Source organism: Carassius auratus, chromosome 5 (genome assembly GCF_003368295.1).
Source record: "Carassius auratus strain Wakin chromosome 5, ASM336829v1, whole genome shotgun sequence".
NCBI classification, from domain to species: Eukaryota; Metazoa; Chordata; class Actinopteri; order Cypriniformes; family Cyprinidae; genus Carassius; species Carassius auratus.
The window spans coordinates 9,117,701-9,224,661 of NC_039247.1; the positions used below are offsets into that span (position 1 = coordinate 9,117,701).

General features: G+C 36.6%; 3 protein-coding genes and 2 long non-coding RNA genes across 29 annotated transcripts; 4 read left to right on the forward strand and 1 right to left on the reverse strand.

Moving 5' to 3' along the window:
- The first annotated feature begins 14,364 nt into the window (after nt 1-14,364).
- Nucleotides 14,365-15,863, forward strand: LOC113069097 (leukotriene B4 receptor 1-like). Its single transcript, XM_026242075.1, has one exon. It carries the CDS (start codon nt 14,365-14,367, stop codon nt 15,247-15,249), a length of 885 nt encoding a protein of 294 aa, XP_026097860.1. The 3' UTR covers nt 15,250-15,863.
- Nucleotides 15,864-16,965: 1,102 nt separating this feature from the next.
- On the forward strand, nt 16,966-46,706 carry LOC113073780 (NMDA receptor synaptonuclear signaling and neuronal migration factor-like). Of its 4 annotated transcripts, XM_026246548.1 has the most exons (16): nt 16,966-17,360; nt 26,904-26,965; nt 27,225-27,908; nt 28,009-28,081; nt 29,104-29,109; nt 30,756-30,824; nt 34,785-34,837; nt 35,302-35,391; nt 36,520-36,647; nt 36,794-36,877; nt 37,186-37,219; nt 37,403-37,473; nt 37,590-37,669; nt 39,716-39,818; nt 42,443-42,518; nt 43,045-46,706. In XM_026246548.1, exons 1-16 carry the CDS (start codon nt 17,290-17,292, stop codon nt 43,140-43,142), a joined length of 1,782 nt encoding a protein of 593 aa, XP_026102333.1. In that variant the 5' UTR covers nt 16,966-17,289; the 3' UTR covers nt 43,143-46,706. The 4 variants fall into 4 exon arrangements, with proteins under 4 accessions (XP_026102333.1, XP_026102341.1, XP_026102340.1 ...); XM_026246556.1 differs by lacking the exon at nt 30,756-30,824; XM_026246555.1 differs by lacking the exon at nt 29,104-29,109.
- Nucleotides 46,707-58,136: 11,430 nt separating this feature from the next.
- Nucleotides 58,137-61,525, forward strand: LOC113073810 (uncharacterized). The gene is made up of 4 exons (XR_003280546.1): nt 58,137-58,548; nt 59,623-59,663; nt 59,756-59,870; nt 61,222-61,525. It is a non-coding gene; the product is annotated as an uncharacterized LOC113073810 (long non-coding RNA).
- An 8,961-nt stretch (nt 61,526-70,486) lies between these two features.
- On the forward strand, nt 70,487-89,294 carry LOC113073891 (uncharacterized). Of its 11 annotated transcripts, none has more exons than XR_003280563.1 (17): nt 70,487-70,501; nt 70,665-70,726; nt 71,370-71,504; nt 73,339-73,512; nt 73,964-74,051; nt 75,966-76,031; nt 76,356-76,439; nt 76,612-76,722; nt 77,210-77,264; nt 78,377-78,462; nt 78,581-78,754; nt 79,757-79,942; nt 80,021-80,142; nt 83,694-83,771; nt 86,748-86,877; nt 87,040-87,125; nt 88,621-89,294. It is a non-coding gene; the product is annotated as an uncharacterized LOC113073891 (long non-coding RNA). The 11 variants fall into 11 exon arrangements; XR_003280569.1 differs by lacking the exon at nt 70,487-70,501 and adding an exon at nt 78,997-79,089 and having other exon boundaries at nt 71,300-71,504; XR_003280570.1 differs by lacking the exon at nt 70,487-70,501 and adding an exon at nt 78,997-79,089 and having other exon boundaries at nt 71,300-71,504; nt 79,799-79,942.
- Nucleotides 70,488-86,045, reverse strand: LOC113073817 (uncharacterized). Of its 12 annotated transcripts, none has more exons than XM_026246596.1 (18): nt 84,521-86,045; nt 84,165-84,224; nt 81,541-81,609; nt 78,568-78,797; nt 78,358-78,448; nt 77,188-77,348; nt 77,058-77,114; nt 76,633-76,707; nt 76,344-76,436; nt 76,187-76,240; nt 75,954-75,998; nt 75,779-75,850; nt 73,956-74,027; nt 73,806-73,859; nt 73,598-73,639; nt 73,297-73,502; nt 72,046-72,202; nt 70,488-70,712 (listed from the first exon to the last, which is right to left on the reverse strand). In XM_026246596.1, the coding sequence occupies exons 4-18, from the start codon at nt 78,758-78,760 to the stop codon at nt 70,609-70,611; spliced, it is 1,476 nt and encodes a 491-aa protein (XP_026102381.1). In that variant the 5' UTR covers nt 78,761-78,797; nt 81,541-81,609; nt 84,165-84,224; nt 84,521-86,045; the 3' UTR covers nt 70,488-70,608. The 12 variants fall into 12 exon arrangements, with proteins under 12 accessions (XP_026102381.1, XP_026102368.1, XP_026102387.1 ...); XM_026246583.1 differs by having other exon boundaries at nt 73,592-73,639; nt 84,521-86,044; XM_026246602.1 differs by having other exon boundaries at nt 73,592-73,639; nt 76,344-76,421; nt 84,521-86,043.
- Nucleotides 89,295-106,961: the final 17,667 nt, after the last annotated feature.

Sequence of the window (106,961 nt, forward strand, 5' to 3'; positions counted from 1 at the left end):
CAAGGTGTTGGAAACATTGCTCAGAGATTTTGGTCCATATTGACATGATAGCATCACATAATTGCTGCAGATTTGTCGGCTGCACATCCATAATTCAAATCTCCTGTTCCCCCAAATCCCAAAGCTGCTCTATTGGATAGTAAAATGAACTAATTGTCATGTTCAAGAAACCAGTCTGAGATGATTTGAGCTTTGTGACATAAAATCCCCTTTCTTCGAATTGGTTGACTGAATGTTTCACTGACTAAGTAAAGACGGTCTGTCTGAAAGACATGAATAGCGTTAAAAGTGAATATGACAAAGTAGAGAAAGAGTTGTAGTTAAATGAACCCTTATTGATAGATACAGTGACTCTTTTATGTTTCTGAGTTCTTTCATGTTTCTATTTGGCATGAGTGACTGGTTCTTTATTGGCCCGAGGTCACATCCTCTGCATTACATCACTTTAAAGTGTACCCCATGGCTTGAGTCTTCAGTTTTGATTGACTTTTCAGCTGATAAGTATTAAGGCGCCTGTCTTTCCTTTGTCCTTTTCAACTTCAGCTATCTTCAAGATTAACTACCTTCTGGCAACATATTCCAAGTCACAGCCCAGAGCTCCACTTCAAGTCATAATCTAATCATATATGAGACCCAGGCTAGCTCACAAAAGCCTTTTAACAGAGAGAATAACAGTTCAGCAGTTATGCTTAAGTGAGAAGAGAAGTTATGGACATAGTTGGTATAATGGGACAGTTTAAATAATGTCTCGAAAGACATAATTTGGTGTAGTTAAAATAAAGCTTGATAAGGTCTCAGAAGTCTGTGTGTGGACTGGAAGGTTGAAGCTTTAGAAAGACGAGTTGGAATTGGCACAACAACAGGCAAACTGCAGCCAATGAGACGAGAGGCTGGGGAATCGAGCTGTCTGGCAACAAAAATGTAGAGATTTGAAAAGCAAATAAATCTGTTGCACGCATCAGAGTTGTTGGTAGAAGAGATTTGTGGCTCATATCCTCAAACCAAGTACTGCAGAGAACATGACATCCTACAGATAAAAATAAAATGAAACCCATTGTTCTCTTCTCAGCCTCTCACACTGATCGCAGCTGATTTAACATATGTTAAGGTAAAAGAAGTGTGAACTTACATATATGAACTCAAGTCTTAATGCATCCTATGTTAACTAATATTACACATCAGTCACTATAAATTTTGTACAGTTTGTGTTCACAGAAAAGCTTACAGCAAAAAACTTTAATTTGACTAATTTTCAGATATGAGTAAGTTGGAATCCAATACTATTTAAAAGTGTAATCCAGAATAAAAAAAGAAAAAAAAAGAAATCCGTTTTCTTTGGCAAAAATTAAATCTCAGTATAGTCTAGACCACGAAGAAGCCATTTTATTTTTGTATCCTTCATGGCCTAGGAAATGAAGAATGCATTTCAAGGTCGCATTTGAATAAGCTTTCAAATTGGGACAACCTAGAATTCTATAGATTTCAAAAATCATTTACTGTATTCCAGCCTAATTTGAGGGTTGCAGGCTGCATTTTGACATCTCATTTTTTTATTTAGTGTTTAAAAAAACCATAATTTAGACTAGAATCAATTGTTTATTGCATTTCTAATAATAGACTATATGTATACCAATTAATGAAAAAGGCCACTGCAGTAAGTGATTTTTGTACGCATGTGGTTTTAGTTGGTTCTAAATGTTAGCATGAACTTTGCATATATTTTTTTGTGGAAATGTTCTCTCTTGAGATTTCATTTATCTCTTTAGATTTAATTTCACCATTGGGATGTAAGACTTACATTTCCATATGTCTCTACATCTCTCCAACTCCTTCTACTTCTTATCCAAAGTTCTGTTGTCAGGAGAGTCTGCTTTCTCTTCCGAGATGCGTTTTGGCATGGAGCTACTTGATATCTACTAATCCAAAAATGAGACACTGAAATAAAAATAAAAAATTAGAAAAAGAACACCAGAGAATGAAACTTTAAATCAGTTCTTTTCAAATTAGTGAGGAAATAACAGTTGCACAGATATTGTTGCAAGCTTCTGTATTTTGAAGTTTGCTAAATTTATGCTGGGTAAATAAAATTGTGCAGGGACTTCAATTTGGCAGTTGCAGCAAAAGAGGGTCTATAGTTGCTGTCTCTGGCTGTGAATCAAGTGTGACATGACTGAAATCCTTTGGGGTAGTTTAGTTTATTTGTATAGCGCTTTTTATGATACAAATCACTGCAAAGCAAATTAACAGAAATTAGTTTATATGTCAGTTTATATGCATATGGCAGAAATGTATGGAATCAATTAAAGAAGTAATCAAACAGATGATGAATGCTATTAACAGCAATTGTTATATGATGCAATCATACTTATGGCAATATTTGTTAGTTCTGTTTGTTGTTTCAGGGTTAGCATCATCTGAAGTCTTCTGAGGGGTTAGCATCATCTCTTCTCAGGTGTTCTGGATCCAGACTGGAGCTTGTGTAAATCCTAGTTACGGCAAAACAAACAAACAAATAGAGACATAATTAGCATAGCTGCTGTTCCAACCAAGCAAAATTGATTAGGTTATCCCAGGCTAAAGAATAATAAAATGAATTTGATCAGATAACTGCAATCCAAGATTATGAGATGCATTATTTGAATGCTTGGCCAAAGAGATGTTTTTTAGTCTATAGTTAAACAGAGAGAGTGTGTCTGAACCCCGAACATTATCAGGAAGGCTATTCCAGAGTTTGGGAGCCAAATGTGAAAAAGTGGACTCCTTTAGTGGATTTTACTATCCTAGGTACTACCAAAAGTCATGCATTTTATGACCTTAGGAGGCTTGATGGATTGTAGTGTGGTAGAAGACTAGTTAGGTATGCAGGAGCTATACCATTTAGAGCCTTATAGGCGAGTAATAATCATTTGTAACTGATACGGAACTTAATAGGTAGCCAGTGCAGAGACTGTAAAATTGGGGTAATATGATCATATTTTCTTAACCTGGTAAGGACTCTAGCTGCTGCATTTTGGACTACATGTAGTTTGTTTGTTGAAGATGCAGGACAACCTAGAAGTGCATTACAATAGTCCAGTCTAGAGGTCATAAATGCATGACTAGCTTTTCTGGAGGTATAACCTGTTTCATAGCTTGGCAATGTTTCTAAGATGGAAGAGTGCTGTTTTTGTAATATGGGAAATATGGTTTTTAAAAGACAAGTTGCCATTTAATATCACCCAGATTTTTGACTGTAGAGGAAGTAACAGTACATCCATCTAGTTGCAAATTGTACTCTATGAGATTCTGTATACTGTTTTTTGGTCCAATAAGTAATATCTCTGTCTTATCCTAATTTAATAGGAGAAAATTATTAGTCATCCAATCTTTTATATTTTTTACACACTCTGTTAGCTTAGATAATTTCAAAGTTTTATCCAGTCTCGTTGAGATATATATTTGAGTATCATCAGCATAACACTGTAAACTAATACCGTATATTCTAATAATATAGGGGCAAAATGTATATTGAAAATAGCAGAGGACCTAGGACAGATCCTTGTGGCAATATTTTACTGTTGAAAATGAGACGACTACCCATTTAAATAAACAAAGTGGTAGTAATCGGACAGGTAGGATGATTATAGTTATAGTATAGTTTTGTAATCAATCTATGAGAATGTCAAGATATATGGTGTCAAACGCAGCACTAAGATCAAGTAAAACTAGCAATGAGATGCAGCCTTGGTCTTATGCAAGAAGCAAGTCATATGTAATTTGAACAAGTGCAGTTTCTGTGCTATGGTGGGGCCTGAAACATGACTGAAATTCTTCATACAGATATTTATTTATTTATTTGCAGGAAGGAGCACAATTGAGCAGACACTACTTTCCCTAACATTTTAGACATTAATCTAAGATTTGAAATGGGTCTGTAATTGGCCAGTTCACTAGGATCTAGTTGTGTTTTTTTAATAAAAGGCTTAATAACCACTAGTTTGATTGGTTTTGGGACTTGACCTAAAGATAACAATGAGTTAATGATATTGAGTAGCGGTTCTGCTGCTAACAACTCTTTCAGTAATTTAGTGGGTACAGGATCTAATAAACATGCTGTTGGTTTAGATGCAGTGATAAGTTTATTTAGCTCTTCCTCTCTTTTGTTGTAATGAATTAAAGTTTATTTTTGGGTGTGATGGATGAAACTGAAGTATTAGACACTGTAGAATCTACATTTGTTATTGTACAGTATTTCTGATCTATTTTATCAGTGAAGAAATTCATGAAGTCATTACTATTTAACTGTGAGGGAATATTTAGATCAGGTGGTGTCAAGTAATTTGTCAATTTAGCCACTGTGCTTGGATTGGATTGGATTGTTTTGGTTATTTTCTATGAGTTTGTGGATATGCTCGGCCTTGGCAGTTTTTAGAGCCCATTTATAGCTGGACTGTTTTTCCACGCAATTTGAATAACTTCCAAGTTAGTTTTTCTCCATTTGTGCTCAAGACTACAAGTTTCTTTCTTGAGAGAGTGGGTATTACTGTTATACCATGGCACAGTACATTTTTGTCTAACCTTTTTTAATTTGATGGGGGCAACAGCGTCTATTGTGTTAGAGAAGATAGTACCCATGTTGCCATCATGGCATTTAATCTAGTTCATGTGCATTAATGGTTACAAAGAGCAGTTGAGATTAATCAGGATGTGTGAAAAATTGCATATGCATGTTTCTATGACCATTTTGTTTATAAATGAGACTCCAGATCAACCAGAGACGTGAGGATTGAATCAAATGAGGAAGAAATGCTTAAGCACTGGGAAATCTGAAAAAAGGGGGCATGACATATTGGCTATCAGACAAATATGGTGTTAACTGCACTTTTATAAAAATAATAAATGGGACACACAAAGTCAAGGATAAACTGAGTTGGGACTCCAGTGAGGTTATGTGCACACAGCCAAGGGCATTTCATGGTGCTTCTTCAGTATCTGATAGGTCATAAGCTAGTCCTTCCCTGTCCTGTACTTTTTTCAAGCAATTAAACCATGAGCAGGTAATTGGGTCACTGCCCAGATAAAGTTGGATCATTTCCAGCCCCCACTCAATGCTATAAACTTGCACAAGGTGTTTTATAGTGTTAGGTCATTTTTCATTATGTTTGCTTGAATATAACACTTTTTTTCTAGACTTTTCCCTCATAAACAAAGGTCTTTTCTTTGAACAAGCACATCAGAAGCCTAAATGACACAGAAGAAAGTTATATAAAATTAAATAAATAAACAATTCAACAATTCTTCTCCTCCACGTCACCCTAGTGCCATTTTGGAGAGTACCAACAAAAAGTGATTCATAGATTCATAAAATTACTGTTGAACCACTGATGTCACATAGAATATTTTGATGATGTTCTTGGTACCTTCCTAGACTTTTAACGTGGTTGGACCCTTGCTGTCTATGGAGGGTCAGAGAGCTCTCAGATTGAATTAAAAATATCTTAATTTGTGTTCCAAAGATGAACAAAGGTCTTACAGGTTTGGAATGACATGAGGGTGTGTAATTATTGACAGAATTTTTTTTGAGTGAACTTACCCTTCAAAACAAGTCATACAGGTTTAAAATGTAATTTACATTTTGGGGAACAGTTCCTTCAACCTGTGACATACTTTGTTACGTTAAAGTTCAAGTCAGAATACAACCAAATTCGTTCAGAAGAGAGAATATTTTGATCCTCAGGAACCTCCAATATGATGATCCCCTTGTTAAAAACTTCTTTCTATAAAGGCAGCTAAATATTTTCATGTAAAAAAAGACCCATTTATATTATGAAAAATATGTTTTGTAAATATGAATAGTTATTTCAGTTTACACTGTATATTTTTTTTCACCATTAGCGCACTGTTAGATATTTAGAAGTAAAACTATGGCTGTCAATAGAGATAAAATAATTGTGATTAATCTCATGATCTTTGACTGGTCATTAGAATAATTATAATACTCTGTATAATGATAATGATGATGATGATAAATAATAATGTTACACTTGAGTTACAAATTTTCATTTCCATACACCCAGAACACCTTTGCAGCTCCCCGAGGATCCACTTTTCAAATTTTAATCACATTCAGAGCTATATCAATAAGTTATATTGTAGAAACCAAGGTATGTGACCTTTTTTTTTTTTACTGTAGAGACCACATAGAGAAGTTTTATTATTCTTAATTTAAATCAGGAGCAACTTCATTTACATTGTGGGTGGCAAACAGTTTTAGAAACTGAGGCTCATTATTCAATCTGACAATCTTCATATAAATATAGACCCCAGCATCTCTTTTTTAAGCTCGCCAAAAGCAGTTCTACTCTGTAATGTAAACTTAGTTTATCCCCCAAAAATAATGTATCACTTATTGGCCTTCCCGTTTTTAAAGCTCCTAGTTGAGAATCTCAAACCATTTATGAAAGTGCTTTTTATTCAAGTATGAATGTAAATGTCACACAGTTGTGGTTGTTTGTGCCTCAGAATTTACATAAAGCTAATAAAAGCTTCTAATCTTATAATGTCAAAGATATTTCAGTCATGTTGAACAAGCAGGTCATCTGGGTCCTGAGAGGCCCAGGTTTTTTTAATGCTGTTGGACACACTGAAGGATTCTGGATGAGTAATTACCAGCACCTGCTGAGAGACCCATCTCACTACACCGGTTGGAGGAAAAGGCAGCACAGAGACAGAGGAGGAGGTGACGAGTAATTAAAGAGGCCCATGGAGGGATCACAGCAGACAGGCTTGGGTAAATGACAGGTGGGCCTGACACGTTTACCCACCACTGGGCCCCCTTCTGACGCACAGGTTGCACAGAGGGTGGATAAAAGTGAAAATGAGCAGCTAAACTGAGTTTTCCTCATGAATCCATCCCCATCCTCCCCCTTTTCCTCCAAGGAACTGGAGCTGGTCCTCCAGCTGAGCTGTGAAACCAATCCAAACGGTCCTGACCTGATTTTTTTGTATATGAGTTTCATAAATCATCATATCAGAATCTACAGAGCAATGACATGCTGCTAAATTACATTTACAAGAAGCAGTTGAAGGCAGAATTGTATAATAGTTATAGTTAGAAGTTAGAATAGTTAGAGGCTTTACAGATTATATAGATGAAACTTAAAGTAAATATTGTTCTGCTTGGACATTCAAGGCTAATTTGCACTTAGTGTTTTTGCATTATACTCTAGTTATTTACACTTAATACTCTGAATCTTTTATTTGATGCCACATATATAGCTTCTATCAAAATATTAAAACTGTTGAATGGTATAAGTCTCTTATGCTCACCAAGGCTACATTTATTTGTAATAAAAATAAGATAAAAGCAGCTATAATTCAATTTTATTACAATTTAAAATAACTAGTGTCACATGGTCCTACATTTGGTGAATTCAGTACAGATCTTCTAGAGAATATGTGACTCTTTAAGGAATTTAATTTAATTTAATTTTTAATTTAAGGAGACAGAGTAACAGCATCTACATTTGATTTTGGTATGAAATGTGATTTTGGTGAAAAAAAAAGTAAAAAAATAATGTGGAGTTGTGTACATAAACCAGCCAAGATTATTGTGGGTGAAGCCTCAAAGGAAACAGAGTGAATCATAGTGTGTCATGGATCAATAATTGAAATACTGCGTAATATTTTTTCAGATATATGATTCTGTAGGGCATCATGTCTATACTTGTTTAGAAAGATTCAGAAATCAACATTTATTGGAACATATATAAACATAATATATATACTGTATATATAATCCTTTATAATTGTTGTTCTACCATTTTCATTTTTGAATGGATACTGATTGAAATTATACATAATTTCTATATCTTAAATTGATCAATAGTGGCAGTGAAGTTAGAAGACTTTAAAGATTTCTATTTCCAATAAATGCTGTTCATTTGAAAAAGAAAAATCTATTTTGTTATCATAGATAACAAAATAAAAATAAGTGAGTAAAAATAAATATGTAAAAACAATACACAATGTGGTAGACAGTTTATTGTATTTACAGATTTGCTATTTACAAATTATGAAAGGTAAGGTGGATAGATGTAATGATATTAAGTTTTTTATGCAAATGCATGTAAAATAATGCAGAAATATATCATTTCTATGCCAACAAATTAGATTTATTCAGTTTAAATTGATCATTTACATCACTATCCTATCTAACCTGAGCAGTATGCAATTAATAAGAGTGGGCTGACCTCTTGCAGCCCTCCCATTGCTTCTCACAGGGAGACAGCTGGATCAATCCGCATTTCCAGCTCTGGGAAGAGGCTGGAGGTAATAATAATAGCACCTAGACACGCTTGCTATTTATACGCACTGATGTTTTTGTGCAAAGGTGGGCAGATGGGGTTGAATCTCCTGATGTGCGTCACCAATTACCTAGACTGCTAAAAACAGCCCAGGAAATGTGAAAATCCTCACGACACTGGCCTTAAAGTCATCCTGTGATGCCTAGACCTAAGCTAATAGTGCTGTTTTCAATGATAAAACAGCAGCTTCCTCTCAGTGGCTGAGTCAAAGCTGGAGGTATAACCCAAGGGTGACTGTTTCAAAAGAGCTAGAACACAAAATTAGATTCACACTGATACGTTTTAAAGAGTTCAGCTTGCTCTTACTCTTTTGAACATGACGACAGATACGATTTAAAGACTCTATTCAGGGTCCTCCAATGAATAATCATCACAGACAATTAGGATGTATTTAAAACTACTGTCACCTGTGTCATAGTTGTGCATCTCCCGAGTTGGATGACTGAGACATGACTAGAACTGCCTCACAAGTTTGTACACAGCCCACTTCTGCAAGGGCAATGACCCTGAGATATGTGGGAGGTGTTAAAACATCTCTCGGTGTCCTGTTTCTCATCAGCATCTCTGAGAACCGTGACCCTGTAACAACAGGTCTGTGTGTGAACTGTGATAGATATGTTGGGGATGTGAAGTTCTCAAAGTTCTCCCACAGTTTTCACCACATGGAGATGGCTTGCTTGTCCTCTAGAAGAATAGGAACCCCAAACTGAAAATTCAGTCATAGGTTTACGCACCCTCACTTAAACTGGTTTAGGAATGGAGACCGTCAGTAGATCACCCACAGGACTTTACAAGCCTGTCATGCCTTTTATGGTTTCACGCTATTTTGTGGCGTTTAGTAAATCTATTCTTAAAAGAGTTGTTTGAAGCTTCAGATGGGGTGACATGTAAGTTATGCAAACATATTGTTGTACATTTGGTTCTGGCGATTGGATTTAAGCTTCAGAATTCAATACAAGTTGTGTTCATCTGTGAAGATTATCACTATGAAAACCAAATTTGAACAATCATAAACTTTTGTTGGTCACATAGCTTATTTTCTACAATAATGAAAAATTCTACTGGGTTTTTGTCATAAAAAAAAAAAAAAAGTCAAAATCTGTTTTCATATCAAACAATCTCAATGGGAATGCAAGTGAATAGCTTAGGTATTGTAGATCTCCTTCAGCAAAACTCCTAAACAAAAACTTGTTGAGAACACATTATATCTCAGTTTCATTTCTGCCTCCTGATCCACAGGCCAGCTGAAACATCCCAGCAGGCCGTTAGGTCAGAGACCCTGCTAGCTAGCTTTAATCTCATTCATATGGCTTTATTTCCCCCCTCACCTGTTATGCTGCCAGTCTCCTGGAGATATTTAGGTCACTCAGTTACCAGGGGATTTCAATTTGATGACTCCGAGGAAACTGATGGGATCAAGTGTGTCGTGTCCCGACTAAAAGAGTGTGAAAATTAGAGTGAGGTTATTTTTATCAAGATCTTGGGGGAGATAAAATGAGGTTCTTGTTTACTGTTGATTGAAAAAAATGTTCAAGATGATTTGATTTGGTTGAATACTGAGACTGATGATGCCGATTCCTCAAGCATTCTCTACTTGATACGGCTGTTTGTCTGCAATTGTAAATTAATCCAATAATATACTGAATTTAACCATGTATTTTATTTTTATTTTTTTTGCTTTCCAAAATAACAGTCACCATTTAGCATATACTGTAGTATATATGGGCAAAAATTAATTTAATGGGTTTCTTGCATTGGTTATTTTCTTTCACTCTTTGATCAATCTAATATATATATATATATATATATGTGTGTGTGTGTGTGTGTGTGTGTGTGTGTGTGTGTGTGTGTGTGTGTGTGTGTGTGTACAAACATAAGCCTTTAGTACAAAAGGACCTAAAGGTCATGAGCAACATTTGTTCAGGGATGTCCGATCTTTTGACAGATAATGTACGTGTAAGCTGACATTGTTCTGTCAGTATCTCTGCAACAGGAGAGAAGGGTGATTTAATTAACCGTACCTCCAATCCAATTAACGGGCTACTCATTATTTCACTCGTTCTCTCTTAATTTATCCTCCACCTGTCTCTTCAGTGTCTCGTTTCCCCCTTCACATATTTCCATGTCCATCTGTCTACATCTTGTCTGTCCTCTTTTTTTCAGGTGTCTTGATTCACTCCTCCTCTGCTTGCCCTGCCTTGCACTTCTTGCCAGCCAATCACGTGGACAATCAGTATGATTATACAAACAAACGGATCACCCTTCAAATGGTTATTGACATGCATATCAATCAACTGTGTTTGCTCAATAAGAAAGTCTTTAAGTTGACATGCCAAGATATATTGTATCTGAAGTGCTCTGCTCTTGAAGGTCATAGTAAAAGTCATACTCCATTCTGTTTATGAAATTAGACAAGTATGCACCATAATCCGTTTTTAGGTCTCTAATTTTAACTAAGTTATCTTTGGATTCTACCCATATCAGTTCAGCAAACAGTAAACCAAAGACATCTCTTGACACAGTGCAAATTAATTTTGTATTATTGCAGAGAAATCTCATCACACCTAATTTCTCTCAGCCACTGATTTATATAGTTTGTTTACAGCGTTTTCTCTGTCGTTCTGTTTGTGCGTGTGTTTTGCTGCTGCACTGAATATATAATATTTGCTGAAAAAAAGGCCTCAGTTTAGAATAGTCTCAATTCCAAAACAGAATCTAATTTCTCTGTCCCTACAAACCACAGGACTAGTCAAAATGTGCCTGCTTGCCTCGCTGGAGGCTGTTTAGCAAGAGCAGACTGCAAGTTACAGCGAAGTGGACTATTTGCATTAGCGTCACCGATCTAAATTTAAATACATATGCAATGTATTTTTATAGAGTCTAAATGGCGGGTAAAAAGTCTTTATTTCAAAATATTTTATTAAAATATATTACTGTATATTAATACATATTCTAAATATTTTAATTAATACCCAATATAAATCTAAATAAAAAATATATTTCCAAATTTTCTGACATTTTTAGCTTTCAGTGAGTTCTTTTTTTTTCATAATGTGTTTAAAAAAAATTCAATAAAATGAAGAGACTCACCTAATATATTCTGCTGAGCTTCATTCAGAAAACATTGATTTCTTACTTTCAAGAAGTTACTTTCAGTTATTTCAGGCAATCATTTATTTATTTATTTATTTTTGCTTGTTTTATAGAATCTTTTTATAAACTGTATCCGTTATGCATATTAGGCTATGCAATCTAATTAAAACATACTTAAATCATACATTATATTCCCACATTTACAACAGTTATTTCTACAGCAGTCATGCCAGTTTCAGCATCAGTGAAAGTGAAAAGGTTAGTTGCTGCCTTAGAAATATAATTGATAAATAAATTAGTACTGCTATAGGGAAGGTGATGAACGTTCCTGTTTTGCATTCGATTCCAGCTCTCTGTGTGCTAGAGACAGTGTTGCCAGGTTGGATGGATGATTTCCAGCCCAAAAGCTTTCAAAAAAATCTACCCACTCCAACAAAAAGCCGTCCAAAACTTTAGCTGTCAAAATAATGTGATATATGTCAGCCAAGGTTGATACTTCTTAAAACAAAATAATGACTATAAAATAATAAATAAAATGTTAGATAAATTTCCCATGGATCAAATATATTAAAGAGAATTACCAAATATGATTAAAATTTGCAAGTGTTAAAACAGCAATCAAGAAATTAACTAACAACCTTGAAAAAAACACGCATAATTTTTAAAGTCAACGGTCAGAATTTAAATGCAAAAAAAGTGCTCAATATAAATCATCGGAACAAGCATCGTGATTAGGTATTTCACACTCGTTTATGCACACATGACAGTCAAAACTGTGTCATTCATTGATGCATACTGTATGATACACACTGTATCTGTACGATCCAATAATAATAATAATAATAATAATAAATAACAATAACAATTAGGCTATGCACTTTTCTGTCGCGCTACAATTTCACACAGAACATAAAGGTATTTTGTCAAGTACATATTGTAAAACATAATACAGAACTTTGCACAATCAAAACTAACAAGCAGCTTTCAAGGATATGCCAGGTTTAGAATGTTTAAAAGATAAAAATAATTTTTTATTAAATAATTTAAATGTGCTCTGATTTCAGAATTGCAGTGATATTAGAGCCTTTTCATCTTTCCCTCAAAAGGTGCAATTCACGTTTTGAGAGTTAAAACATCCCACTCTTTACCAAGTAACTTATATTTAGGCATTATGATCACTTACTGTATACAGTTATACATTCTAAATCAGATCCGAAATCCAAAATCAATTAGCTCATACATTTTATATGTTTGGAAATCCCCAAACTGATCTCAAACCAGACCAAATTTTGTCAACCTACCCAAGCCAATTTTTACCTGCCTAATCAAATTCTAAACCGAACCCGCACAATCTGGTAACATTGGCTAGAGGGCACTACAGTATGTAAAGCTGTTCAGGAAATAATACATACCTATTGAGTGAATATGGATGGGGTTTACTGGTTCAAAGGCATTGATTTATATTACAATGATTGTAACCAGACATATACAACTATGAATTGGTTTAGGTACACTGGTTGGCACAAGCATATATTGGTCTTGTCAAGTATACATTGCTTTGTTCAATAATAGATTGGTTTGATTGACTATGCATTTATTTGTTCACCTACTGGTTTAGATTAGTGCTGAGCAAAGATATTTTTTTTTTAATCGTGATTAAACGCATTGCTATGCACATAACTAATAATGCATTCAAAAGTAGTGTATTGTGCACCTTTTTCTATTTAAAAGTAGGCCTACCGCTACATGAACAAAAGTGTAATAACATTTGGTTTTGAAAAAAAAAAAAAAAAAAAAAAAAAACATTTTACAGCAGTGTTCCTTTTACATAGTAGCAGTTAGCCTAGATCTAAACTATAAATAATATAATATATATTATATATTATAAAAAAAAGTTTTTATGGAAAGTATTTTATAGTTTGTTAAAAAAAAAAAAGTTATGCTCAGAATCCAGAGCCTCCATCATAAGATTATAACAGGCATCTTCCGAGTAGAGACCTGCATGATCGCGGGACCGATCGCAGCAGAGTGCAGCGCCGGACAATACTTGATGGGCAGGTATAAACTCATGTGTGCAGGATACGGGGGAGAATAATTAGAGTTTGCTTACACTAGGCAATCTAAACCATGCTAATCATTCCATTTAGAAGTCCCTGGCTCAGGGGAAGAGGTGGGCAAGAGCGCAGTTCAGTTATATATAGATCAGTGACTGTGAGCACTAACCGTGCCATCTTCTGATCTTCTGTTACCTGGTGCATGATTGTGTGAATATGGCACTGTGTGAGTGGCAAAAGCAATAGATCTGGAAAGCAATATATTATGAGAGGGATGTGTGTTACCGCATCCCATAAGACTCAAAATAATAAACCACAAAGTTTAAAAAACATTTAAAATAATAACTATTTAAATATTAGAATTAAAGGCATTACAATGTACATAAACTCTGCTAAAATAATGTGTTATGTTATGTGATTCTTCAGTTTGTGGTTGAAATGATATTTCCAGAGAGTGTTGGGGTGCAAACACATACTACTGTAGCTGCTTATCATGGGAAATGCGCTCTACTGTGTGTAAGGTCAGCAGCATCAACCACAGCAGTCATGTTATCAAGGCTCATGCATATGGCAGCTCAGCTTATAAGCACACGTTACTTCAGTACATTAACATATTTAGAAGGAAATGCTGCCTAAATCATAAAAAACACTCCATTCATGCACATGCAGCCTTATATTGCAACTCCATGCAAATAATTTACCTTTAACAAAACTAATTTTACACACATTTGCATGCTCTTTTATTTAAAAAATGTTAATGTCTTTCCGCAGAACCAATTGTGATCAAAGTTCACTTCCTGAAACTACTTCCTTAACTATTACTGGGCAATAACCTCAAACTTCATATTCACATCACCAAATGGCAGATGACCATGGAGTATCAGAACATTTCTAACAACCCTCTGTTTGTCCGTACCTCAGCAGTAGCATCCAGCACTGTTCTTGGATTGTGCTGTGCGCTGGGTGTACCCGGTAATGTAGCGGCGCTGGTCATGCTCGCCCAGCATTTAAAGGATGACAGTTTCACCCCAAAACTGATGCTGAGTCTGGCTGTCTCGGATCTATTGAGTCTGATATTTCTGCCTGTGTGGATTGATGCCCTTCTGAATGGCTGGGTTTTTGGCCAAGGTCTGTGTAAGTTATTTTCCTATGTAGTGTACTGGAGCCTCTACAGTAGTGTGCTTTCTGTCACCTTGTTGAGTGTGCAAAGGTACCTGCAGGTGCTGTATCCACAGAGATGGGCCAAGCTCGGGCAGAAGGGACAAAAGTGGCTGATTTTTGGAATATGGACATTAAGTGGAGCTCTGGGTTCTTATGCGCTTTATTACAGAAACGTGAAGCAGAAGGCTGGGCTTCTACGCTGTTATCAGGATTATAAGAATAAACAAGAAAAAATAGTCATCTTACTTGTCGAAACTCTAGTGATGTTTTTTGTGCCTGTCTTCAGCCTGTTGTGTTTCTACCATCGACTTCACCAACGGATAAATCAGTCAGTTTCCTTCAGAAGCCACAGGCTGACAAAACTGTCTGTCAGGATCGTAGTGGCCTTCTTCATATTTGGGACCCCCGCTATGATCAACAACTTGGTCTCTATGGCAATGCCATGGGAATCAGATGGCAGCAACAATATAACTGGCGCTCTTTTCTTTATTAACAGTTGTGTGAACCCCTTTCTTTATGCCTTCTCAGCTCGAACGCTGCGATGCAGAAGAAAACAGCATTCAGATCAGCCACTAGAAAATCTGAATGAAAGCTGAAGCTTTTCTGTTGGTATACTTCTGTCTAATATTATTTGTTTGCTTTTGAAGTGTGCTTAAAGGTAAGCGCATATTACATTTTTCATCATATCCCATTTATGTTTCCTCAGCTGAATAAAATACTTCTCCATTCCCAAAATATTATAATTATCAAGTAAGAATTCCCGAAACAGTACTATGGAAGCCAACCTTTTGCTTTTTGTATTTTCTTTGTCTTATATGTTAAGGCTGTAAAATGAGCAATTTAAGTAAGCTTTCAATTTTCCTCTTCAAAAGTGGTAAGCAATGTGGTAATGATGAGGCAGATAAACCACACTTGCTCTACTGACTGCAGTTTTCAAAGTTTCTCTGAAGACACAAGGAACTTAAAGCCCTACACAAAGAAAAAGGATGCCAACAAAGACTTCTTCTTTTGCTGAAATTTGTTGTTTGAAATTAATTGAAGACTAAATGAAAGTGGTTATACAACAATTTGTGTCTTTTAAAGTATTTTTTCAAAGCTGTAAATAAATATTTTCATAGTAATATAAGAAAGATCATTTCTTGTCAGTTATTTTCTGTTTTGGTTTAGTTCTGTGTTCCTTGTTTAATTTGACCCAGTTTTCTTTGTTCCCCTTTTCACCCCAACCAATTAGTTCCTATAGTTACTAATTAGTTCTCACCTGTTTTGATTCTGCTAATCACCTGTCTGCAGTTCTTTGTCTGGTATTGTTTGTATGTTTCAGTTGTTGTGTCATGGTTTAGTCTGAGTTTTGCCATTAGATTTATCATCAAAGACTATTAGTTTGTTGACTTTTTGGGGGGGGGGCATTGTGTGCTTGATCCTGCTCATTAAATTCAATTCTTTTAATTTCTCAATTGTCTTTGTAATTGTGATATTTATAGCAATTTATAGTAAAAAAAATAGTTTAAAAGTAAATCTTTTTTTTTTCATTGTAGCCTACATTTTAACTGAAACTGTCATGATTTTTTTTTTTTTTTTTTCTATCTTAACACTCTTAAACTATCGGTTAAAAACATCCCAACTTGGGTTAGGCTGGGTATCATAGGACAAACACGTTAATTTAACCCAGCAACATGTTGATTCGTTTACAGATTAATTTAAATGCTCTAAACATTTGTAATATACTCAACATAACCATTGGTTTGCATGTTAACGTCCTTTATTTTCCTTTATATAATTTAAAGTAGCCTAATTTAAATATTTTTTTTTTTATAGTCAATTTTTTAATGCATACGCCATGGGCTATTGTCTGTATTTAGACTCGTTTAACAAACATTTGAAGTAAATAATCCTGATTCCACCGTAATGGCTCGGGTTCGTAGTCGTGCACGAGCTGGAATCGTGTTCGGTCAGGGAACTGTAGGCTACTGCCGATAAGGGGACATTATGCGGACATATATTCCACTCTTTGCCGAAATATGCCATGACTGACTCCATAACCTTACCTGCCCATAAACGAACGGTAAGCAGCTCTATTTGTTTTAAGGTATGCCATGTGTCTGTACAGGAATTAACTTGGTTCATTTCTTTTGTGCACTTTTAAGCCGACGACAAAGGACAAGCTGAGCAACTTCTCCTTTATATGGCAGTAGTTTCCGTAATGTCCACTCAACTATGATTTTATATGGATCAATATGAGATACTGAGGAGAGAGAGAGAGAGAGAGAGAGAGAGAGAGAGAGAGAGAGAGAGAGAGAGAGAGAGAGAGAGAGAGAGAGAGAGCTGCGCGTGAGCACATTCTCGCGTCCTAGCAGCCAGCTCACCCTTCACGTTTGCTGCACTTGCATCTCAAACTCCGCACCCTAAAGAACATTCTAAACTTCACGTCGTGAAATTCTGATGAACGCCGCGTTCCTAAACATGAGGAACAAGCGGAACATCTGATAGACCCTGAGCAGCAATCTGAATCAGGTTGAAGTGAGAGGAGGAGATCGCATCTCCACTCTGCGGATGATTTGTTTGCGTTGTGCAATTATTTCCTTCAGAAGTGACGAGTGGAATGAGCTGTTTTTACACATTGGTGGTTTCACTGCAGCATGGGAACAGCCGTGTCCAAGAAGAAGAATTTAAGGAATGATGCCATTTCTTCTGTTGCCGCAAAAGTTCGGTGAGTCTCTGGAGAACACACGCGCCAGAAACGCTATTTGTGAAGGCATGCTGCACAAAACTATGACATCTCATCACACCTCATATCATGACGTTTCCTTGGTGACGACTGTAAAACACTTTGTATAGCTTGCTAGCAACTTCGTATCAAAATATTAAGTTTGACTTAAATTACTTTTTAGGGTTTTTTATGATAAAGTTAAAGGAGGAAAATATAAAGTGATTGCAGGATCCTTTAGTCAAATAGGGTTTATAGGGTAATATAATAGTATAAATGTACCTACCTATTTTAAAAAAGGCCAAATATATTTTTAGACCCCCATGAGCCGCCACTGTTTGTTATAATGAGGATGAGTGAGATTGTTGTTTTAACATTAATATTACTGATAGTGATGATGATGATGATATTTATGTTATTATTATTATTATTATAAGGTTGTTTTCAGAATTCATACATTTAGCCTATAGAGCCTGGTTATTAGGCTTTAAACAACAACAACAACAAAATATTTCTTGATCATTATTGTTTTGTATGTTGTTATTTGTTTTATTAATTATAGTTTATGTAATTTAATACAGTTTTATTTAAATTGTCGTTTAAGATTTCGTTTGCTTATCAAACAACGTAAGTATTCATTAGACTGATGTTCTATGACAGAGTCATGACATCACTGTCACAGCTGGCGATATTTTTACAGTCATCATTGGCTAGAATATTTGTTTAAATATATCATTTGGAGTTTTGTGACGTGATTGGACCCAACCAACGTCATTGTGTGCCTTTGAAAAGCTTCCCAGTCAATCAGTCAATCAGTTAGTCACTCGTTCATTTACCCATACACTGTAAATGACCATTAACAACCTACTGAATTCACCATGACATCACTGCTGTCGCCAGACTTCTGACCGTCCCTTGAGACTCACTCCATGTTACAGTCACAGAGTGATCACATTCTGTATTCATCCTCACTCTATAATTCATCTGTTTAGCTGGGTGGTGCCTGACCAATTCAGACTTAGTCGAACAGCACTTTTTAGAGCTACGCAGTGAGTGATTATAGATCTACAAACCTCCCAGTTGTCTCACAGTTGACATGTAAATGTCTAATTAAATATTAAGAACACATGCCGTTGTACTGGAGGGAGGCTGTTTCTATAAAGTGGGGAAATTCCTAAGGATGCAGGATCATGATTTTTCATGATTTTCCAAACAAACTGGCCAATTCCGATATCGATTTCCATTTTTTTTTTTATATTTAATAGGCCAAACTTTTGGCTATTGAAAACAATAATGGTAACCATCTGAAATTAACGGCAGTAGCTAAACAGTAAGTAGCCTACAATCAATACAAACATAGATGGTACAGACATCAGCATTTAGCTTTTGTTTTTTAAATGGGCTGTAACTACATAGAACTGGTCTTAAATTAAAAGATGAACTGTAACCATGTGAAATTAAAAGCAACAACTGCATAGTTCTACAATCCAAACAACACAATCAACACATTCAATAAGAGGTTTCTTAATCAGCATTCAGTATTTGTTTTAGTTTTTAAATTTGGTTTAAAAAAGCTTTACCAGTGTGAACAAAACAAGTATGCTATATAAATACATTATTCCAAAATTTTAAAATCAAATAATGTTGGTGTGAATAAAACAAAGATGCAAAGTGTTTCATTCGTCCAATAAAAAAAGGGTAATGATTCACATCTATATTTTTTTACTTGAGCCAATGAAAAATAAATAACTACCGTATTTTTCGGACTATAAGTCACACCTAAGTCTAAGTCGCATCAGTCCAAAACTACGTCATGACGAGGAAAAAAAACATATATAAGTCGCACTGGACTATAAGTCGCATTTATTTAGAACCAAGAACCAAGAGAAAACATTATCCCTCTCACGGCTGTAGACGGTAAAGTTTTCTCTTGGTTCATTTCTCTTGGTTCATGTAAAATTAATTTTCATAAATAAGTCGCACCTGACTATAAGTCGCAGGACCACTTATAGTCCGGAAAATACGGTATTTGCTGAAGTTAAAAAATATAGATGTGAATCATTACCCTAAAATTTTTTACAAATTTTTAAGAATTACAGGTACAGTACGCTCACGCAGGGAAAGGTTGCTGTTTGCTTCCTGCTATCTGTGCCTCAGACATGAAGCTTTGCACTTCAAGCACAGAACGGCTGCCCGTTTCCTGCGCAAAGATTTCAAAATACTTCCACACAAATTACATGATAGCGAATGATACCAATGTAGTCTGTGCACGCGGGTGCACTTCTGGAAAAATCGGCAGAAAAAAAAAGACCAAAAACAGGCTGATTGCCGATCGCGTATTTTAAGCAAAAACCGTCTGGTTCCGATTTATGGCCGGTCAACTGGCGCATCCCTAGAAATTCCAACTTTTAAAGGACAGTCTGGCGCTTCTGACTCACAGTCTGTAAGTATGTTTACATATTTAAAGAACATGTGACTGATGATTCAAATGTGAGTTTTGAGCAGTATGGAGTAGCACTTTTTATTTGTTTTTTCTCTTATCACAAATTCAGGTTTTATGTTCACGCAGCGCGATACGCAATGCAACATGTAACAAGACAGTATAAGTCATTATAATCAGTAATTATGTCCCCACTGGATGCAACAAATGCCTCGTTTGTAATGGGTTTTATTGGTTTGGTCTGGTCGTGCTGGGAGACGGCATCACAGTATGTTAAGGGGCATAACATTTCCATCACAAGTTAGAGGCTTTCAGCCAGTCACAATGCACTAGATAGCTGGCCAATCAGAGCACACTTTGTTTTTCAGAACAATGAGCTTTGTAAAAATCTATGTGTTTCAGAAAGGCAGGACATAGAGGAGCAACAATAATGTACATTATGTGAAAATTATTTTTATTTTATTTTTATGTTAAACCGCATAAACGCATTACATTACACCAAAAACACCAAATAATGTTCTTTTTATCAATGTCATATGACCCCTTTTATATGTTTAATATGTGTGTGATGATGCTTAGAGTTAGAGATGCTTAGAGATGGTGAGACTGGAACACATGGTTTTTTTCTGTCTTTTTGTAAATATTTTATGGCGTTATCGGGTTTGAAAACCAATAAATATTATACTCAATATTATTCTACAATATTTATGATATATTTTTATTTTGTTACTGAGACTCATTTTTAGATATGTTATTCAATGACATATTCATTTGTGAAATGAGTTAAAATGCCAGACTGAAGATATTCTTTTGGGACTAATATAGTTGGTCTGCCTCTTTAGAAAGTCCGCATGACATTGACAGGTTCAACAAACAGTGAAAGCTACAGCACACACTGTGGTGGTCAGACTGATATGATTAGGGATCTTATTTAAAGGGGGGGTGAAATGCTCGTTTTCACTCAATATCCTGTTAATCTTGAGTACCTATAGAGTAGTACAGCATCCTTCATAACTCCAAAAAGTACTTAGTAGTTTTATTATATTCATTAGAGAAAGATAGTCTGTACCGATTTTTCCCGGAAAAACACGACCGGCTGGAGGCGTGACGTGTGGGCGGAGCTAAAGAATCACGAGCGCGAATAGGCTTTTGCGTTGAGAGCGTTTGGAAGCTGTGACTTTACCGTGAGGGAAAAACCATCATCCAAAACAAACCATGGCTTACAGTCAGATTCAGCCGTTTATTTATGATCCAGAATCAGATGCCGAGGCTGAAACAGAACGAGAGCAGCAGCAGCAACGACTCGCTCCGAGCGGGGCTCGAACCCGGGTCTCCGATGGGAGGCGGACGCACTAACAAGGAGGCAGAGATATTTGAAGCAGTTTTACTCACCGCCTGCGGTTCCAACACATGATCGTGACCCTTTTTCGTTGGGATTGCATCATCCTTAAGAAATAAACGATACGCAAATCCGTCGTCAAACTGGGCCTTGTTTGTAAAACAAGCATCTTCGAAATGCAGGGAACAAACAAAAACACTTGCACAACTTCATTGATGCTCTGTAAAAATAAACTCCATCCACTGGTCCCTTAATGCTGTTTTTTTTGGTAATCTGTGCAGAGTTGTCTTGCCCTGGCAACCAAAAACACACTTATTTTGTGACTTTTCGCGACGCTCTCTCTCTGATCAGTGAAATGTCTGTCTGTGCTCAGCCTCGCTATACGGGAGCACGCGCTCTTCCGGGAGAAGTGCCCTAGGACCCATATAAGGAAATTCCGCTCCATCTAACGTCACACAGAGCCATACTCGAAAAAAACTTTCCGAAACTTGTGACAAACCGGAAGGAGTATTTTGGGAACAAAAATACTCCTTCAAACATACAACTTAATTTTTGAAACTTTGTCCATGTTTAGCATGGGAATCCAACTCTTTAACAGTGTAAAAAACTCAGTATGCATGAAATGGCATTTCACCCCCCCTTTAAATAATCTTTAGTCACACTTTCTTTACTAATGTTGAGATTTGATGTTGAGGTTACCCGATGGCCAAAGCAGCACAAAGTTTGGCAAACTTCCCCCACTTCTTGTTCGTTAGATATACCATCTGGAATAATATATTCCTCTTCTGAATAATAAAATCCTCCCTTCTCTTATTTTAACTAATGAGCAAGCCAAGTTGCCCACTGAAGCTTTCTGGACAAGCCTGTTTTGCAGCCTAGTTCAAATAAATGGCCTTTCTGTACTACAGGGGGAGGTTTGAGTTCAAAAAATTGGAATGGATCAGCTGGGACATTTTGGTCGATTGCCATTTTAAGCTCCACTGTTTGCTAGTGCGACTAATTCAGATACCAGCTCATCTAGTGTTAATGAATTTCTAATGTGAAGTTTTTAATAGCTAAATGCCAATGGCAGATGTTGAGCATTTTCAAAATGAATATGACTCAGAGTTTAGTTCACACTACAGCTTACATAAATTCTATCTGTCAACGAAAAAAACTCTTATTTGGCGGCGAGGGCAGTGTGAGATGCTGGGTTGAACGGTACACTAAGAAATCAAATCAGCAAAGAGAACACAAAGTTCGTAAGTGAGCGAACGAGGAGGCGAGAGAAAGGGGCCATGTCACACACAAATGTTCTGGTCAATGCGCACTGAGCCACTCAAGAACAAATTGTACGTGCTTTTTACGAAATTAGTGGCCTGCTGAAGTCAGTGTCACCCTGGGCAAAAGCACCCATTCCTGACTCTGATTGTGCGTGAACAGACACACGAAAACATCAGTGCTAGAACAGCTCCAGGGTGTGCTATCTCTGCTCTCCTTTATCCATGATGCCTTTGTGCACTTATAACCTCCTGCCTTCAATCTATATGCCAGAATGTATTTGTGTCTACATTGGGGCAGTTATTGTTTTTACATTCTGCTCGTATCTTCATGTTGTTCATCTGAGTCACTAGTCATCCGCCTCTTCTTCTGGATCGCCACAGGGCTTTTGTCCAGCAGTCTTGGTTAAAGCATCTGCTTTAGTTAATATGGTTGAAACACTTCTTTCTCGAGTTCCCTTGCTTTCTCCCCCATTTTTATCACATGGCTGAAACCATGAGAGATGCTCCCAGATGTACGCGATACTACACCCTCAGACAAACTGGCATGAGAAGAAGGCTAGTCTGTGTGTGTGAGAGAGATATGATTGTAAGTGATTTGGGCATCTCATAGTCAAGTCAAGTTGCCTTTATTTGTATAGTGTTTTATACAATTAACAATACTGACTGTGTTAAAGCAGCTTTACAGGGTCAAACAGGAAATTTGTTTGCCAATTAGTCGAGAGAACAATAACAAATTAATTGAATGATGTTTATACCATTTTTTGATGCAACTGCATGCTGTATTTTTATTTGAAAATAAACAAGCTGGAAACACTCTAAGTGGAAAACTTTTAGTGCTTTTCAGTAGTATTAAGCTTCAAATGTCAACTACACATCTTATTGGTTTCTTCTTTAAATGATAAAAAAGTTAATGATATTATAATGTTATACTAAAACTAAAATCAAAACATTGGAAAAACCATTAAGATAATATGTAGAAAGAAAAAATGCATCTCAAGCATGCAGAATAATGTAAATGGACTTTGAATGATTAATTGGCACTTTGAACGATCGCGTAATTTTGGCATCCATAATTGTATTCGCGATTCGAAATTTGATGAATTGTGCAGCCCTACAGTGGGGTGCTGAGGGTCCCGGACTGTCAAGTAACTCCAGCTGAGAGACCCACGGCGGACACTTGGAAACAAGTCACTGCCAGTTTGGACTGCATTTATATAGTGCTTTCAACACATGGCCATCCAAAGCGCTTTACAATTTGCCTCACATTCACCCATTCACACACTCATTCACACACCGACTGCGGTGTCTGCCATTCAAGGCGCCATCCAGCTCATCGGGAGCAGCTGGGGTTAGGTGTCTTGCTCAAGGACACCTCGACACTTGGTCAGGTGGAGCCGGGGATTGAACCACCAACCTTCCGGTTTGTAGACAACCTACATGAACCACTGAACCACTGCCGCCCCTGTATAAGTATAAAAGTTGTATAAATAAATGAACAGTGCTTGAATGTGTTCCAGTAATTATTGCTATAACCAAATAAATGAGGAATGTTATATTTTCCTGGCTCATCTTTAGTATCATTATTGCCTTTTAAACAACTTATTGCAAATTTTATGTTGAAATTTTATTTGTGGTGGGGCATTTCTTTTGTGTTGTATTGCCCACACAGTGTGCTCATTCTTTCAACTGCTATTCAGTTTGACTATTGACCAATGTGGCCCTGCACAACCGTTACAGGCTTATGTTCTCACAGTTTGTCTGACCATAGAGAGTAATGGGATTTTTTCCTGTGGACCAGTTGACTTGTAGGTCAGTGTAGTGAGAAATCGGGTCTCCATTAGATGCATTGGCTCAGAAAACTTTTAATGGGAACTCTCTTTAGTGCCTGATTACATTCCTTATTAAATAATATTATTATATATGTAGTTTGTTCTAATAACTATGTTCTAATAACCATTTAATGTCTAAGTAAGGTTATGTTCTAGCATAGTATAACAATACCTGATTATTCTGATAACTTAGCTATTACATTACACATTTGCACTGATACTGTATGTAATTGCAACCATTTTAAAAGTAATTATTAGAGAAATATACAGAATCAGATATTTCAGTTATTAATGATGACAATGTAATTATGTTCAATTATTGATTTGTTATTAATAATATTATTATCATTATTTTTTCAAGTAAAATATATTACATTAAATGTGCAATTTGTTTTATGATGAACCATATAGTAAGCAGTCATATACATATTTTAAATTAATGTTGTTTATGTGTATTTAGTGATTTATGAGATAAAAAAGAAAAACAAAGATTTATGTGGAGAAAAAAGTAATCTATGCCAGCAAATTTATGCTTTGAATCGTGACGTACTGCCCTTAGACCCATTCCACTTATCTATTTCACATTCACAGCAGTTTTACGGGATTGCTCCCTCTCTGAGCTCTGCCTGGCAATCTCATTGAAAATGATTTGTGTTCTAGCAGTGAACTTTTTCCCAGCAGCCTTCTGGGTTGTACTTCTTTCTCTGCCGCCAGCCGCCCCATTCCATTTCTCCTGCTATCTGCTTGAACACACATCTCCTCGACGAACGTTTTATTTTAAGAGCACTGCAGAGCACATTTCAAATTGACTAAGACATTAAAATCATAACACAACCGCTTTGGGTTTCGATGGGTCTGCATAGGTCCAGTGCTCTCTTTTAGCCCCCTGCCCTCTCGGCCCATCACACTTTAAAACACTTATATCTTGTATCTGCTTCAGTTATTGTGGAGGGTAGACAGTGAGAAGTGTGATGAGAAAGTGATTGGATGATTCCACTCTGAACCACTCTTCCCATCTGTTACAAGAGTTTCTTGAGTAAGGAGAGAGAGGGATGCACATGCTGGCTAATATTTAATTATTCAAAGTGTCGTTTCAGGAAAGCGTACTCCAACAACAGAACCCATTTCCCAGCATCCCTAAAGAGCTGCAGAGATTGCACAATTTGCCAGTAGCATACTGATTATTGCTTGTGGAGGTGCTTGTCAGTTAGCCGCATTCATCTAGGTGCATTTGTGTAGCTTCCACATTTCTCCAAATGCAGGGATGGAGGTGGGTTTTACTATATTTATGCATGTTAGAATCTACATATTTAGTGAGCTTGTGTGGGAAGGCATCATTAGCTGGGAAGTAAATTAAAGACAAAGTGAGTGAAACGGGGGTTTGGGGCTATTTTTCATTTGTACATGGTTGTTGGTTTACTCCCCCAGAATATGCGAGTAATTAGGCTGCATTAGTGGTGTTCTCTCTGTGCCACAGAGGAAAAAACTGGGTAAATCTTTCCCATGGTTAAGAGTTGGAGTGATGCATTTGATAATGGAATCTGGCAGCTCTTCGAATGCATTTAATGATTTGTATAAATCATCTATGCTGATTGTAAGAGCCATCGGGAGTGCACATGTATCCTTTTTTTTTCTTTTCAATGAACTTCAGAATTTTTGAAGCCATTTTTTAGTGGCATAACCACTCACACACATAGAAAACATTGCAGAAAGGTCATCCGGTTGGTTAAATTAGAGGAAGGTATTGCAGTGGCTGTATGCATCTAGATTTCATTCAGTGCTTTACACCTCAGAGAAGTAGTGAAATGCAAAGTATTTCCGCATTTTTCTGAAAGCATGACAAATGTGGTAGCCCATTTTAAATTAGAGCCACATCTTGTGACATTATCTGCTAATGTTCCTCATTTTAACTTGAGGTTTTTGAATATGGAAAATAAACTGAATTAGACATGTGGTCTTATGCTTCATGAAGAGGAAAAAACAGTATTTGGTCTTGACTACACATGTCACACAGACTTCCAGTGAAGAATATTATCAGAGAGTCAAATTATAAAGCAGACATTCGATTTAAATGCAAAGCCATAAATCACTCAATCGCATTAGTGGCCAAGAGCAATATCTAAAATTGCTTTATGAAGTTAGTGGTCTGTAAATGGCTCTATGTAACACTTTAGGACAGAGAGTTCCACTGAAATTGATATGAAATATGGAAGCTGCCTGCAGTATTATCATGAATAACTATCTACTTGATCTGCTTGGTAAGACAAGATGAATCGAATACTGTTTCCAGGTCCAAGCTTCTATGCCATTTCAAGTGAAAAATACTGTCTCAGCAGCCATTTATGAGCACTGTTCTTTTGTGCCACACCTTTAAGTTAAGCTTTTAAGCAGTCACGGTGTACACTACATTTTCCTGGCTAGCTGAGATTTCAGCAGATAAATGTTAGGATCATGAATTTTCAATAGTACTACATCATACTATGAATTTATAATAGCACCATTTGATCGTCTGAGATTGAAAAAGCGTTTGGACACGGAAACTGTGATGTATGACGTTAGACTTAACAACTGGACTGGGAATAACTACTGAGAACTGAAAGCAGCAGCATGGGAAGTGCATCAAGACAGAGTTTTGTCTCCATTCTTTGATTTGGTTTCTTATTTGTCTCTCTGCAGAGCAGCTCGAGCATTTGGAGAGTACCTTTCTCACACGCACCCTGAGAACCGCAACGGATCAGGTTAGGTCCATTCCACCTCATGCCAAGTCTTTTGTCTCCTCTTATTTGCCTGTTCTACAATTTGTGAAGTGCTTGAGTGTATTAGTACTTGATGTAGGAAAGCATCATCCTTTAGTTTTAACATTAATTGCACTTCTGTCAACTCACCCAGTCATCCTTTAATTGATCATTAACGGTGAGGTTCATTGGCACCTGTTGCTTTGCGGAGACAACATAAAAAAATCTGATTATCTCTGTCCCTTTCTGTCTTTCACTCCAGATCATTTGCTATCTGACACCTTCATTGGGCAAGACACAGACTCCCCAGACATCAGCCGATTGAACAACAACAACAGCCTCCAGCCATACTCCCAACACACTCTAATAGTCAAGCCCAGTCAAGAAGAGGTTCAACCAGGCAGCCAGTCTGCACCCCTTCCTACCAGTTCCAAGCGACGTTTCTCAGTAGAACGCAGCCTTTCTTCTGAGGACCAGCATCATCAAAGGTGTGCAGAGAGCTCTTTGAAGCCAGCACGGGTCTACACCATTACTAGGGAGCGAGATATGCTTGGGAGCCAGGGAAGCAAGGAGAGCCTGGAGCTCGAGGTGCTGAAGAGGACCACAGACCCGCCCAGAACCAACGGTCCCTCCAATTTACGTGGCAGCCATCATCGAGGAAGCCACCATCATGGAAACAACTGCCCTACCCACCAGCATCACTACAGCCATCCGCCTCTGACGCAACCTTTGCAGAGCTCAGGAAGTGCCCATAACATCCGGGACTGGGGCTCAAGAAGGAGCAGGTCAAGGGAGGATTGCACGCCGGATTGTGTGGACTGCATTCGGCCACACTGCCAGAGCCAGCGTTCTCTAGACCTTGAGACGTCACCACATGATGGTGGCAAACAGCACAAGAAGTTGGAGAGGATGTACAGTGAGGACCGTGTGTCCTCTGAGGATCGAGGTAGGAAGAACATCACCATCACTGAATGGTGTATTGTGAGATTTACACTGTACCTGCTACTTTTCTTAGGCTATCTTTCTTTCTTTCTTTTTTTTCGTAGAGGATCACACTAACAGCTGGTTCCCTAAAGAGAACATGTTCAGCTTCCAGACTGCAACCACCACCATGCAAGCGTGAGTAAACATGGGAATTCAGTGCATCAAACATCTCTCTCCTCCTGTGTAGGCTTGGTCTATGAAACAGACGTGTAATTTAACTATCCTGACTCATGTGTGTGGGATGACAGGAGGTATTCTTTCTCTTTGTCCTCCGCTTCCTCTTTCTTTCTTTCTTTCTTTCTTTCTTTCTTTCTTTCTTTCTTTCTTTTCCCCTCTTCACCTTCCTCTAGCTTTGGCTTTTGTTTCTTCCTCTTTACCTGTTCTTTTCATTCCCGTTTCCCCACATTTCTCTTTGCCTTATTTGTTCTCCTACTTTAAATTTCTTTCTTTTCCGTCCTGTTTCCTGTCTTCAATCTTTTTTCTTTATGTTTTTCTTTTTCCTCTTTTTTTTCTTTCTCTTGTCCTTCAACTTTTCAGTTGAGTAAATTTAGGCTCCATTATACTCTGTGCTCAGATGCTTCTGATCAGCCTGAATGCTTAATTATCACCTGTCGGGCAGAAGTCTTAATCACAGAGCCCACTGGCTGAGCCCCCCACTGAGGTGTAGTCCGCCTCCCTCCAGCCTTCATGCTTGTTGTCTCCCCCTCAACCTCACTGTACCCTCCTACCTCATCTTCTGGTGTCAGTTCTCCTTGCCTTTCCCCTCCCACTTTATCCCTCTCTGTCTGTGAATACTTTGCTATCTCTGCAGCTACTTAAATCATTTTCTCTTCGGACTTATTCGTTCGCCTTTTTGCTAGTCTCTAACTGACACTTTCCCTTCAAAATCCTTAAAATTTGTGTGAATCGTCAGTGTTTTCTCCCAAGGTTGGCTGTAGAGCTGCCACTTTTTTTGATAATTGACTGTAATAGATAGTGATAAAGCATTAGGTGATCCTTTCATAAGACCTGAGCCAATGTTCATATTTGAAAAACACTCTGTATTTCCTGTGTACTTTACCTTTTTACTTGCTTTTCATGTGTTTTCTTGTGATGGTTAAAGCACCTGCTCTCTCTTTCCTCTTTTTTATTATGCATTTTTTTCCTTGGCTCCAAAGAATATCGTGAGTATTTCTTTCTTATTAACCCACTGTTTTAAAATCAACGCTTCTCTCCATCCCCACCCTCTGCTTCACTGTGCTGCTGCCTCTCCTGTCCTGTGTTAACTCTCACTCCACCAGCATTAGACAGAGTGTTTGAAGTTATAAAGAAACTGTCTCACACTGCTCAAAATACACCAATACCAGTTGTGAGTCACTCAGGTTAGTATCGTTATTAATCACATTTCAACAGCCTGTTTGTGGAACTACTATGGTGGCATAACCTTTGAAGTTTTCTGGGTTTCAACCACAAATTAGTTTCTAAAGCTAAGAAATTGTCTCCTACTAATTTTTTATTATTATTTATTTTATTTTACTTTTATAGAAAAAAAATAAAAGGACAGGAATCAAACAGCAGTATGTTGATGCTTTTGCAGGTGAACAGGTGAACCTAAGACAGAATTAAAATAAAACATACTAGCATACTACTCCTTTCCCGTTTATTGTAAATGTCTTTAAAGAAACTAATACACACACACACACACACACACACACAAACAAAACACACTTAGAGACCATAACATAAAACATTTTCATGCACGCTGATAATGTACAAAAATGCTAATGTAGTGTCTAAATGTACCCAAGCACACAAGTAAGAATAAAGTAAAATACAGTTTTAATTAGATAAAATAATGTAATTGTCCATTTTTGGTACTGAATAAACTACAGTCAAAATCTCAATTCACAATGCTGCCTTAAAATGTATTTTGAACATAAGAACATAAGAATCTACCCACCTTTAGGAACAGCCTTTGGGAGTCTGCCTACGATTTCCTAAAATAAGAACTAGGTAGACAGTTGACTAGATTTTGGAACAGAGCTTGTGTTTTTACTATAATGCAAGGTGTGTGTGTGTGTATGTATGTGTACATGTATATATATATATATATATATATATATATATATATATATATATATATATATATATATATATATATATATATATATATATATATATATATATATATATAATGGTGACCTGGCCCAGTTAAGGAGGAATATGGTGATTGCTGCTGTCACTGTGTTAAATATTGCACAAAAAATATATAATTTTAGCCTGAGTATACCCCAGAAAAGTCACTCATATCAAAATCTGTGCGCAGTGTTCCAAGACCATCGCCAATCTGTCAAGGCTCGGAAGGTTTTCAGGATGCAGTCACATAGACACATCCACATGCAATTGCGTGCACACACACACAGACACACACACACACACACACACACTGTCAGAACATAGCTTCTGGGCTGTCGTTAACCTCATCTACTGAGGACAGTGGTTTGATTTGACATCAGTTGTGTAACATCAGTAATGATGGCTGTACCTTCTGTCACCCTGTGAAAAACAATAGATGCTCAGCAAATATGATAACCACTCCCACAAAGATGTTACATTTTCCTGTGAATTTATCCTCTGTGCTGGTTGTTGACTGAGTGTCTGTTGCACTTGACTTCGCTGTGGTCGTAGTGTTTAGTGTGTCCCGTTGACCTGTGGGTGGTGATCACCTGTTGTGGTTTGAACCTTCCTTGTCACTCTAGATTTTTCCTCTTGCACTGCTCCCTTTGCACACACACACTTGCACCTGTAACATTGTGACCGGTCCCAGCAGGGCTTTCCGTGGAATTGCAGAGAGAAAGAGGAGGAAAAGAGAGCAAGAGGCCACCACACTGATGGAGAGGTACTGTCTTCTGCCCCTAATGTCCTATGCCTCAGCCCTTCCCTCAACACACAGTGGAGAGATGGTGTTTGTCTTTTGTGTTGTCTTGTGTTACTGTAAAGTAGTATTATGGTGTGTGTATATCCCCTCAGATCTTTAAAGTCCACACTCAAATCCTGCACACTACACGTGAGGATCTGCTTTTCGCTCATGGCACACTTCCCTGTGGAGTCGTGATGCTAGGCTTACCAAGCAGAAAGCCAGAAGCAGTTTATTGATCTAAGTCCAGGGATTTCTATAAAAGCTGGTTTCCACTTCAGACTAAACAATATAAGTGGTAATTGTAAGAGAACGTTTAAAATAAGAAACAAAGTCACAATTGTTAGATATACACTACTGGTCAATAATTATTGTTATTTTTTATTTTTGTAAAGAATTTAATACTTTTATTCAGGGTGCTTTAAATTAGTTTTGTTAAATCTAATAATAATTTCAAATGAATTAATTATTCTAAAATTTTCCATTTATCAAAAAATCCTGGAAAAAAAATGGGTTAGTTTCCATAGAAATATATTTATATTTCTAAACCAAAACCTAACCCTCGTACAAGTGTATGATTATTATGCCATTTGCTGTTTCCTACAATATAAGTAATTTCATGTTTTACTGCATTTGATTGAAGGTAAAACCTTGACCTGTACACATACAGCACCTGGGTATATGTGTGCATGTCTGTCTGTGCTTGGCTGCTTGGATCAATAAGCCAATCGAATAACCAAAGGTGCCGTGCCTGGAGTTTGTTAATCGATACAGCTGACAACTGAACACTTCGGGAGTTTCGCTTATTGGTCTGCCGTCACGCAGTACACTAATGCCATGTGCACCATGAGTAACTCAATAGCCAATCTCATTCCGCCTGGCTTAATTGGCTTACATATTTAAAAACACTTGTTCACCCGGTAAAACCTAATTGGTCTGCTGGCAGATCATCAAAATGATGATTCTGAATTGCAAGAAAGAACGCAGTGTGCAGTGCTCTGAAGGTAAACTGAATGGACAGACGTGATTCTCCTCTTCCCAGCAAAGGTTTAACAGAGTTCAGCTCTCCTGTGGTAATTCAGGAAGTTCTGCAGAAAAAAAGGAAAAAATAACAAACAAGAAAAGAGCAGACTCTGAATGTAGCTTTTAGTGTTCTGCAGAGATCCCATGACACTGCTGAACAGCATTACCGTAGGTGTCTGTCTCTGTCCTCTGACTGTGGGAGGGTTGCAGATAATTGGTTACATCCATTATGATTAAAAAACAGCTGCACATGAAATGATTTGTTCACTCGGAATAGAAAATTCTGCCAAATTCACTCACTTTTATGTCTTTAAAAACTTGTTTGAGTGTCTTTCTTCTGTCAAACACAAAAGAGCAGTTTTATATTGCTAAATAATAATAATAATAATAGTAACTTGTTAATTCAGTGAGCTTTTAACTTGCTTCAACTCTATAATTGAGTCAGTAAGATGACTAGTTGGATCAGACCTGTCCAATTCGTGAACAAATCATTCTGGTTTTATGAATGCCATCAAATGATTCCGATTCGGAAAAGGGCATGGAACTAATAATAATGGAATTAGAATTGAGTGAACTATCTTTTAAAACTCATAGTATTTTGGATTGATTTTGGAGTTTTTTTATCGGATGGAGAAAGTGGAACACGCACTAAATCTTCTGGCACTGATGAGTTATTTCATAGAAACTTTGATCTGTTTCTGTTCTACCGATTGAATGGCTGTTCTTAAGAAATGTGTGATGTTATATCATTTGCAATAAAAGGAACCATTATATATATGCGTGAGGATCAACATGTCACACTGCAGCGATCTGACTGATCGCTCTATTTTCAGTACACTCACAAATGAGGATTAAGATCATTAGAGTGTTTCATTAAAAATGGCCTGCTGAAAAGACATAGTTCTCTTGATATGATCTTCTATTTTTGAAACTTGATGAAGATTTGCACTCTTTGTCAGCCGGCACAATGACTTTGACAGGAGTTTAGAAGGATGTCAGAAAGACGGACATAAAGAGATAAGCATCTCTGACAACTATAAAGATGCATTGTCACTGTGCTCTTTTTAACCATTTCAAATATAGCAGCGATATTTAAAAAAAGGCCTTTTCTCTTTTGTAAAATGTTCACAGTAGTGAATTTGATTAGAGGCTCAGCTACCTACTGTAAAAAATTTCCTCTGCTATACATCAGTGTACTGCAGGAATATTAGTTTTCTCACAGTATATTTAACATGCTTCCACAGTGCTGCTTTCTAAAATTGTGATGTTGTGCAACTGCATTATGCCTGCAGAAAACAAAATGCTAACTGTAAGATATGGGCTGCATGTTATGTGTGAGATTATGACGCTGTGACCATCAGTTCTGCTTTTTGTAAAAGCCAATTTGCCTCATAATTTCAACCCTAACCCAGCTCTCATTTATTTTTTAAGGCTCCACATTGACTGTATGAGCTGCTCTATTATTTGTTGGCAAATGAGGAAAGACCACCTACCTCTCTACAGCACACTCTCCCACTGTACTACACTACAGTGTAACCATGGTGACATGATGCATGGAGAACAAGTGTTGACTGTTAACGAGAAGAGAGAGTCTGTCAGTTGAAAGAGTGGGTCAACTGAACTTACTTTCATTCTCTGATGAGGCTGTTTGTAGTGGTCAATTTTCTGTGAGTGATTTTCTGAATTTTCTGGTTTGAAAGTTACCAGAACTGCTGTAATGAGAACATGAAGCACCAGAAAGCATTTTTTGTACTTTCTACAAAAGTTATTCAAATTGTTGCAAGTTTTACTGGGATAATGCTCTATCACTGAAACACCTTTACCTTATAAGCAAGATGTATATAAATTTAAGGTTCAGTTTCTGTGGGTTTATAATGACACCGATTTGCATATATATATCTATAGATATAGATATATATATCTAAATTGAGGTCTTTATGAGTCTCTTTTCCTGATTTTTGATCATTCAAAGGTAAGGAAACAGATTCAAAAACAAACAAAAAAAATATTTCTGTAGCTGTAAAACACTTTAAGTGGGAAAAGAAATACTTAAAATACATTTAAGATTTAAATACTGAGTTTTCTGTTATGTTAAGTTATACGCACCACTGGTGGTGGTTGAGGAGGCCCCCCCCCCCCATTTAAAGCACATTATAAATGTAATTAATTGAAAATTAATGCATGAAACGGATATGATGTATATTAGTCGAGCAAGCAGTGATGGACAGTAAGCCAGGACTTGATTTTGTCCGTCAGTAATTGATAGGTTGGACTGTTGTTGTTTGCCAATTGTTGTGATCAGATCTGAGTGAAAGAAAGAAATGATTGTCCCTCCCTCACGCCAGTGAACATTTCATCAGAGATGAGATGTAATTGTGTGTGTGTGTGTGTGGGGGGGGGGGGGGGGTGATTTAATTTATGAAGGAATATGGATTATTATTATTTATTTGTTTAAATGTGCACTGATAAATCATTTATAATAAACACTGCAATATTCCATAGTAAATAAGAATTGTCATTTGGGATTCCATGATGACTTCAAGCTAATATCTCAGACAGTGTGCTTGAGAGTACAGTAATGAAAATATCTGAATACACAGACCCACAGATGAGTAAATGTTGTGATTCTAAAGCCTGAAGCAATGTCAGAGTGGGACAAACTGTTCATTTCTGCCTGTTTATTACAGAAGAACTGTGAGGAAAGGAGATTTGTCTGGAGTGCACTGAGATTGTATAACTTCAAACACTCATCCATAATCAGCCATGCTAGTGCTACCATGTATAAATGGATTGTTTGAAAGTGTATTTAACATTTCCATTTTTGTCTCCTCTTTCTTCATCTCCCATTTTTTCTAATGTTTTCCCCTACTTATACTTCTTTAAAATCCACTGTGCTTCTGCAAATCCTTTCTATCCCAGAAACTTCCGGAAACATCTGAGGATGGTGGGCAGCAGGAGGGTGAAGGTCCAGAGTGAGTTGTTTGTAGACGTCTGTGTGTGTTTGTGTGAGCGTGTGAATGAGTGTGTTAATGCTTATGGTTGTGTGTATGTTCTTAATACGTTTGTCTGATTTCATCTGTATATTTGTGCAGTTTATATTTTTTAAATATGCAAACATGCCATTGCTTGCCAATAATTCATGGTGTCGGGTGAATTATTTTCAAGGGTTACAGATACATCTGGAAAAAGGATGAAAACAAAACCATTTGGTGCTCTTGGTCTGAAATACAGTTGGTGATGCTATTTAGTGTTGAATAATTCCTCCTTGTTAATAAGAGTTACAGAGTCAAATTGAGTCTCATTTTTAGAGCTAGTCAGCCTAAAACTGAGAAATCCTCAAACGTGTCACATCCCAAACCCAGGACAAGAGCCCAGAGTGTGTGTTTGTGTTGAAGAGCAGTGTGTGTGATGCTTTCCTCCTCTGCTTTGTTATAAGCATATGCTGATCGCAAAGCGAAGAGTTTCAGCAGGTCCTGGAGTGACCCCACACCCATCAAGCCTGATTCTCTCCATGACTCCAGAGACAGTGAGTCCTCACACATACACAGTCATGCTGTCTCTTTTTCTGGATTTCACTACATGCACGTGATTGGTCACGCACACAAAACACTCATACATGTGTGAATCTTACAATGCCTGTTAAGAACATCTCCAGGCCTCAGTCTAAATGAATGCTTCAGCTCACCAATGCTGCAGTAAAAACATGAGTATTTAGAAATATTATTACAGTTTAAATTAATGGTTTGCTATTTAAATATATTTTAAAATGTACTTTATCATTATGATTGCAAAGCTGAATTTTCAGCAGCCATTAATCCAGTCTTCAGTGTCACATGATCCATTAAATCATTCTAATATGTTGATTTGGTGCTCAAGAAACATTTCCTCTTATTATTATTAATGTTGAAAATTAATGTTTAATATTTTGTGGAAACTGTGATTGTTCTTTATTCTTTGATGAATAGTAAGTTAAAAAGACAACATTTATCTAAAAAATCTCCTGTAACATTATAAATGTCTTTTTACTCTCACGATTAAATCATTGTAATTCATCCTTGCTGAATAAAACAACAAACCTTTGTATTTATGTATATATATATATATATATATATAAATTTTCCTGTGGCTCAAGTGGTAGAGCACTGCGTTAGAAGTGCAAGGTTGTGAGTTTGATTCCCAGGGAACACATGTTAGGTAAAAAAAAAGAATGCACTGTATTAATGCATCTTCTGTATGGATTTATTTATTTGTTACATTTACAGTAATTGCAATTAGATTTTTTCATATTACAACAATGTAATTTGTAGTGTAATGCAATATAATGTCCTTCAGTTTAATAAAAAAAAAAAAAAAAGTTAAACAAAATCTTAATATGATATTTTCTTAAGAGGCTTCTTAAGATTCATCACTCACGTACACACATCAGCATCTGTGCGTATGTGTAAAATGTCTGTTTACAATGAATGTACCCTGCTGTCTATATGTGTGCTTTCTTTTTGTGTCCTATATTATTAAATGTGTTATGTTCTCACAAACAAGCGGAAGAGGTTATGTTGGGACAGGCACGACAGAATGCATGTTGATAAGACCTAACATCTCATTGGTTGTTAATGTGCTTGAGTTTCTGTGTATTTGCATATGCCCTCTTCCCCAGGTGCAGACCTCCAGGCATCGTCTGGCAATCTGGATGAAGAAGACTATGATGATGTCGACTGGGAAGAAGAGAGAGAGTTGGAAAGAGCAGCCTGTGAGGGCGACGACTTCATCCCACCCAAAATCATGGTATATGCATCCTTCAATCATTTTCACACGAGCCAACTGCCTTTTTATCAACACAACATCAGATCCTCATTACATATAGCGCAGCTGTTCGATCATCAGTGGGCTCATTAATAAGAGTGTTTTATTCATCCTTGTTTTTTGAACAGCTAATTTCATCAAAAGTACCAAAGGCCGAGTACCTTCCCAACATCATCCGTCGGGACGACCCCTCCATAATCCCCATTCTCTATGTGAGTATAATTGAATGATGCAGTCATACATGGGATCAAAGGGAATCAAAGTTTTGATTATCCAGTAAAAAGCACAGCTAATGATGTCTACCAGTCAGCTCTTGCATGCAAGTTTCAGTAGTGTAAATCATCATTGTTTGAAATTGCTGCTTTGTAATGCTGAGCTAGTGATGTAGTGCTTGTATTATGCTTGAATTATTTTCAAATAAAAACGCCATGTGATATTTACCAACTGATGATTCCTGTTGCAGATTTATGCAGCTTTTTATTAATGAGTCATTCATGCTCGCCCTGTTTTTTCCCTGCAGGATCATGAACATGCCACCTTTGATGATATACTAGGTATGTGTTAATCGGCCAAACCTGATGTTTGTTCTTGCCGCTTGTTTACTACGAAAAAGCTGGACTGTAATTTCAAATGATTCCCTTGCTGCTCTCTCTCTCTCTCTCTCTCTCTCTCTCTCTCTCTCTCTCTCTCTCTCTACTTCTCTGCTATCTGTCTTCTCTCATCTCTCTACTCTTCAGAGGAGATTGAAAAGAAACTTACCGCCTACAGAAAAGGCTGCAAAATCTGGAACATGCTCATCTTCTGTCAGGTTGGGAAAATATGTGTGTGATTATTTGCATATCCTGCTTTTTCACAAGTCTGCATGTGGAGTATTTATGTACATGTTATTTCGCAGTGTGTAAATTGGCTCTCTGTATTCTCTAGGGAGGTCCAGGTCATCTCTACCTACTGAAGAACAAAGTAGCCACATTTGCCAAAGTAGAGAAGGAGGAGGACATGATACAGTGAGTATTCACCTTCACAAAACAAAGTGAAGCCTTTTATATCTGCTTCTTTTTGTTCTATTAGTAATTGTTCTGCACAATAATAATAAAAAAGTGAGATCATGATGGTGGCTCCTTGAAATTAATTAATGGATGCAAACTTGTCACCTTTTGGTGAAAATTGCCTTTTTGAATCCAAAATAGGTCATTTTTGTGAGCTGATTTAAAAAAAAAAAAAAAAAAAAAAAATGTTAACGCAAGCTTTTATTTGGTTTGCAGTAAATGCTGCTCCACACTGCTGTGACTTTGCTTGCATTTGAAAATGCATTACACTCAACCATCTTTCCAGATTTGAAATGAGAATCATTAAAGTCACTCTTGGCTTTCCACCAAAATAAAAGTGCTGTGGTTGACAATTTGAAAACAAAGATATTAAGATGAATACTAGTATTAATTTATTAGTATTAGCAGGTAATATACACTATTTTTTTATTGGTTTCATTTATATACATTTTTATAATTGAATTGAATTGAATTATTAGAATATAATATTATTATTAGTCATACTGAAATTTGAATATGACATACTAAGTCTAGGGAGTGTTGTTCCCTGTATATCTTCATGCTAAAATTGACTGTCAATCCACATTTTAAAGTTCATTTTGTAATCCCACCCCCCAGGGGAGTCACATCTTTATCTTTTTAACACTTTTTAATTGCCTATTAGATACTCCTGTTGCTTCAAATTTTGCTTCTTACTAATTGCAAACAGAAAAAGTAGAATGTTCACATGATTATCAACAATCCCTAATACATAACTTTCTCCGATTGGTTCTTGCGCTGTCGCTGACGGACATGAATCGACATGAATTCTCATTCGCTGCTCGATTGAACTGCTTTTATAGTTTTAATAATATGTTTATTTGTAATGAACAGACTTAAGTGCTTTTTACATTTGATGATTTGTTTTTCTTATTTAAATGCTTTTGTTTAGATTTTAAAAGAAATAAGTAATGCACTATTTGTTTCTTATATTTGTTCTGCTGTTGTTGTTTAATATTTTTTGCATCTGTTCGTATATTTAATAACAAAGATACAAAAACAATGCCTAGATTGTGATTTATTAACCCTTTAACTGCCTGCTCAACCAAATGGTTGATTTGTCACTTTATGGTAAACATAGAAAAGCTAAGCTAATGTTTTCAGATAATCCTTTCTGCTGTCAGAATGTACTATTTGCTGAGAAATATAACTTTCTGATCATTCATTATAGTTCATATTTTCTGATTTCCATAGTATGTGTATGAATTCCGGTACTTTTGCCATAAAGTGACATATCAACCATTTGGTAGAGGCCGATATTTTAAAAATTATGGGACGTGTTGAAAAAAAAATACATTGAGTGTGGTAACTAATGACATAAGGAGATAAGAAATGCAAACAAAAATTTTTTCAAATGCTTTTTTCTTGGTAGGGCAGTTAAAGGGTTTTAATATAGTAATTATTATTTAGAAAAGAAGTGGAGGAACGATGCAATGGTGTTAGGTGATTTTGCTCTGGAATCTTTAGAAAACATGAATTCGATTTTTCTCAGATCTGACTTTGATGACTTCGTCGACTTCAAACGGATGTAGCTCAGTCGCTTTTTGTCTGATTCCAACAAATCACTTGGCTCATTGTGAATCATTGTGCCAGCACAAGTCACATATATACGTGACAGCTTAAGTGATTACTATGAGAATGTTCTAGTGTTTTCGTGGTCTTTGCCATGTATAATTTATTCAGAATTTGAATGATGCTTTTGTTTTTCATCCTGCAAAGAGGACACTTTTAAGACACTCTTCATTTACTGATGAATAAAACAGAAATAAATAATTCAAGGTCACTTGAATCACTTGATCACTTCTCAGATCATTTTGGATGTGTAGACTACTAAAAGATGGCATTCACTTCCCAGCATAAAATAAATATGATATATTTCAGGTGGATTAAATGAAATTAATTGTGATTGCAATATAAAGAACTGTATAGCCTTACCTTGTAATCATTCTGAGCTTTTGTTTGCAGGTTCTGGAAGAGACTCGGCAGATTCATGAGTTTATTAAATCCTGAACCCAACCTCATCCATATTATGGGCTGCTATGTGCTCGGTAATGCTAACGGAGAAAAGGTAGATAATCACATCTGCTCACCTCCATCTGTGTTTTAACCCATGTTTTATGCCATAGGCTTTTGTCATGAAGACAAGACAGGAAATTATGAGTGGTGAGAGATGGGGGGGGGGGGGTGTGTAAGAAACAGAGGAAGACAGGTGGGAGTGTGTTCAGGGTCAGGCAGGGATATGATGGCAGGAGATGAGGGTGCCAGATTGACAAGCAACTGCTCTGTGACTGACAGACAGGCAGTCTGTCACCCCTCCACCCCCGTACTTCTCTGCAGCATATACTCTCACGCATGCACACACTCCAACATGTACACACACGCAGTCTCTCAGCGGCACATACTGACAGTAGTCTCCAGCCACTACAGCTCTGGACATGTATTCAGTCGTGCCAAGCTGGATATGGGCTTATAACTGTGGGAGCATGTTTCTGCCACAGGATTAAAAAATAACTACAGGGAATAGCAACTTTTTATTGCACTATTCAGTCTTTTTTCTCAATTGTGAGATCTTAACTTGCAGTCGTGAGACATAAACTCGCAATTCCGAGGAAATAAGTAAATAATTATCTTTTTTATTTTTTATTCTTTTTATTCTGTGGCAAAAAAAAATTATATATATATATATACACCATTTTATTGGATTATACTGGATTATACTGAATAATTACCATGGTATTTACATCATACTTCAAGGTTCTTCAAAGAATACAGTGGAACCATATTGTCATGTCCAAAATACAGATAAATCTGATCCAAGCCGCATCTCTACATGGAAATATTTTTGGAAATATGTTGTAGTCTGATTTCAACTTGTTGTCTTCATTATTCAGGAAGCTTCATGGCTATGAGATCATATATGTATCAGGCTTGTAAACAGATGTGTCTGAATGCACTCGTATGAGACATTAGCTGTTTTGAAGGGTCAATGAGTGCATGTGCATATTGTGCATAATGTTTCCAACATGCAGGTTGTCTGATTTGCTGATGAATTGCTGATTTTTTTTTCTCAGTTCTCAGTCCTCTCTTTTCACATCTATATGCAAAGTATCACTGGTTATTTTTAAGCATAGTAAATATTCCGCAACAGCATTATTCTGAATCTTGACAGCACTGTGGTGCAACTGTATGACAGACACTTTGTAAACACATTTGGATGCAGTCTCTTGATTAAAGTACATGCAGCCACTAATTGAAGTACACATGACCATGATGCACAAAACTTTTCTTAGAGTCTCTTAGAATTTCTGCCACATGAGCATTTCATCCAAGCGGTATAGGAAGGCAGGTCTACAGAGAGAAAACTGAAGTAAATGGGAAGAAAGAAACATGGAGGCTTTTTTCGCTTCATTTAGCAATTTTCTCCCATGGTCCTTTCAGCACTGCACTGCTACTTCTGAAAGGGGAGAGAAAGAGCTTGAGTGAACTTGCTATACTGTATACAGTCTGACCAGGTGCACCAAGCAACCCAACAGCTCTGTGCCTTCTTTTTGTGTTTAAAGGAATAGTCCTGCACAATTTAAAATGCTATCAATCATTTATTTACCCTTAAGTCATTCCAAACCCGTATTAAATTTTAATATGGTATATATTTCCATTCAAAAACAATAATTCATAATGCATGCTGAGAACAAGAAACTAAGTAGAAAAATGGTCCTCTTACAAATCAATTTATCTTAACTAGGGTTTTCTGAGTAACAAAGGCATAATATGCAGATAGTACAGATTACTAGATGTGTAACTAAAACCACCAAATTGTTGTACACTAAGTAAAGTCAACTAAAAAGTGTTAGTATTAGTTTTAGATTTGTCGGTCATGATGAAAGAGGATTCTTAGTGCGAGCACTTTGGTTTAGTAATGATTTAGAAATGGCCTGACCAAAGAGCCAGACACCCTTTCCTTCACTACAGTGGAAAGAGATTGATTAGCTGAGCACGGATTCATGAGGCTTTCTGTGGCTTTCGTGATCGATTAAAGAGGTGGAGAGTAGCTTCTAGAAAAAATGCCAGATGAGAGATTATACTGACAGCGACCAGAGAAACAGAAGTCAAAGGACTGGGAGGGGAATGGCAGGAGGCAATTAATTCACTCTGACAGGCTTTGTCCGGATATGAAGGATTCTCACTGACACATCCAGACCCCCTCTAGCGGAGGTCAATCACAGCACAGCAGAACACACAGGTTAACACTCCTCCGGGTGTCCTGTTCAGCATCTTCTGGTTTATGATGCACATACATCACTTTATGGCTCCTATTAGCAGTCAGTGACATTATTAAGTCAATCGGAGTGGAGCTTTGGATAAAGATAAAGATATTTAATAAATAAAGATATTTAATATTTTAAGTCAATAATAAAAATCATTATTATTACTCAATATATTCAATGTTGTGTGTATAAAATCAAAACAAATAATAAAAAATATATCGCATTACATTTGCATTCATTACATGATGTTATGTTTCAGATATATTGTTTATAAATATTATATCTACATTATCAACTCTGCTATCTGAACTGGTATCTGGTATCTGCATAAATTATTGAAAAGGTTGTAAACTTATCTGTACTCTCTGAATATTGTGAGCAATGCTGAAGGAGAAAGTGAAACAGCAAAACTTTCTCTCGTCCTCAGCTTTTTCAAAACCTCAAGAGACTGATGAAACCTCATGTCATTGAGTTTAAGTCTCCTCTGGAACTGTCAGCTCAGGGTGAGTGTACTGCACACACACACACACAAACTCACACACACTACATACATGACCAATCACACATTCAGACACACAAGCAGTGAACAAACTATTAAACATGCATTTCAAAAAAACAAAGCAAAGTATGGTGTATCTTATGTGCCACGTGAACTCTGAACCCAACTCTTATCCATGCCACAGCTAATGATTTGACAGTAATTATTCTCCAATTAAAACCTCATTATTATCTCCCACTGTTTCTGTCTCTTCATCGGACCCAGGAGGCTCACTTGCCCCCCTCCCTCCTCTTCCATCTCCTTTTGTCCCCTATGGACTCTACACAGCTTGATTCGCACTGTTGAGGATAATTACCATTGTTTTAAATGGAGAACTGTATTTAAAACACCCACAAATGCCTATAAAGGCTTCCTAATGAAGATCTATTTTACATAGCGGAGGGTTTGGTAGATGTGTGACATGCTGCCTGTGATTTTATAGTCAGATATTTTAAGGAGAGCTAAAATTGCTGTGCTCTCTCCACTCTCAGGTAAGGAGATGATCGAGATGTACTTCGATTTCCGCCTCTACCGCTTGTGGAAGAGCCGCCAACACTCCAAACTTCTCGACTACGATGACCTTCTGTGACATTGTGGTTTAAGCAGCCCAAGAGGCAGGTAGCTTTCTTTAGGGCCCACGCGGCAATGTTACCTCCAGAGAGAGCCTGGGCGGAAAAGCCCTGAGGTGGAAGGAGGAAGATGAGCCTGCGGATGAAGATGGCTGACATTGAGAAGACGTTCCAGTTCTCTGCCCTCAAATGTTATGAGGGAAAGCAGCCATTACTGTTAGGTGCTGTGTGTTCAACCCATTCATTGAGCTTTCAGCCTGAAAGAGAAACGTTTGGTAGATATCTGCAGGTCTTCACTTTTAAGCCTGTGAGAGGTCTAGGAAATGACGTTCAGGGTCTTTGAGAATTGAAAAAGCTTTGTTAAGAGGGAGGAAAAATAAAACAGATTTGTTTTTTAGTATTTTTGAGTAGCTCTTTTTGTGGTTATCTAGCAGGGACAGTGAAACAAGGCCATTTAACCGTGAAAAGGGCCTTGAGGTTATTGTGTTATTCACTATCTACAAATGCAGGATAAACTGTGGAACTAAATACAGTATCTGTTGTATTTACATATTCAGTCTAACTCTATAAAATAACTACTGTAATTTATCTTTCAGCATAACATGCACTGTTTTAGTTTTTAAGGTATGGTGGGGTTTTTAGGATTCATTAGAGGGAATATAACTCAGGTTTCATTCATTTAACTGACCTCTCTCTGTACTGTACCATCTTTAGATTGAGAGAGAGAGAGAAGAGGAGGTCGAAAGAGAAACGTTTTTTCAATAGAAAGTTGTTCTGTCTGAATGATTGCGTTAACTTAGTGGCACTGAAATAACACTCACACTTTATATCTGTATCAGGAGCTTTGTGTGTTCAGATGTTTGGATTTCTATACAGTATACTAATGTACTGTATGTGCAACATTAAGGCATGTAATAATGGAGCTCATTTTAGATGGCAGATTTTGTCTTTTAGCTTCAAATATTTTCACAATTTTCTAGCATCTTAAAAAGAAAACATTGATTAAGATTTTAAATTGATTCATTTTAATAGACAGTAATATAGACACCATTATTCACTGCGCTCAGATTGCGTCATGTTTGTGTATTTTATCTGTCTGTTTGTTTGTCAGATGCATCTGTCAGTACTTTACGTGATGTCAAACTCCGTTTTGTGGCGTTTTCTTTGTAGGTGGAGGATAACTGATCATTTTCCATTTCTGATAAGTCAAAGTGCAATTGTATTTGCAATATTTATCTTTTCAATATTAAGTGGTACTGAATGTTACTGCGATCCTGTTTTAATGTCAAGATTAGTTTTTTTTTTCCATAGTGTACAGGATAGTACGTTTAGCCTTTAAAGTGGTTCTCTGTGGAGGAAAATGTTCTAGTTGGTGTGTGGGTGTGTTTTGGACGCACCAAACATATAAAATAGGAGATAGTTGTAATCTTTAATCATCACGAGTGGATGTTCAAGTGCAAAACAGCAGCAGCTGGTGCAATAGACAGTCTAAAGCATTTCGTAAAAAGCTGCCAGATAGAAAAAGTGCAATGTGGTTAGTGTCTCTGGGGTAATAATATGAAGATGAGAATGCATTGTAATATTCGGTGGAAGCAAACAGCATAAAGATCCCTAATATCGCTATATTTAGAGCATAAAGTTGTAGTTAAAATTTGCAGTTGTGGAGAGTATGTGAAGAATTACACATATACCCATATCTGTGCTTGTGCTTTAGAGATACAGACAGGGGCACTGAGATGTGAAGGATGCATCTGTGTGTGCCTTGTGTTGATCCATCACATCTCTTTTCATCTCCGACCACTCATGCAGACACCCTGAAAATCAAATAAAGCACAAAATTTATGTATCTGTTGGGCCATTGGGGAATGGAGTGCGTTATGATTAGATCAATTCAAAACAGCCGTACCGCTTCTTTACTGTTCATGTGATTGCATGTCTTTAAATGGCTTCATATTTTATTATCCAAACTCATTTAAACTTGTGATCATTTCTGCACTGTTTCTACCAAAGTCAGTGTATGCTATAATGCCATAAAATAGCTAGAAATTAATATATATGATCTATGGGTGTAAGCATTTGATTTTCTTGTCACTGATTGAGCTAATGGCATGTGAGAACCATAAGGACTCAGCAAGAGCTCTGAGGATCATGGAGCCATCTGGATTGGCGGAAAGGTCTTTGGCAAGTCAGGCATGAAACGTGACGTGTGAAGACCCCCCTACCCTTGCAATAAGATGTTTAGTGTATGCCGTATGCCTTCATGTTGACTGCATCATGCATCAGAAAGTCATTTTATGTATTCATTGTTATGCATCATGTTAGGCGGCTTTTAGAAAATGAAAGAAGTGTTGGTGGAAACATGCATGTGTGTTTCATTCCTAACTAATCCATCCTTGTGGATCTCTGGACACTATTTTCTGTAGCAATAGACATTGTAACAGGATCTGTATGTTTTCTAGGACATACTACTCTAGAATACTGTTGTTTGAATATCTTTGTATGCAGTTTATGTTTCCTGCAGCATCCGTTTTATTTTTACCATGGCCACTGGCTTTGCAGCACAACGGAGAGAGACATGGGGTGTCATTGAGCTTTGGGCAATAATATTTGAAGGCTTCAACCAGTTTCTCTCTGTTAACTATACAAATTAATCACAAACTCGATGTGAAGAAATGAAAAAAAAAAGGTTAGTTGTGATGCTAATTCAAACAATAATTGGTAAACTCTAAAATCGATAAGGCACTGAAGTACCTGAAAACACAATATTACAGTTAGTTCCCTTTAGAGTTAAAGCAAACCTAAAGGTTTGATATGTTGATATTAAAGAGAATTTGAGAAACATCTGCAGAATGTTCAAATGGTTCTGGTGTGGTATTAATGTGTTACCTGCCTGGCAACAGAAAAGAGCCAGATTTTGACCTATAGAGCAAAATATTAAGAACAATACATTAATATATCTTTTTTTTTTAAAGCAATATTTTATTTGATATTATTGGTTATATTATTCTTGTCCTGTGTCTCTATGCTGGCATCCTGCTGTTAGAAATGGTTCATTTGATTAAATGCTGAATGATTGACAGCATCATGATCATTAGACTCTTTGTCTTATGGTGTTTTTAAGAAAAATATATTTTCCAGATTTGGATTGTCTCTTTAATTTCTCCAAAGCCTGACAGGTGAAGCTAATCATTTTTAAGCTTTGTCAGTAGCAATGAGAATACTTTAAATAGCCTATATTACAATATATAGAACATATTGAAGATTGATGACTGTAAACATGTATGGTTTTCTTAGTCTGGCTACATTGCCAGTATATGACATTATAGTGTTTAGTTCAGTTAAATGGTCAATATTTCTTCAGCAGATTGGCTCAACTTGTCAATTTGCTACTTTAAAGGATCGAGCATGAGCTCATAGTTTCTATCTCTTTAGCTCAGTGTTCACAGCATTTAATATGAGACTTTTTTAGGAAGGTAGTTAAACTGTTTGTTTATCCCTGTACAACCTCTTCACAGCAATGTACACTGGAAATGTTTCCTAACCTGTTTTACAGTAAAAAAAAATAAACCCAGTTTTAAGTGGAATTCTGTCTCGAGTCTTTCTTTCCCTGAACATGATTTTTCTCCCTCAATAAACAAGTGACCAGCTATATCCAGAAGGAAAACGGAGATAAATAAAACATTGGTGCTATTTACTGAGATTTACCCTTTTCTCAATCTATCTGTGATGGTCTCTAAATGCTGTTTATAAAAGACCTCCTGTGACTCTACCTAGAATAAGTGGTTTGGAGTATAAACCTGTACACACATGCTCACACAATCACACACACTCCGTATGGAAGTAGCCTGGGCTGACAGCAAATAGTCCAGGGGAATCGTAGTCCTTCTCTCATGAGCAAAAAGGTCTGGTATGAGTGTGAGTAATAGAAAAACGACTGTGCTGAGATTCCCTGTTGGACAGAACAGAAAGCCTGACACAAAGGTTGCCATGTGATTTCATTAGATGCTGGACAAACCACTGTACAGCATTGAACTAATCTACACCAACCTCCCTCTGTGTCTTTCTTTTTAGTCCTGTCTCTCTCTCTCTTTCACTCCTTTTCTTTCTCAGTTTTCTGTTTCCAATGGTGACCCGAAGAGCAACAGAGGCCACTCTGCCAAATCTCTTGACATAATCACAGCTTGCTCTGTTTAATTGGTGCTGCTGCGCTGGAGTTGAGAAACCGATGGTCTCGGGAGACTTTTGGTTCATTAAAAATAATGAGTCAGACAAGCTCATCAGCTCCACAAAAGCGTTCTGTGATTCAATCAGAAAAAAAAAAATAAACAAATATAATTAAAAAGCTTATCATCGATATGTATAAGCTAGTGCCTTACAAAAAGAAAAGGAGAGCGAATGCTATGCCGGAGAAGCAGTGTGAACCTGGGTGAAGCTATTGAGGAAGGAGAGAGAAGGGGATACGATCTGCCAAAGAGAAACAGAATGCATTCTCTGGGACTTACTGGTGTTTGCCCCACATATGGCAAGGACACAATGCCATCTTGTCATTACACAAAATAGTGTAAAATCCAAATACCTTACATGAATCTGTAATGCATCACATCTGATAAAGCATTATTTGACCACCCACAGCTTTTTCAAAATTTGTTGATCATTATGGAAAAGGAATTTGAATTTTATTTTATGTAATGTAATGTCCTATTAAAACAAGTTAAATCAAGGGCAAGCCAATAACAATCATCCTTAGTTTTACAACTCTGAGGGAATAATTTTGTAACTATTTTCAAATCATTTTCCTTTTTTAGTTTTTTTTTCTTTTTCAGTACTAATCAAAATGCAGTATGCAGAACTTGTTAAAGCTGCATTCTTTTGTTTTTTCAAAAAGTAGACAAGAATATTTGACTTTTTCTAATTCCCTAGCTAAATTGCCTTAGGTTCTCTAACATCCCCCCACCCCCCGCCAAAAAAAAAAAAAAAAAAAAGGATATCTGTAATGGTCAGAATAAATGTTTAAATAATACTGTCCGGTGCACACTACGGGGTCTAGGGCATAGATAAAGAAAATGAGTCAGCGAGAAGAAGGAACATTAGATTAATGAAGCACTTTGCTCTTATGGCATGCAATATTTCTTTTACTATCAACTATCCATTTCAAACTCTGGCTTTGGCAGGTGCAGCCCTGTGCTCGGAATCTTAGATTAACCTTTCCTTGTCTGAATTTTCCCATACCCCATGCCTGCACACTAACATAAGGGTTAGCTGAAAGTCTCAGATGTTTGCAGCTTGAAGGTTAATTGGTCTGAACTCCGATATAAACCATGAAGAACATCCAGGCTTAGACAGCAGTAGATGCAAGCAGTGGATTGCCGTGTATCCAAGGAGGGCAGCCATGAGTTTTGTTGGGTTATGGCATTAACATGCTGCAGTTCAGTGGACTGTAACCTATTGTAACCAATAGGAAAGAGACCAAATCCAAGCTTAGGAAAAGCTTCATGACTTGTCCTACTGCATATAGCAATCACTGTTTGATACTCACTCACAGAAGTGAGAGAGGCAACATTGCATCATCTACTTCTAGTTAGGTTATTATGCGTGACTAGATTGGGCATCTTGGTGTCTAAAGTGATTAGGGGAATGTGTGCTGATGGGAGAAGGGAGCTATCGGGTGCATTGCCCCAGTGCATCCATCATGATTATGTGGAACTAGAGAATGCTCCACCCCGATCTGCTTCACTGAATGATGATAATAATGCCATGTTGCCACAGGTTATGGTGGAGGCTAGTGTGGATAGGAAAGCTCCACTGAGATTTTTCATGTGTTGCTGTTATGTAACATGTTCTAATTTTGTTTTACATTATATGACTATGTTTACCATTGTGATGTCTGTGCACATCAATAATGAACTAAACTGATGACAGTGTGGATATTTGTTTTTGGGAACAATCTTGGCTGCATTATGTGCCAGCTCTCTTATTGTAGCCTTATTTGTAGCGAGATTTAAGATTAACAGTTGCTACAAAGAAGACGAGTGAATTTTGTTAAATTTGGATATGAGTCATTGCAAGAGTACTGTTTTTTATAATCTTTTTTTGCTCTGTTTGTCTGATCTCAACAGGATGTCAGTCTACTTATAGTAGGGATGTGCTGATACAAGTACAGAGCTGTTCACGGGGAAAATTCCAAATGGAAGTGATCATCTCTATCCTCTTAGATGGGGAATTTAGAGTGAGCAGGGCATGTGAGTGCAATTGTGTAGGCCTATTCGTTTGCAATGCACTTGGAATGCACTTGGCAAAGCAAGTGAATTCAAAGCATTTTGAAAATTATTCACTTCCAGCTGCCAGTTGGGGGCGCTATAATGTTGACTCTTAATAGTCACATACATACGATCAGTATCATACACCGAACAAACCGATGAAGCTTGATGAAACTCAGGCAATGTATGTGGATGTTATTAGGCATTTCCTGTTTCTCATTTTTTGCCCTAATTTCAAAACCTCACCATGGGCAAACCATTCAAGATATCAAAAATCCCCTCACAAATTTTCATCTTCAATGTCTTGAGATCATGTTCACCGTGTTTTGTGGCAAATGGGTGGAAAACCTCAGAGGAGTATTTTAAATTCCAGAGCATGCTTTTTTTAAACATCCCTGAATAGCTGACTTCCTGTTGGGCGGAGTCTATCACATAGAGCGCGAAAGTTGTTTGGCTCAATGAGATCTATAAGTGTACTGAGTTTCATATAAATACATCCAAGTGTGTGTGAGCTATGGTTCAAGATTTCTGACTGTGTTCCAGGGGGCGATGTAGAGCCCCTGTGCCACGCCCGGTTGCCAGCCTCTGCGGCGTCCTAATGAAAGCATTATCTTCAGCTGGCATGTTCCCGTGACAACGCAGCATGGTGTCCGTCAGCAGATTCTGCAGCATAACAAATCTACGCTTCATTTTTATATATTATTTAGCATATTGAAAAAACTTTTTAGAATACAAAATGTATGTTTATTTGCCACAGTTATGCTAACAACAATAAAAACATTTATGACAGTAAACCTGCACATCTGCTGACAAACACAGGAAAATGCCCTCTGAAGATAATGAGCAAATTACGTCGCTCACTTTGCCAAGTGCATTACAAACGAATACATAATGGCACACACGTGCCCTGCTCACTCCAAGGGGATAGGGATGATCACTTCCATTTAGAATTTGCTTTGTGAACTGTTCTGAACTGATACTCATATCGGCCATCCCTAACTTAGGGTTTTCAGTGATTCTTTCTGAAGGTTATATCATTATACCAGTAAGTGGCATTATTGAATAATTGAATCAAGAATTCATCAGCAAAGCCAGATCCTTCAGCCCAACCTACTCGTTCACAATCACCAAAGTTCTGATTCTCCTCACCTGTCTGCACTAATCTAAGCCACCTTCCTGTCACCACCTCAGTGTCTGGTCTTGTTGTTACTTCTTGAAGCAGCTTGCCTGAGCTGTTCTGGTCCCATTACTGTCAGTCATCTGCTCAGCATTTGGATTCCCCATGAACCTTCAAATCAAGGACAGTGTTACTGCTCTGGTAGGTCTCAGTTAGAGTTTATGAGTTATCACTTTCTTGTGATCATTGCGTACTCATCCAAATCCTCTCAATATAGCTCTGTATTGTGGATTTATTTGTTATCTCTTTCTGTGTGCTGACTGAAGACCAGACCCAACATGAAAAACCACACAGAGCCAAGCAGCGCTCATGAGCCCAGATCTATTTGCACAGGCCTTCCATTAATCTTCAGCCACTCTCCACTGTTTCAGTCAGTCAATGCAGCAGATTCCTGCTCCAATGCTTGCATCTTATCTCTGTCTTTAGAATGCAGCTCTCTCCAAATATCCAACAGACCAAGTTTCTTACAAGTATTTTGCAAACTGAGGATTTACAACCAAATAAAAAGTGGGGTGAGGATTTATCTAGACTTCCATCATGACAAATAAATGGCAATTTGGATCATAGACATTCCTACAGTGATTGTCGTCCAAGAAGTTAACACAAATCTTCAGAACCTGTAGGCTTGAGAATATATAAATATATTTATGAATCGGAATTGCAGTGTCCCTCCTCTGAAGTAAAAGAGGAAAAATAAAACTTACCAACCCAATGTTTTTTCTACTTTTGTATGTTCTTTATCAGATAAGTGAGTTTTCAGTAGCCTAATAGTGCAGTAGTGTGTGTGGGTTTTTTTTTTTTTTTTCTTTTTTTTTTTTTAAAGGGAATGTTAAACTTCTTCCTCTTACTTCCATTAAAAGGTTAGTAATTTAAGTGTTAAGTATAAGATTTAAAACCTGCAAAGATACACAAAGTATGAGAGCCCAAATACGAACAGAAGCGTATCATAAAACAAACCTGGTAAACCCAACATCTGAGCCTGGCTGGAAAAGTGAATTACCCGATATACATGTAAGGCCAGAGGTTTACCCAAGGTCACAAACTCACAGGCCATTTCTTCAGCAGACCAGCCAACAAATCTGAGTAGAATCAGCAATCTGAGGCATTGTGAGTGACCATCTTCTCCAGAGCCATTTTCAGAATTAATACTTTATCTATGAATCATAGAAATGGAACTAAAATACTTCTCTGAGCTGAATTCGGAATATTAGAAGCGAGGTGGGAGATCTGTGGACCCTATCGAAGTCTAGCAGGAATGCTGAGAGTAGGCTGGAACCCACAGCTTTCTCTGGAAGACCCACTATTTTCAGATTCCCTCCAGACGGCTATAATTCCATCTAGGTGTGACCCATTGGCTCAAGTGACTTTCTTTTGAGTGACTCATTGAATCATTCATCCGACTGTTTTGTTCGCATCGCTGTTGCTCGAGGATGCCATTTAAAGTTGAGTTAACTGTTCAGGTTTAATGAGATTTAATTTAATTTGGTTTACAGTTTTCATTTTTAAGTATGAGCGTACTTTATTTTCAGTCATATCACATTAAATTGACCGGTATGGATCATACACACTGATTACCAAGAATAATTTCAATTTGTATGCCAGTAGTACCTATAATACTGCTTCTGTCAAGATGATTTATGACTTTGACCTTTGACCTTTTGACAGGTTGAACTTCCGGTAACCTTATGATGGATGGGCGGGACAAATGAGTTCAAGGGTTAACCTATGACCTTTCCACGCATCGATCATGTGCTTTTGACAGAAAGTTTTACCCTATTGACCTAATTAGTTTTAAATCATGGTTTTGACGGCTAGTTTAAACGGAAGATGAAAGACTCCTCACGCATCGATCATGCGGTTTTGACAGAAAGTTTTACCCTATTGACCTAGTTAGTTCTAAATTATAAAGGTATATGAAAGACTCCCCACACATCGATCATGTGGTTTTGACAGAAAGTTTTACCCTATTGACCGTTAGTTTGTTTGAAGTTTGTGCCAGATAGCTTGTTTGAAGTTTGTGTCAGTTAGTTTGTTTGAAGTTTATCACAGTTATACGGTTATGTGTGTGTGTGTGTGTGTGTGGATATACGGCTTCTCTCCCTCCCATTACGTTTATGAGCAGTGTATAAATGGGGTCGGTGTGTTCTACATTTATATATATATATATATAAAACATCCTATAATTTATATATATAAAACAATTAAAGGTTGAAAAACATTTCAGTTATATAATTTATATAATCTAAAACACATTTTAATTATTTCACATTTATATATATAAAACATTATATAATTTATATAATCTAAAACACATTTTAGTTATTTCACATTTATATATAAAACATTTTACAATTTATATAATCTAAAACACATTTTAGTTATTTCACATTTATATATAAAACATTCTATAATTTATATAATGTAAAGCGATTTAACCAAGGTTGAAAAAACATTCTGTTCTTTTAAAAAAGGTTATAAATTAAACTGTATAAAAAATATACTGAAACCGACTGTTTCAGATAAACAAGATCCAATGTTTTTTTTTTTTTGAGAGCAGAAAGAAGGTATTTTCACACACCTTTGATCCAGCGTCTGTGTTTGCACGCCACAGTGCACACTCGTCGGAATTTACTGCAAAATCATAATATCTTCAAAGCCATTTTTTAATTAAAAACCAAACATATCTCACGCGGGAGTACCATGTTTTTGACAGTTTTCTGACGGTTCACCTATGAATTACGGTTGGTGCGCGGCTAGCATCTCTTGTACCCCTCTCTCTCTCCCTCTCTCTCCCTCTAATGCCTGTGTACACACATTCGTCTCCAAGTCTTATTTTCTTCTTTTAATGAATATAAACACATTATACATTCACAAACAATATAAAACAAAACATTTACATTAGTTTTGTTCATCACTAAAAATATACATTTTACCAGGATCGGGGAAAAAATATATAATTGAACAGAATGAAGAATATGGTCTATTGAGGAACCCGGACGTGTCATTGACACAATTCAGTTAAATTCATTTCACATTATTTGTTGCAAGACATTTTCTATATTATATTTAAAACCTTTTATATCCATCTTTATATCATATCTTTTTCAAAAAGCTGTTTAATTATTTATTTTAACCGTACAACTACAGTACCACCATACAATAAAATGCTGCATGCACGTACACTTTTAAGCGATCTGAATTATGACTAGCCTATAAATTTCATCATAAGCCACACGTACCTTGTTATATCACTATAATATCCACGGCTATATCACTATAATATCCACTATAATATCCAAATTTGTATTCTGATAAACCATATAAACAAGCGGACATACGTGTGGACATATCAAGTTAAAAAGAGACTTATCTCTATTTTAAACAATATTAAATTATATATGACGGCATGTTACTAAACCGGAACATACATTTTAAACAAGTATTCATCGTTTTTATAAAACACATCGCAGTAACAGACATGTTACTAAACCAAAACAAATAATTTTATCATACATTTTTTTTAATCATGTATTCAATCAATACTTATACAACATATACAAACACATTTTAAACATATTTTAAACAAAAACTAATCATAAACGCAGCCTTCTCAAAATTACAGACATGTACAATCATGCTGATCACATATTATGGGATATTCAGACTTTTAGCCACTAATACGTTTTAGGATAATGAAAAACACCAACGTCTGAGGGGTGTCAAAATATCTCCAGCCCCCAAAACCCACTCAGACTCCAGGGTTTAAAGAATATGAAAATAAATAATTATATAATGACATCGGGCTACTAAAGCAATTCATTAAACAAAAAAAGGTATTCAACATTTAAGTTAATCAAACTTATAAAACACACCATACTCTTCTTTTTTTAAAAAGATAACTTATTTTAAATGTGATAGCATAGTATATATACAATAAACATTTCTGATGATACATATAAAAAATTATGCCTTACAGTTTTAGACCGGTGAGAGATGTCCAAACATGAATGAAATATCCCCAAAATAAAATAATACGACTTAAAAAATAAAATAAAAATGATTAAATCATAAACAGAATCTCACAGGTCCCCGTAGTGAAATGTATGTGAGACCTGAGGGGCTGCTTCACACACACCCCGCGCAGGCGAGGGTGGAGTTCCAGACCGCATGATCTAAGTCAATGGTGTACATTATTTCAAAGCTAACATTAATGTAATGTTTTTTAATAATCAGTACCCCCAGTACATCTGATGTCCGTTGATTCTTAATTCAACAAAATGATGATATATATTATCTAAAATATTTTAAATTTTTTATATAATATTATATAATAAAAATTATTTATATCATATTATATCATTTCGTATATATGATTATATTATATTAGATGCGTCATGCATTAATCACTTTAGATTCTTTAAAGTTCTTATTTTTAGCACCATCTTCAAAGTTTTCATACCATCTCTCTCTCTCTCTCTCTCTCTCTCCCTCACACCCACACACACACACACACACACACTCCCCCCCCCCCCTCTCTCACACACATACTCTCTCTCTCTCTCTCTCTCTCTCTCTCTCTCTCTATCTCTCTCTCTCTCTCACACACACACACACACACACACACACACAATGAAACATGAAGCCAAAGTCTTTCTGTATGTTTTTTAAAAATAAAACTTAAAATATTGATTTTGCTTTAAATCTATACTGAGGAGCTCGTTTGTTTGTCACAGTATAGACTGTGAAGTTTAGATGAAGTTGTTTTATCTTTTAGAAGAAAGACCCTCGATGGTATTCAACCATTAAAGATGGTTCAGGAAAGACCCACACGTCCTAGAGATGTAATTTATGTGCGTTGCTACGGTCGTAAACCTTTCACATATCCACGGTACTTTCAGACACAGAGCAGGAAAGACATTTGCAGGCCCTCTGCTTAGCCGTCCCAAAATACCTCCATTTAAAAGCAAAAATATTAAAATGACCGCCTGTACATCTAACAGGCTGTAGTTCTATTTTTTATATATTTTGTATTAAAAGTACTATCCATATTATATTCCTTATTTAAAACAATATATTTAACCGACAGTATCCCCCCTAACGTATGTTTTCCTTTAGTTGTTTGCCCTTCAGCCTTATTACGTAGTGCTTTTCATTTAGCCTGCTGTAAGATCCCTTTACAATAGTGTAATGAAAGTTAACTTTTCTTAAAAGTTTATAGTTGTATTTTACTATATCCCCATCCTTCTATCCTGTAGATTGTATGCGTACTGTAAAATAACAAATAAACATCTTGCTTATAGTCAGTCAAATAATTACACCTACAATTTGAAACGTGTTTAAACACGTTGTGTGTCACTAAAGCAAGGCACACCGTCTATCGTCTTATTTTTTTTTAATAACGCGTTGACCGGCATCGTCTCTTCATATAATTTATGCACCCGAGTGCTTTTCTCTCCAGAGAGGAAAACCCTTTCTCTTTGGATATGTTTGGCAGAAACATAATTTCTACATCAGAAATTTTTTTAAATGTACGACTGAACTTTTCTCATTCGACAGAAATACTATTTTCAAATTATTTACCCGGCCTATAACACTCGGTGTAAATGTTCTTACCTAGAACAGAAAGCATACGCTTTGACTATTTTGTAGGCATCGTGTAATGTTAAATGGTTTACTAAAAAACAGTAATCACCAGCAGCTGTGATTTTTCAAAAAGAAAGAAATGTACGAGCTAAGGATGTTTCAACTATTATCATCATTTCCCTTTGACCCGGATAAAGCGGTAATTAATTTTCTATGCGAGTGAAACAATATACAGTTCTCATACTATTTGTGTAAATAGCTGTGCTAAAACATTTATGACTATTTTTTGCGCAGGCCAGCAGATCGTGTCAAGGGTGTTTCACATCTAAGAATCCCAATGTTTTGTAAATGACATTTTTCTTACACTTCGAGATTTAGCCGTATCAAGATTTTGGACGGACGTTCGCAATTTGTTTGTCGGACCGTACGTTTTTATGCGATCTTTGTGCGGCGTCATCGTAATAAAAAATGAAGTCTAGCTGTTTTACCCTTAAAACTATTTCAACCTAAACAAATCAAACTGTACACTCGTTTAAGTTTGAGCGCGTTAAAGTTTCCACACTCTTGTGAGATACATTTTATCCATAACCTTTTGTGTATTCGAGCGACCAAATCACTAAGAAAGAGTATAGCAAGAAAACTAACGTTTACAACGCATATAGAATTCAGAATACAATTGTTAAAGTATTTTTTTTTTTTTTTTTTTGTTAAATGTTGATTTGTAAATGATATTTTTATTACTCCGTTAGATTTACTCATCGTGTTCGGATAGCGGATGACACAATTCACATTTTGTTTTAAGACTCCTGTAAGTTCATGCTAACTCTTGCGTGGGAAAGAGAGCGGGGTGAGCGTATTCTATTCATTTAAGAAAAATTATTCAACATTTGCCCAAACTTTTTTATTATTTTGACAAAACACGACACGACGACATTAAAGAATGTTATCAGTTCCTACGGCCATCTTCTTCGATTCAAATAAAGCAACATCTCTTGTGTACGTGTGTATGTGCTAAACATCTTTGCTTCTCCACTTCTCCAGATTTGTTAGATCGGCTACCGTTGTAATACAAACACATTTGAGAACTACGACGTTCTCACTTTTGTAACGGTTATAGAAAAATACCGTACACACTTTTGCATTTCATAATTCAGTGATTTTAGCTGTAATGGTCACATAAGACAAAAATTTTCAATGTGTGACTCGTAAACATGTATAATTTATTTATTTGTTTTTACCAGAGATAGTCGACCGATCTGTTGACACGTTGTTTTGCAGTTTTCCCTGACTGCGGTCAAACATACACTGCCTGTTCATAGGAATTTTACAGCATGACAATATCGCCCCAACATCGATAGCTCTTGTTCATATAGCCGATGACCACATTCACATTGTTTCAGCATTTGCCGCTTGACATTAAAGAGTAGGCCTATGCGTACTCCCCTTTGGTCGTAAGCATTATCATCTACCGTGCGCTGAGATTTTTCTGCTTTGTCCACTTTTGACGGATTTGCTAGAGGGACTGTCACCTTGTTGTAACGTGATTACGTTTAAGATCCATAAGATTGCACTACATTCAGCTGAAAAGGTTATACTCTTTTATACAGGAAATGTGTATCAGAATAACAATGACCTACACTGTAAAAAAAAACTGTAATTTTACAGAATTTTACTGTTTTATTTTACAGTTTTTTCCACGTAATTTTGAAATACAGTTTAAAATTGTAAAATTACAGAAAGAGACTGTAAATTTACATATCTTATGTAAAATCACATGAAAAACATGTCAATGTGCATAACATCCCAAAAATATTTTTGAAGATTTATTTCACATAATGCGCTATATTTATATGTAGTATGTGCAGTATGTGTGTGTGTGTGTGTGTACGTGTGTGTGGCATTAATAATATAATGCCATATTTTTAATAGATTAAAAATATAAATAACAACTGTACAAAAGTTAACGTTCATTATTATTATTATTATTATTATTACTATTGATATAATATGTTGTATATGTAGCCTACATTGCGTGTTTGCATAAAAGAGCAGGTTAATCCTTTTTTGAACAGGTTTGTTGAAAAATCCTTCTCGAAAGAATCGTATTTCCAAAGTACTGTCAACTGACCACATCTTCTTCCGCTTGTCAAAATAGTTCTGCTCAGTTTGGTGTTTTATTACGGATTTATTCTCATAGTACCGTTTCATAATTTGATATAATAATATAATAATATGCTGATATTAAAATTAAAAAAAATAAAAAATGTAATATTCGAACTGAAGGAATTCCCGCCCTAGCGCAAGGACACATTCTCCTCCAAGCACGCAGTGGAGCTGCTGCGCGCGCAGAAGGAATAACTCGACCTTCAGTTTCACGGTCAATCTTCAATCTGAGGCGAAAATAAGCAGGTAAAGTTCACGTTTTCTCATTTTGGTCATTACTAAATGCTATTTCTACTATATATGAGTTCTAAAATTTAGAATGTTTACCTTTTTGAATCGTTAAACCAGTATTTCAAACTTCGGCGCTGACCAGTGCCGTTAGTCGTTAAGTGTGGGTAACGTTAACTTCTAATGTTATTTTGTCCCTGAGGGAAAAACAGGCTTACTTTAAGGAAAGTCGTTAGCTGGTTGTCTACGATACTGTTATTAAATATTATTATCATTTGTGGTTTAAGAACTCATAAATTTAACAGTTAGCTCAGTTAATGTTAAGTTCGAATATGTAGATGTTGCCAACTTTACCGAACTTCGACGCATAATGCAGTGTTTTTAATCAGTTTTGATATACATAATAGTAGGCGTCGTCTAAAAGCAAAAAAAAAAAATATTTTTCGAGGCGAGATTGGATGAAAATTCTGAATTTAGAAACAGACTCATTAGGACCAGCGCTTAAAGTGACGCGCGATTTGAAACGTTATGTTCGTCTGCATTTCTCCCTCTTCAAGCACTGGTTATTACGCTTGTATAATGAAATTCACTTAACTACTTTAATTTGTCTGCATGTTTTACTCTTTTACTTCCAGATATAGTCTTATTGAGGGTCTGAAATATCGTTACAGTCAGTATTTAATCACTTTTTAATAAATTATTTCTGTTGGTTACCCTTTATATCTGTCTATCGGTTAAGCAAATATTTAAAATATTAAAAGTGTTTCAAAAAGCTGGTGAAACCATTGACCAGTTAAAATTGTGAATGAAAAAACAATGTCTGCAGTGTGTCATCTGAGAATTCATATAACCTTGTAATCTTGTAATCTACGCCTAGGGAAAAAAGTTTCACAACTTCTGTTTTAATCACCCTTCTATAATTAAAGACTGTTATAGCTTATAGGGATTATTGATAGACTCACTGATAGGGATGAACAGGTGGCGCAGATAAGGTTCAGAACCATAGATATAAAACATTTATCAATATATTTCTTTGTATTTTTGTAGATTTCCTTAAAATTTCACATTTACATGCTTTTTTTCTCCTTACAGATAAGTTCAGTGAGTGCTAAAACCATGGTCAACATGAAAGGGTGAGTTGCAAAATGCAAAGATGTTCACATATTACACTTGTAATAGTTGTGGTGTTTATGGTTTATGAACTTTATGTTTTCTGTTCACCCAGTCATAGTTAACGACCACATCACCATCTTCTGCAACGCTCTGATGTTTGCTTCATACAACTGCTTGAACATTTCATACCCAGGAAACCAAGGAGAAACGCAAGAGATTGTGCAAAGGTAAAAACACACACTCATACACTCACTCTCACACATATCACACTCACACGTGTGTTCTCACACACACTCACACTTTTTCAACACACACTGAATTACGCATCCTTACATACACTCACTCTAACACACACACTCTCACACACAGTCACACACGCACCCACACACAGTCACACATGCCTACTCACACACACAGACACTCACATACACGCAGTCACACACACACATCCTCACACTCACATACACATTCTCTCACATGCATTCTCACACACACACTCAATGTCACATATGCATCCTCACACTCTCACATATACACACGGTCACACACACATCCTCAAACTGACACACTCTCACATACACACACTCACAAATGCATCTTCACACTCGCACACTCACGTCCACATTTGCACACATGCATCCTCACACACACACACACACACACTCACTCTCTCAAATGCATCCTCACACTTACATACTCTCAGATACACACACTCTCAGAAACGTTTCCTCACTCATACACACACTCTCACACGCATCATCACACACACAGTTACACAGTTTCACATACTCTAACAAATGCATCCTTACACTCACACACTCTCACACACGCATCCTCACACACACTCTCACACACATTCTAATACAAACATCCACACACTCTAACATAGACAGTTACACATGCAACCTCACACACATTCTCTCTCTCACACACACACACTCTCACACGCATCTTCACACACAGTTATACACTTTCACATATTCTTACAAATGCATCCTTACACTCACACACTCTCACACACGCATCCTCTCACACACACTTCCTTATACAAACATCCAAACATTCTCACATAGACAGTCACACACACTCTCACACACACTAACATACTCTCACACGCATCCCCACACAACCTTCTAGGGCTGCATAATTAATCACATGCGTTTTTCAGGCGTGTCTCGTCATTAAAGTCGGTCCTGTGATTAGTAGTAAATATCCATCACCTGTTTTCAAATTAAGCAACATTTAATAAACAGAGCTGTAGTTCACTGACAAGCTATGCAGTATCCTGTTCATAATCTAATGCGATTCATCTGCAAATGCATCTGACAACTGCATGTGGTTAATTGTGCAGCCCTACATGCATCCTCACACTCTCATCCTCACACAACACACTCTCTTACATTGTCACAACCTTCTTAGTCTGCCTCACACACAACTACCTCTCACATACTTCTTCACAACATCCACCACAAGCATGCCCTTTACAAGTTCTTATTGTTCTGCTTTTATTTTAAATATATTCACAGCATATGGTACAGTCCATGTTTTATTACTAAATATGTTTTTTTTACTCAACAGATTCCTTTTTAAGATGAACCCCGAGAAGGGATCGAAAGTGGAGAAGACCACATCGAGAAAGAAATCAGCAGTCAGTCCAAAGGTTCTTTCACTGATTAACAAGATTGCGGACTTTGAAAGGATGGAGTAAAACTTGGAGTGTCAGATCTTCCTACATTGCCTAGCAGAAATTCTTGACAGTGTCAAAGACTTAAAATACTTGCTGATTATTTGCTTTCATGGTTGATTTTTTTTTTTTTTAATGCATCATCTGTTGTCAAGATGAATTAATCTGTTCACAGGTGGTTCAGTTTTAAGGACAAATTAATTCTTATTTTTTATTTGTTTACCAATTTGCTATATTGTTGCAGTTTTGAACAATTCTTTTGTGTGTTGTTGCAGTTATTAAATATATATATATATATATATATATATATATATATATATATATATATATATATATATATATATATTATATACTGTTGCAGTTATGAAAAAAAACTGAATTGTATGTGGTTGCAGTTGTGATCTAATTTAAACTTTTGGGCTTATTTTTTTATTGGAATATTGTTGCAGTTTAGCTATAATCTCTATACTGGTATATTGTTGCAGTTTTGTACAAAGAATATTAGTAAATTGCAGTCCTGAACAAACTATTTGTATATTCTTGCAGATTGGTCAATAAATTATTAAAACACATTTTTGCACTTACGGCTGATTATTTGAATTAAAGCAGTGTTCAAACTTTATGATAATTTAATGGTTTTTTTCTTATTAACTTTCCACAATATTTATGTAAAACATCTTATCAAACATTAAAAGCTGAAGAAAATACAGAAAATATGTAAAATTACAGCAAAAAACTGTATTTTTGAATTACGGAAAATTACTGTTACTTAATGTGCACGTTATTTAACGGTAATTTTCCGGCACCCCAGCTGCCGGAATTTTACCGTTTTTTTACGGGATTTTTTTTTACAGTGTAATAGTGAAATCCACTCTTCTAAACTATTGTGAAACTTTTAATGTTGATCTGGCCCACCAGCCGTGTATCTTTTTCATTGTTTTTTTTAGATAAAGACTGTTCTCAGAGTTTGGTCAAACAGACAAAAACATGAACAAAATAGAGTACAAGATGATTAAATGATTGTCAAGAGAGCGTTTAAATGTGGTTTTATTAACAAAGTTCGGGAGAAGCACGATCAGATAATCATCCAATTTGGTACAGGTGCATCTCGTTTAGCTAATCATCTTATAGCACGCACACGTATATATATATCCAGTCTTCCTACCTCCTGTCCCACGACAGTTTTTCGGCATAGACCGTCTGTCAGCATTCGGTTCGCTCTGTCAGCATTCGGTTCGCGCTGTCCGTCATCTTATCACAGGACCAATCTTCCTTCCGACGAAGATATCTATCCGCCGAACACCAACAAGCGTCATCGCGTCAGCTGCTCTTCTCGCCAAGCCACACGTTGTGGCCAAAAGCTCGTGCAAATCCTTGAGCTCGCCTCACTCGGCAACACGATTTTCTCGCCAGGACCGGGCTCTATTATAATGCTGGATCGCAGCCGTGCTCCAGTTCTCCCCGCAGTAAACCTCTCTCGCTTTTTCAGCCGTGTCGCAGTTCGATGCTGCCTCCACTAGCGGCGAAGACCGTGCGTTGTTGTAGTGGCATGTCGTTCGTGAAAGAATCGTTTTTTCGAATGAATCTTCTAGGCGAACGAATCGTTCTCGGTTTACACTCATTCATGAAGAATTTTTCAGAGTTGTCATCCACAATGAGCGAGTTTCATATGAGTCTCAGAGATCGAGAGCTCTCATTCGTGAACGAAAGGACTAAACCGGTATACATGTCGAGTTGATTAAACGGATCCATGTCGTTCGTAAACGCAAGGAACTCTTATCAATTTTGTTAAGATGAGAGTAAACCGGGTCAGTTAGCCATTTAGCATGTCAATCTTGCAAAATGTAAAGCGCAGTCATAGGTACTGTGCACATATTGTTTACATATTTAGCATACAAAAGATAAATTCCACGTTTAATCCCCGATTTATGAACGTGAATATATAGATCAATATATGAACCGTCTGACCAAACAATTAAAATGCTAATCATGCAAGAAAACCTCGTGATTTGCTCATCTGAACAATTTAAATAGACGTTATATATAGAATGCGCTTATGAAGACGCCAAAATTTGTTAAACGGCGTTATGACTTAACTTTGTCCGATGACGATGCCACTTTTTAACCACGAAGCAAAGGCTTTTTGCAGAGTTGTCATCCACACCGAAATGTCTAAAGACATTACATTTGCTTTACTGTGCATGTTTAAACCTCACTGAGATGATACAGACATAAGTTTCATGCAATTATTCCGGCAGGATCAATTATTTAAGGACATATTTCACCATTTACTGGCATGATTATTCAGAATTTTTCACGCTACTGCCTCGTGTTTGGCTGCAGAACAACAAGTGTGAGTAAATTTTCTATCGTCTTTTTAGGACTGTTATATGAAAAGCATGCAAAGTAAATGTCTTTAGAAACGGCTTGAATTTGAATTACTGCAATTAACGTTACTGCTATAGACATGTCTATTGGTACAATGGTTTATAAAACTAAACATGCTACATTGTTTCAAAGCCTCTATTTTCACAGTCCATACTACAACAGGAAAACAGCATCCCAAATTTATCTGCTCCGGAGGCTGTTTAAAAGGGCCCAAAGGCCAAAACAAGAGGAAAAGATGCTTTTCCAACAGGACTGTATTAATTCAGACAAGGTTTGAGCAATTGTCAAATCAGCCAACAGCTACAGCAGCTGAAGCAAACGTGAGGCCGCCTCCATTCGTAAACGCGCCCTCAACTCTTCCGCTCCCTCATGCTACTAACCATTTTTCTGTTCAGTGGCCTCCAGCTCCAGATTTGCCAGAAGGCAGAGGGTACCAAGACCTATTATTGGTCAGGCCGATTATTTTATTTATTTATATATCTATCTCGAACCCTCTTCAGCCAACCCCTCTAACGCCAGCTCATCCCCTTTCACTAAAACTCCTAATCTACCATAGCTAACTCTCCTAACATGCCCTATCTATCTGTAATGGTCAATCCTCACTTCAGCCATCCTTCCGCAGGAGCTTTCTCTGTATCTCCCCACCGCCGCTGCATTGACCGCTCCCGCAGGAGCCTTTTCTGTTTTTTCCTCACTGCCGCAGCAGTGTCTGCTCCCGCAGGAGCCTCTACCTATATTTCACCACTGCCATAGCAGTGTCTGCTCCCGCAGGAGCCCTTTCCATCCTTCCCTACTGCCGCAATTCTCGCTGCCGCAAGAGCCTCAAAAATAAATAAATAAATAAATAAATAAATAAATAAATAAATATTTTATGTCCATTCTCCAATTCAACCTCATCAGGCTCGCTTTTGTCTAACTCCGGAACGCCCAATCTAAATTCACGATGGACCCTCATTTCATCAACGACTCTGGTATAAAAAAAAAAAAAAAAAAAAAAAAAAAAAATTTTCGAGTAACAAAATGTGTTGTTGCTTAATTATACTGATGTGCGCATGCACAGTAAATCTGATGGGTAGGATAAAATGTCAGGACCCCGGACCTTTATTTAGTCGGTTTGACGTACCTTTTCAGTTCTGTGTATGTGATGTGACGCTAGTTTTACTTAAAGTCAAATGCTCATGAACTGACTGTCAGAGCAGTTCTGGAGATGTTGTTCATGTGTTCAAGTCCTCATTTAGTGAGACAGCAGACGCAGAAATTACCGTGAGAGTAATGCGCGCTTCAGTGTGTGTGTGAAAAAGGAAGTCGCGCTCCTGCTCCATTCATTAACAGAGACACACAGAACATGCAGGATTTACATTTAAACACTGTTCCGTCTTAATATTTAGAGATATTAATTCGTGAATCGGATGTAAGTGCAATTACCTATTTTGATTAATTCATTCAAAAAGAGAAAAAAAAAAAAAAAAAAAAAAAAAAAAAAAAAAAAAAAAAAATTTCATTGCGAAAGAACCCGACGTGAGATTTAGAATAAATTAAAAGAGGCTTCGAAGCAGAGGAATTTGCCTACATCATTTTTTGTAATCGCGTTACTCGAGGAATCGTTTCAGCCCTAATCTTAAGCAGCTCAAAAGGGGCCTCTCACATAATCCGATAGATGCCCTCGGTTGTTGTTCATCAGACATTTAAAAAAAAAAAAAAAAAAAAAAAAAAAAAAAAAAAAAAGTTATATATTCCTCCTTAAATCATGTTGTGTACTTGAATAATAGAAGCCTCTCAGTTATCGTTTCTTCGGCCAAAGTAAGGGCCCTCCAGCCATCGTTACAATCTCCTTGCCTATTTCAGCATCGGACAGGGCTCTCCCTTCCGGTGCAGCTGGGCAGTGGCTCCCTTCGGTCGCAGTGTGAGCCTTTCATCTGTCATTGAGTTGCGCTGCGCGCTCAGCGGCAGATGGGGGTATCCCTCCCGGTGCAGCAGAGCCACAGGCCCCCTTCGGTCGTTGTGACAGCCCTCCATCCGATGCATCAAATTAAGCCGCTTATACAGTCGCAAGGGGGACTCTCCCTTCCGGTGCAGCAGAGCCGCAGCTCCCTTCGGACGCAGCGAGAGTCCCTCCATCAGTCGCGTTTTCTTGCCTACTCCGTATCGGACGGGGCTCCCCTACCGGTGCAGCAGACCCACGGCTCCCTTCGGTCGCAGGGTGAACCCCCCCGTCTGAGTTATGTTGCATGCTCAAGGGCGGACCGGGATCTCCCTCCCGGGGGAACACAGCCGCTGGCTCCCTTCGGTCGCAGCAGGAGCCCTCCATCCGATGCATCAAACCGTTCCTCGAATCTTCTTGCCTATTCTGCATCTGATGGGGCTCTCCCTTCCGGTGCAGCAGACCCACGGCTCCCTTCGGTCGCAGGGTGAACCCCCCGTCTGAGTTATGTTGCATGCTCAAGGGCGGATAGGGTTCTCCCTCCCGGGGGAATAGAGCTGCTGGCTCCCTTCGGTCGCAGTGAGAGCCCTCCATCAGACGCATCAAGCCATGCCTCGCTTCGCAAGGGGGACTCGCCTTTCCGGTGCAGCAGAGCCGCAGCTCCCTTCGGACGCAGCAAAAGTCCCTCCAACAGTCGTATTCTAGTTAGTGTCAATCAGGGCTCTCCCCTCCGGGGCAGCACTCCTGCTGCAGAGTTGCGAACCCCCTACGGAGGCTGGGAGAACCCTCAGAGGCAAAAAACCGTGCCTCCATAAACCCGCAATGGGGGACTCCCCCTTCCGGTGCAGCAGAGCCGCAGCTCCCTTCGGATGCAGCGGGAGTCCCTCCAACAGTCGCGTCTCTTTGCCTTCTCAGCATCGGACTAGGGCTCCTCTTCCGGTGCAGCAGACCCACAGCTCCCTTCGGTCGCAGTGTGAACCCCCCATCTGAGTTATGTTGCATGCTCCACGATGGCTAGGGATCTCCCTCCCGATGGGGTACAGCCGCTGGCTCCCTTCGGTTGCATTAGGAGCCCTTCATCCGACGCGCCAAACCGCGGCTCCAATCTCATTGCCTATTTAGCATCTGACGGGGCTCTCCCTTCTGGTGCAGCAGACCCACGGCTCCCTTCGGTCGCAGTGTGAACCCCCCGTCCGAGTTATGTTGCATACTCTATGGCGGCCAGGGATCTCCCTCCCGATGGGATACAGTCGCTGGCTCCCTTCAGTCGCAGTGAGAGCCCTCCATCAGATGCAACAAACCGCGCCTCGTACTCAGCCGCAAGAGGGACTCTCCCTTCCGGTGCAGCAGAGCCGCAGCTCCCTTCGGAGGCAGCAAGAGTCCCTCATTTCTTGATATCTGGCATTGTGCTCCTCCCATAAGCGGCATGGAGGGCTCGCTGGTAAGACGTTGCGAGCCGCAGCTCTCGTCGAACACTGCACGGGCTCTCCAGGTCGCTCTGCATTTTCTTCCCAACACGCATATTTTGGGGGGCAACTAAATTTTATCTCTCTGGCTGCTGTCCTATGGCTTTAAGCTTCTTTTGGGGAGTTATTTGGGTTCGGGCTATGCTCCGGGCCCGGACCCCTCCCCCAGGACAGCACGCCAAAATATGCCTACTATTTGCCTTCAGATTAGATGTAAGGGTGAACTCGTGAAATGTGGTTTTATTAACAAAGTTCGGGAGAAGCACGATCAGATAATCATCCAATTTGGTACAGGTGCATCTCGTTTAGCTAATCATCTTATAGCACGCACACGTATATATATATCCAGTCTTCCTACCTCCTGTCCCACGACAGTTTTTCGGCAACCCTCCTCCACCCCAACTCCTCACTTCTAATCTATTTATCCCAAATTGGGATAGGGGGAGTTATTTGGGTTCGGGCTATGCTCCGGGCCCGGACCCCTCCCCCAGGACAGCACGCCAAAATATGCCTACTATTTGCCTTCAGATTAGATGTAAGGGTGAACTCGTGAAACTGAGATTGTGATACACTTTAGAGCTTCTTCTGGTCTACCTGTGTCACAAAGACAAATAATAGCCACTACCTCGACTTTTAAAATGAGCCTTACCATCTTCTGTTATGACTCTTATACTTAATACAAACCCATCTACTACACTAAAGTTAGACATTAAAAGTCATGGATGTCATGGATGTGGTATTTTCATCGTATGCGTCTCTAAACGGTACTTCAATAAATAAACCGCTGTTGATAAGTCGTTCATTTAAGTGAGAGGCGGGATGATTTTGACCGTTTTAGTCATTGATCGTGCTTAAGGTCTGATCCGGAAAACGCGCTACAACTGTAACTGCGCTGTCACGTCTAAATAACCCGCTCTTCTTTAAGAAAACCGCGAGGCGAGCAGTTTCTGACATCTATTAATTCACTTCATTTTTTTCACCACCGCAAATATTTTGTTTAGCATACATATTAGTTTTAGTCAGTTACATAGACGTCACGCATTAAGTTTATAGTTATTTTAAATAATTATGATGGAGTTACAGGTTTAGGTTAGTGGGGTGCCTGTAAGCGTTGAAAACTTCGAGCATCGGAGACGACGGTGTTACTCAAATCGCACATAGCGTTATCTTTTAACAAAAACTATCGTATTACGCGTTACTAAGACAAAATCTGTAACAGCGTTCATTAATATGTTGAAATGAAAATAAACATACAAAACTTTATAATGACCGTATAGCCTAACACCGCATAGACAAATGTTTGTTCTAACGCTTTCGCCCTAAAATTGCGAGATTTCTTAACGGACGCTAGAGCGAACTGTAAACCACACACTTTCTCATCGCATTATGCTAAGAAACTGCACATGGTTAAAGCTATTACACCATAAACTGTCTAAAGTTGTTAATGTACAAGCACAGTAACTATTTCTACAAAAATTATCATTGCACTACTCTTTTTTTTGCATATAATACATCGTTCAACAATACTTTTGCACACTCATTCGACCGTATTTATTACCGCCGTTCTCACGTTCCTGCTGTTCATAATGTATATATAATCCTTCATTGCTCCGTTCATAATGTACATACGATTCCTACATTGCATTCATATTTATATTCTGTATATACTCTGATCGATATTGTACGTATGTAGCAACTACACTGTACATCATAGCTTTACTTACTCTGCACTTTTATGTATATAAAACACTATATTCTTGCGCTTCTGGTTAGATGCTAACCGCATTTCATTAGCTCTGTACTTGTACTCTGCATAATGACAATAAAGTTGAATCTAATCTAATCTAAACAAGTACAATCTTCCAAGACTTTGCTCAGTCTTTTTGTTTCAATTTGTTTAAACGACTTTCACATTCTTATCTTATTTTCACCAACTAAGCGTAATTCCTAGGCCTTGCGGATTGTTTTCTAGTTTTGGCCCTCAACCTCCTTGTTCATACGTCGCAATATCTCTGTGAATTTGCTCGATTTCATAAAATATCTTTTACGTTACATCAGTATACTATCCTACTTTATATCAGATACAAGTTTGTTTCTTCATATTTCTCTTACATCTACCCCCGTTAGAGTATCCACAACTGTATACTCATTTGTTAGTCTCTTCGGACATGTGCTAAATCATTAAAAAAATGAACTCTGAGAAATAATATTCAGTGAAGGGATTCAAACATTTATTTCAACAAAACAGTGTTGAATTTACAATGAAGTAATGAAGAAAGTGATCAAATTGTTATTACAAACAATAGGGATGACATGACATCACAAGTTATCTAGCCAGAAAAGAAAATCTCGGCAGGCCCTCAAGTTTTGTTCTACTATGAAATTGACGACGGTTTCAATAATTTCATGTATGGCGAAACCATAATGTTTAGCGACTAACGTCACACACAAATCCGTTATGCACGTACACAGACAGAGAGTCTCGTTAATGTACATCTCGCCGCTACATTCGGCCGTCACATACAGAATTTTTCTGGTCGTTACACAAATCGGTGCCTTGCTGGTCGTATACAAGCTCGTCAAATCGGGCCACAGATTATTTTTCAGGCTTCTTACAACGTCCATTTCTTTCTTGAGATTTGTTACGCGCTTGGAATCCGTCGTACAATGAAGATTCGGATCAGACGCATCGTCTATGATTTTACGCATCAGATCAATCATTTGCTCTCTGTAACATTGTTTAAACATAGAGTCTATGTTGGCTTTTACAGGACACATCTTTCCTTCGGCACAGCCGCACTCCACTCGATCATCCGCAGCAGCGTTGGTAGTGGCGGACATCCTTTCCAGAATTTGTTCCAAGACGTAAACTGAGCGTTTTAAAATCCACGATGATCAATTCCACGACGATCCAGTGGTTTTTTTTTTTCAAAGCGTTTAGATCCGTCGAAGCCTTATTATTTGAAAAATTTGAGAGTGCGTAAGTTTCAGACAAAGCCGTTTCTGTCAGTCCACGTAGATATACAAAAAGATAGCACAGGTACGTCGCGGGGACGTCTGTGCGATGTATGCTTTTGCATCTGGGAGACGTCGTTTTTAGGGCGTTTGCTCATCTGGAAGACGTCGCATAGACGTCTTTTTCCGATGTTCCAGCGATCTCCGGTAGACGTATTACAGACGTTTAATATTTGAATGTTACGTCTATTAGACATCTGATTTACATAGCATAGACGTCGTTCTTAATTGTACGATTTTATACGTTCCTTCATATTTCCTTTTATTGATCACAGCTTTAGTTACACTGATTATGCATGCGTCTTCACATATGAGAAAAGTATAATAACTAACCCCAAGTATTTTCCACTCAGAATGAGAACACAACATGCTGTTGAATGATTTGTATCCTTTTATTAACAGTGAATGAAAATAAGCAGTCGTTTATGTTATTATTATTATTATTATTTTAATCCTGAACCAACCAAACAAACAACAAAAAATCAAGTTGACTAACAAGGCATTCTCCCTGGGGCCAAGCGGAGATAATCCTTAATGTGTTTTTCAGCCTCTGCTTCAGTTGGCGACGGAAGCACGGGATTCTTCATAGCTGCTCCTGCATGTTAAAAGGTAAAACTTAAATAAGTTTAACAAATAAAACTTTTTTCACTTATTGTTTAATTAAATCCTCAAAATATGTTTTTTTTTTTTTAAACTGGGCTCTTATGAATTTAGACAATGATAAGCAAACTATAAAAAATGATTGCAACATCCGTCCTTCCCTAAAGCTATAATGCCTGTATCAGTATCAATTAAATTATTCATTATTCTATTAGTCATGTAAGATAAATGCATGCCGATCCAAACAAATCCATTTAAGAATTATGCATTAACTGCGCAAAATAATGTAAAATAAGACATTTATTTAGTCTTATGTCTGTTTAATTGTTCATATGATCCCGATGCGAGTTACTAGCTGAGAATGATTAGCCTGCCTTAATATTATCTAATTAATATAAATAATTGATGTGCAATTAATGTTTGTCTACTGTTTTTAATGCCACTCAGCGTGATGTAGGCTAATATAACATACAAGTAGAACGTTTCATGTCTGTGCTTTCTATTTGATTGGTCACTGTTCATTTCCAGTGGTGCTGAAATTCTGCTTCAGTCATAAAAACTTAAAACTGCTACCGGTTTCAGGTTCTTTTAGAGTGACTCCCAGATTAGTGGAGACACAGCCTGAGTTGAATATTAATAATTTTATATCAAGTCTACTTCGAAAACTGGGCTGGTCAGATTCAAGGAATCGACTCTTTTGGAGTCGACTCCTCATCAGTACTGCGCATGTGCTTACAAATCATCACATCGACGCGCACGTGGAAGTGATCGCCGCGGGAAAACTGAGGTACGTATCTAGATTCATTGTCATTAATATGTGTGGTGTATGTTTGATTTTATATAAAGCAAATTAAACAGATAAGTATTAGCTTAATATTGACGAATAGTTGTTTCTGTGGTTTAGTCAAGTGGCGGTAACAGCTGATTTTGTGGTTCATCAACAGTTCTTCGTCACTTAGCCTAACTGTTAATCGTAAAACAAAAGTTAACATTTCTAAAACGCTCTTGTGAGTATGAAACCGCGTTTTACACTGTTAAAACGGCATGTATCTGCTGGTAGGAACATGCATAATATATATTATGTTTTGTAGGCCTAATAATCTGTATGAAAAGCTCACGAGGGGTAATCGTGCTTTAACGAACAACGTATGATTTTAATAATGCATTGATGCATGCATTGATTCATGCTGAAATTAACATTAAGATTAATAAATTATGTAGAAGTATTGTTAATTCTTAGTTCATGTTAACTAATGTTAACTAATGAACCTTAATTTAAAGTGTTCCCCGTACACTGTGCATTGGAAAACATTTTGGACGTAATTTACCTATTAGGAGTGCTCCTAGGTTTGTTTTCCTGATCCCTCGCTTTTCTCCCCTACCACACCAGTTTAGTTGTTTGGCTACAGGACCAAACACCTTGGAGCATATTCTCCATATTGTTTTCTTCAGTGTGTGTCCTCCACTGATGGATAACCTGTTCACCTTAAAAATAAAAACACATTTCAAAACATTATAGACAATGCCCAAACATTATGGTCCTGTTTCACAGACCGAGCTGAGTAGTTACTCACAAATTGTAATCTGTTACTGATTCCAAATTACATTAGAAAATTGTAGTTAGCAATGAAATCCATTACATTACACGTTTTAAATAATGTAATCAGATGAGTTTGGTCAAAAGTAATCTAAAAGTAGTCTATCAAATTTAAATAGGATATTTAAAGTACCATATGACATAAAAATACAAAGAGTAAATATATTTTAATTGTTGTTATTTATAGCATGAAATGCATTAAATAATATATTATGTCAAGTTTTCTCAAACTGGTGTTTGTGAATGAACCTTAGGAGGCTTGTGAGTTCAATTAATGAGAAGCTAATAATTATTTAAATCACAAAAAGATTTTAAATTAAAATAAAGCATTTAAAAAAAAAAGTTTAATTTGTTTACCTGCATGTCATGTGAGCATAACCAGTGTCGCAGAACCAAAGAACATAGAAATGTGACAATTATTAAAAATATATATATTTTAAAATCTCATGAGTACTTTTAAATAAATATATTAGGTGATCAGACGACAATTTTTTTTTGTAAAAATCAATGTGTTGATGCAGATGCTATGTTCTTAAACATTAATAATCGAATGTAGAATAATCTATTACTATATTGTAAATATTTAATCATGTAATCCATAAAAAGTAACTGTAGTCTGATTATGAGTTTTATAAAATGTAATTTTATATAATTACAAGTTCTTTATTTACTAGAATCTGTTTACGTAATCCAGATTGCATGTAATCAGTTACTACTGAGCTCAGAACAGGGATTAGTTTAAATCAGGACTATAGGTCCTAGTTTTGCTTTTATAAAAATGCTGCATGTGTGCATCTTGAGATGAAACAATGGCACTGACATATTGTACGAAATGTTATTGCAAGTTATTTTGAGTTAAGACAGCTCACACATGCATTTTAGTCTGGGACTAGCCTTAAGCCTGGTCTGTGAAACCGGGTATATAATAGATATTATTTACTTCATTGCAACTGTTAAACCTTCAAATGTCAATGATTTTTACCATCTTTTGCATCATTGCTTTCTCTGATAATTTTCTTTCCAGTTTGTCTAGTTCCTCCATGGTTGTGAGAGGAAAGACCTCATCTTCGCTGTCCACCACTGGAGCACTGGAACGGTTGTTTGCTGCAAGGGACTGGACCACTGAAGTCAGATGATTGATCTTCATGTCCAGTTCATTAAGTGCCTCCAGAATTGTCCTCTCAACAGCTGCAACACAGTAAGTTTATCTGGGAGAGTATTTTAATTGAACTATAAGATGTATAATTTTACAAATTTAGCACTTCAATTTAACGTACGTGTACATTGATTAGTGATGCAGCTCCATCGTCTCACACCAGAAGCACCTGCAAGCACATAAAGCTCTTAAATGTGATTAAACTAACACGTCATGAAAAATTGAGTTTCTGAAGATATGGCTACATGCTTAAAGCCTTAGGCTGATGATACACATACTTTTTGAGCAACGATGCTGTCAACAGGCAAAAATAATAATAATTACAAATGACTTACTATTTGTTCTTGGCTGGTGAGTACTTGAGGATCTTTGTTCAGAGATTGTGTTCTCTGATGGATTGTACAGAAAATGTTATGTTAATAAACCTAGTGTTATTAATTTGCAGTGTATGTGTTTACTGCATGTGTTTATGAATGTTCTTTTACCTTGAAAGTTAGATGGGTGTTCATCCCAAGCATCTTCTTGCTCATTTTCATTGGACAAGCTCACTGGAACAGCTGGAGTTAAGAAAGGTGAAGTTGGTAAGTTGTATTTGCTACATTGACAGTGCATGACACTGATACAATATGGGCTAGATTTACTAACAGCTTGCACCAGCACAAACCTTCTTTTGGTGTTAAAATAGTACTGTCAGGATTTACTAAAGAGGCGCAGTAAAGAATTAGTGCTGAAAAAGATGTGGACAGTTGTTTTTGCGTTTAACCTTGAATATGCATTTGTAGTAGTTTTCCTTTGAGACACAAAATTTATGGGAGGTGAGTATTAAGATGAATAACGCAATGATTTAATAACATTTGTGCTCTTCAAATTATTTGTATTTGCTATATTTTTAATGCCCAAAAAAGGCACTTCTTAAAGCAGGTGGTAATTTGCGCTGGACTTGGTAGATTGCACTGGTTATTGTGGGAATGATCTGGCTTCGTCTGTTCTGTAAAGTTTGCATTGTCAGTAAATCGCACGCATAATTTTCCCTCCCATCGGCAAATTTATGGAATTGTGCTCTAATGCTAATTTGGCCTGTTTAGTAAATCTGGCTCAAGGGCTCCTAAAGGGGTCATATAATGTGATTTCTATTTTTCCTTTTCTTCAGTGTGTTATGTAGGTATTTGTACATGTATAAGATCTACAGAGTTACAAAGCTTAAAGTCTCCCACTAAAGGATTTATTCTATCTAAAAGATAAGGCTGATCCAGACCATGCTAAATGGCTCATTCAAACACGCCCCTACACATCTACGTCAAGATGTGGAAATATTTGCGTAATGCCGCCCAAATGTTCACTCAAAAAAAAAGGTGTGGTTTCAGGAACCGCAGTTAGTGTTAAAGCAGTCATGTGAGGGAGACGCTTTGTGTTTCTAAGCAAAAGCACTTTATGTGACCTTCCGAAAGTATATGCAATGAGGAATCATTGTTAAGATTTATTTACAACAGAACAGCCCAGATGTTCAAATTTGTACAACACATTTAATGGATGACAGTTTTGTGAACCTAGGAGAGTACAAGGCTGGCTGTGCGCTATTTCAAAAAAAAAAAAAAAAAAAAAGGTAAATTCCGACTTTGCTATGACAATCTTTGCAACGATTGTATAGTAAAATGCGCTACACAAATAAACTTGAATTGAATCTGGTGCTTATTCTGAATCAGCTACTTTAAGTATGTTTTCTTAATAGTTTAAGTGTTTGCTATTGACTGTTCAAATGCAGAGTTTTGCGCAGCGTAGAGTAACATGTTGTGTGATTACGTGTGTGTGTGAGGGTAACATCACAGCAGAGTAAACAGACTGTCAGAAATCATAGCACATAAGCTGTCTTAACCGTGGCTTGTGTACTGCATCATCACTGTGTCTGTCACGTGACTCTGTTGCCCTTTCGGGCTTGAACTGATGGTAAAACGAAGGACATTATTAACAGTCTTGATATTTACTTTGAAAGATGAAGCTTGCAATTATGGAAAGGGGCGTTGCATTTCCGACGAGTGCTTGCGATGTTCGCCCAATAACAATGCATTGGGTCAGTTGGCCATTCAGAGCAGCCTGTGCTTGACGGAAGGAGGGACTTTGTTGAAAATGACGTTTTTGAGAGAGGCGGGACATAGAGGAACTACAATAATGTACAGTATTTGAAAAATGTTTTCATGTCAACATATTCTGTTACACCAAATATACAAAATAATGGTCTTTAAAATAGCATATGACCCCTTTTAGTGATACCCTAGTAATGACTGAAATTGACTTTTTTTATTTTTTTTACTTTGCATTTTTCCTTGTTGTGTGGTTGATAGTCTTTGGTCTTGAGAGAGTCTTAAGGCAGAGAATTTGTTCTCTAATTAGAAAAAGTGAAAAAAACTGTATTAGGTTGTGTTAGGCCATGACTCATTTGCAATTGTGTTTTTGATTTCCTCCATATACTAATGAATGTTTTTTACCTTGAGTGATAGATGGGTGTTCTTCCCAAGTTTCCAGCTGGCGGTCTGAATGAGAGAAGCTCATTAACATTACAAAAGGTACTCATTCTGCTGCTTCAACTGAATTGTGCTCTCTATTTCTTTGTATTTTAGCTTATTTAGCTTTACATTTTTTGCTTTAAACAAGCACATTTTCTATAGTAAACCCAGATGAAATCCTACAGTATTTACCAAAAGTGAGTCATACAACTTACGCTGTGTTCTTTCTTGCTTGGAACTTGAAGGTCTCAGCAAAGAAAATGCATTCTCTGACAGATTGTACATAACATGCTGAATTACCTTATGTGTATACAGTAATTGTCCTTTTTGTTTTCTTTTACCAAATACTAATTGTTTTTTTGTATTTTTTACCTTGAATGTCAGGTGAGTGTCCACCCCAATGATCTTGTGGCTCATCTGCCTGGGAGAAGCTCACGGGAACATCTGGAGCTGACAATGATGGAACTGGTAAATTTAAATAATTTTACATGACACAAAAAATCAACTTGAATAATAAGTTTACAAACTGCATGTCATCTATTTATTCAGCAATCGGAAACTTGACCCACCCTGTTATGGAGTCAGGCTTTTGAGTTGTCATAAATGCTGTGAATTTACAGCTTTTACATTGTGTTTACAGTACTCATGTAGAGCCTGTTACCTTGACAGCTGGGGAAAGTCTCAAAACGGGCCTGCTCTGGCTTCTCCATGGCCCTTTGGTGGTGATTAACAAATGCTGTTGAAAGAATTGGTATGTAGATGTTATGTCTGCCTCACAAAACAAGATTTTGTACTACACAAAGCCTTACTAAAGCTTGAGATTGCTATCACTTCTAATTGGCAACCAAATGTTTATTATTAAATCATCATTAGTATGTAAATCCTCAAGTTATGAATGTAATGATAGTAGTTCTGTCCAAACTGTTAAAATGGCAACAGAATTGGGTGAAGCTGAAAAAGAAAAGTGATGTAAACCAACAAATCACGAGAGCCTGTGCTATACATAGATCTTACCATGGCTAAGGAACATTCTTGAGCATGGAACAAAACATCCACAAATATCAGTTTTCTCAATTTAAAACTCACAATTGCTGAAAGAGTTCACTGCTTTGCTTGTTGTAAGCAGAGGTCGTACAACAGGACCTGAAAAAGAATAGCACTCAGCAGTCACACACTATTATGCCTTAGTCATTTAACTGTTTTATTGTATTTTTACCTTTTGTCTTGATGTATTTTAGAGGTGCTGGAGGTTTTGGTGCAGGCGGGACTTTTGGTGCGGGCTGGATTTTTGGTGTAGGTGGATTTTTGTCTCTATTCATTTTAACTTTTTTGTTGGGGGTTTCATGAAGCTCATCATCTGATGAGAATGTTTTCTTTCTAAGAGCAAAATCAGGGAATTAGATTATTTTACAAAAATGGATTCTATAGGTAATAAACTAGCATGTTTGTCAATTTAAAAAAAATGAATGTGGCAAAAAAATTGGCAAAATTGACCCTTTGCAGAAAGTTTGATTAACATGCAGGCTGACCATTCATATCGCAAAATCTGTGATTTTAGTCTGACAATTAAACCAGACCGGAGATAAATGACCGGATTACAATGGTGGACTAAAATAATTTTAGTATAGACTTTGTTAAATAGGGGTGCACGATATATATCAGCCGATGATTAATGCACATCTCTTCAGTAAAGCTGGTTCTCTAATCAGCGGTAAATTTCATCAGTAGCGTGATTTCACATAGAGCAGCTATTACTACACAGAGCCATGGTTCACAGACAAGCTGCGCAAATCCAAGTTCATTATATGCTAGGATTTGCACAGCATGTCTGTGATCAACGGCTCTGTGTAGTAACAGCTGCTCTATGTGAAATCACGCACCTGATGGAATTAGAATATTTATGTTTGTTCACATTTGTTTCTTTGTGTGTGCTGTTGCGCTTATAGTTTTGATTTCTCCACGAGTCAGACAGGCTGTACGAGCCTCAACTTATGTGACCTTAATCAGAGTTTACACTAAAAGTAATACAATCAGAGTCATTCTCGCCAAAGTTTCCGTGCTGCCCTAGTTATTGTTTATTCAAATTTTAATGAGGTTAATTGTCCTGTCGGTCAAGTACAATTCTTTCACTTGCCCCTTCACAAAATCCACTTGTCCCGGACAAGCTGAAAAGCGTTAATGTCGAGCCCTGCATTAGAAACTGAACATGGCTGGTTACTAATTGTGAGTGAAAAGGTAGGGCTGAATTCAAGATTATAAGTAAATAACTTAAATTTATCTATGTTACTCACATAAACTTTCTATAGTTTCAGAAGACTGAATATTACTGTTTGTTGAAATTACTTTTCAATGTATCTTTTTAAAGTGAAATATGTATTTTTACAACTTGTGAATTCTTTTTATAGAATGTTCAGATTCTGAGATGTCAGAAGTGTAGCATGCCCTTTTCCATTTTTTGGAAATGTTGTCAAATGATGCTGAAATGATCAAAGTATGTGAACTTAATTCATGAAAACATTAAGCTGTGGAATATCATGTATTAGTAATTTTGTCATCTGTTTTAATGTTTATTTAAAGTGCATTTTAACTTGCTTACCCGACTCATGTAGAATTCTGGCCTGATGCTTGGTCCAACCCTTATCTGGCTGTGGTGCCTCCATCAACCTGACGCTCTTTAGTAACCGGTCCAAGTCTTTGTATGGAGGCCACCATGAGTGGCCATCTGAGTACCAGGACTTTGCTACAGGACCGGTACTCCCTTCTCCGACAAACTCCACTATCAGGTACATGTTCTTTTTGTTGTTGTTTTATTTTAGCTGGAACAACCTAAAGCCCCATAAAGTGTAACGATTCTTATTACATTTCAGTTGTTCATATTCATGATTCAGTTACCCAAAATAAAAGTAGCAAGTCCAAAAAAAATAAAAAAATAAAAAATTAGTGTGTGTGTAAAAGAGGGACTGAAACAAAATTACTGTCATAAGGAACTAAGAAAGCTTTCGCCTCAATGTTCTCAAACTTGCAGAAATGTGTTGGTCCTGAGATGCCATGAACTAGATGAATACCAAGTTCTGAGGATGGAAGGGGATAATCAAAAAAAGGTTCATGATTGTTGAAGGTAGTGTAGGCCACGTAAATGTCATCCTTCGCTGAAATTATATTTTGCAGCTTTGCAACTTTCCCATCAATGTAAACATAACTGTTGGCCTGGTCCAGTTTAAGAGTGTAAGAGCAGGTTTTTATTTCTTTGTACTGTGAAGATCCATGAAAACATTCAGGTAGAGGGCCAGCCGTGTGTTGTTTTCTGAGCATTGGTGGGTTGTTTTTCTCCTTTTTTTTGCTGCAGCTTTGCATTTCTGAGAACCTTCTCACAATCTGACTCAGAGGACATGTAGGTTTCCGTAGGAGTCTTTTCAGCTTGTTAAGGTGATCCTCATACTGGAAAGCACTGAAGTTGTCGAGGACACCATGGTGTTTTGCATCTTCTGCAAGATGTACAAGACAGTGGACGTTGTAGGACAGGAATTTGGGGCCGTATAGCTGTCCAAAGTGTGTGACAAAAAGTCGCAGAATATCATTGGCATAGTCGATGTGATCACCAATTAGGCTGTTATTGCACAAGATGAAGATTCCCACAAAAAACAGCAGGAAGTTTTTGTATACCTCCGTGCTGAGTAGGTCTTTCAACATAACAGGGCCTGTGTACAATAAAAACTGTCTAAACTCGGTCGCCTTCCAACGATCTATTTCCCTCACTGCCCTTGGTTTGCGCGCAAATTCCATAGGTACATTTTTTTTGGCACCAACCAACCTTTCTGTCAGCACAGTGGCTTGAAATCCTGACAGCCTGCAAGTTAGAGGACCCAGTCGAAGCCACAAGTGGAGAAGCCGCCTCATGACACCAAGGCACACAAGGTGCATGTAATCAAGGGGGAATCCAGAGACCATATCCAAGGATGTTTCTTCTAGTGGTGAGATGCCATGGTGGTGATCTGGATCAGTCTTATTTCTGAAGTTGTCATCATTTCTAAGAGGCATGTCATTTCTAGGGAATGTCATCCTGTTCTCCAGGTGCACACCATCCTGAATGCACTTTTCGCATCCATGGTAGCCTGCATGGCCCTTCACTTTTTTCAGAAAAGCACGTGCAGGTGCGTCGCAAATCATTGAGGTAAGCTGTAAAGTTAACTTGAGTCCTTCAAATTCAAAACCATGACTTAAGTCTTTTATTTCACAGATGAAGTCTTCAAGATACTCATTCAGTGAGCTTGGTTTACTATCACCACAAAACAAACCTATTGTCACAGGTTCCTCCTGCACCAAATGTTGCACAGTTACAAGAATGGGCCAGAATTGAGTTGATGAACTCTTGTAGAGAGGCAGACCATCGATGCTCACCTGGAGCTTCAAATTGCTCACATTCCGCAAAATGTCCATGTTGTTGTAGAGTACACCTGAAATGGATTCCAGTAGACCAAAATGATAGTACTGGCCACCAGCCTTGTTTTGGACTTCAGTTCTATTTGAACGCGCTGTTCCTAATAGTGTCCTGGCATCTTTTGGCAGATTCAGATCATGCTTGCGGAGGATATTAAGTAATGAATTTAGTGCCACATGTGTTATTTGTTGTTCTGTTGCCCAGGTTGCCAAGTCATCATTAAGGGAATTTGGATGCAGTTCAGAATCTGTGTCTGAGTCTGTGTCAGATTCACTGCTATGTGAAGCACTTGCCATGGTGACACATTCAGGCTCATCAATATGGGACAAACCGTCCATAAAGTCATTGTTGTCATCAGCGATGCTGCTTGTGTCACTGTTCATGCCACCATACTGTTCCATGTTCCATGATGATGGTAGTGATGCTTCCATTGACTGGAGTTGTTTGTCCACCTTAGCCTTGGCTTTTCTTCGCAATGTCCAGTAAGATGGTTTTTTGCAATCCATGGTACTGTGATATTAACACACACAGAAAATGCACTGCACTAACCTGATAAGCCAAATGCAGTGGTTCTCAACTCAAGTTTTGGAAGACACTTGCATTGCACATTTTGGATGTCTTTCACATGTGGTTTAACTTATAATAGAATCCCCTTAACCCAACAGAGCATGCTAGATGAGACGGACATCCAGAATGTGTAGTGTTATAGGTAGGGGTGCTCCGATCACGATCGGCCGATCGTTTTGCGCATCTCGTCAGTAAAGCCGGTTCTCTAATCAGCGGTTAATTCCATCAGGTGCGTGATTTCACATAGAGCAGCTGTTACTACACAGAGCCGTTGTTAATAGAGAAGATGCGCAAATCCACTTCATTTTCAGCGTTTTTTGGTGCATCTTCTCAGTTAACAACGGCTCTGTGTAGTAACAGCTGCTCTATGTGAAATCACGCACCTGATGGAATTAACAGCTGATTAGAGAACCGGCTTTACTGACGAGATGCGCATTAATGATCGGCCGATCGTGATCGGAGCACCCCTAGTTATAGGTCCCCAAGATTGGAATTCAGAACCAATGTCTAATATGCATGACAATGCGTAATGTCTAATAATTCTGTCACAATAAATACACATACCTTGGTTTTGATCAAGTGTGAACTGTGGATAACGTTGTTGAGTGAGTGTGGTTGACTGTAGAGAACTTTCTGTAATTGGGGAAGCAATATAACAGGTAATGTCAGTTTTGTCGTTGTGTTTAAAGTATTGGATCTAAATGTTTGCCTGGAAATAGCATCCAAAAGCTTAATAAATATGTGTGGTCACTTATTTTAGATAGTTTATCCATTTAATTCAACTAGTTGGAATTTCTCTAATTCCAACCAGATGATAATTGTTGGATGAGGGTTGGAACTAAACTCATAAGAATGGCTAAAATGTCAAAATGAATGTAAAAATATAAATTTCATCTGACCTAAATTTAATGACATGAGTAGGGATATACCAGTATCAGATTTTCATGTTGCGATTTAATTACTAATGCTTTATCACAGTATACGGTATTATCACAATATTGAAATTTAGTATAAAAAAATGGTTATAATGAAGTATTTCTTTTTCATAAAAAGAAAAAAAAAAACGGAATATTTAAATAAAAATACAATAAAGCAATACAGAAAAATATATAAAGTTAAGGTTTTACACAAAAGAACTATAAAGACCAATAGGTATTCCGGTTACACTTTATTTTACAGTACGTGTACTAACACGTACTTATAGTGTACTTAAATTGTATTTATCTAAGAAAGTTAGTAATTAGTAAAGCTGGTAATACAAGTTAACTACATGGGGTAGGGTTAGGTTTAGGGGTAGGTTCAGGATTAGTACCTAGTTATTACATAGTTATTGTAATTACTATAATAAGTACATAGTATGTACATGAGGAACAGGACTGTAAAATAAAGTGCTACTGGTATTACTTTACAATAAGACCTCATTAGTTAACCTTAGTTACTGCATTAACATTCACAATAAGCAATAGCTACATTTGCTACAGAAGTTATTAATCTTTGTTAAAAAAGTACAAGTCTTAGTTCATGTTAGCTCATTAAATGACACAGTTGCAACTTTAGATTTTAACACTGTGTTATTAAATATTGGAATACCTAAGATCAATGAATGTTCAGAAGAAATTTTAATTGGCAGTTTGTGACCTAATGAAGCCCTAATGTAAAGTGTAAACAAACAACAAAGAATCAAAACACTTTGAAACAATATCTAGGGCATGTTGCAGTCCAGATTAAAATGTAAAAACAAAAGTTTTAAAATGAATGGCCTATTAAGTCTAAATATTTAAGTATTTGGTGCTGTGTTGAGCACCACAGCGAATACACAAATATAAATAGTTATTGAAATCTACTTAAATACGTTTTTTGAAAGTAGTGCAGCTGCTTTATTTTGGGGGTTTCCAGGGTAAGGGCTGCATTTTCTGCAGTTTAGCGCCATCTGCTGTCAGCATGAATGTGCTTTCAATCGAGTGTTCCTCATGTGCTTCTCATGTGTGCTTGTTTACATCAGAGCACACACATACAGTGGTGTTGTGCATTTTGACCAGTTGATGGGAAAAGTATTCTTAAAATGCATCCCAAATTCTGAATAATTTGTAATATAATTATTCACAGTATTTAGAAGTGCCCATGATAACAATATTGTGCATATTAATTACCGTGATATATTGCATTACCGAATACTGGCACATGTCTGGTCATGAGACAGTGAGTGTCATCCGAACTAATTTTTAAAGATATTTTTTAAGATTGACCCAGAATAATAGTAAATAATCTTTTATAGTTATGTATATACAAAATTGTTTCTGCTACCAAGATATGATGGTTTAAGTGGTGGAGTTTGAATCCAGTGGTGCCTTGTTCATTTGTTTTTCTTTAATCATCCAAAGGACTTATAACAATAAATAGAAACAGGATAAAAACTACTTTAAAACAATTAACAAATATTTGTAAAAAAAAAAAAAATCTAGCCATAATATAATTGTTTTATTGACTAAAAAAATAAATGAGGGGCCGTTTCTGGCCATGAATGTTCTTTCTCCATCTTTTGCCTAAATTGACTCTAAAAAGAAGATTATGGGAAAAGCAGATCTCCTTAATATTCATTAACTCATTAGCATACCTCTTCTCAGTTAAAATATTATTTAGAATACCAGTAATTCTATTTTCACTAGTTGCATGGGCAATTCCTGATATCAACTTCAATGCAACTGTAATGTTCCCAGGTCCAGAAACGTAGTAAGGACATCAATAAAACAGACCATGTGAGATCAGATCAGTGGCTCAACTTCAGTTTTATGAAGGTACGAGAATACTTTTTGAGCACAAAGATAACAGAAATAACAATTCATTTCAACTGCTATTCTTCCTGAGTTACGTCTTCTGCCATTTTGGAGAGTTTCATCGAAAAATCTTAATTTGTGTTTCAAAAATAGAAATGATGTGGAGGTTGAGTAATTAATGACAGATTTAACATTTTTGGGTGAACTATCCCTTTAAAAATGTGAATTCCTGGTATCAAAAATCAATTGTTATGATGAAACTGGCAAATCAGAGATCAGAGTCTAGCAGGATGCTAGTATTTATGTATGTAAGAATCTCTTTAATGTCTTCATTAAGACATTACTAACATGCTGCATGATGTTGTAATTGATCTAAACCCAAATACTGAGTGGTCATTTAAAATATATACTTACAAAGTCAAAGATGTTCTCAAGATGTGGCTCTTAAAAAAGCCGTTGTGGTGTATGTAGCTGCTGTAGACAAAAAAGAAGAACGCATACGAGTGAGATATGTCTGTACACATTAAAATGTTTTCACTTTCATCAGTGGTTATTGATTAATTAGTATGTTATGATGAATCTGGCAAATCAGATGCACAATGCTAGTTTTGTTTCCATTTCATTCATACATGCATTTAATAATTTTTTTATTTTTATTCCTTTATGTATTCCTTTAATGTCTTCATTAAGACATTACTAACATGCTGTATGATGTTGTTGTAATTGATCTAAACCCAAATACTGAGTGGTCATTTAAAATATATACTTACAAAGTCCAAGACGTTCTCAAGATGTGGCTCTTAAAAGAGCCGTTGTGGTGTATGTAGCTACTGTAGACAAACAAGAAAACAGAGAAAAAGAACAACGCATATGAGTGAGATATATCTGTACACATTATGTTTTCACTTTCATCAGTGATTATTGATTAAACATGTTGTGATAAATCTGGCAAATAAGAAATGGCGTTGACTCCACTTACAACAATAAGACGGCAATCGACACTGAAAAAGAGAGAGAAGATAATTAATTTCACTGTAGTCTATTAAATCCCAAAGTTTATAGTCTCTGATGGATATGTATAATATTATTTAATAAAGCATGATAAGAAGAAGAATGCAGAGCAATGTTTCTGATGAGACCTTACAGCCCACTAACAAATAAGCCAAAGTAAAAATGCATTTTCATTCTTGAGAATCACCGATTTCTATAAAGGTGTCAAGGCTTATGAGTTTTATCTCTCTCTCTCTCTGTCTGTCTCTCTCTCGCTCTCTCTCTAAGTGCATGCGCCAGCGTGTGTTAGAGAAAGGGTTTACGCGCTCGCGGTTAAACCTGACAACGCACTACTTTCCATACAATTGTGAATAATGAAGATATTATTAAGAATAATTGTATGATTGGTCTCTTTTGAAGTAATGTTAACATGACATAACTCTAAAATGAAAGAGCGTCTCTCAAACGGAGCGGATTGGCTCTATCAGCAATGACGTCACACGGATGTAACGGCATTTCGGTGTTTAACGGCGCTGATGAGCGGCCTGTAAATATATATTAAACGACGGAAAATCGTCTTCGTGAAATGTGATACAATTAACGGAAAAGAAAAATTTCTATAAGTCCAATTTTTACTACAATTTAACTGGTTTCATGAGTGAAAACGTCTGCTATTTATTTTAGTAGTATAACCCTCAGAAAAACGAACTGTTCCCTCAGACGGATTGTTATTATAATTACAATTTATTACTTTCTTTCTTCATAGTTTTAAATGTCATTTACTTTTGTTGTCGGTCCATACTTTTACAAAGTCATTTAACTAAATAGGTTAAGTAAAAAGTAATTTACCTCAGGAAAACGCACTGCTGGGGATGTCACTCAAAGTTGAGTCAGGCTGTGCGCGCGGTGGGCACAGACCCCGGCTTATATAGGCCCGCTGCCCGGTTTCGCGGGCTTGGCACGCGAGTAAGAATTTAAGTTTTAAGAAAAATAATTATTTTCATTTTTTTATATATTTTTTTTTATGTACAATGATATAATGACACACAGCGTTAACTTAGCATTAAACATAATAATAATAATAGTGTTTTCCTATTATATTCAAAGCAATGGTGTTACCAAAAATATAAGCCATATATTTTTTTGTTTTGTTTTACTTCTTTATTTTCCTCCCAGACTGAGAGTTCCTTTTTTTATTATTATAAATTGGGCAACCCCATAGGTGGCGATGTACGCGCGCGAGTCGCCAATGAGCCAAGGGATGAAGAAGTCCTCAGGGCAAGATGTGGTGGAGTTATGGTTGAGAGGTAAAGTATGAAAGGTGGAAATGTATAGATTTATGATAGTATGTTTGTCATTGGTGAGATTGTTGAAAGGTTTTTAATAGTGAACTAATTTTAAACCGTTTTAACCGACCATATGTTGAAGCAACGCGTTTTGGAACCAACCGCGGTGCATGTTCAGTTGGCAACAAACAAATTTGATCCCAAATCAACTGCGATACACGTCACGTTAAACGCATAGCAAAATTAAAAAAAACAAATATTATTTTATGTTCTATAATTGTTAGAAATGTAAATGTATGCAATACTATAAATCCATAAAATTCCAAACCTTGTGACCTAAAGACATGCATGTGCACATTATGCAGAAAGTTTTTCGCTCAGCCTTGTGCAATATAGAGAATAATCATAATAATAATTATATTTATTGCCTTTTGCTATAAAAGTGACATTTTCTTGAACATTTCTTAATGAAGACATTGAAGGGGTAATTTAAAAATAAAAACTAGCATCCTGCATCTCTGATTGCCAGATTTCTCATAACACGCATAAATATAAACAGAGACTCAAGTTATAGCTCTTAAAAAAACCTGTGTGTGTGATAATGTCATATAGTTAGTTCAAAATTGCTTTGATTTATAGGGATTTAATTTAGTGACTTTACCATTTGTTTTAATGATGTTTATTTACAGTGCAATCTATTCTGCTTACCCGACTCATGCAGACTTCTATCCTGATGTTTGGCTGTAGTCCTTCCATCATCCAGTCTTCTGCAGCCGGTCTATTTATGGAGACCACCATGATCTAATCTATACAGATCTAGTTGTCTCTTCTCCCACAAACTCCTCTTTCAGGTATATATTTTTTGTTGTTGTTGTTTGTTGTTGTTTCAACAATGTTGACTGTATTTTTGTATACCAAAACAACTTGGGGGTGTCAACAAACTTCCATTGAGTACCATTAGACCACTCAAGAAGAATTACCTCATATAACCAAGATTTAATGTTGTAAAGCAGATTTTGAGCGGATCTCCTTCATTCTGCAGCCATCTCACCAGAACCTCTGGGTGCACCAGCTGTGGATATTACAGGCCAAACTTTGGGTGAGGATCTTTCTCCCACTGTTCACCACCAAACCTCTTCCTATATGTAAACAGTTGTTTAGCACACTGTTGTCTATATTTGAATGGGTAATTTTTAGGCTGCAACCAATTATCTTAAATAATGTTCTAGATTAATTTGATAAAATGCCACATTTTATTTTCTTTATTTTTATTTTCCGCATCTACTTACAGATGTGAGTCTCAATGTTCTCTGCACACAACTGCTTACAATAGTGTTTCGATTGCTGTCTGTGTGAAAAAGTAACTATATGAACAAGTAACTAAAGTCAAGCAGTATTTAAATTCATTAACTCAGCTGGTGGGCATGGGGACTGGAACTGAGAACCACTGCTCTAATTAAAGGAAAGTAGTATAGTAAAGTATTATCAAAGATGGCGACATCCATACAATTAAAAGTCTTCTGTTTAATCTGAACCAGCAGCATCTTTTATAACTTGGAGTAGATAGGATTATTTGGGTCACATACAGAGTACAAAACTTGAAAGTAGCGGAGAAAATGCTTCAGTAAAGAAATATTATTTGCAGTTTGCTCTGGCAGATGCTTTGACAGATGTGTGTGGACCTGAGTCATGTTTCTCCAGAGCACAACTTACATTTGATGGTAGAGTCCTTGTCTAATTTTGGAAATAATTGAAGAGAATAGGAGTGCAATGATTCTGACTACAATTTACGTTGTACTAAAATATTTATTTTAAATGTAGGTTTAATATTCTATGTTATATTTATGAGAGCATTAAATGTTAAGGAGTATACATGTAACTACTACAGTTACTACACGTAAAACAATTGCTATGTTAAATTTACTATTTTCAGAATATACGGGTATATTAACGTGAATACATGTTCCCCATAACAGTTAACATTTAATGGGTGTTTTGTTTTTAGGATTTTTTATATGTTTTATGCTTTAAAATGGCAAGCAAAGAGTTTTTTTGTTTTACAATGTCATGTTTGTATTTTAACCCTTTTTTTGGCTAATGTGTAGCACAACTTACATAAATACATTCACTATATTTGTTTTCTTTGACTTCAGTTTTCAAATTGTTTGGAGGACAAAATCGGGAAGGATGTAGGGGCACACAGTTTGGGCACACATACACAGTTCATCTTTGGGTTTGTTGCTCTGTGCTGTTTGATGTTATGGTAGTCAGAACTTTGTTCAGTTTTATTCATTACTGTCAGCTTTCACAGCAATACTGCTTAATGAGCAATTATCTCTATCAAACATGGACCTTAAAGGGATGGTTCACCCAAAAACATTATTCAAATAAATATTTTGACAATCATGTTCATGAATCTGATTTCAGTGGCACAGCTGTGTAGTATCTAGTACAGAGGTCGTTGACAGTATTGTGTGCATTGTACATGATGTTCACTGCCCAGTATTGTATTATTGTTTACACAGTAAGTTTTCAGTAACATTATTTCCTTATAAAATGCTCTAACATTTTTTTCTTCTTCTTTTCTCCACCAGACACCCTAGGACAACATCCTTAGCACAGATCTACCTATAGCCCTCCATCATTCCCACATCCATCTTGCAACAGTTTCATTAACTGCAGTCCATAACCAGTTCACAGTCTACACCTTGTCCATTGCAAATGTTATGGATTATTCTAATAGAGATCTTTCTATTATTTTTTTTTGAGACAGTTATTATGTACTCTGTTATGTTGTGAATAAAGTCAGCCCCCCCCCCCCCCACCTCGATGCTTTCAGCAGTTAATAGATTAAAGTGTGTCCTTAATGTTTTATTATTTAAAGATTGTTTTAAAGTTTATTACAGGCTCAGTTTATTTTTTTTTTAGTATTAACTGTCATAATCAAATATGAGACTTTTGTCAGTATCATTAATTCTATGAGGCAATATGAATCAAATTAACATTTGTATAGGGTTTTCATCTGAAGGCTTCTTCCTCATTCAGTTAAACATCAAGGGTTTTCTATGCCTTTGTCACCTTTTACTTTCTCATTGGAAATTATGAGCATCAGTATTTTTTCTCATTGGAAATTATGAGCAGCAGTATTTGGAAGAAAATAAGAATATGAAAATGGCTTTGATTTCAATGTATTTAATGGAATCAAAGAACCACACAAACCTTTGACCTTCACACAGACATTGTATTAATTAAAGTGTTACTCAAATTATCAAGCTTGTAATGTTTGTGTTTGATGTGTGTTTATGGTTGTATTTGTATTTTATTATAAATGCATGTGTCTAGTTGGACGCGAGCGGAGCGATGCAACGCAATAAGATAATCACTGATATCGCCTACACACACTGGAAGCGGGCGAATTGACAAATCCCCGTCAGAAAAAAATATTCCTCTTCTTATTGATGGCATAGCTCTTTGCAACAATGGTCGCGTCTGTGTGACATTGTAGTGCTTTAAAAACTCTAGTTTTCCTCATTTATCTGCTTGCTCCGATCGGCGCTGCGTGGCAGCACGTAATTTGAAATGTTGAAGATTCGTCGTATAGACGTCGTATAGAGGTAAAGGAGACGGCTCATTAACAGCTTAAAACATTCGATCGAATGCGATGTTCACCAGATGCTACGATCTTTCATAGACGTCTCCGCGACGTACCTGTGCTATCTGGGTAGTGACAGATACTCCATCGACCGCGCTGTAAAACCCTTGTTCGCAGATCATAAGAAAACCTGCGATAACTGCAGAGTTTATGAGGTCAGCCGCTCACAGGGGATAAAGACTAGCCGTAGTCACGAGGAAGTAGCGGTCGATCTTCTGTACATTCTACCAAAAAATAGGTTGTGGGTGTTGCGCTCAAAAAGCAGAGGAGGGTGAAGGGCCGTAGTTAGGGGTTTGACTTATGAGAAATATAAAGAAACAAACTTGTATCTGATATAAAGTAGGATAGTATACTGATGTAACGTAAAAGATATTTTATGAAATCGAGCAAATTCACAGAGATATTGCGACGTATGAACAAGGAGGTTGAGGGCCAAAACTAGAAAACAATCCGCAAGGCCTAGGAATTACGCTTAGTTGGTGAAAATAAGATAAGAATGTGAAAGTCGTTTAAACAAATTGAAACAAAAAGACTGAGCAAAGTCTTGGAAGATTGTACTTGTTTAGATTAGATTAGATTCAACTTTATTGTCATTATGCAGAGTACAAGTACAGAGCTAATGAAATGCGGTTAGCATCTAACCAGAAGCGCAAGAATATAGTGTTTTATATACATAAAAGTGCAGAGTAAGTAAAGCTATGATGTACAGTGTAGTTGCTACATACGTACAATATCGATCAGAGTATATACAGAATATAAATATGAATGCAATGTAGGAATCGTATGTACATTATGAACGGAGCAATGAAGGATTATATATACATTATGAACAGCAGGAACGTGAGAACGGCGGTAATAAATACGGTCGAATGAGTGTGCAAAAGTATTGTTGAACGATGTATTATATGCAAAAAAAAGAGTAGTGCAATGATAATTTTTGTAGAAATAGTTACTGTGCTTGTACATTAACAACTTTAGACAGTTTATGGTGTAATAGCTTTAACCATGTGCAGTTTCTTAGCATAATGCGATGAGAAAGTGTGTGGTTTACAGTTCGCTCTAGCGTCCGTTAAGAAATCTCGCAATTTTAGGGCGAAAGCGTTAGAACAAACATTTGTCTATGCGGTGTTAGGCTATACGGTCATTATAAAGTTTTGTATGTTTATTTTCATTTCAACATATTAATGAACGCTGTTACAGATTTTGTCTTAGTAACGCGTAATACGATAGTTTTTGTTAAAAGATAACGCTATGTGCGATTTGAGTAACACCGTCGTCTCCGATGCTCGAAGTTTTCAACGCTTACAGGCACCCCACTAACCTAAACCTGTAACTCCATCATAATTATTTAAAATAACTATAAACTTAATGCGTGACGTCTATGTAACTGACTAAAACTAATATGTATGCTAAACAAAATATTTGCGGTGGTGAAAAAAATGAAGTGAATTAATAGATGTCAGAAACTGCTCGCCTCGCGGTTTTCTTAAAGAAGAGCGGGTTATTTAGACGTGACAGCGCAGTTACAGTTGTAGCGCGTTTTCCGGATCAGACCTTAAGCACGATCAATGACTAAAACGGTCAAAATCATCCCGCCTCTCACTTAAATGAACGACTTATCAACAGCGGTTTATTTATTGAAGTACCGTTTAGAGACGCATACGATGAAAATACCACATCCATGACATCCATGACTTTTAATGTCTAACTTTAGTGTAGTAGATGGGTTTGTATTAAGTATAAGAGTCATAACAGAAGATGGTAAGGCTCATTTTAAAAGTCGAGGTAGTGGCTATTATTTGTCTTTGTGACACAGGTAGACCAGAAGAAGCTCTAAAGTGTATCACAATCTCAGTTTAAACGCTCTCTTGACAATCATTTAATCATCTTGTACTCTATTTTGTTCATGTTTTTGTCTGTTTGACCAAACTCTGAGAACAGTCTTTATCTAAAAAAAACAATGAAAAAGATACACGGCTGGTGGGCCAGATCAACATTAAAAGTTTCACAATAGTTTAGAAGAGTGGATTTCACTATTAGGTCATTGTTATTCTGATACACATTTCCTGTATAAAAGAGTATAACCTTTTCAGCTGAATGTAGTGCAATCTTATGGATCTTAAACGTAATCACGTTACAACAAGGTGACAGTCCCTCTAGCAAATCCGTCAAAAGTGGACAAAGCAGAAAAATCTCAGCGCACGGTAGATGATAATGCTTACGACCAAAGGGGAGTACGCATAGGCCTACTCTTTAATGTCAAGCGGCAAATGCTGAAACAATGTGAATGTGGTCATCGGCTATATGAACAAGAGCTATCGATGTTGGGGCGATATTGTCATGCTGTAAAATTCCTATGAACAGGCAGTGTATGTTTGACCGCAGTCAGGGAAAACTGCAAAACAACGTGTCAACAGATCGGTCGACTATCTCTGGTAAAAACAAATAAATAAATTATACATGTTTACGAGTCACACATTGAAAATTTTTGTCTTATGTGACCATTACAGCTAAAATCACTGAATTATGAAATGCAAAAGTGTGTACGGTATTTTTCTATAACCGTTACAAAAGTGAGAACGTCGTAGTTCTCAAATGTGTTTGTATTACAACGGTAGCCGATCTAACAAATCTGGAGAAGTGGAGAAGCAAAGATGTTTAGCACATACACACGTACACAAGAGATGTTGCTTTATTTGAATCGAAGAAGATGGCCGTAGGAACTGATAACATTCTTTAATGTCGTCGTGTCGTGTTTTGTCAAAATAATAAAAAAGTTTGGGCAAATGTTGAATAATTTTTCTTAAATGAATAGAATACGCTCACCCCGCTCTCTTTCCCACGCAAGAGTTAGCATGAACTTACAGGAGTCTTAAAACAAAATGTGAATTGTGTCATCCGCTATCCGAACACGATGAGTAAATCTAACGGAGTAATAAAAATATCATTTACAAATCAACATTTAACAAAAAAAAAAAAAAAAATACTTTAACAATTGTATTCTGAATTCTATATGCGTTGTAAACGTTAGTTTTCTTGCTATACTCTTTCTTAGTGATTTGGTCGCTCGAATACACAAAAGGTTATGGATAAAATGTATCTCACAAGAGTGTGGAAACTTTAACGCGCTCAAACTTAAACGAGTGTACAGTTTGATTTGTTTAGGTTGAAATAGTTTTAAGGGTAAAACAGCTAGACTTCATTTTTTATTACGATGACGCCGCACAAAGATCGCATAAAAACGTACGGTCCGACAAACAAATTGCGAACGTCCGTCCAAAATCTTGATACGGCTAAATCTCGAAGTGTAAGAAAAATGTCATTTACAAAACATTGGGATTCTTAGATGTGAAACACCCTTGACACGATCTGCTGGCCTGCGCAAAAAATAGTCATAAATGTTTTAGCACAGCTATTTACACAAATAGTATGAGAACTGTATATTGTTTCACTCGCATAGAAAATTAATTACCGCTTTATCCGGGTCAAAGGGAAATGATGATAATAGTTGAAACATCCTTAGCTCGTACATTTCTTTCTTTTTGAAAAATCACAGCTGCTGGTGATTACTGTTTTTTAGTAAACCATTTAACATTACACGATGCCTACAAAATAGTCAAAGCGTATGCTTTCTGTTCTAGGTAAGAACATTTACACCGAGTGTTATAGGCCGGGTAAATAATTTGAAAATAGTATTTCTGTCGAATGAGAAAAGTTCAGTCGTACATTTAAAAAAATTTCTGATGTAGAAATTATGTTTCTGCCAAACATATCCAAAGAGAAAGGGTTTTCCTCTCTGGAGAGAAAAGCACTCGGGTGCATAAATTATATGAAGAGACGATGCCGGTCAACGCGTTATTAAAAAAAAATAAGACGATAGACGGTGTGCCTTGCTTTAGTGACACACAACGTGTTTAAACACGTTTCAAATTGTAGGTGTAATTATTTGACTGACTATAAGCAAGATGTTTATTTGTTATTTTACAGTACGCATACAATCTACAGGATAGAAGGATGGGGATATAGTAAAATACAACTATAAACTTTTAAGAAAAGTTAACTTTCATTACACTATTGTAAAGGGATCTTACAGCAGGCTAAATGAAAAGCACTACGTAATAAGGCTGAAGGGCAAACAACTAAAGGAAAACATACGTTAGGGGGGATACTGTCGGTTAAATATATTGTTTTAAATAAGGAATATAATATGGATAGTACTTTTAATACAAAATATATAAAAAATAGAACTACAGCCTGTTAGATGTACAGGCGGTCATTTTAATATTTTTGCTTTTAAATGGAGGTATTTTGGGACGGCTAAGCAGAGGGCCTGCAAATGTCTTTCCTGCTCTGTGTCTGAAAGTACCGTGGATATGTGAAAGGTTTACGACCGTAGCAACGCACATAAATTACATCTCTAGGACGTGTGGGTCTTTCCTGAACCATCTTTAATGGTTGAATACCATCGAGGGTCTTTCTTCTAAAAGATAAAACAACTTCATCTAAACTTCACAGTCTATACTGTGACAAACAAACGAGCTCCTCAGTATAGATTTAAAGCAAAATCAATATTTTAAGTTTTATTTTTAAAAAACATACAGAAAGACTTTGGCTTCATGTTTCATTGTGTGTGTGTGTGTGTGTGAGAGAGAGAGAGAGATAGAGAGAGAGAGAGAGAGAGAGAGAGAGAGAGAGAGTATGTGTGTGAGAGAGGGGGGGGGGGAGTGTGTGTGTGTGTGTGTGTGTGGGTGTGAGGGAGAGAGAGAGAGAGAGAGAGAGAGATGGTATGAAAACTTTGAAGATGGTGCTAAAAATAAGAACTTTAAAGAATCTAAAGTGATTAATGCATGACGCATCTAATATAATATAATCATATATACGAAATGATATAATATGATATAAATAATTTTTATTATATAATATTATATAAAAAATTTAAAATATTTTAGATAATATATATCATCATTTTGTTGAATTAAGAATCAACGGACATCAGATGTACTGGGGGTACTGATTATTAAAAAACATTACATTAATGTTAGCTTTGAAATAATGTACACCATTGACTTAGATCATGCGGTCTGGAACTCCACCCTCGCCTGCGCGGGGTGTGTGTGAAGCAGCCCCTCAGGTCTCACATACATTTCACTACGGGGACCTGTGAGATTCTGTTTATGATTTAATCATTTTTATTTTATTTTTTAAGTCGTATTATTTTATTTTGGGGATATTTCATTCATGTTTGGACATCTCTCACCGGTCTAAAACTGTAAGGCATAATTTTTTATATGTATCATCAGAAATGTTTATTGTATATATACTATGCTATCACATTTAAAATAAGTTATCTTTTTAAAAAAAGAAGAGTATGGTGTGTTTTATAAGTTTGATTAACTTAAATGTTGAATACCTTTTTTTGTTTAATGAATTGCTTTAGTAGCCCGATGTCATTATATAATTATTTATTTTCATATTCTTTAAACCCTGGAGTCTGAGTGGGTTTTGGGGGCTGGAGATATTTTGACACCCCTCAGACGTTGGTGTTTTTCATTATCCTAAAACGTATTAGTGGCTAAAAGTCTGAATATCCCATAATATGTGATCAGCATGATTGTACATGTCTGTAATTTTGAGAAGGCTGCGTTTATGATTAGTTTTTGTTTAAAATATGTTTAAAATGTGTTTGTATATGTTGTATAAGTATTGATTGAATACATGATTAAAAAAAATGTATGATAAAATTATTTGTTTTGGTTTAGTAACATGTCTGTTACTGCGATGTGTTTTATAAAAACGATGAATACTTGTTTAAAATGTATGTTCCGGTTTAGTAACATGCCGTCATATATAATTTAATATTGTTTAAAATAGAGATAAGTCTCTTTTTAACTTGATATGTCCACACGTATGTCCGCTTGTTTATATGGTTTATCAGAATACAAATTTGGATATTATAGTGGATATTATAGTGATATAGCCGTGGATATTATAGTGATATAACAAGGTACGTGTGGCTTATGATGAAATTTATAGGCTAGTCATAATTCAGATCGCTTAAAAGTGTACGTGCATGCAGCATTTTATTGTATGGTGGTACTGTAGGTGTACGGTTAAAATAAATAATTAAACAGCTTTTTGAAAAAGATATGATATAAAGATGGATATAAAAGGTTTTAAATATAATATAGAAAATGTCTTGCAACAAATAATGTGAAATGAATTTAACTGAATTGTGTCAATGACACGTCCGGGTTCCTCAATAGACCATATTCTTCATTCTGTTCAATTATATATTTTTTCCCCGATCCTGGTAAAATGTATATTTTTAGTGATGAACAAAACTAATGTAAATGTTTTGTTTTATATTGTTTGTGAATGTATAATGTGTTTATATTCATTAAAAGAAGAAAATAAGACTTGGAGACGAATGTGTGTACACAGGCATTAGAGGGAGAGAGAGGGAGAGAGAGAGGGGTACAAGAGATGCTAGCCGCGCACCAACCGTAATTCATAGGTGAACCGTCAGAAAACTGTCAAAAACATGGTACTCCCGCGTGAGATATGTTTGGTTTTTAATTAAAAAATGGCTTTGAAGATATTATGATTTTGCAGTAAATTCCGACGAGTGTGCACTGTGGCGTGCAAACACAGACGCTGGATCAAAGGTGTGTGAAAATACCTTCTTTCTGCTCTCAAAAAAAAAAAAACATTGGATCTTGTTTATCTGAAACAGTCGGTTTCAGTATATTTTTTATACAGTTTAATTTATAACCTTTTTTAAAAGAACAGAATGTTTTTTCAACCTTGGTTAAATCGCTTTACATTATATAAATTATAGAATGTTTTATATATAAATGTGAAATAACTAAAATGTGTTTTAGATTATATAAATTGTAAAATGTTTTATATATAAATGTGAAATAACTAAAATGTGTTTTAGATTATATAAATTATATAATGTTTTATATATATAAATGTGAAATAATTAAAATGTGTTTTAGATTATATAAATTATATAACTGAAATGTTTTTCAACCTTTAATTGTTTTATATATATAAATTATAGGATGTTTTATATATATATATATATAAATGTAGAACACACTGACCCCATTTATACACTGCTCATAAACGTAATGGGAGGGAGAGAAGCCGTATATCCACACACACACACACACACACATAACCGTATAACTGTGATAAACTTCAAACAAACTAACTGACACAAACTTCAAACAAGCTATCTGGCACAAACTTCAAACAAACTAACGGTCAATAGGGTAAAACTTTCTGTCAAAACCACATGATCGATGTGTGGGGAGTCTTTCATATACCTTTATAATTTAGAACTAACTAGGTCAATAGGGTAAAACTTTCTGTCAAAACCGCATGATCGATGCGTGAGGAGTCTTTCATCTTCCGTTTAAACTAGCCGTCAAAACCATGATTTAAAACTAATTAGGTCAATAGGGTAAAACTTTCTGTCAAAAGCACATGATCGATGCGTGGAAAGGTCATAGGTTAACCCTTGAACTCATTTGTCCCGCCCATCCATCATAAGGTTACCGGAAGTTCAACCTGTCAAAAGGTCAAAGGTCAAAGTCATAAATCATCTTGACAGAAGCAGTATTATAGGTACTACTTATGCCAGTTTAACAATTATTATTCTAGTTTATCTGGGGTACAAGTGCACTTTCAGTTCTATTATATGGAATGATATTTGCACCGCAGTCTTCCTTTGAAAGTGCACAACTTAAAATGTTCATTGAAAGCAGTGTAAACGGTTTGGCTTCTATGGCACCAAACGAAATGTCAAAAATAGTGAGGTTTCCAGATTGTTTCCCCAGAGGCTGCCCCAGACTTCTACCATCTTTTTTGACTGACAGTCACATGCAGGCTGCTGTCAGATTCTTTTATGCTGTTTACAGACTCAAGAGCTTCAGGCTGTCACTGAGACAGAGTGTTATTTCTCAAGACATCTGTGTCAATGTTATTTGTCAGGTTGTAGTGACATTTTATGCATGATATTCTAAAATAATCACAGCTTCAACTTCAGTGTTTAATCCCAAACACCGTTTGTATCATTTGAGATGTCTACACACTATTGTTTTGTTGTTGTTTACTAATATGGATTGCACAGCAAGTGGTTGAGTTATTATACTAGTTAATCAGAAAAAATATCAAATCAGACTTCAGTTTGACTCGCCCTCCTAAGGTTTGTTCGTTTTATCTATGACGCACTTCATTTTCGTCATCCGCAGATGCTATCATGCTGTTGATTGGCCTAATTTAGCTAATCAGACTGCAGTAATGGCTCTCAATTTCAAGAGGCTGTCTTCTCATTTATCTGTGGATGGCGTCTCCACATCAGAGCGTCCTCCACACGTCATGTGTTTCTCTGAGTGTTGAGCATTTCTAATGTAGGTCTACAAACTCCAGAACGAAACTTTTATAAGTAAACAGCACTTTGTCAAAATTTTATGCATTACTAAATCAGGATTATTAATTAACATGCTTTTTAACCAAAAATGTTTGGAAGGCTTTCTGCTTACTATATGTGGAAGTACGTGTTGTTGGCAACTATGAAACATAAAGGGATTCAACCACTGAATAGAATGTTACATAAGTGGTATTTGACCTAAATAACACTGGTTGTACTATTTTGTGTTCCCTCAGCGCATGTTTTCAACCCAGTTGTTGTAGCCTCGTACTAAAACGTGTATCTGCCTGACAGAGAACACTGAAACAATAGGCTTGACCAGCAGGAAGGAACGTCATGTCCTGATGTTGTGTAGCACAGCGTTCAGGTTTATTGTCATCGCTTCACACTCCTGCACTTGTCTCAGCAGGAGAGCCATATCTCTCAGGCCGTGAGTGAGTGTGAGCGACCCTGACAGAGCAATGGCAAATGCTGAGAGTGAATTATTATAGTTTTGAGTGCTGAGAGTGTCTGTTATGTGAGGAGCTGACTGTCCAAAGATAAAAGTTTACTGAAACTCCAATAATTTCAAAGAGTGTCAGGCAGCTGTCAGTTGAAGGCTGAATAACTATTATTTAAATATGGACATGTTCCAAGATAACGTTACTATCAAAGTTTGGTTAAATTTGGTTATTCAGACATAAAAATGTTTTTTAGACAATGTATTGACTCAAACATTTAGACAATGTATTGATTCGCCTTACTGATTTTCTTACACTAATGCAACAAAGATTCAAATCTTAAAGGTGTGTGTAGATTTAGACGCTTCAGTTTTCATCTGTGTATTTATAAGGAAGAATATCTGTAAAACAATTCTGAGAAAAATCTTTTCTGGACAGTACAATACATCCCATACGGTCTCATAACTGTTTCTACACTGATTACTGAAGGATCACGTGACACTGAAAATTCAGCTATCATTACATGAATAAATAAACATTTTGAACATAGACAGACCACATTTATTCAAAATTGTAAAAGTAAAAACAGTAATATTGGGAATTACTGTTTTTAACACACACATATACATACATATATACTATTTTTAACAAATGCAGCCTTGGTCAGCATAAGACTTGTTTTAAATATCTTACAATGGCAATTTTGAGCAGTGATGTACAGTAGTATGCAGATTTAAAAAAAGAAAACCTGGCATCCTTTATTCATGAAATTATTAATAGTCCTTAAAGGTAAGAGTGAGACAAACCACTTTTCTATAGGCTATATACATTGCCTTTGTTTTTGAAAGCCGACTTGGTTTCAGTTGTGATTTCTTTGCAAGTGTTCCTCCGAATGTCAAGATGAGAGAGGCCTGGAGATCTCAACATGCCCTGTTCCTGTCTGTATGAGTCCAATATTCACCCAGACGGTGTGCTCTTTCTCAAAGAGTAGGTCTAATCTTTCTCTCTCTTTTACCCTTACTCATACTTCCCTTTCTAATTTCTCATAGGTTTTTCTGTAATCTTTGCATTAGACCTCTGTGATGTTCATAAAACTCCTAGGCAATAAGAAATTGATCCATCTTAGTCAATTAAAGATATTGGGGTACTAATAAATGTTCATTAGTGCATCAGAATTTTTTTTTTTTTTTTTTTTTTTTTTTTTTTTTAATAGTAGCATAGATGAAGCTTAAACTAATTTCAGGCTCAAAGTATTCCAGGCTTGTATTTTCATTAAATGGGTTGTAGTGTAATAGATGACCTAATATTTGTTTTTTAAAGTCTATATGTAAACTCTGATTCTCAAAGAACCTAATTTGAGTCCTCAAGGGGTGAAGGCATGAGGAGAGTAGACTCAGCGTGTCCTCACATCTGTAATATAATATCATTCCTTGGGGAACATGCAGGAGAGCTCATCAAAGAATTGAATGTATGAAATCTTAATTTTTAATATACCAGAAGTATATATGTGTATATATATATATATATATATATATATATCAAAAATGTTTGTTTACTTCCTTAAGAGGCATTAATATTGTTGATTGGACTTTTTGATTAAACAAACTGAGTTTCGGATCGTTTGATCAATATTTCATAGGTTTTGAGTGTCACTGTCATAAGAGTGGAATTCCCTGTCGGAAAAATTAAATCAGAATGATTTTAAAACTGATATTAATTAAATTAATTTATTTATGAGGCAGAAACTCCCATCCATAACATTTCCCCATCTTTGTTTTCTCTTGGCCTATATTTCAGACTCCTGGATGATGAAAGGCTCTCATATCTGTTCTTCTCTACAGCTCATTTATCTATAAACACACTCTTTCATTCCAGCAAATACAGCCGCTATTAATAGCACCTCCCTTTCCCTCTCCACCTCATTACCCATCAATCTGTGTACATATGAGCTGAATGTATAGCTCATATTACCTCAATCTAGTTTTTAATTTATCATCTTTGCATTGTTTTCATCTTCTCACATTCACTCCCTTGGCCATCCCTCACTCCATCATCTCCCCCTTCTCCTGATCATAATCTTCTGCCCTGAGGTTGAGTTTCTTCGTCACCGCTTTTGTCATTTACACCACTGCCTTCTATTTTCATTATCCATCCTCCCATGCACCTTGCTCACTTTCTACTCGCCTCGAAATACCAAAATCACTTTGTCACTTTATAGATACAGTCCTCAATGTAGAATGGACTCTCCACTTTCTGCAATCACAATAAACCACAATATCAAAAATAAGTGTATATACTTAATTGTGGGAAGGTACATAAGTCAAGAGTCATGAGGCATTTATTTGTCATTTGCAGTTACACTGGGGAACTGGGCATTAAAATGTTTGTGATCGGCTCAGACTTAAAGTTATTTTAACAGGACTATAGACAAATATAGGAAACATGACCATATTAAGCACAGAAAGGGGGAGGGTATTGCTCACTGATCTATAATATAGTCATATATATATATATATATATATATATATATAGATAGATAGATAGATAGATAGATAGATAGATAGATAGATAGATAGATAGATAGATAGATAGATATATCAAAGTGACATGCTATTTTTTAGCAGTGCAATAAATATAAAAAATAAATGAATTAGTGGCTGTAAACAAATATATGAGAGTCCTGAGTAAGAGTACTAAAAGATAATAAAAACAAAGGCAGCTGTAACAAATACAAAAATCAGTACAACAAATACAATAGTCACAGTAAGAAATACAATGAATACAGAAAGTAAAAAGTATTAAGAGTAGTGTGTAGACCTGAGTGCAAACCACAACAACCTATGCGACCATAAAAATAAATTAAATGAAAAATTAATGATGTTATTCAAAAATAGCACCATCATTTCCTTTTATAGCCATCAGAGTTGACCTACTTAGTGACGAACTTATACTGTCTTACTCAATGCATTAAAAAGAGATTATTCAAGATGGAGATTAATTTCATTTATTCTGACCAGCTAGCTCCACTGAATCACAACCTGTAAGTATGAGTAATAATAGATGTTCATATTTTCTATCATCTGTTAAAAATACGGAACAACGGCAATGAATGGAAGTATCGTTTCTGAAATGAGCTGAACGCGTAATTCTATTTCAAATAAATGCTGTTAAACTTTCTATTAATCTAAGAATTGTTCTAAAAATGTATCATAACAGAATGAATTCTGAAGGATTATTTGACACTAAAGACATTGATAAATTAGGGGTGCACGATAAATATCGGCCGATAATGAATGCGCTGATTAGATAACCGGCTTTGCTGGCGAGATGCGCATTAATTATCGGACGATATTTATTGTGCACTCCTATAATAAATACATTAAAGTATAAAAAGTTATTTTAAAATGTTAAAAATTCAATATTCAAAATGCAAAATAAACTCAACCTCGGTGAGCATCAGAGACTTTTATATCAAAACATAAAAAAAATCTTACAGACCTCACGTGTAGAGTATATTAAGAAGGAAAGATAGAATGATGAAACTTGTGCTGCATACATCTAAATAATTGGGTTGAACTGTTTTGGAACAGTGTTAAAAATACAGCGTCACCACTGATTTTTAGTTGTGCCCACATTTGGAAGGCCAAACAATGTACGTAGCTTCACTTTCACAACAAAACACACCGCATCTCCACTGCCACAACATACCACGGCAACAGTGAGATTAAAAGTCATGCCTTCTTTCTTTTCGTGAACATTTGGCAGCAGTTATGCAAATCTTCCCACATCATGACGTAGACACGTGGGGGTGTGCTAGAATGAGCCAGTTTAAGAGGATTTGGTTGACACTTAATTTCATAAAGAATATCTTTTTGGATTTGAGACTTTAGTCTTTGCAACTTTACAGAACTTCTTTATTCACCAAGAGCTTGTAACACTCCAAAGAAAAAGAATTTTTTTTAATTGCATCATATGACCCCTTCAAATAGATTTTGGTGTCATAAGCATGACTGCAACAATGTAATGCTTATCAGTGCCCCCTCAAGTGTTCTCCTTTGTGAGGCTTAGACTCTCAGTGTTAAGACAGATTACTGTCCCTCTCTTTAGCACACTCTCTCTGGAGGGCACTGCTTATTTTAGCACCAGCCTTGGCCTACTGCATCCTCCCCCTATAAACAAGAGCATTCAGTTAAAGAGTCTTGATTCCAAGTTGATCTATTTCTATGTCCTTCCTCCAGCCTTGCTTCGTCTTGACCTGGCAGGTTTTCCTTGCATAAACACCAGCACTTCATTCCTGCATGGTCCTGCATCTCTGTCCATTTCCCTGTCAACCCAGATTCTTGCTCTCTCTTTCTCCTCACACTGTTAGATTAGTATTGATCACAGGACTACAAATAACAGCCCGCAATTTCTTAAAAGGCTTTCTGGGGCGAGGTTGCATTGCATAATTAGTGTTTAAGCATTTTATTAAATCGGAGTTTAGTCTAGACTATGGTTATATTGTAGGTTATTTTTTTTTTAAGATCTGACAATGGTTTCCTTTTAAATCCGTCTGAAGCATTAACCCACGTTGTTCAAGAGTCCAGTAGTCACCGGCTAACAAATGACCCTGTCATTGAGACTAGCATACTTCGCTGTGACTGGTCGGCTTTCATCCTGCCATTGGCAAATCTGTAAATCGTCTGTCATTTCAGCACTTCAATTACAGAGAACAACAATAATGCACAGCCCCATTCACACCCACATAAAGTGCCAACTCTTCCTGGAAAACAAATTACCATTCATGGAGGTCCAGCAATGCAATGAGACCTCCACTTTATGTGGTCACCAAATTAGAGGTCAATTTTAAGTGTACAATTAATCTTTTGCCAGGGGTTTGAGAATACAAATTGCACAATTTGTTAAGGATGATGTTTTCAGAACAGAAGACCACAGGAAAGCGAAACGTATTCCTAATGGAAATGAAAATTGGGTTATCCTGATGCTAGTCTCGCTCGCCAAGCTTCTGACTAAAGAATGAGATCTCATCCATATTCTGCTTACTCTGGCCAATATTTGTCCTCTAGGACAGAAAGAGATTTCTGATTTGACCAACATGCACCAACCAGGGTTTGTTTTGTAGTTATTTTAAATGAATTGCTTATCTTGAATATGTATATCATAATAGATGTAGAATACATGTCTAAATATGTAAAAAAAATGTATATGTAAAAAAAAAAAAATCTAGTCAATTTGTACCTTTTACGATTTAAACACGAATTGGTTTTCAGGTAAAATATCAAATTTTTTATAACACTTGAACAATGCATAAAGCGAGCCCATCACACTAGAGCAGATTTGTCAGGTACAGGTTTTTCGTAAAAATATTCATTATAATATGTAATGAACACTCATGCTGATCGATGATATCACTTAACTACTCTTTATAGCGTCTGTAAACTTGTCTCATAATGATAAAATGGTTCCATAAGTCATTTCTTTTACATTCCTATTAGCCTAATGGATTACATTACTTTTTTTTTATGTGAAAGTTCATATGTGAAGTCATATTTTCCAAAAGTACACCATGGTTTCTTGTATATGATGCTAGTATATCAGTGATGTGTGGTGAACTCCTTCAAAGTTTTTTCTTTTATGTGACCTGTCCTTTGGTCACTTACCTGTCCTAAATTTCTCACTCCATTAGCCATATAAATTCATTTTATTCCACTGAGAATATATAGCCGCACCTTGCCAAAGCAGTAATACTAAGGCTCATGAAACCACTTCCGAGCACAATAAACCCTTTAACGTTATTAAAGTGTGTATTACTCATAACCCACAAACTATTCTCTGTGGTGCCTTAAAAGGATTTTTATTCCATATGTTTGTGTTAGCTTGTGTTGTTGCGTAATGCACCTTATGGCAGCAGCTCTGATATTTGAATGGTTTCCATAAATCATTATAGGCTGTGGAAAGTGCATGAATCCCACAGAGGATCCAGTGTCTTGTAGATGTGTTTGTTCAGATGGGAGGGTTGTATGAAGGTCAGATGCAGCAGGGCTGAACGAACATCAGCCTGCTATCACTCCAGGTGGACACACAACATTAAACCCACAGATGATGAGCAGCCAGACTTGACGGTGCTGAGGGGAAGATGTCTCATAAAATGCTTGATTATTACCTTCTGTTCCTCAAGGCCTTACAACATTTCGGGGAATGTATGAGTGTGTCCCATATGGAAGATCTGTACTTGCACATGTTGTCTGCTAAAATAAATGGTGAAGTTCATTTAAGCCGCCACCTTGCATGTAGTATAATATATAATGGTAATTCTGTTAATTGTTACGGAATAATATTAAAGATATTATCAGTTATCAATAAAAGAAAATAAATAATTATAAAGTGTCATAAGGAGGATGAGAATTCTAAATGAATTAAAATCTGCAAACTATTATTGTTAATAAAACCGTAGTTGAAATGGTACAAGATCTGGGCTAACAGTTTTGTTTCTCTGGTAAAGGTGACCCAGTAATCAGAGCAGGAAGAAACTAGTACAGTACAAATAATTAAGTGTAAATGGAGCACTAGTACTTTAATCTATGCGTCAAAGTTTGGGATCCATAAGATAAATTGTATTTATTTATTGAAATATGCCTCTTATGTTCACCAAGACCGTATTTATTTGATTAAAAATAGAGAAGAAACAGTAAACTTGTGAAATATCATTATAATTTCAAATACCTGTTAGCTATTTGAATATATTTTAAAATGTAATTTTATGCTGTGATGACAAAGCAGAATTTGCCAGTACTTGAGTCTTCAGTGTTGGATGATCCTTCAGAAATAATTTTACTATGTTAAGAAACACTTTTCGCTATTATCAACGATGAAAACAGTTGTTCTGCTTAATATTTTAGCAGAAAGCGTGATTATTATTATTATTATTATTATTATTAATTATTATTTTCAGGATTGTTTGATTAATAGAAACCTCAAAAGAACATAATTTATGATATAAATTAATTATATAAAACGGTAAACTTTTTACTGAAAAAGAAAAACTGAAAGCTTTCTGAAAAATCTTACTGACCTCAAACTTCTTTCCACATACAAGCAAATAAAGGTTAATCATTTTGTTAAAAAAAAAAATAATAATAATAATAATTAAAAAAAAAAATTATATATATATATATATATATATATATATATAACAATTTTTCATATATATATTTTTTTATATAAAGGTTGACGTTTTGCTTCTTTTACCCAAACGTGTCACTGCAATAAAATAGTGAATTCAGTGCAGGTAAGTGTGAATCATATTAGACACTGCCATCTAACGGGCAGATTGCGTCACTGCTGTTTCCGCAAAAGGGTTTCAGAACCTCATTTCTAGCCTAAATGTCTCTGCATTTTTCAACAAACTTATGAAATTTATTCGTTTCTCTACTTCCTCTTTTGAGCCTCATGAGCGTCTGATTTGGAACACTCTGCAAAGGTGTCAACACCATCTGTGTTGGTGATTATTTTTATCTTTTCATTTTTCACAGAGCTTTCTGCAGTGCGTTATGGGATTGTGTTCTGTGTGGAGAAGGAACAGTATGCTCCTCTTTATCTGCACTCAGTGTTTTCTGGATGATGATGTCTTTGTTCAGGATGCTTCTGTGTGTAATGGTCACATATTAGATTCAGCCAACAGAAACGGAGACAAACATGAGCTTGGCAGAGAAATTAACTTTATCCAAATCTGATCTTGTAATGTTAATTTTAGTATTCCAGTCATCTATGACCATCGCCATAGGAATAATAACATTAAATGGTGGAGTTCTGCTCCCTCACTACTATAAAACTTATAAAACATGAAGCTAATAAAGCAATCACTGTTCAACAGGTGATCGGTAACGCAAACAGACTTTAAAGTCCAACAGAAGAAAACCCAGTGTTTAATTATTCATTCACATCTATTCTGTGTTTTGGTACAGCTGGAAACAAACAGGCCGTTGTATAAACTCCAAAAGCACCAGTCACATTTTGCCACGTTGTTTACAGGTAAAGGACAAAATGAGGGGTTTATAAAGTCGATGCCTTCTAGAAAACAGACAATGATACAACATTCATCAAGAGTGATTTCTAAGTGACTGCTGAGCTCTGAAAATGACTAAAGACGTTTCCATTATAGAGTCTGTTCAAACTCTCAGGTTCGTTTAATCTGATGTAGATAAAAGTTTTAGGCGTGTCACCCGAGTCATTAATTCAGTAGCCCAGGATCACACAAAGAGATTAATCCCATGATGCACTCTTTGTCATTCATGATTAGTTTAATTCATTTGCATTGAGTGGTTTGATAGCAGACGCCACAAAGAACCCCGATTAGCATTGGGTATCTTAAGAGTCTACAAAGTTGCCAAGTAACCAGACATG

Bases quoted from the DNA above. Each gene is read 5' to 3' on its own strand.
- LOC113069097 (XM_026242075.1), top strand. From the start codon at position 14,365: ATGGAGTATCAGAACATTTCTAACAACCCTCTGTTTGTCCGTACCTCA.
- LOC113073780 (XM_026246548.1), top strand. From the start codon at position 17,290: ATGGGAACAGCCGTGTCCAAGAAGAAGAATTTAAGGAATGATGCCATT. The intron at 27,909-28,008 runs GTAGGAAGAACA...TTTTTTTCGTAG, and splicing joins TGTGTCCTCTGAGGATCGAG to AGGATCACACTAACAGCTGG. The intron at 37,474-37,589 runs GTTGGGAAAATA...TGTATTCTCTAG, and splicing joins ACATGCTCATCTTCTGTCAG to GGAGGTCCAGGTCATCTCTA.
- LOC113073817 (XM_026246570.1), bottom strand. From the start codon at position 80,915: ATGGATTGCAAAAAACCATCTTACTGGACATTGCGAAGAAAAGCCAAG.